Below are 121,896 nucleotides of genomic sequence, written 5' to 3'. Positions count from 1 at the left end.
CCCACAGATTCCTCCTGGGGAGCCGGGGACGGATGAGGGAAGAGGGCTGGCCGTGCCTCAGCGCAGAGATGCCACGTGCCTGAATCAGAAGCAGCTCCGGGCCCGGGAGCCGCACGGACCGGGGCTGACGTCAGCCCCCGGGACCGGCCTCCCCCGGCCTCCGCTGCGGTCGGAGGGCTCCTGCGCCAGCAGCAAGAGGAGCCCCGGTGAAGGACGCGGGACCTGAAGCTTTGCTGCAGCTGCAACGGGGTTTGTGTGTCCCCGGGAGGGAGCCCGTCCCCGTTTTTTATCGGGGAAGCGGAGGGCGCAGCGCGTGGCCTGGTGGTGAGGCTCCTGGGGCTGCTGTTATGTGGCTGACACCAGCTGAGCCGTTTCCTCTCTCGGTGCCTTGATCTCCCCAGCAGGTACGTGGCGAGGGGAGAGAGCGGAGATCTTGCTCCCTGGGGAGCTTTGCCCATCCCTGGGGAAAGCCCGAGACATCGAGCCGGTGGGGACGGGGAGCCTCCCATCGGCGGTGCCCACGGGGGCAATCCCCGGGGCTCGGTCCCCGGAGAAAGGGAGGCGGCGGCCAAGCACGGAGGTGATGCTGCGCCTTCCCGGGGACGTTACGTGGCGCAGAGGGTGGGGATCGGAAAACCGCTCTGGAACAGAGGGGTTGCAGAAACCAGCCTCTTCCCAGGGCACGAATGCAGGTAGCAGCAGAGGCGGCTGCTCCGCTGCCGGAGCCAGGTACTTGCGACACCCAGCTGAAAGCGGGGCAGGGCTTGTTTGCCAAGCTGCTGGGACTCGTCAAGAGGCCGGTTTGTTGTGCCAGCAACACGGAAGGTTGCCAAGCCCTTTTCCCCAGCCGGGAGGTCAGGGCCTTGAGCCTCGTTTCACATCTGGGCAAAAGCACGGCCCAGGGGAACGGTCCCTGCTCCTCTGGTTGGGGCAGGCACAGAGCTGCAGAGGGAGCGCAGTCTGGAAAGAAAACGAAATCCCACCGGTGTCTGCTTTCTTAACCCCAATAACAAGAAAAGGGGCACTGAAGCCCTGCGTCCCCATCTACGGTTTGGACCAAGTCCTTCAGGACATGCAGAGCCCTGCTGTGACCTGTCAGCGCTCCTGCACGCTGTTCTCTTGCTCTCTCCTTTTCCCTCCTGCCCTTCATCCCTCCCCACCGAGGAGCTGAAAGTCCCTCACCACCTCGACGGCTCCTTTTTTGCCTGCGACCTGCCAGGCCGCTTCCCCTCAGGCTGCCCATTTTTCTTCAGAATACCGATTGCGCAGCACCCAGGTCTCCCCATGTAACCACCAGGGAGGGACCATGCAGGGACACATCCCGTGGCCCCTGCTGGGGGGAGACGGCCGCACCCCCTCCTCGCCTACCCATGCTGCCAGCTACAGGGCCAGCCCCGGAGCCCCAGGGATTCATAAAATCCCTCTCTTGCTGGCCTTGGTGGCAGCTGTGCTGGCCGGGAGGGTGTCGGGGAGCACGGGTGACAAGCGAGCCCCGGCCCCATGCGGGAGGAATGCAGGCGCTGGGTGCCGGGGGAGGCGAGCGCTATAAATAGTTTGTTTAACGCACCGTGGCCAGGCCCCAAAAGCATTCCCCGTGCTGCCGGCAGCTGCTGAAAAAGGCCGAACCCAGCAGCTGCCGGGCGGCACTCAGCCCCCGGGACCCCCCGGCCCTCCCCAGGGGCAGCGTGCCCACGGGGTCCCCGCTCCCCTCGCCGGGTGGCCGGACCCAGGGTGTCCCTCGGGCTCACCGGGGAGCTGCCTTGGTGGCGGGGCTGCTCCCCACACCAGCACCCGGCTGTCGGTGCAGGAGGATGGGGAGGGGGCTTTGTCCCCCCTCCAGCCCTCTGCTGGCACAAAGGCCCCTTGTGCCCACGGGAATGACATTCCTGCGGCTGCGGGATGCGAGGGGAAGACGGGGCCGGAGCCTGGGGCAGCTGCTGGGGACAGGTGGGGACGGCCACGGTCCTGTATTAGGCAGGGGGGGGGGGGGACAGACACGAGCAGCTGGAGGGGGACCCCCAGGCGGGTGAGCACCCAGGAAGGGGTGCTTTGCGGGGGGGGGACGAGCCGAGCCACGTCGTGGCACTAGCTGGCAGCTGGGCCCCCACCTGCTGCCCCCCTCCCCACAAATGCCGGGCTGCCAGCTGCCAGGGCTGGGGAGGGAAAGGATGGGGCAGCTGGTGCCTACAGGGAGGGAGGGGAAGGGCTCCCGGTGCCGCCGCACGGGGACAGCTGTCACCCCAAAGCCGGGCGGCAGCCTGCCCCACAATGGGGCCAGTGTGCGCGACGGGGCCCGCGGCTGGGACAGCGGTGACAGCTACCTGCGCCTTCCCCTGCCCGCCCCACCCAGGCGTGGGGACGAGGAGCAGGGAGCCTGGACGAGGGACACGGGGATGGGGACACTCCTGTTCCAGACTCTGAGCACCCCCAGGGCTGCGATGCCCACGCCATGCACGCACTTTTGTCCCCAGCTGCAGCCTGCACGGCCCCAAAGGAAGCAAAAGCCACCACCGGCCTTCCCCCTGTCCCTACCCAGGGCCGAGCTGTGCCCCCTCTCCCCCCACCCGCCCCAAGCCCCAGCACCCACCAGGCGCGCCCCCAGAGCTGCCCCTCGCTGGGGGGCTCCTGCGGTCAGCAAGGAGGAGGCCGAGCCGCCCATCCAACGGAGCTCGTTTTATTAACCCGGAGCAGGGTCAGCGGGGCGAGGAAGCGGAGCTGCCGGGCGGCAGCAGTGGTTATTGCTGCAAGCTCGTCCTCCGGGGCCGCCGGGTCGGGGGGCAGCCGACTGGCCTGCCTGCCTCGGATGGGCCCTCGCCCACCGCCATGCTGGAGCCACCCCCTTCCCACACAGGAGAAGACGAGGACGGAGAAGTGCAAATATAGTGGCACCGGAGCCACCTAGGTGATCTGTGTGCTCGGTGGAGGAACCCAGGGGAAGAGGGGAGGGGAGGGTGAGAGGATGAGGGAGAAGAAGGGGGAAAACCAACAGCTGTGTGCTGGAGAAACGCCCCGAACCACCACCACCACCACCACCACCACCACCCCCCCTTGTGTTCCCTCCGCGGCCCTGCTGGGGGGCAGGAGCCCAACCCCAGCACCCCCAGCGGCAGGGGGAGAGGCCAGGGCAGCCCTGGGGGAAAGGCTGGGGTGGGGGCATGGCTGTGCTGCGTGGCTGTGCCCACGTGGGAGGAGAGGAGCCCCACGTGCCGTGCCACGTGGAGGGGGAGCCCCCAGAAATTCAGGGCTTACGTGATGGGGCAAAGCGGGGCGGAGGGCAGGGAGGTGGGAGGGAGATGGTGAAGGCCACGCAGGAAGCAGCCTCGGCTGGAGGAAGCTGACCAGCCAGGGCTCCACGCTTTGGTCGTTCTTAGCGGGGAGGAGTGCAAGGGAAGGGCTTCAGGGAGCGCAGACCTTCCTCCTCCCCACAGCCTGACTTCCCCAGCAGGGCAGCCCTGGTTTTCCAGGACCTGGCTGCCCCTGCCCGAGCAAGGCAGCACCTGCTGATGCCCCCCGGCATGCACAAGGGGACAGGTAACGCGTGCCAGAGGGGATGGGACAGCACTAGAGCGGGCGATACAAGCCCTCCCTCTCTCCCCCACAGCTCCTCTCCCTTCTGGGCAGCTGGCCCCAGCTTTCCCCCTCCCTCCCTCGCTCGCCTCCGAAGCTAGGTGCGGTGACCTCCAGGCACCCCCTGCTGCTTGCCCTCCTCCTCTTCTGGGGTGGGACGAGAGGAGGGGGAGAGGTGGAAAACAAGCCCAGCCCAGAAGAGGAGAAGGGCGTCCCCTGCCCGCCTTTCCCCATGCCGAATGCTCCACGGGCGCGGGTGGAGCGAGGCTCACGGGGAGGCAGGGCTGGTGGCTTGGCGTGGGATGGAGCGAGGGGAGGGAGATTGCCCTGTGGCCCCGGACCCGAAGGGAGGCACTTGGAGGGGGCCTGGCCTGCCGGCGTGTCCTAGGCACAGCGGATCAGTCCTGGCTCCTAGCCACACATCGTCAGCAGCAGCCACTGGGAAGGAGAAAGAGGGGGTGAGCAGGGGCTGGTGCACACCGACCCGGCAGCCCACATGAGACCCGAAGCAGCTCCCTCGCCCAGCCCTCGATCTTTTAGGGGTTCTTCCCCAATCCACGGGGACAAAAGGCCTTCCTACCACCCCCCGCAGGTGCCCCACTCGCTTTCGTGTCACCCCCTTGTCTCCACACCCTGCCAGCCCAGGGCACCGTGCCGAGCTCTCACCTCGGCGAAGTTCATGACGGCGGTGCCCGTGCCCTCGGGGTCCATGCTGCGGAAGAACCCTGCAGGGGCACAGGAGCGAGGTGAGCAGCCCGTCCCCCTGTCCGTCCGTCCCCCTGTCCGTCCGTCCCCGCCCTCCCCACCCGGGGCAGCACTCACTGAACATGGCCTCCAGCTTGACCAGGCAGCAGACGAAGTTGTCGAAGTCCACGCCCATGTCGGCGTCTGCGTAGCGGGCCACCACCACCTGGTGCAGCTTGTTGTTCAGCTTGAAACCTGCGAGGTGGAGAGCGCTCAGCGCCCACGGGGGCAGAAGAGGATGCAACTGGGGAAGCCCCCACCCCGCCCAAGGAAGGGAGGGACGCCCTCCCTGGAGCTACAGGCCACTGCCGGATGATTCTTAGCTCAATGATCCACCTCAGGCCTCTGCTTTTGCCAGGATGGGACCCTTCGGGTCAGACAGGGACGTAGGCTGGGACAACCCTGCATGCATCCCTAACTCTGAGGATGCCAGCAACCAGCATGGATGGGCAGGAGAGACACGGGCCACATCTCGCTATGACAAGTTGGCTCAAAGCTCACGATAGAGGCTGGTCCCATGCTTCTCCAGCTACCTGGGACAGGGCTCCTACAGCTTCCCTCCACCCAGCCCAGCCTCGCCCTCCCCAGACCCACCAGCTGACTCCAGTGCCATGCGCATCTCGTAGGAGCTCATGGTGCCCGACTTATCCAGGTCGTGCTGGCGGAAGATCGTCTGCAAAAAGCCATCACAGAGGACGTGAAGGGCAGGCTCTCCCCCGGCCATCCCCCCCCACACCCCAGAGGGGTGCTTCCCCCTGCGCCCCACTCACCAGCCAGCTCCGGATCTTGTTCCAGAGGATCTGGAACTCCACCAGCCCCAGGCGGGCGCTGCCGTCCTTCTGGGGAGCAGAGAGGGTCAAGGAGAAAGCGGCCAGCAGAGGGGTGGAGTAGCAGAGCAGGCACAGACAGAGCAAAGCAAGCGGATCCTGGCCTCTTTAGGTGAGAGGAAGCATTTCAGCCAGGCCACGCTCAGCCTGCCCAGCTCTTTTTTTCCAGCTTCCCCTCTCCGTCCTGCTGCGTAAGCAAGATCAGAGCCTGTGAGCCAAAGGGAAAGCTCGATGCTTAAACCAGCTGCGGCGCCACTCACCAGGAAATTTGGCTGTACTTTGTCTGCAGGGAGCAAGCACACTGCTGTGGTGTGCCCAGAGCAAAAACAGGCTGGCGTGCAAACGGGATGCTGCAGGGCATAGCTGGAGAAGGGCTTGGAGCCGCTTCTCTGCCCTCGCCTGACCCCTCAACCACACGACCTTGTGGGAGCAGGAGAACAGCCCGTGGCTCCTCTCCTTTTGCTCTACACCTCTCATCCTCCACCACTGGACGAGACTTTTTTTGGGGGGAAAGAACACCAGGTGCTCAGGCACCAGGTGGTGCACGCAGCCATCCCTGGATCACCCTCGGTGCAGCCACGAGGAGCCTTTCCCCCTTCCCCCGGCTGCACAGCCCTGGCACGACCAGGCAGCCCAGCCCCAGTTCCCACGGAGAAGTTTCCCAGGCACCACGCCGCGCGCCAGGAAAGCTGTCCCCTGCCCCCAGTGCCAAGAGGATACATCCATCAGGTTGACCATGTTGCGGCAGGAGTCCAGGCTGAACCCGTCTGTCTTCAGGTCTTTGTCTGAGGAGGAGGAGGAGGGGGGGATACGTGCATCAAAACACGGCCTGCTTAACGGGCCCGGGCCACGGGGAACGAAGAGGGGAAAGAGGGCAGCACTCACGTCTAGCGATGACTCTGTTCAGAATAGTCCTGAGCTCGAAGACGCTGATTTCCATGTCCTGCAGCAGCAGCAGCAGCGTTAGCAGCACCCCTTGCCTCCCCCTGCCCCTCTGGGGCAGAGGGCTGCTCCCCACCCCACTCCTGCCCACACATCCGCGCCTTATTCACAGAACAGCAGGGTGCCACCACATTCCCTGCGTGCCTGGAAGAGCCTGGGCCACAGCTGACCTCCCCTTCCCCAAAATCTGCTCCCATCACACCGTCCCTGGGGACAGCTGGGCTGAGCTGCAGCATTTACTTGTCTGGTGGGTGGCACCAAGAGGCCCCTGGGACGTCATGAGTCCAGAGGAGCCCTTCTTTAGGAAGCCCCTGCTCTCTGCAGTCTGACGGCAAGGGGTCCCGTCCCTTCCCCACCCCAGGGACCTGCCGGGGGCTTCCCAAAGCTTGGCGTGACACAGCTGTACCCACCTCTCCTGCCAGCTGCTGAAACATGTTCTTGAAGCCATCCTCTATGTCATCCTCGGTTATTTCCTCCTGAAGCCAGAAAGGGAGGTTAGTGATCAAATAAAGGCACTGCCCTGCCTCGGAGGCTCAGCAAACATTTGAGGTGGATGAGAAGCCGCTCTCACCTTTGTTCCTTCCCGTGTCCCCATCACCTTGAACCTCCCAGCCCACCTCTGCCACAGAGGCATCCCAAACCCACACAGCCACCTCCTGCCCACAGCTCCCAGCCCCAAAGCCTCAGCACCAACTGAAGGAGAGTGGTGGCCCCTACCTCATCTGCCAGATCTGCAGAGATCTCCTCGTCCAGCTCCCTGGGGGCACAAAGGGGGGAAAGCAGTGAGGGGAGGGCAGTGGGGTCTGCCCCACGGCTCACGGATACAGGGCTGGCCTGGGCCATCTCGTCCCGTAGCCAGGCAAGGGTGCGGGAGTTGGCCGAAGGCTTTGCAGCAGGGACTCACGCCGTGTCCGACTGCTTCTCGGTGAAGACCCGCAGGACGAAGTCGGCCTCCTTGTGCGGCTCAAAGGTGGAGGGCACAACGATGTACTCGCCAGGGGGCAGACGGATCTGGTTGCTCACCTCCCGCAGGTTGATGAAGGTCTCGGAGCGCGCCCGCGACTGGTTTCGCAGGAAGAAGTCCTTCTTCAAGTGCACGTTCTGGCTGCCCTGGGCCTGGGGAGCACACGCACTTGTGGGCAACAGCCCTGCCAGACAGGGACCCGCAGGGTCTGGGGCTGGAAGAGGGGCACAAATCCTGCTGCCCCACACCCCCTGCAGCTGCCCCGTGGAGGAGCTCTGGGTGTCCTGCCCGGCACGGACCACCCATCCTACGTGAATCCGCCCAGCACCCTTTAGCATCCCAAGCACTGCCAGCCTGGTGGGAATCCCAATCCCCGGCGCGTACGCATGCTGCGTTAACCCACTCCTGCCTGCTCCTGTGCAACCTTCCAAGAGCTCTGGCAGCTTAGGACGTACCTCCTCGGGAACCTGCAGGGAGAGAAGAGAGAAAGTCAGAACCCCTGTACCTGCACCCTCTCTCTTAGGCCAACAGGATGGGGTATCGCTGACCCACAGACTGGCCAAGGTCCAGGGAGCAGGTCCCACGGAGGTAGCACTGGGGTGGGGGTTACCTCGTAGACAGCGAAGCCGATGGTGTGCATGTCGCCCCCCACTCGCCGCTCCCGCCGCCGGTGCTTCTGCATCAGGGCCACCAAGAAGCTGCAGGCCACCTCGTCGTCCCCAGGGTCATCATCCTCTTCCAGCAGCTTGATCTTAAACTGGGGGTTGATCCAGAACGTGGCTGCGAGGAAGGACACACGGGTGAGATACCTGGCCTCAGCGATGCCACCAAGAGCGGAGCCGCGGGAGGGCGAGGTACCTGGGTGATTTCTGCAGCCCCCAGCAGTGCTCCCCCGGCGCCACGTGCCCTCGAACACCTGCGTGTGCCACCTGCTGAGCTCGTCCTTGGTGAGGGCGTCTGGTGTGAGGTTGCAGATCTCCAGCCTGGAGAACTCCCTCATGAAGTCCCGGAAAGACATCCTGTGGGGAAGCAGGCAGGGGCTGAGGCCATGACGTGGCCGGGGAACGCAAACAGCTCTGGATTCAGCTGTGGCTATCTTTACTAGGTGGAAAGAGTAGATGGGAACCGCCCCAAACCCGCTTCTCAGGGCAGTGAGCTGAACGCTGGGTGCCCTGTGGTGAGACAGGGCTCATGAGCCAGGCTGCCTCTGGTGGGGATGGCACCCCTGCAGTCCTTCACCCCATGAACCTCACTCTTTGAGCCCCCAAAACACCCCGCAGCACGGAGTCCCACATCAGGCTTCCAACATCTGCCTAAGCTGCTGCTCACTGGGGAACCCTTCGTTTTCGTGATTTGGTAAGAAGCAAGTAACTCCTTCCTGCTCACTCTGCATTTCCAGTCCCTTCTCAAGTGTTCGGGCTCCCTCTTTGGCCACTAGAAGAGTCACAGCCAACGTTTTTAGAGAATTACAGGGTGCCAAGATCATCTACACTGAGCAGTCACAACTCATTTAAAGCCCAGTGCTGGGTTTGTACAATAAGGGATGTTTGTCCTTCTTAGGAATTTATTTGTGCTTAATTTCCTTGAAGGAAGGGAAATCATTAACTAGATCAGGTAAGAAAATGTTACAGGCTTTCTGGTAGTGGAAACACAAATGATAAACGCAGGTCATGCGCTTTAGGAGAAACACTAAGATCTCTCCTGGGCTCCTCTGCTCGTTCCCACGCTGGATGCTGAAGAAGAGCAGCCCTTTGCTCTGGCACTCACCAGAACTCTCCATCCTCCATCTTCAGCTGAAGCTCTTCCCTGTCGCTGGGGTCGATGTTGTCCCACTCGGGGGAGCTGGAATAATCAGAAAAGACCATCAGACGAGGACTCCTCAAGGTGAACTGAGACAATCTCAGTGCTACGCGCTTTGGCGCTGGCCCTCAACCGAACCCCTCCCTCATGCTGTGAACTTCCCCGCAGCAGCGTCACGCGAGATACGTCCCAGTTGTTTTTGTGTGCTGCCTGCCAGCAGCTCAGCTGAAGTCCCAGCTGAACTCACCCATCGCTCCAGGCTCCCGTCCACTCCACCTGACCCCAGGGGTTCCTGATGCGGATGAGCTGTTCCTGCTGACCCCGGTAGTTCACCTGCCAGTCATCAGACGCAGGAAGTTAAACCCGTGCCACCGGCCATGGCATTTTAGGGCTATTAAGGTCTCATGCAGCCAACTCACATCTCTGAAGGCTGTGACGGAATAGGCATGGCCCTTCACCAGCTTCTTGAAGGTCACCGCTTCCATATCAAAGGCGCTTGTGATCTGAAAAGAACGTGCAAAGCTCACGTGAATATGATTAAATTCATGCAGTTCTATCTCCACCCTTTTTGAGGGGAGTCTGGGAGACTGCATGGAGAACGACCCTTGCTTTGTAATGCTCCAGCCAAGGGAAGGAGCTCCCTGTACTCGAAAGCTGTTGACCGAGGACAATTTAAAGCCAGTTTCTCTGCCAGAGGACCCCGAAGACCCATCATGAAACCACCCAAACTCCAGAAAGCGTAAGAAAAGGTTTCATGCTTCCCAAAACACGGAACTGTCACTAGGAGCAGAGATTGTCCTTGTGGGTTCCAAATCTCAGAAGAGGTTACACAACGGATCATGGTGGTGCACAGCTACTGCTGGGTGCAGCAGTCTCTTTAGCACAAGTACACCCCAGCCACACGTTCAGCGCTGGCAGCAGCTGACCCTGGTGGAGCTGCGTTTGTTCCCACTTTGAATTGCAAATCCAAGGGGTACGGCTGGCAGCGGGGACGGGGATGATGCGCTGTGTTGTTTGTGGCTGAGAGGGAGCAGATGGAAGCGCCCGTTCCAGGTGATTTGCAGATGTTGACCCAAGACATGGCCAGAGCTCTAGGCAGACCCTTGCTCAGCAGCCTGGCCCGAGACGGACATTTCCCACTCCGTTAAAGTGAGACCATTCCCAGGCACCAGGGTGTAGCCTCCGTGCCCACGGGCTGTCACACTGGCTCCGGGTGGGAACGGTGCTCTGCTAGGAGGAGAAAGAAGTCACCTCCCACCCAGTGTCCCAACAAAAGCACTTACGTCGATGGAGCAGCCCAGCAGGGACCCCCTCTCCAGCGCCTTGCGGATGATGTGGCCCATGTTGCGCGGCGCCCGCTTGAGGTCGTACATCTCCGCCACGCCGCCGGTGAAGTCCTCAAAGCCCTCGGTGGTGCTGCCTCCTGAAAGTGCCTCGTAGCAGCCGTTCAGCCTGAGCACGGGGCAGCGAGAGGGGCACGTGAGGTGTCAAGGACACACCGTGCTGCCGCTCTGCCCCGTCCCCTATTGCACTTGTGCCCGCTGTGGTGGGACTCACTTGGCATAGGCCTTCTCCAGCAGAGCACTCCAGAACTCGGTGCACTCCGCTGAATGCACAAACAGGAGCTCCCCATCCTTGGTGGGCAGCTGATCATCCACCACCACGTCCACCCACTCGCCGAACTGCCAGATCTGGGGAGAAGACAGGGGTGAGCAGGACAGAGGTGCACCCTGAGCATGCCCCCAGATAGCCCATCCTGCCCCCAGCCCACCGCGCAGGGCCAGGAGCTCCCAGCCCACCTGGAAGTGGAAGATGCCAGCGTAGTCCTCCTGGAAGCTCTGCCCATGGGGCACCACGCGGTGCAGGAGCTCCTCGTTGAGCGTGAGGGAGCCGATGGCAGCCAGAAGCCAGCAGTCACCTGGGCAAGGAGAGGAAAACGGCGTGAGCTCCTGCTGCTTCCTTAGCCAGGGGGGTGGAGATGGCTCGTTCAGCCTGCCCCCACACATCTTGGTGCCCTGCACCAGCCCTGGCCACCCAGCTTGCTGTGTGGGTCTTGAATCTCTCAGGTGTCTCCACCACCAGCCTGTTCCCCTGCCACACATCCAGCTTTGGCAATGAACCTCGCTCCTAGCCCACACAGAGTAACAGCAGGTGCTTGGAAAGCAGCATTAGCTCAAGGCAGAGAGGGAGCAACCCTCCCTGACCAAAAAAACCTCCCTGGCCTGTGTCCACACCATCACATAGCCAGCATCAACTGCCCCCCCTGCAGTCATTTGTCTAGACCCTCCTGGATGCCCTCCACACCTCAGGACAGTGAGTTCTGCAGCGCAGTTATGCTTTGCATTTAAAGAAAAGTTTTCCCCTGTTTTCAGTCACCAAGTGAGACGTTTAACACTGGTGCCATGGCTTCAAGTTGCAAGAAATAACACCGCACTTCTCCTTCCAAGTGCTCTTAACCACAAGTGCTGCTCTAGGCCAGCACTCCTTTTAAATTCTTTCCCTTGGTTCCCCTTCCTCTTTCGCCTCTAAAGCCTGTCATACATTAGCCTTGAGCCTGGGTAACCTGTACGGGGCTGTGTTTAGACAAAATGGCATTTCAAACTCTGCCCTCCTAGTGACCAATTGAGAAACACCGCAGTGCTCTGGGCTGTTACACGCTCCAGTTACCACCTCAGGTTTGTCCAAATTGCCGGCTGCATTAAATGTGGTCAGTCCTGAAACCGGTGTGCTGTGCTAAGGTGCACAATGCTCAGCTTGGTCGAGATCAGGAAAACACTGCTGAAGGCAGCCAGATCTGTTTTTGATGGTCCCTGAATTGCAGTTACCAGCCCACCCAGCCCATTTGCCCTACTCTCCTTGCCTCAGCACCTTGGCTTGGGCGACACCCCTGGGGAAAGGACATATCACCTCTTCTCCCACGTAGCTCTGCTTTCAGTTTCCTTCTGCCACACCGTGTTGCTTTGCAAGCACTCTGTCACGAGCAGCACATCCTCACCTCACTTTATTACTCCCAGCTACCATCCCTCGCCATTTACCAAGGCAGCGAACTCTTTGGAGCAGCTCCTGGCCTTGTTGGCAGCACACGCAGGGCACAGATCTCCCCTCATCTTGGCACGGTCAGGCTGTGCATGCATCAACCCATTTCTGTAAGGCTTTAACCTAGAGCCAGCAGGAGTCATGAAGTGCCCCCCCCCACCTTACAGCTTCCACTGCGCTACATGGGGAAGGAGTACAGGGATGGTTGCACGTGAAAACGCACTGCTCTTTGGTCCAAGACCTGGGGACAGATCTCCAGCACTCACCCAGAGCCCCCTGGCAGATATCCGTCCGGGTTGCACCGCCAACGATGAACTGAGGGTCACCCACTAATTCCTGCAGGAGGAGGAGAGAATCAGATGGTGGACCTCAGCAGGACGTGTGCTTCTGTGAGGCTGTACCCACCGCAGCTCTGACCCAGGAGGAAGGGTGTATTGCCCCACAGCGATGTGCCCACCTGCCCTCTGCCAGGGAACGCTGCTCGACTGCCACCCCAAGGCCACCACAGCAAAAAAAGGCAAGATCCCCTTCAGCAGGAAACAGCTAGACAGACTGCTGGGCATTCCCCTTGCAACCCCAAAAGTCCCAGTCGCCGAGGGTGACTGAGCCATGCTATGACATCCAGAAGCAGTGGCACAGCCCACCCATCTTCAAGCCCAGGCCTGCTGCCTAGAGGCTGAAGGGCTTGCCAGACCTGATGCTCTTCTGGGCACTGCTCTATTTCCTTGGGGAAGGGGCTGTGAAGCACCTGGGGACTCAAGCACAGCGAGGAGCAGACCAGAGCCAAGCTGCAGCTTGGCAAACCGCGTTAATGAGGATATTGCAGGCGAGGGATACGAGCCCAGTGTGAGGAGAAGCGAGCCCAAAGCTTACCGAGGGGCGCTTCCACTCCACCCCCCGCGTCTTGCTGGAGTGCGGCCCCAGCTCCTTGAACCCGAGGGCGGAGGGGCCGGCTGGGAACTGGGGGTCCCTGAAGAGGGTTCCGCTCTCGATGCACTCCTGTTTGAGGGCCTCATAGTCCTGGTTGAGGTACTTGATGGCGTTGTGGTGCTGGCCGACCCCCTCGGCTCTCAGGCGGTCCCGCTCCAGCCGGGCAGCGATCCCCCCGAAGGGCATCATGGCTGGGCACCGGCAGCGCTACCTCTGCCTCCGCTCCCTGAGGAAAAACAAGCACCGTGAGGCCACAGCAGGGCACGGGCCTGCCTGACTGCCAGCACAAGAAGCACCCCCAGCAGGACCTGGCTTCGGGAGGACCTCCCCAGACCCCATCCCCGGTGCAGACAGCGGTGCCTGGCTGCTCAGAAGTGGGCCGTGGCCTCCTGCCCAGCTATTTAAGCCTCTCCCCAGGCCTAAGACGCTTGCATCTGGCTCCCGGCACAGCTTTCTGGACTCGCAGGACCTTCCCCATCCCTGCTCGCTGGCTCCTCCTCGCCCGCCGGGCTGTTCCTCTGCCTGGAAAGCCTGAGCACTGAGTCAATGGGACGGGGAAGGGAGGAGCACCTCGGGGAGCCGAGAGGCTCCATGTCGGGCGGTGAGGGAAGGAAGAGGCGGGATGGCCCTTCCCCACCACACAGGGTGACTCAAGTCCCGCTCGCCGAGGAGCGGCCTCCCGGGAGGCACAGCGGGGCGCAGCGGGACAGGGCGCAGGCTGCGGGGCCCGGCAGCACCGGCACCGTCCGCCTCGGCCCCTCCATGCACCGGGCTGAGCCTCCCAGGGGGACGCGGGCGCGGTGCAGGTTATTCTTAGCCCTGTTACTGAAAATACCCCGGGGAGGTTGTGTCTGGTGGCAGGCCGGGGTCACGCAAGCGCAGAGCGAGGAGGAAGGCTGCGGACCCACGGGTGGGACGGGATCGTGCGCGTCGCGGGGCGGTGGGACGTGGTGGCGGGGGGCTTCCCCGTGGTGATGCCGAGATGCTGCCGGCCCCACTACGGGCAGGGAAAGGCAGACAGCGGTCTGGAGAGGAGCCCAGCCCAGGCCGGCCTTCCACGCCACGCAACGCCCGACCGCAACGCGGGGGGCTTTGCGGGGCTGGCGGCACCGCCACCAGCAGCGGGACACCGCGGTCCCCGCGGGGCACAACACCGGGCACGCAGAGAGACGGCGCCGGGCAGCACCGGCCCGGAGACCCCCCCCCTAAACCCCGCAGACCCCAAACCCCGCCGCCACCCCCCGGGAGGACGCGGGGCTGCCGCAGCGGGGAGGGGCACGGCTCGGCACGGCTCGGCTCGGCTCGGCTCCGGAGCAGCCCCCCCACAAGCCCACCGGGGACAAGGGGGGGACGCAGGGACTCACCGCTCGCCCCGCACGGAAGCTGCCACCGCCCTGCCCGGCCCTGCCCGGCTCGGCACGGCCCGGCGCGGTTCGGCGCGGCTCGTCCCGGCGGAAGGAGGGCTCTGGGCGGGCAGGATGTGGCGGTGGGCGGCGGCGTTAAAGGCGCAGCCCTGGGGCCGGGCTCCCCGCTCGCCCACCCCACGCGTGTCCGTCCCCCCCACCTCCCCCCCCCCCCCCCACCTCCCGTGACTCAGCGCCGCGCTATGCGGGCGGTGCCCCCGCCTGGCCCGGCCCGGCTCAGCCCGGCCCGACCCCCTGCTCGTCCCGGCCCTGCCTTGTCACCCCTCGGCGGCCCTTCTGAGCGGCTTTCCTCGCTGGCTCCTGCAATCCTTCCCCCGCTGGGGAGCGGCGTCCTCAGGCACCGGCGCGCTTGGCGGGCCGCCTTGCCCAAGCTTTGCCTCGCAGCGCTGCCTCTGCCCGCGCCCAGGAGTCGCCCCTTCCCCGTCCTTGGGCTGCGGGAAGCCAGTTTTTTTGTCCCCAGGTGGGAAGAGAGCCGGGGGCGCGGGTCGAGCCAACCCGCACCTTGCTGCGCCCTACCCAACGCAACCGGCGCGCCTGGCCGGGGGCCAGGGCACCAGCTGCTGGGGAAACACCCTGGCTGGGAGCACACCCGGCTCCATAGGGCTGTCTGGCAGCCCTCGGCTCCCCCCTCCACCTGAACCAAGCTGGGAGACGGGGTCACGAACGGGGACCCCGTGAGCAGCACCGCGCACCCTGCTGCTGCTGGGGTGGCAGGGTTGGGCTGACGTCCGCTATGCCCACCCCAACCCCAAGGCACGCAGCTCTGGGGACGAGGCCGGCTCCCCCTCCACACACATTTAGCAGCAGGGCGGGCAGGGAGCCTGGCGGGCTGGGAAGGACGCACCGTGAGAGCCCACAGGCCCGGCTGGGCAGGGCTTGGGGACGCAGGGGGAGCCCGCAAGCCCCCAGTCCCTTGCAGCACGCATGCTCTGTGCCCTGCTGCAGCCTCCCCTCCCAGCTCCCACCCCCTGCACAAAGAAAGACCGCAAGAACAACAGCTCCTTTTTTTCATTTTTTTTTTTTTCCTTTTGTACACAAATATATACAGGGTATTATACACATCTCTACACAGACAGTGCCAATCCCAACACAGGTCTCCGCGGGCAGCGCCCCATGAGCAGCCCGGGGTTGCAGGCACAGAGACCGGAGCACCCCGGGCAGCCTGCCGCAGCGGGGCGCGGGGAGCAGGCGGGTGCACAGACACGGACACGGGATCAATACCCTCCTCGCCCCAGCCTGGCACCCAGCCAGGAGCTCTCATCTTGCACGCCCACCCCTGGAAGGGAGGGGTGGCAAACACCGTGCCTCTCCGTACCGGCACGTACTCCAGCCCCGGCCTGCCCTCTCCACACCTCCGAGACCCGCATTTTGTCTCCTCCACGCCCCCTTTCCTCTGGGCCTGGGGTTCCTATAGAGAGGTGTACAGGGAAGTCAGCTACACCCTCCCTGGAGCAGCCCCGTGTCTCAGGCCCCCCTCCTCTAACAGGGGGCAAGGGGAGAAAAGCCAGCGGTGCTGACGGCCTGTCCCCACGGCAGGGCTGGGGAGGGCTGACGCTTCTCTTGTTCGGGTCTGTAAAGTGCTTTGAGCTCCAGGGCCAGAGTTGGTGATTGAAAAGGTAAACCACTGTCCCCTTCCTCCCGGCCCCGGGAGGGCCTGCAGGGCACAGCTCCAGCGAGCCAGAGCAGGAGCAGGCCCCGCAGCCGCTGGGCAGAGGGAAGGGGCAGCGTCAGCGATGAGCACCAAACAGGATGGTGGCAGGGGGTTGAGGGAAATAAATATAGCTCAGTAGCAGGGAGATTTATTATTTTCCTTTACATTTTACACAAGGGGAGGAGGGGAAAGCAATTGAGGGCAACGGGTGCTGACCAGAAACCTCCTCGCAAGAACCTCCACACAAGGTCAAACCTCCCTGCCGGGTGCCAGGGGCTCCAGTCCTCCTCTCCTGCCTGCGCCCACCTCCGCAGCCACCCAGGGCCCCTCTCCCATCCTTCCTGTCCCCTCTGTGGCCCCGGGACACAGCTATCACCAGAGAGGGGACAAGGGCAGAAGCAGGCAAGGAACAGCCCCAGGCAGGTGATCAGCCCATTGCTGCATAGGGCCAAAGAGCTGTAGCCTAGGCCCTTTTCTCCCCTCTCCATAGCACCCAGGAGACCCCCAAAACAGCCCTCCCGTGCCTGACCGTGCTGTGCAGACACAGGGCAGAAAAGGGATCCACAGTCTGACACAGAGGTCAGGTTGGTTTTTGCTTGAAAGGGGAGGAAAATGTGCAAAAAATGCCACTTAAAATGATGCTGCAGTCCCCCACCTGTGCCCTCGGGGAGCAGGGGGCACGATTTAGGGGAGAGGCTGCCTGCGCCTCCTCCTGCCTGCGAGAACCACCCTGGGCACCCCTCACCCTGCAAGGGGTTGCCCCCATGCTGCTCCCCCAGGGTGACAGCAGCCCCACGGCAGGGTGAGGCTGTCGCCTGCCCGCTGCAGACGGGGACTTCTCCGTCACCCCCTCCCCAGCACCTAGCATGTCACCCCATGGGGACACGCGGGCACGGGGAGGAGGGAAGGCAGCACTGCACGTGCAGGTGGAACAAAGCCACCCCATCGTCTTACTGGGGGCTTCCAATACATCAATTAAAGCTTTGTTTGTCACCTTCCTGCAAATCTAATAAATTATTAGTGTTTATGTTTCTCACCAGGAGGACGGGGGACAGAAGGGGCAGCTAACGAGGCCCCGGAGGTGCCCCTTGTCCCCAGACCCCTCCCCAAAGCACCCAGCCTCCCTTCTCTCCTGGGGTGCTGGCAGGGTCATGGTCCCTTCCTCCCCAGCCCCTGGGGGTCTGCGGTCCGGGTACGTGTTAACAAAGGTAGCTAGTGAACAGCAAGCCCGCAGAGCGGCGCGGAGGTGGAGGCAGGGAAGCAGAGAGCCAGGGGCAGGGCCCCTGCCCTCGCTGAAGGTGGTGGCCCCAGGGGTGGGCGAGGGCTGCGGCTGGCCCCCTCCCCATCTCTGCGCTCCCTTCGGTTTCTCTCTCCCCGTCTCGGCGGGCGCAGCCTGCCCCGCTCCTGGGCCTCCATCCCCTCCTCCCTCCTGCCCTCCCTCCGCAGTCCCTACTGGCGGATCTCATTCTCTATCAGGCTGTCCTCACAAGACTGGAAATCCGTGTCGTTCATGCCGTCGGCGGTGATGAGCTCCTCATCCTGCGACCCCTGCTCCTCCGACTCGGTCGCTTCACCCTCCGGGGAGGAGTCCTGCAGCACTTGGGCGATGTACTTCTGCTGGGGCAAGGGGGGACAGCAGAAACACGCGTGAGCCCAGGCAGCTTCCTGCAGCCCCTGGGGCTCGGGCAGCAGAGCACGAAAGGGTGAAGCAAAGTGCAAGCGGGAGGTTGGGCATTAAGGAGCCCGAAGATGCTGAACAAGGAGACTGAGCAATTGGATTCACTGCCCCAGCCAAGAGAGAGGCAGAAAATGCACACACGGCACCCAGGCAGCAGAAGGAAAGGGATGTGTATGTGTGCATGGGGTGTTACAACTCATCACCCAGCTCAGGTGAGGGGCACAGGGCCCAACACCTGCCTCCCACTCTTGTTGGGAGATTCTGGGTGCTGCCTCAGAAAGGCGAGAAGCAAGGAGGGAAAGTCTGTGGATGTTGCCTCCCCCTTTCCTAAACCCAGGTGAGGAGTGCGCCAGGGCCCGGAGGTAGGGACAGGAACTCACAGTGGATTTGGGAGCCGGCAGATTAGCGGCAGGTCTCCCGTTCTGCCTGCTTTCTATGGTGTCCACCTCTGTGTGTTCAATCTGGAGAGGAAAAGGTGAGATTAAGAGAAAGCTGAGGAGACACATTTGTAGCAGCCACACTCCAGCAAGGCTGCCCTTGACCTCTGCACAGGTACAGGAGCAGCGTACACACGGCAAAGACAGCATCCAGCTCCAGGAAGCTTCCTTGGGAACCTTTGCCACGAAGCTGGTGAAGAGATGCTCTACCAGGGAACAGGCTGGGACATCCCCCTCTCCCCCCAAGTCCATTTCACTGCTCAGCTGCACTCCCAAGGGAAGGACCCCCCCACAGCCTCGAACCTCTGCCCAGCACCCCAGCTCACCTTGTAATTGTGAGCGCTGAGGTATTTGAAGTGCCCGAAGCAGACGTGACACAGGCAGATCACAATGGTGATCACGAGGACCACAAAGGTGAACATGGAAGTGGGAGCCAGGAACCCTGAGGCAAATAAAAGCCAACGTAAAGTTGTCAGAGCCCGACGGACAGGGGGAGGGCCACCTGCAGCCCGGCCTGGCCAGGGAAGCTGCTCAGCTGGATGCCTCCCAGCCCAGCACTCACCTGTGCGCACGGTGGAGAAGAAGAGGAGCCAGAAGAGGCAGAGGATAGGGGCTGCCACCACTTGGTTCACAGCCCCTGAATGGATCTTCTTGTCCAGCTTGGCAGGCAGGTAGGCATAATACAGGTTGTACCGGTCCACCAGGTGCTTGAGCAGCATGTACATGAGCCCTGAGGGAGAGGGGAGAGATGTCAGGAGGGAATCAACCTCTTTCCCAGTGCCTCGGGGCTAAAGGACATATTTCACCCCCAACGCAGGGAGGCAGAGTGGTGTCGCTTACCAAAGGGGACGATGATGGGGCAGGTGATACTGTAGGTCATGACCACAGTGAAGACGCACATCATCCAGGCGTAAGCAGCCCCAAACTGGAACTCGTACGCCTGGTGCTGCCGGAGAGAGCAGAGATCCGTCTGTGGGTGCGACACCCAGCGCTCGGCGAGCCCCGGGGCGCACGGCCCCCAGCACGGCACCTTCAGGGGAGGCCCCAAACCTCCCCCAGCCCCACCACTTACTCGCTTGACGTTCCTCCGCTCGGCGGCCGAGCGGGCCAGGCAGAGGCGAATCATGTACATCAGCAGGCCGGGGATGCGCAGCAGGTCCATGGCGTTCCCGATGAAGGCGGAGGCGATGACGTAGTTGACGAAGAAGGCCCCGTTGTCAGGCAGGAACACGCACCTGGGGAGCGAAGAGCAGGCTGCAGGAGATGCTCCCCCGCCACCTGAGGGACCAGGTCCTGGGTGCCACCTTTGGATGCCGCCAAGAACCCGCCCCCATTGCAAAGAAGGGGCTTTCTTCCCTGCTCCACTTACTCAAATCGCACTGTGGCTTCAGCAAGGAATTTTTTGTCAAACAGCCAGCGGAAAAACACATCCAAGCTGTGGGGGAAGGGGGTGGGAAGAAAAGAGAAACAGTCAGAAGCAGGGGTATACAGACGTAGACATGCAAATGTACGGAAACTGCTCTAAAAAGACCCAAAGCTCTGACCCCAGGCCTTATTGTTCCCTCTTAGGATACGTCATTGGCAATTATGTAAATCAGACACCGGGAAAACCAGTTCCGGGACACAAAAAGGGATGTAACTCTTCCCATTCTCAGGCGTGTTTTTCTCAGTTTGCCCTGATCCATCAGTATTTTCCTCTCTGCTCCTGGGAGAGGTTGTTTGGGTGAAACAACTGTGGGTTACTGACCACAGGAGAAACCACTCGGGTACACGGTAACCTCACAGAAATAAGAGAAACCAATCTCATTTCCCCCCCCATTCTATATTTTTTGACGTAAAACTGTACAATCCTCTGGCACCTCCAGGGCAAATGATTTCAGTGGAGTACAGAGATCCACATGCAGCAGCGGGACTGAATTTGTCCTCAGAAAGAAGTGTGACCTGTTTACTGGTATACAGCCAAAATGCAAATCCTATGAGAACATTTACCTGCCTAGGTCACAAGGTTAAAAGCAGCAAGACATTTTAAACCTGACTGGGAAACTTTGCTGTAGTCACCCACTGGAAAGGCAATTTTTCTGTCTCTGTTGGAGGGCAGAAACCTATTTCTATTCTCAGAGACCGCTCAATTTAGCCAGCGAGGGGCTGTACCCTGAATTTATGGAATGTAGATTCCCCCACCCCACAACGCATAAAGAACTCCCTGTCACAGTAGATCCCCCCCATCGTGCTTCCACCTCCCAGTTTTCCTTTCTTCTCTGTCACACAGCTGCTCTGCTTTGCCCCTAGTCAGTGCTGAGAGCCCATGCTGACTCCTGGCAGCTGAAGCGCCACTGTCACAGGACATTTCTATAACCCCTGCAGGAGGATTTGGGGCTTGCATCCAGCAGGATTCACATTTCCTTAGCCTACAAATAGGAAGACCACCCAGCCGAGCAGTACGACGTACTCAGTTCTGGCTGAAGTGGGGGAAGTTGCTAGTTTTGTGTAAAAGTGTGCACATGTAAAACACAGGGGCGGCAAGTGTCTCCTTCACCAGCATGCCTCAAGCAGACTTTTTTATGAGCATCCATCAACCACCTCAGGTTTTGTTGCTTTTCTAGGAACACCCAGGGAAGGGTGGCCAGGACATTTGTGCAGCAGGGCGAGGAGGCGTTGCAGGAGGACCACCAGAGGCGCATCTCAACCACGCTCCAGGTCTCTGCGCTTGCCTGCCCTTCCCTCCACACCTACCTGCTCAGGCCCAGCGAGGGCAGCAGCAAGACCATGAAGATGAGGAAGGTGTAACACTTGTGCATGGTGGTCCTGTTCTCTCCAGACCTGAGGGCGGAGAGAAGGCCGTTAACATTGTCACTCCAGCAGCACGGGGGGTTGAGCAGAGACATGCCCCCGTGCTGCAGAGGTGGGGAGCCCGCTGAGTGTGCCCTGCCTGGCCACAGAGGCAGGGGGCTATTGCAGAGGGCTGGGAGGAGCAGCAAAGAGAAAGCTGAAGGCAGGTGGATGCTTTTTTGGGAATAAGCAGCTTCAGTAATCTGCAGCTGCCAGAGACACCAGGTGAAAGGAGCTTATGTTCTCACACATGGTGAGGCCCAGAAGGCTGGAGAAGGGCAGAGCTGCCTCGGAGCCCAGCGTCCCACCCCGCAGCTGGGGCACTGCGTCTTGTACATAAATTGTCTTGTACATAAACGCACATTAAAAATACCACAAATGGTTTCACTGAGAGGGATCTGTAAAGGTGATCTGTTCCAGGAGGGACTCTGCTCTCCCATTCCCAACAGACTGCCAAAACTGCTGAGACAGGCTTCCCTTGTACATTCCACATCCACCCCAAGCAGCCTGCCCTAAGCACTGCCACCCTTCTCATCGTCAGGCACTTCCCAGTGTCTAACCCAAATCCCAGCCTTGCCTCTACTGGTGCATGAATATGCCCCTTTCCCTCCAAGCTCTGTTCTTGAGTCCTGGTTCTTCCCCCTTTCCTCACGGGCTCTCCCAGACCTTTTATCATCTTGTTCACTCTTTAGAGGAGACTGCAAGTATCTCTGCAGTCCTCAGAGCTGGTGACATCCTCCTCACCAGCGTTTACAACACAGAGCAAAAAAGCTCCACGCATCCTGCAGGACACGTGCCTCACAAATAGCGTGCTTGCTAGTACCGTGCACTTCAAATACTTCAAATTCCCCACTGCCAGAAACCATGGCAACTAAGGCAATTTTCCCTTGGAAAAGCTATGTCCTACACACGGGTACAGGCACAGCACACCTGCATGCTCACCTTAGCCAAGGCTGCCTGCATTTCTCATAGCTTTTAGCCCCAACTCCTCCCAGCCTTCCTCCTCTTGCAGATGTACGTCGAGCTCTGCTTAAACTACCCCATACTGTGCAACACCCAGCTAATGGCTGGCAGAAGAGCCAGCAGACCCCAAGGCGACCGAGAGGTGCCACATGACACCACGCTGGGGGTGGACGACAGGAACCCAAGCAAGAGGAACCAGTCAGCAGCCTTCCCTCAGTGGGAAGTGTCAAGGTGCCAGGCAGCAGACTGGTACGGCCGGGAACAGGCACTGGCTGTTCTTACCTCGTCCAGTGCGCTTCGAAGAAGGCAGAGTAATACACAATGGTGGGCAGCAGAGCAGAGAAGCACCACAGCAGCAGCGTGGGGAAGAACTGAGTGATGATGGGGTTCTGCAATGAGGAAGAGAAGAGACCACGCGTTACATGCGATGTGGCAGCTCTCGTGCCCGTCACAGGAGCTGCCTTTGCTGATGCAGAGTCCCCAGCTGCCACTGCACCCTGGCCAGGCTTAGCACCCCTTCCTGGATGCTGGGAGCACATGGCAGGGTGCTAGCCCCTTCCCGGGGGACATCTCTCTTGCTCTCAGGCTGAAGGGACCTGAGGCATGCTGACAACCTCTCCCACTGCCCCTTCCCCTGCAGGGGCTGTTGTGCCTCAGGGTGGCGGGTTCAGTGCTACCCATCCTGCGCCCTTCTCTGAAGGCCTTACGTTGAGGTACTCCACAGGCTTGGTGACGTTGAACTTGTCCATCGTGGTGATGATAATTGCAGGGGTGGTGAGGAAGAAGAGGAGGATGAAGAGGACCACATTGATCACCAGGCAGCGGATCCACCAGATGAAGCCCCGGATGGAGAGGTGTTCCCTGGGTGGGGTGAGGGGGGAAGAGGGCATCAGAAACAGCCATACCAAGCATCACACACGTTCACGACACAGCCCAGCCTGCATCAACAGGGCCTGGGGCACGAACCCAAGCTTTCCCCTTCTGAGTCAGGGCACAACTCTGGCTCAGCCAGGCAAGAACAACTCCTTTAGCTATCATAGTGTGAGGGTGTGCCCCTTTCTCATCATTGGGGACCCGAAGAACCCCACAGCCGCTCACCAGTAGATGTTCTGTGGGTCAGGGGCATAGCTGACAGTCCAGTTGGAAACGTGAAGGGACTCGCTGCAGGAAGAGGCCTTGGGCTCCCCACGGCATGCACAGCCCTGGCACTTGCAAGCGTTGAAGTCTTTGAGGATTCTGGAGAAGAAGAGAACAGTGGAGATGGTGACACATAGGGCTAGCAGGGACAAGTTGAGATGAATGCCCTGGGGCTGGGATCTCTGATTTAAAGGGAGAGCTGTGAGACATCACCTTCCTGGAAAGGGCAGAACCCCTTGCAAGACTCACATGGCTGTGATGGTCTCGTTGTGGAAGGTGACGAAGGCCATCCCTAGAGGCTTCTCGTTCACCTTCTCCTTCTCCCGCTTGTAGTCATCTTTGAGTTTCTCCTCCAGCTTAGTGTAGTACTCGATTGCCTCCACCTGCGCAGAGGGACAGCTGTTAGAGCAGAGACCTGAGGATGCAAGCCAGCGTGGGCAGTACAGGGACCCAATGCTCATGTTACCCTTCTGCCCAATATCTCCAGCTCTCCCCATACCTCCTCACAGCCCCTGATGACACAGCAGCACAGGTGGCCGCAGGGCTTAGGGTTGATCATAGATGGGGTGTTCTCCTTGCCCTGCAGGTTGGTGAAATAGATTCGCCCGCGCTCAGCTTTCTTTCTGAAGCAGGAGAGTGGAAAAAAAAAAAGGTGCTCAGAAAAGCTTTCATGGCACAAGATTTGCAGGAGAAGCACCTGGAAAGAACTCACTCCCCACCTACTGTGCAGCCTCACCCCAGCCCTGCCCTCTCTCCCAAACCAGGGGCTGCTTACCTCTCCGCATCCAGGAACATCAGCCGGGCCACATCATAGCAGGGACGCGCCTCCAGCACGGTGCAGTTGGCATAGGCCTCCCTGCAGACAGAAAATACCAGCTCCTCACACACAGCATCAAAGCTGTACCTCAGAGCAAAGCCCACATGTTCAGGCCTTCCTCCTGCCTTGGGATGAACAGCAGCAAAAGCTTGCTGGACAGAAGGAGAGCCTGCAGGCTCTGCTGCCTGTAGTGGGAGCAACGTGTGGGGCAATGGAAGAGAAACTTCGTTTTTTTTCCTCCTCTTTTCTTTTGGGGGGGGTGGGGGAAGGGGTCAGTTAAAAAAGAAGATACAATTTTCTACAAAGAGCATGATCAATGGAGAAGCAGCAGCAAAGCATCCCACGGGTATTGCTGGAGCGCCTCCTGCCTGCTTCTCACACCTCTGAAGCTGAGCACTTCTCATCACGTGCCCTGTCTCACTACTTACCATGCTGACCCCCTATGGCTCTGCAAGATATAGCTGGGCACATCCCAAGATGCTGCATATTGGGATAAAAATTTGCACAGAAAAATAGCAGCAAGATGCCCAAAATGAAAGTGCTCACTGATTTTGACTGCTTCCCCCTCCCCCCCTCGATGTATTATTGCCATCTCAGGTAACACTAGCACCACTGCACTAAAACATCTGTTACGGAGCAGCCTTCAATCAGGAACACAGTCAGACTCACTCAAAATGCTTCTTGATCTTTTCTGGCTCGGCATATTTTGAAATCCCATTGATGAAGAGAGTTCGCTTCACCTGGAGGGAAGAGAGCGCAGATAGGTATGGGTGGTATGAAAGACCAGACTGCAGAAAAAAAAAAAAAAAAAGCCAACCCCAAGGCCCTGGCCTGAGCTAGGAGTAGGAGAAGGCAGCCCCCACACTTGCAGAACCTTTGCTCCCCATCTCCTATGCTGCTGCTAGCTGCTGGCATTTCACACCCTGATGTGCTGCAGGATGATGGTGTGGGGGCTCACAATGCAGCCGCCTCAACAGAAATAGGGATGTTAGTAAGAAACAAGGCAAAGACAACTGGAGAAGAGCCCCAAACCCACACAGCAGCTGGAACAACTCCTGAGGAAGACATAGGGCACTCCACATGTCCACCCAGCTCAGGCCTCTCTCATTTCCCCACACGGCATCAGGACCGCTGCACTGGAGGAGATCTGCCTTTGGCCAGGCAGAACAACACGTCAGCCCCGAATTGCTGCGGGAAGTGGGGGTGCTTGGCACCCTCTCCCAGACCGCCCAACTTGACAGGAGGCCAGGGGAAGCTGTGCCTGGGCGAGCGCCCAGCTCCCGCTCACCAAGTCGTCCTCCTTGTAGCGCATCTTGGAGGTGTGCCGGCGCATGCTGTACACCGTCAGCAGCAGGTACAGGAAGGCGAAGGACGTGTGCAGCCACAGCAGGTTATTCCTGGCACAAGAGAGACCGTGCTTAAAGCCAACGCAAGGCTGCCACTGCACCCTGGCCCTTAGGGACCTCCCCACACAGTCTCTGGGGCCACGAGGAGTGTTACTGGCAAAGCATCCACAGGCCCTGCCAACAGCCTCCAGGAGCTCGATCTGGAAGTAGGGGCAGGGACAGCAGCCTCACGGGAAGGGCAGAAATGCAGCCTTCAAGGAGGTAAGGCTCTGCAGCACGTGGGCATCCAGAAAACGCACCCTGAGGGCCACAATTACCCATCCCATCCCTGCCCACACCTACCCGGAGTTCAGGTTAGCGATCGTCGTCCTCCCAAAGCTGTAAGCGTTGTTTTCTGGGGAGAAAGGCAGACGGGCACGTTCAGTTACACCGAGGGGCTGGGGCACAGAGCTCTACTGGGGAGGGGCATGGCAGGGACCTCACCTGCAAAGCACCCCAAAACCCAAGCTGCCCAGGACAACCCTATGGATACCCCAAGCCCAAAGTGGGACAGGACTGAGGGTTTCTCTCTGTTACTCCCATCCTAACCTCTGCTCCTCCCTGGCGGACCAGGGCTCCCCGCTCTCACCTAGCAGGTCCCCTGAGAAGTTGACGGGTAACACGATGCCCACGGAGAGCACGCCCACGGCCACCAGCAGCCCGATGATGTGCCTCTGGAAGGACAGGTAGTGCACCGCGTCGCCCCCGCACTTGTCCCGAATCTCGTCGTCCCTGCCAGGGAGAGAAAGACAATCAGGCAATCTCCTCCAGCACTTGAGGGCATGCAGAAAAGCACAGGGTGACGGCTGCCCACATGGTGTGAACCCACAAACCACCCCTGGATCAAGCTCTACAGCTGCAGCCAGGCCCTGGGTAGGGACTCCAGCACCTGACCATGAATCAGCCCAGGAAGAAACCTGCCTGTGCAAAGCTCACTGCAGCTCCACTCCCCATGCTGCTGCCCTCTGCAGGGCAGCTGAGCCCATGTGAGCCACACCTAATACGCATCCTTAAGGTGGGTCCCATCTCCCCCCTTGCTAAGGTACGGGACTGCTGATGTGGCCCCACAGAGCTCTGAAACCTAGAAATGCTTAGGAGAGCACCCCTGAGCATCGTCATGTGTCTCCCTGTATCCTCCAGTCCACCCTTCGCTGCTGTGGGACTTCCTTGGACAACAGTGCCCCTAGCAGGAGCCTCAGGGAGAGCAGCAGACTGTTTCTGAGATGGGATTGAGACAGAGGTCAGCTGGGCTGCGATTTCTTCTCTGTCACCTTGGGTTTGGCTCTGGGACTCCTCATCTAGCCCTGTCTTTTCCTGTCCTCTCCACACAGCCTGCTGCAGCCCCTTCTCTGAAGGGCACCCAAGGGGAACGACTTCACGCAGCTGCATTGTGCTGGCTGTCCCAGCCCGTGCGCTGCCTCTGCTTCTCCCCGCTGTGGGTCCCCCCTGCAGGCAGGTCCCGGGGCACTTACTTTATCCTGAAGATGGCCGTCAGCCAGGAACAGAAGCCCTGTGCAGAGAGAAGACAGGAGGGGCTCACATCACTCTGCGCTCCCTTCTCCCTCCTTCAAAGGACTGGGAGTCCTTGCACCTCCACAAACCTCACCAAAGAGGGGCCAGACCACAAGCGTCTACCCAGACATGCAGAGCCACGGGGACAGGCCCAGGTGAAGGAGGTGACAACTTTACTCCATGGGCCACAAAGCAGGCTGGACTCTGCCACGTGGCTGTCCCCCACCAAGTAGCTTGGCCTCCCAGGAAAGCCATGGACTCCCGGATAGCACAAAAGGTCTCCACGGCCCAGGGATGCCCAGAAAATTCATCACACAGGCACTTCAGCCACAGCCCTGGACAGGAGCTCTGCAGGGGCTGGGAGGGCAGAGCAGGCTAAGCCAGTGCTCCTCAGAGGACACCTAAGGAGAGGAATGTCTCTGGGATGTGGTGGGCGGGAGGTGAAATCCCCAGTGGTCCCACTGAGCCGCACCTCCCCTTCAGAGAGGACCGCAGCAAAAAAGGTAGACGGCAGCACGAGGAGGAGCCAGGCAGTTTTCCCCCCTGCAAGTAGGGTTTCTAAAGCTACGATTACAGACAGGAGAGATGCCCACCAAGCCACACGGATGTACAGCCTACTGATTTAAGCACACGACTAGAAGCCATGTGGTTACCACGTCTCCACGGGCTCTGTACCATGCTCTCGTACCACAAGGTGTGGGACCTAAGGCTCCGGGATGAGCAAGCAGTGCTGCTTCTGAAGAGCCCTCAGTTCCCACAAGCTGTGGCCCCCAGGCTGCTCACGAGCAAGGGGTGTTTGCCTCCTGCCACTACTCACGTTGTCCCTCTGGTCAAAGTCCACGGAGCTGGAGACGGAGGTGAGGCGCTCGTAGCGGTCATGGTTGTCGGAGTGCAGAGCGGAGGCTACGCTACAATGACAAAGTTGAGGGAGGGAGTCAGAAGGTGAGGGTGAAAGGAGGCAGCTTGGCCAGGAACCGAGAGCACCCAGAAGGCCAGCGGTTAATTCGGGTCAGTTTGCCCCAGGTGAGACGGAGGAGGGAGGACAGCCTCGAAGAGCAGAGGGTAGCAGTAAGCAGAGACCCCTTCTCGGGCGGCACTGCGTGATGGTGCCCGGAGCATGGGGCTGGGCTCTGGCAGCCTCACCGGGCTCAGCTGTAGGTGCTGCTCCCTCTGTGCCCGCATTATGCGCCAGCCCCTGCAAGGAGGGGCTGGGGGCAGCTGCCACAGGGGGAGATCGTGTCTGTTTAGTGCAGAGTTTAGAGAGGGAGGAGGATACGTGAAGGAAAGGGCGCCACAAGTGGGGACAGGCTTCAGGTGAAGGCCCCTGTCTTCCCTTCTGCAACGCGACCGCGGAGACAAACCCAGCAGGGAGGGCTGCAGACACCAGGAGGCAGAAAGCAGCCACTGGGGAGCAGAAGAGCAGGGCGAGTCACATCCCAGCCACGGCTCCCTGCCCGGGAGGCCTCTGCTCTGAGATGTCTGGCCATCCCTCCGGGGCACAGAGCAGACACTGTGACCAGATGAGGTGTTCAATCACGCTGCATTATAGCGGTGTGCAACCAGCAAAAAGGGCAGAGGAGCCTCCTGCCCCGGTGGGGAAAGCAGGGAAGGAGCTCCAAGAGGCCCTGGCATCAGCTCCCCAGTCCCTGTGGCACCAGCACCCGCAGAGCTCGGTTGCCTCAGGAAAAAGGATGGACGGGAGTCTGGTGGACCACATTCCCACTATAGCAGTGCTTCAGTGCAGGGAAGCCCAGGGAAAGGAGAAAAATGAGCCAGGCTCAGCCCAGCCGCTCCTCAGCCTCGTCTGGGTCTGCTGCCTGCAGAGGTCCCCAGAGAGGGAGCAGGGAGGCAGCTAGAAGCAAATGGCTGGGGGCTGAGGGGCAGGAGAGGTGACTATCCCAAACCGCTGCGCTCCAGACACAGGCAGGGACCTAGATGAAGAACCCGCAGCATCCAAGGCAGATAACAGCCCCCAGTATGAATAAAGGTGGAGGGTAGGCTGGCAAAGGAGACGGGAAAATGGTCCAGGGACCTAAATTAAATAGCACTTGTAAGGTGACAACATCAGGCTGGGACCTTGGAGGTGCAAGAAGGGATATGGCTGATCTGAGGGCTAGAAGTAAAGGGACAGAAGAAAAAAGATGAAAACACAGTTTCTCTGCAACCAGTACAGGCTCAAGAAGGATCAGATGGACAAGAACCTAGAGAAGAAACAGGCGAGAGACTAGCACTAGAGACAAGGTGGTGACACTAGGGGGAAGAAAACAAGCAAAGACACTTGTGACCCTGCAGAAGGGAAGAGGATGGGGCACGTGGCCTCTCTCGCAGAGCGGAGCAGCACCTGCTGAGTCCTTAGCTGGAAGCAACACCCAGAGGGGAAAGGAGATTAGCTGAAGGTCACGGGTCTACAGGAGAACAGATTAGACGGCAGCGTACAGCCCTGCAACTGCACGGCCCGACACCTTGCTCTGCTGCAGGGACAGCTCAAGCTTCAACCAAGCTCTGGGACCCTCAGCCCTTTAAAATCCCCAAGACCCTGAAGCTGGGCACAGGGAAAGGGTGAATTTCTGCTGTCTGCAGCCCTGAGGAGACCGAGCATGCTGACTACGGTGTGCCTCTGGCTCCTTGGCGCTGGAAAAGCACAGAGCAGGGCAGAGAAACACTAGAGAGCGTAACTGCGAAGAGAGGCATGACTCATGGCTCTCACGATAAGACTACCTCTCACGATAAGACTAACCCAGCTCCATTCCGGGGGATGCAGAGACCATACCCAGGACAACTGGCAGTGCTGTGAAGATGGTGGGTGCCAACCTTGCCAAGGATGGGAAGCTGAAGATGGAGCTTCAGGGGGTACCTGCATCTAGCTGGAGGCTTTTTAAAGCAAAGCACTAACAAAGCAAGTGAGAGGTGGATGGGTTGCACTATGCCTGGGTGACAGCAGAGAGCCCCAGCAAGCTCAGGTGAGCAATGGGAAGAGGAACAAGCGGACCCCTGTAGAGGGACAAGCGCTCAGGCGGATAACAGAGGTGACCAAACCCCCGTGCAAGGCCACATCCTGAGCCTCAGAGCATGAGGGCTCTGCTACCTTTAACGTGTTAGCACCCAAGAGCCGCCAGACATACCTGAAGCAGGGCCAACCACTAGTGAAACATTCAAGCGTGAGCAAGGCATCCCCTCTGTGCCATGTACCACAGCTACCGGCACCTTTGCTTCCACAACTCCGATTGCTCTGCTCCTTCGGGAGCAAAGAGTAGCCACAAAAATATGGCAATGGAGTGACCACCTCAGGCTCTGTGCTGCGGGCTGGCTCCTCTGCAGCGTGTACCGCTCGGCACGTCGGCAAGGCAGGGGAACCATCCTTACTTAGGCAAAAAAGCAGCAAGAAAGAGGAAAGAGCAGGGAGGAAGGGTCTGTGACAGTGCTTAGCTGGCAGCCAGCTGCAGTCCCTGCGAGTACCCCGTGGGTAATGCCAGGCCAAGGTGCTGGAGGATGCCCTCAGCAGTGCTGAGGCAGGAAGCCTGCTTCTGCTGCATGGGGAGATGCTGCCTTGCAGGGCATGGCGCCAGCCTGGGGTGGGTGATAAGGGACAAGAGCCAGCACTTACTTTGGCCCTGGCAGCCTCGCAGGGGTGAAGGAAAGAGAAAAGTCATATAAGGGCCTGCCAGATCCTCTCCATGCACCTCGGTGCTCCTGCAGCGAGCCTGAGAGCAGCCCTCGTGGCTCACCAGCATGAGGTATGGACCAGGCAAAGGAGGCTGCCCTCTGCCTGGGTGCCCCCCAGTATGCCACAGGGTCAGGTTGATTTCCAGCTACTCCATCACAGCTACGTTTATTTCCATCAGACAGCAGGACACTGGCAGGTACAGCAGGGTGCATGACATGGCACCCTCTGCCTCAACTGGCAGCTTCTTGGCGCTGCTGCATGCAGGGAGCATCTAAGGGCTACGAGGGGAAAACCAGGGAGTGCCCAGCTGTGGTAGGTGGCTGACACAAAGGGGAGGGGAGGAGAAGTGTGAATCCCCCGAGAGACACAAATCCAAGCCCTGAGCTCCCAGCCACTTAGATTAGTTCAGAAGCAAGAGAGAAAACTGCAAAAGAAGAGAGAGAGAGAGAGAGAGAGAGAGAGAGAGAGAGAAGAAACAAGACCCTGAAAAAACAACATACTATTCCCGCTCCTCTCGCTCCGTCTGCCAGCGTCGGCGCCTGGGGGCACAGAAACAGAAAAGGAGAGGTTACAACCAGGGGAGCGCGCGCTGGGGCCCCTCCGTCGCAGGGCACTGTGCACCCAGCAGGGCTCCACGCCGTCCTGAGGAAGAGAAACCTGCTGGTGGTGAGGCCGGGGAAGGAGACCTTCCCTCTAGAGCTTGATGCTGCCCTGAGCCACAGCACCCTAAAGCCTGCAGGGGCTGCCCAGCTGCTCTCCAAGTTCCCTGTCATCCCCTCTCCTCCCTGTCCCAGGCAGCTGACACACACCTGTCATGAGTCAAAAATCCTGGTCCCCCAAAACACTCATCCTGCCTCTTTGGATGGGCAGCCTCTGCAGCAGGAGCTCCTCCCGAGGATCCCAAACCCGGCGGCATCCCTTGTACCAAACTCATCTGAATTGGTAGCACCAAAGGAACTGAACAGGCCCGAGCTCAGCCCTGTCCCAGCCTTCGGGTGCGCTGAGCTCACGGAGCTGATCAAGTGGAAGAAGCACCAGCCACCGCCAGCCTTAAGCCGCACTTTGCCTCCTGCGCGCGACAAAACAACGCAAAGCAAACCGTCCCTGGAGCCTGTACAATGCAGAGATGCAGACCACCCAACAACCTCTCTGCTTCCTCAAGGGGAGTTCCTTGTTCAGCACTGGAGGAAGACAGTTGTCCTTCCCGTTGCTGACAGCAAAAGCAGGAATAGCACGGTATGCTCCCAAAAGGAGCCCCAAACATCAGCCTCCAACACAGAATCACCATCACCAAGGGGCCCTGACTTTTGCTAGGAGACACAGTAACCCAAACACACCTTAGGCAGGGAGGATGAGCACCAAGACTGATGTTTTAGCACCTGGGATGCGAGCTAAACCCCCACTTGCACAGGAGCAGATAGCGCAGGCCCTACAGCTCCCCTGCCTGCTTCGCCGCAGTCCTACTTTCCTGACAAACTAGCTCCACGCACTGCCTCCAGAAGCGAAACGAGAGGGTTGCTGGACACATCCCCTCTGCCATCCCTGCTCTGTCCCCACAGAGAGGTCCACGCAGCCCTGTCCTGTTGTGTCATGCTCCCAGTGTCAGCAGAGGTCTCCTGCTGCAGAGCACGGGAGGGATGAGCTGCAGCTTGTTCACCTTTCACCCTGCCAAAAACGCCTGGTGGCCCACCCCTTTCACCTTGGGGAGAAAGAGCTACCTGGGATGAGCTCCATACCTGCACCCTTCTTTTCAGCCTCTGCTGTCGGGGCAGGTCCCTGCTCCAGCTGCACACACATCACACACTCACGCTGCCAGCCAGGCATCCTGGCCATCCCTGCCTGCCGCCCTTCCTGCCTTAGCTCCGAGAGCAATGCCACCACACCTGGAAGCGCAGCGTGGCAAGAGCTACAGCCAGCAAAGCCACTTCCAGAGGCTTAGCAAAGCCTTCACCGTGGCAGTCCTCGCCATTCCTGTGACCTCTTCTCCTCTCTCCTCCCTCTCGTGTTTTCTTTTCCTCCCCCCTCTCCCACGCTTACCTGTCAGCATCGGTCACCAGGGCCAGGCGTCCGTAGTCCCAAGCAACTTTACGCAAAATCGAGAAGACAAACAGCAGTGCCTGGAAGAGAGCAAAGGGAGAGCCGTGAGACAAAGCATCACCCAGAACATTCTCTCTTTGTCCTCCGCCTGCAGAAGTGCGGGAACGGGGTTAGGAGGGGACAGAGCTGCTCAGAGGCCATGGGACAGCATGAGTTCCCGGGGCTGTTGAAATCGCGCTGTCTGGGTGGCGGGTTGGATGTGGGAGGCAGAGGTCAGGATGCAATACACAACTGCTAAATCGGCCACAGGACTGAAAAAGCCCTCAGGTCCCAAGGAGGTGAGATTATGGCTGCAATGTCTGTCGTCCTGCAGTTCCCACAGAGGAACAAGCAAAAGCTCTGGGCTGGTAAGGCTGCAGCGACTTGGCACCGTAATTATGCAGTGGTACTGGGGTTAAGTCAAGGCCGAGGAACACGATCAGGGCCGCAAAACCAGCCAGCAGCAAAGTCAGGGATGGAATTCGGGACCTCCAGCTCTAACCACTAGGCCACGGTCCTCCCCTTCCTGACTACCTCAGGGGGAGAAGGTGCCAAAGCAGCAGCAGGCAGACTTACGAGAAAGCACATAAAGTCGAGGGCTAGGACGGTGGGCACCCCGCCGAAGGGCAGCCCCTGCAGCACGGTGCTGCGGATGCGGGCGCTGTAGCAGTAATCCTTGGTGCTGTTGCTGCAGGAGGCGGCTTTGCAGGTGCCCCCTGCTGAGCCCAGGGTGGCGATCACGTAGGGAAGCATCTCTACAGCTTCATCGTCTTCCCTGGGGAAGGGAGAGAAAGGGCTGGTTAGATGCGTGCCTGCTGGGTAACAGCACAGCCCCGCTAGAGCCGGGGGCCAGGAGCTGGTCCCGCTGCGCACACTCCCAGAGCCTCCCTTGCCCGCTCCCCAGCTCCCATGTCTTTTTGGCGCAACTCTTCCTCACCGACTACTCCTTTTCCCAAAGGTACTGTCTCCCCGCACCTTCCCCCTCAGCAGGGAGGGCATTTAGCTACAGGAAAGAACAAAAAGGGTGGGGTGGGCGTTAAGTCACGTCTGGGTGATGGAAACGAACTGCTACGGGACAGTTGCTGCATCATGATCCCACCATTTCCTTTGCCTGGCTGCGTGCCACTAGCTTTATGAGGCTGAATCACCGCGCTCTGCTCGCTGCAGGCCTCAGCCCCACGCTCCCAGGGCCCCCATCAGAGGCTGGTTCCACCTCCTCTGCGTTTTTTCCTTCCTCTGACTTGCAAGCGCTGCACAGAGGACAGAGGAGACTCAGGATCTACCGTTGAGCTGGCAAAATCTTTTTTTTTTTTTTTTTTTAAACCCAGCGCCCTCCCCAACATGCTACGAGACCCTGGGCTGTGCTGCAGCCAGCGCAGCGGCATCACTGGAGACGGGGAGATCTTCCTCCCCCTGCACAGAGCAGCTCCACGGGAAACGCAGAGAGGACCATGCCCAGAAGGCAGCGGGAAAGCAGCAGGCGGCCAAGCCACGGGATGGCAGCTGGCAATTAGCTGGGGAGCAGCCAGGGGGACGCACCCTGGCTGAACCAGGGAGGACTAGGAGCTCCACAGGAGGCTGCGAGAGTGACAGCAGCTGGCAGAAGAAGGGACAGCAGGCTGCAGGGGAGCCTGCCACCACGCAGCCCCGTGAGAGCATCACCGCCAGGCCAGGGACTCGGCCGAGGGAAGCTGTGCGCTTCGGAGCAGGAATGGTCGTGCCCCTCTGCTTTTACCTGAGCGCCAGCCTAGAGGGCCCGCTGCGAAGAGAAATACTTCTCGCCCCTCTTTTTGGGGGAAATCTCACAATCTTTTAGGTCTGAATGCCTATCTTGCTGCAACGAGTTCCAGGTGTTGGCTGCATCAAGTAAAAGACCGTGCTGTCCCACCCCAACTCCGCTCCCTAGGATGCCTTCCCTGAGCCTCCTCCTGGGATACCTACCACAAAATCCCCTCTCCTTCCCACGGCACGGGTTTCCTCCTGCTCCAGCCCCCCTCACCACACACCCCAAGCACTGCCCGCCCTCTCCTGACCCCTACGGCAACGCAGCCAGGAGCGCACACCACAGCCTGGCTGTGGGAGACGACCTTGACCCCCAGGCCAGCGTTCTGACGCTCTCAGCGCCTCTTACGCAATTCCTCCTGCGTCTGACCGTGATTTCCTCCTCCGATCGCATCCTCACATATCGAGGAAAAGTGCCTCGCTGACCGCCCCGCGGCGGCCTCGCCCCCAGTAGCCGCGCTAATTTAGAGGCCAGCGCTGTCCCAGGACAAATCCTTCCTTCCAGTACGCCTTGCTCTGCGCTTCTCGAGCATCGACCTTCTCCTCCCCTCACGGCACTTCGCAGCCCGTCACTTTGGCACCGTTTCATCCTGACAAACCTGAAAGCCCTGCAGCTTTCGGGTACCCCGCTACGCACCTTTTCTGGGTCGTTAATAGCGGAGAACCCCGTCCTTGTGCTTTCTGTCACGCTGGGAATTGCTCAGCCGCTCCTGGGCTCTTTCTGGACCCTTGGCCAGCTTCTGATCCAGGACTCTACGCCTCCTCCGACGGAGGGCTTTCTTCACCATCTTTTGTGGGGAATTTCAGAGGTTTTCTAAGCTCCCAAGCAAATCACACAAGCTGGTCGAGTATTAGCTATTACTGCAGTGAAGTACCGAAAGACTCGCAACAGATCAGGGAAGGATGATTTTCCTCTGCAGAGACCAAACCATTCACCTTGTTCCTGCGTGTTTTATAGCCCCATTTTCAGTCTCCTTTCTTAAAGAAAGGAGGCTCACGCGCTCATTGCCCACAACACTACCATAACCATTATTTATACAAACAATTAGGCATTCGAGACAAACTTCGCAAGCCTGTGGATAATGCAAGCCACGTTTGACAGAAACAGGTCCCACAGACGTATTCTTTTTTTTCCCTAAAGCCTAGAAGAGGGACTGGAAGTGAACCTTCCTAGCAGAAAAGCTGTGGCTTACACCCAAGATGTATGCTGCCTTTGAGCTTGCAGGGACGCCAGGAGCATCTCTTTCCTCCCAGCCCTCCAGCCTCCGCAAGCACAGCCGGCAGCAGGCCAGAAGCGACCTCCTGTCACATCCCTCCAGGTCAGACCCAGCTCCTTGTGGGGTTACGGCGTCAGTTAGGCACCCGAGTTCCTCGCGCCCTCTCCCCTCTCAGCAGGCCACCTCTCCACGAGGATGAGAGAACCAGTTCAGATGGGGGAACGCCACGGGCTTCAGTGAGGGGCTCCACCCTGGCCTTCCAGGCAGGGGACGGCATCAGGCCAGGAGAAACAGGGTCTGAAAGGCAGCGTGCGAGCTGCGATACCCCTGGCGTGTAAATACCCCTTTCCCCACACTCGGCGGGGTCCCTGGTCTCGAGTGCACCCCCTGGACCTGAGCAGGGCAGGGCACAAGGTTTTAGGCAAAGTACGGGCTGGAGAGGCGCTCACAGCAAGCAGCCTTGTGGCTCAGCGGCACGCTTCCTAATTATGGGACAGAAATCCCCTCCGGCAGTGCAGGAGGGAGAAGGGGACTTCTCCAGCAACAACCACAACATTTCTGTCGGTTTCTCTTCAGGTCCCACCGCCCGTCTCTGGAGGAGGACCCAGGTGCCTGAGACCTGGCGCGCAGAGGTGGTGAGGAGCTGCTGCAAACCCTTCCCTGACCACGAACACTGCTGCCCGCCACAGCACGGAGCACAGGGACCCCGAGACACCAAACGAGGTTCCGTGCAAGCCCCGGAGCCCTCCCCTCCTGCACTCCGCGCATTTAACGCTGACTTCCCCCAAACTGCAAGGACAGCAGGGCGAGACTTGCCAGAAGGCATTTTTGGCTCTTACTCAGCAATACTGAAGTCCGTCCCCTTCCCTACGAGGGACGGGGAGGAACAGAAGTCCTCCCCCCCGCCGCGAGGACGCCTGTAGAAAAAAATAAATCCACAAATCCGGCACATGCCTGCGCATGCAGCCAGCCGCAGAGGCGTAAGCACGCAGGCGACGTCCACCTGCTCTCTCGCCGGCAAATTTTAATCAGCCCGTTGGTAATTAGGAAAGGCGTGCCTCTTTACGGCAACGTGACGGCCTCACGAGAGGCTGCTGGGCACAGAAACGGGCAGCGGGGTGGCAGCAGCTCCGAGGCCAGGGCTCTGCGGATACAGGTCAGTGAAGAGAGAGCAGGGGCTCTTCTCTCATCCGACTCTCCATGGGTAAGACGAAAGGCCTCAGAAGGAAGGGAAGGAGGCTCGTGGACTTAGCAGGAAGCCCTTCTCACAGCACAGGGAAGGAGCACACAGCTTCCCAGCTGCAGAGAGGGTGGGGAAGCCGCCACGCTTCAGGCCTGGCACGGGGCTTTTGGGCAGCCGAGGGCTGGAGCAGCGCCGACGTGCTGGGCGCGGCGAGGAGGAAGGCGACCCGCTGGCCGCGGGGCAAAGCGTCAGGAAGCAGAGGTGCTACGGGCGCGTTTGGAACGAGCACGGACACGGCGCCGAGGCACACGCAGCCGGGATTAGCTCTGTAGCACCGGAGAGGGAGGGCCCCAAAAGCCCTGCCTTCTCTCCATCCCCTCCAGCCCGCACACGGAGCTCCCCGCACGCTTCACCGTCTGCGTAAGCCAGCCAGGCGGCCTCCTGTTGCAGACGCCGGGCCTCCACAGCTTCCATCTGGCAGGCTCAGCTTCTTCAATGCAAAAACCAAATGCAACCTTGCCCTAGGTCCAAAGTCCTTCCAGCTGGCTTTGCATCAGGCCTCGAATATAGGAACCTGGGTGTCTTTTTCTCCTAAAGGCAACTGAGACCCGCAGAGCTCATTTTATGAGCAAAACGGGAAGGCATCACGTTTTCCCCGCCCGAATGGAAAAGGAAACTCTTTCGTACATTTTGTCCTGAACCTGCTGGAGGGTGATCCTGAAGGGACGCATGTTTTGAGGCTCCCGCTTCCTTCCCAGGGCTCAGCATCGTGCTGCTCCTTCGTTTCAGAGGCACAGCCAAAGATGTCTAAAGAACACCTTCCCCTGGGAAAACCACTCTGTGAGCTGGGGAAACCCAGCAGCAGGGAAATCTTCCACCAAACCATTTTCTTGCTACACTTCCGCCTGGACGGCCCTCCCTTGACTAGGCTACACAACCCCTTTTCTTTCTTGGAGACTATTTTCTCATCCACGACCTTCAGTAAGGAGAAGATATTTTGCCTTCTAACTTTCATGAAGGCCAGGGAACCTTTCCATTTCATGACTCTGGCCCCTTCAGGACAGCCTGATCACCCGGGACAGTCGATCACAAAACCTTGCCCTGGAACATCAGCAAAACCCTCCATCCTGCCTTCGCCCCCTGGAAACCATCTGCCTTGCCTAGCGATACGGATTTAGCTCCAGACAGCCAGGTCTTGTTTATGCCTTCCTGCAGGAACTCCCTCCAATCTGTCAGCAGCGCTTTCAAGTTGCACGGTGCCCCGAACATAACGTACCCTGCCAAGCGGGGCTGCGCCGGAGCTGTGCCGCGGCTTGAAACCCTGCTACGCCGTGGTTTGCTCTCCTCTTCTCACGGCTGACTAGTCTGCCGCCAGCCTAAAAGCTCTCGGGTCTCTCTTCCCTGCATTTTGCTCCCATGGCCCATCTTGCTGGGTGCTCCCGGGTGTTCCCAACAGCTTCCAGTTCAGCAGCCCCGGACAAGGGGTGATGGTGTCCCTCGTTCCCTCTGGGGATGTTCACCCACCAACACCGCCACGCGGCGGCTCTGCTGCCCGGCAGGACAGCCCGGCTGCCTCCGTCCGATGACGAGGAACCAACGCAGCGCCAGGCACCTCCAGGACACTTACAAGAGGTCTCCATCCCCACCTTGTTTGCCTCCTGCCTACACTACGGCCTGCACGCTGCCTCCTGAAACACCGCAAGTCTCAGCTCCTCCTGGACACCCCTGTGGGGCCATCCACGTGTCCCACTCCAGTCCACATCTCCTCCTCTGCCATCGAGGCAAAGCCCAAACCATCCACCGCTTCTCCAGGTGCAATCCAGCAATCGGCTCCCAGCCTGCACGGCAGCGTCACGGCCAACCTGATCTGCATTAAATTTTGAGCGCTAGATTTCATGAGTCACCAAATCAAACGCTTGGGTTCCAAATATATCTACCTGTCACTTTCCCTTCGAGCTCCCAGGCTGTACATCTAGCAGAAAGAACCCGAGTTTGTCTGCCAGCCTGCACTTCATAAACAAATCCTGCTTACTGTTTGGCCTCCCTTATTTCCTGCAAGCATATGCTCGACGCGATACAGCAAACGCAACACACGTTTAGCGGTGAGACTGAGGAAGCGGCGGACTTCTCGCTGGGTATTTTGCAGAGCTGTGGCCACGGGGTGACCAAGCCCTGCTTGGGAGCTCCTTGGTGCTATGCTTATATGTGTAAGCCCCCCAAAACACCTTCTGGTTTATGGATCCCAGTAGCACACGGGCTGTTTCGTTTCTCTGGGGGAGAATGGCTACTTATCGGGGATCTTTGCTGCACAAATGCCACTTCTCCTTCACAGTGCTCAAAAGCTGAACTGTTCAGGTGCATCACATCTGGCTCGGCTGAAACACAGATCTCCCTGGTGGTCTCTTACTCTGAATTTTAACATTCCTCCTCAATTTAAGTGATCAAAAGCCATCTCATCAGTTTTGCACAGGTTCACATTTTTAGCAGAAGCTCCGCACCTCTCATCCCCACTTCCTTTGTTCATCAGTAAGCTCACCTTGTCTTGGAGCTTCCTGTTTATCTCTGATCTTAATCCTCTCCCTAGGGGAGCATTAACATACCTGCCCGCCCTCATGCCCTGTATCTGTCCCCTACCAGTCTTCACAGGCTGGATATTCTCATATGCGCCCAGCTTTCCTTCCTGAAGTGCAGGATCTCTCTTTCCTAAAACCAGGTTTCTGAGCTAGTCTCTCAAGGTCACATTCACTGTTTCCTCCTCCTCACTTCTGCATGGCAGGAATCTACCTCCTTGCAGCGCTGAGCTCAAATACACAGGAATTTTGTCCACTGGGCACAATCGCAAGCCCTTACCTACAGGGCGATCAGCACTTCCACCAAGGAAACCCTCAGTGATGCAAGTCACCGCGCGATGCCGAGGAACATCTCAGTTGTCGGAGCTGCCTCCCCAGGGGCTGGCAGGACGTGCTGCTGCATCAGCCCTTTTCCGCGGTCCTTACACAGACTGCAGCTCTGAGTGGCTGCGGGCAGGGATGGCCTCACCTCTTCCTCGCTGCACTGCTAGAGTAGTGCTTGCCTGGCAGGGTTGGTCTACAAAGGACCTCCAGCGCGGGCAGGCAACAAAGGGCAATGTAATCGCAGCCCTGCGGCACGCGGAGCCGAGCTCTCATCACGGCTGCACGCTGATAAGAGGTTCAGCAGCCAAAGCAAGAGGAGGAATGAAGTCAATTGTTCCTCAACAACAGCCGACATCAGCAAAGGGCCCTCCCAGCGAGAGGTCTGGATGCGGCCAGCAAGCCAGGACAGTTAGAGAAGAACATCTAGGAACTGGCACTCTGCATCCAGTGGGGAAAGCTCAGTGCTGACACAGCACCTGGTACAGCCACACGCAGCAAGGTGACCTTGGCCATGAGAATGTCCAACCCGGGACACTGAGGCACTGGGAAATCCTTGAGGTTTTACGACACATCGTTCCCCGCACATACCCTGTCTCAGCAGCTACTGAACTCAACAGGGAAGGCAAGAGAAGTTGCTCAGTCCACAGGGCAGGGCTAGAAGACCAATTCTGAGTTCCTACTGCGAGCTGAATAAGTAACAAAGGTCATAGCAGAGCAAGCTGGACACTAAACACAGCCTTGAGACTCACCCTGTCCCCGAGCCCTTATCCACACAGCTACAGATAGACGGCTGGGCCCCTCTCGGTGTGTCAGTGCTGGAAGATGTCCTGGTTCCTCTTCTCCAGGATGCTTGCTCTGCCGCTGCCAGAGGGGCCTACACCACAGACAGGGAAACCCCTGCACCTGCTGGGCAGCACGAGGGTTGAACTCCTCCCTTTGAGTTTTCGGGTAGATCTCGGACTGCCGGGCAGGGGTCTGTAGCCAGGAGCCATGCACACACGCCAGGCTGGGGACGCTGGGCCCGCAGCCAGCCAGCAGCACGTGAGAGATGCTGAGCGGGCTGTTCTTTTCACCGGCCTCTCTCCGCCCTCTGGGCTTGGCAAGAGGAGCCGGGCCCAGCCTGGGAACACAGGGAACAAAGTGCCGGTCGGGCGCTGGGCACGGAGCTGACGGCACCCGGCCAAGAGCAGGGACGCAGAAGTGGCACTTGAAGGCAAGCGGCCCGGCTCCCAGAGCCGCAGATAAAGGTGTGGGAGATAAAGTGGTTGCTTAGGCTTGAAGGAGGGCACTGAATTTTAGGCGAGGCGCAGCAGCGCAAGCCTTGTGTCATCTGGAGTCCTATCTCAACGCTAGGATAAACAAAGAAATGGTACTTTAATTGGGCAAAGCCACTTTGAGTCACTGTTTACGTGGAGCACAGCTCCACAAGGGTAAATATCAAACCTAAGAAAGTCCATCGAAGGCTTGCACGTGGTAACACGGGCTCCTCTTGCCCACAGCCCCTGCTCGCACGTACCAAGACCACTGAAATCCTGACTTGACCTGAAGGAGGCTGATCATTGCTGGATCGCATGCTGGAGAGGATGATTGTGCTGTTCCATCTCTCGTTTCTGGATCAGGACAACAGACCGCAACAGGACAACTACACGAAATGACAAACCACCTGTTGAAGCTGCAGCTGAGGCCTCTAATGCAACATGACAGACCAGCAAACAATCCCTCCGGAGTTTTCCTTTTAGGAGTAAAGTTTGGCCTTCCCAAACGCATCACAGTAGCAGGAGTATAGAAACAATTAATGGATAATGGCATTCAGAGTGTAATTACTAATTAATAACCCAGATGAGGTTGCTGTTTAGTATTTCTCCCAACACAAATCTAGCCTTGGCAGCTGTATGGGCTAATGCTTGTTAAGATATTTCTCCAAGGATCCTCATGCAAAAGAAATCACCCCAGCTCAGGAAAGCTCCTAAGTACACACTTATCTTGAAATGCTCTCACTGAAGTGATCACAACTTAAACACACAGCTAAATTAAAGTGTTTGCCTAAAAAGGGACAGACTCGAGCACTGTGCTCTGCTTCAAGCACCAGCTGCTTTCCAAGACCATTCACTGACCCCAGGCTACGTGTACTGGTTATCAGCCCAGCCCCAGTTGAGCATCTCATGGTAGAGGCAGCAAAGATCAAGTAGCTTAACCAGAATTTGTCTCTGATGATGAGAAATAGGTTCCTGTGGTACACTTTACGGCGACAACTGCCACATGCTGCCTTTGCATTCATACCCTGAGAGGTCACAGAGCACTCTTTCAGTCACGGTGGGGCCAAACACCTAAAGCCTTGTCTCCTCTCCCTAGCCTACCCTCCCATTTCCCATTACCTTCCAGCACGGCTGCCTCCCATGGCGTTCAAACTGCCTACAGCAGAAGAGGAAAGCAAGCTTTCTTTGTTTTTAAATAAACACGGCAGTTCGAGAAGTGCCAACTGTTCTGGTGAAATTCAGTTTACCCCGTTTAAATCAACAAACATTCAGACATCCTCGTAGCTGTCCCATTTTTGCATACCGGGACACACTTGAACCTTGTTGCCAGACTCGCTACACATCATCAGCGTTAGCGTCAGGGCTTATCAGGCTCTTGGCAAACGCTGCCACACACAACAAACACGGCCTTTGCATCTCTGTTGCTGTTATAGAGCTTTTTTTTCAAAATACGCCGTAGGTATTCCAGAAAAAAAAAAAAAAAAAAACCAACGGAAAAGGAAGAAAACCACCCCCAAAACCTCTTGCTGGGGCAGGCGATCTCCAGACACGAAGCGCAGAGGCACGCTCCATTACTGTGTGATGGATGACAGTCTCCCCAGCAGGCCCTTTCCAGATCACCGTGCGGAAAGACTCGTGCCACTCACCAGAGATAAGGTAGGAACCATTTCAAGGACATTTTATCAATGGAGAAGGCACAGCACCACCGCCTCGCCTCACACACTAGTCAGCGTGCTCCCAGGGGGCCTTTAGCCTGGCGCTTCCAAGGCGCCCTCATGGCCCCGAGGGGCCAGCCTGACTCTCCAGCAGAGCACCAGGCAGGTTTACCTGCCTTCAACCAGGCCGTGGAAAAGTACAAGGAGGCAGGAGGGCAGCACCTCCTCCAGCCTTCCCCGTGAGGCCGGCCGGCCGCTGCCAAGTTGCCCGCTTGTTTGTGCTCGAGGCCTGTCAGGGTAATCGCGCCACAGCCCCGTAAGCACGCACCAAGGCTGGAATTTCCCCCCTGGCAGCCTGCCCTGCTCTGATGCCACCTGACTGGCATCCCGATCAAAGCCTCCGAGGAATCCCGAGTAGGGGAATCAGGGCCAGGCGCCGCACGTGGGGCGGACGGCAGGGTGCAACGCTGGGACCACGATTGACCCTGCTGGGCTCCGTGTTGCACTTACACCCGCGTGTCACCTCCTGCTTACAGCAGGTCATCAGACATCCACGGCCCTGGCAATGCTGTGGGTTTCGAGTTTGCTCTGAAAACGGCACACGTGTAGGGACACGCGTGTGTGACTGGGCCCAAAGCTTTACCCCACTACTGCAAATTGTGGCATCTTTGTCTCCGCATTAAACACCTGCAGCCCGAGGCAGCCACGTGCACATCACTCCTTCCTGCTGAATCCTACTCACTTTCAGGTCTCCTCAGTGCCCCCATCCACGCATCAGCAGGGCTGGGGACACCTTTCCAGGGCCAGGTGGAGCAGAGCTGGTGCTCAGGCAGCTTCCCAGCCGTGCCCACTGCGGCCTCATCACACCACAGCCGTGCTCACGGCGCCCAGGCCCAGGCCCTGCGATGCCTGCGCTTGACAGCAGGCAAAGCTCCCAATATAGCATCAGCCGCCTATTTATAACACGCTGTTTACCAACACCGAGCGCTCTCTCGGTGGAAGTGAGATGAGTCAAGGGAGCATGAGCGCTCTGGATCCCCCTCCTGCCACGGGAAGATCAGGAGACCACGGGAGGGTGACCTCGGGCTGATCACCTGCAGCTCCCTCACCAATGGAATCGTACTCGAGGGCATGCTCAGTATATATATGTTTTATATCACACCCCTAAGCTCTGGGTAGATCTTCCTGCTGATTAGATCCACCACACAAGAGCATGAACATCCCCTTTCAGCGTGCTCCAGGCTCTGGAGGCAATGAGTGCCATATGGTCTTCAACACCTGCTTTAACATGGGGTCTCCAAAAGCCTCCCGACAGCCCGTGACCTTCTTCCAGCAGCTCGATGGAGGGCTGCTGGCTGCTACGGGGCTGTGACAGGGGGGCTCAGGCAGCGCCTGTCTCCTGCAGAGGGAGCACGACGCCGCTGGCTGGTGGGCCTCTGGCAAGCACAGCCCCCAGCTGCCACCCTGCCACCCCCATGGAGAGAGGAATGGGATTTCAGGGGATGTAGGCAGCAAGGACATCTGACTGCCTTCAGCAGCAGGCAGAGACGAGCACAACAAAGTTTGCTATGGGTCTCAAAGCAGGGCTGGGTGGGAGAGGGGTTACAAAGCCCAGGCACGTGTGACCACCTCTTGTTTTGGGATATTGTCCAGGAGCTAGGCTCCTGAGCAGCAGAAGGCAAGAAGCATTCTCTGCTGCCCAAGGCATACCCCCACCAGGCAGCTAGAAACAGACCCCGCAGTGATGCTGCTGAACTGAACATCCATATGGTGGCGGATCAGAGCCTTGAACCCCATCCAGGCAGAACAACCAGTGCCAGCTCCTGGCTCCTCCTAAAGCCACCACCGCATTTTCCATTCCTCCCTCCTGGCTGAGCCCAGCTGTCTCTCCATGCCAGGCTCATTTTTAGAACCTCGCATTTTCCTCTCCTTCTTAGAGAAAGCTATTGCTTTCCTGCCTTCAAACACTCAGCACACCTCCCATCCCACCAAGAGGGTAATGGACCTCCTGGCTCCTTTCCCCTTTGTCATTTCCTGGATCCATCCTTTATGCCAGCGCACTTACCAGCTCCAAATGGACTGGAGAGGACGATTAAGAGGCTCGGATCGATTTCTGAGCTTCCACCCCTCCTAAGGGGCACAGGGAGGGCGGTCCCAGTGGCTTTACCAGAAAGCCTCAGCCACGGCTTGATGTGCGTCCAGTTATAGCCTGGAGCCCAAAGGCCTGGCTGGAGCCCATCGTGTTAACAACAGGACCACAGGACATCACCAGACACAGGCCCTGGGCAGCGCCGGCCAGCCACTCGGGTGCTGGGCTTTTACCTTGGCAGGGTCTTGCTGGGGTAAACGCATGCAGACGCCCATTGGGAAGCAGGCCCATGCCCACCCGCTCCTCCTGGGTGAGTTACATCTGTCCTGTCCCGGCTCGAGGGTTCCAGAGGATCAAAACCGAGGATGCTTTTGGATGGTTCCCCAGCTGCTTACAGGAGTAACTGCAAAGGCACAAGTTTCAATCTGCCCCCACCGGCTCAGGTCAGCTCTGAGCAGCCAGGGAGATGCCGGAGTGGCTCCCTGCCTGCACATCCAGGCGAGCAGCGTTGTGCACTATGAAGTTTTGCCACTGCTAGTTTAATTCCATCAAAGATCAATGCTCAGGCTCTTCAGGACTGGGTATGTTCCCTGCTCTCGAAGGATGGGGTGATGGCACCGACGGGTGAGTTTGCCAGGCAGAGGAGTTAAGCGCCCTGCTCTGAGCCCAGAAGCATCTCTCACCCACAAAGTCCTTCCTCACTACACAGACACGAACATTTTTTTTTTTTCCAAATAGCGAGAAAGAGCACTTTGTCCTAAGGATCTCAAACCCCCACTGACTCTGAAATCCACCTCGCGTAAGGCTCCTGCAGGCAAAACGGGGCATTAGCATGCATGCACCTCTATGTGGGGAGACAGAGCAGGACTAACGAGGCCCCGGTGCTGGGGTAGGAGGAGAGGGAGTTGCCCCAAAGCTCTGCTTGGGGCCTCCAGAGCCAGCTCGGCAAGGAGGTGGTGTTGGGAAAGCAGGGCTCTGCAATCAGCAACACGCAAGACGGCATCTAGGGAGGGACGAGTTCAGGGATGCTCTGAAAGGCTGGGAGGCAATTAGAGGTTGATAGGGATGATCGGGCAAGCTGAAAACAGCCACGGGGATGGGTGGGGTACAAAGGAAAAAGCAGGCAGGCATACTTGCTGTGGGCCAGGCAGGCTCCCAGCACTCCAGCAGCTTTTCAGGACCAGGCTGGGTGTTCCCGGTCCACACACCCATTCAGCCACAACACACGGTCCTGCCCGCACCACCGCTTAGATGGGCTGCAGCACACCTTCTCTGAAGAGGTCCAAAAATCCCTTTTCTTGCCCCAGGAGATGCAGCGCAAACAACAACAGACAGAGCACACGTGCCACAGCCCAAACAGCAAATCCCCCGGGGAGCTGCCTGGAACTTGCTTTGTTTCCTTTTTACCAGCCGTGCACTTTCAGCACTTTTCCTACCAACAGATCAGCCACTTCCACGCGTTTGGGGAACTCACTAAAATGGCACGTCGCCACTACTTTGATCACCCCACTCCTTTCTCTTCCCTGCACTGCTCACCCCCAGCCAGCCGCCCTGTCTGAAGCGCCAGGCCAGCCCCAGACACCTTCCAGCACCGCTGTCTCAGACAGGGAGGCAAAGACCCAGTGGATCGACGTGTCTGCACAGGCAGAAGCCTACTGACGGAGGTGCAGTTCTACTGGCAGAACCGCTTCTCGGGGTTTTGAGGTGGTGGAATAAGGCAGACGGAGAAGCTGGAGCATTTTTGCCAAACGAATGTATCAGCAGAGCAATCAAAAGAGGCGATCCCACACACCGAGCCAGCCTGAAGACTGCAGGTGTTCTGAAGGAGGCACCTAACCCGCGCTGCAGGCATGGCCCAGGTGAAGCATCGCCAAAACACCACAATATTCTTCTTCCTTCATCATTCAAGAGTTGCGGCCCTCACCCCGTGCCCATCGGAGAGCTGGGCTCTGGCTGCGGCTCCACGGGTCTCTCCCGCAGCAGCTCAGGCCATAACTCTTGGTAACACAGCCCCCCGCAACAAAACGCACACGCGTACCAAAGGTACTTCTTGCAAACCAAAACTCTGCTCCCATCCAAATGGAACAACGCTTGAGAGAAAACAGAGTGAAAACGCTGTCTGTTCTTCCCCCCTCCTCCCTTAACAGGCATCAAAGCATTTGTTTTCCCTGACTTGCAGCGATAGTCAGCAGCTATCTGCCAGCTTTGAAGTTCCCCTTACCGCAAAGGATAAGGGAGCGTGGAGATATATATCAGAGTGCGATGCCACGAGCGCTAGGCAGTGGGGATTTACACGGGATACATCCCGTCAGGCAAACTGGATCATCTTTATTTTTAACAGCATTACAGCGTTAGTGGGTGAAAGGGAAGTCGTGGATGTAGCGAGATTTTAGCAAGCCATCTGCTGCAGCACCTCACCCAACCTCCCTCCCAAGGTTTGCTCAGCAGGCTAAGACAGAAACGTTGCCTCACGGACTGGAAACCGGCCTAGTGACCCTAAATAAAACAGCAGCTACAGGTGACAAAGCCCTGGACCACGGGCTGGCAGGGGGGAATCTTTGCTTTTGGTCATTATGGTCCCTGAAGCAGGCGGTGGGTATCCGTCCGGCCAAGCAGCCGAGTGCCACAGGGGAAGGGATGCCATAAATCACCCAAAGAGTCCGATGGGTGATGGGCTGGGGCAAGGAGAGGCACATACATGGAGAGTGGCTGTAGGAGAGCCTGGGCATCACCCCGTGTTAGGTGAGGTCAGGCTGGTGTTTGCTTTCTTTTTTAGAGATGCCTCCTCACAGGGCAGAGAAGCCCCAAGGAAAGGGCTTGGGCAGACAGCAAGGCAGGAGCAGCGAGCAAGGGAAGGCTTCAAAACCCAAAAAGGGGTGTGCTGAGAAAGTGCTAACAGGCTGGAAGAAAGGGGCTGTCTTTACAGGGGCCTCCACCTGAGCAAGAGAAGGGAGAGCTGTCTACATGGCTCAAGGTGATCGCAGCCCAGCACCCCACCACGCGTTTCTCTCGCCACTCTTTGCGGCCTGGCATCTCTACCCCTCCGAACTAATGATACACAGTCATGAGATGCATTATGCTTATGCAGGATAACCGAGCCCCACCTTAATCTTTTCCTTGATTAGATAAACAGATTGATCTCCTTCTGTTTCTCACCACAGAGCTCCCTCTCCAGCCCTCAGATCCTTCTGTAACTCTCCTGCATTCTCTTCAATTCCTCAACATCCTTTTTCTGAGCACTGACACTGGATTTAGACAGAGTATTTTAGTACCAGTCTCCCCAGCACCTCCTACAGAAGCAAAGCCATATTCCCATGGCTACTGGCTGCTTCCTTTCCAGGTAGCAAACACTTCACTTAATGCTGCCAGCCTGGAAGCGGCCTTCATAGGTTATCTGGCGAGATTCTGCGCTTTGAGGCAGAGCCAGCTATAGCTTGTCCATAACCATACAGGCTATAACTCGGCTATACGAGCTATAACTTGACTTTTTGCCAAACTGGTAAAAATCAAACCAAAACACAATACGAAACATCCCGCTGTAAAACGAAAACCCACCCCCAGCCTTCAGGATAGCCTCTTCTGCTTCGGCACCCCAGCTGATGGTGATGCCGCCATTAGAGGTAATTTCCCTTGTTACAGGTAAATTCCTGCCCTGTCTTCATCAACGCCAGTCTTCCAGAAGCGCACTGCTGTACCTGCTGGAGGACCAAGAAGCTCCCTCTTCCATCTTTCCTTCCTCAGGCTAACCCAGTCCCACTTCTTCCCATCCTTCCTCCCACACCATACTTCTAAAGGCCTTAATAATTTCTGTTGCTTTCCTGGATACTCTCTGGTTGGTGGACATCCTTCAAAGCACTCCGTCTACTTCTGAGCCTAGTCCTTCAGCAACAGCTCACCTGTGACAGGGGCAGCAATAATTACATCCCGTGCCTTAGAAGTGACACTCCTAACATACACGAGGCCTGCCTTGCATTTTCCTCCCCCCCCAGCAAAGCACCAACTCATCCTGCTCAGAAGTCCCAGCCAGGGTCTCCTGTCAGAGAGGAACATCAGACCACCTTTTTAATGGGGCTTTTCAACTGGTTGTGGATCCTCCTGAGGGATCCTCTTGGGATCTCCCTCCACTAGATGTTCTCTGAAGTTGCTTTAGCCTATTCTGTAAGTACTCTCAGGTGGATTTCATAAGGCTTTGTCCACTTGACCACATCTAATTTACCTCAACAGTCATCACCTGTTCCAACCTGCGCTTAGATTCACTTTTTACAATTAACTCCTCTAAGTCCCTCATCACCCTGACCTTCTCTGCCAGGTGAAGACGGTTCCTACTCAGTCACCTTTTCTTTGTTCTCCTTTTCCTCTCAGCCGATTCTTCCCTCTGTCCAACACGCCGTTTTGTGTCCGCCACAAATCCAGCTCCTTCCTCCCAGATTTATAACGCTGCAACTCACGCCGACTCGAGCTGCCTTCTCTGCACCGTGAGTAATAGCGAGCCCCTGGGCAGTTACCGCAGCTCAAGAGGCACGCAGTAATTTGTTTCCAGCTCTGTGCCTCAAGTGTAGAGAAGAGCCCAGCAAAACCAAATCACTGGCTTGCAGACACAGTCACCCTGGGGAAGACGTCAGCCCTGCCAGCGTCACCCGAGAGCCTCCAGAGCACAACGGTTTCACACAAAGGGAATCCAGATGATACACAGAAGGCAGGGGGATCCAACCCTGTTAAGGTCTTCTCTGGACCCACAGACACTATATTTTTGGTTTAAGAGCCTAGGTATTCTCTAGCCAGCTGCAGAGACCATCCCCAGGCTGTGTCACTACGAGGCTCTGTCCGACCTCCCAGTAGAAGACACCAGCTGCTGATGACTATTTCAAGCAGCAGACGAGGCCTGCTGCCATCTGGGTTTCCTCTAAGTAACAGATAATGCCAAGATTGTCTCATTCCCTGGCTTTGAAGGGACCAGAGACAGAGCCTACTAACGGCCCCTATTTAATTAGCGAAAGCACCGAGCGCAGGCCAGGGCCCCGCTGGCTGTCACCCCGGAGCTGAGATCCGCAAGGAATTTAGCAGGAGCATCCTCCGAGGAAGGGGCAGGGGTGTCAGAGCCAGCAGGTGCTTCACACACCCAGCCGGGGCTCAGAGGGGGAGCTCAGGGAACACACACGTAAGGCTGGGAGAGGAAAGGCAGGGCTCCGGAGGCTCACAGCCACCGCTCTTACAGCCAGGGAAGGGAGAGAGGCTCTCGGGCTCGCTGCTCGGGGGCGGCAGGAGCTGGGTGGCTCAGGAAGCGCCTGCAGAAGGCAGCAAGAAGAGCCAGGCTGAGCGCTGCCTGCAGCTTCCCAGCGCTGATGCAAGGCGCTGCCTTCCCAGCACGCCGGCCCTGAAGAGACCCGGCCCCTTTCTTCAACGCTGCAACACCGGCATCTTCCCAGGGCAGGCTGCACAAACGGGATTCTTCAAAACCCTGCGCCGATCCCTCTGTCAGGAGGTGGTAAGGGGAAAAACAGCAGAACCCACCTCTCCTCCCTGCGCATTAACTACGTGGGCAGAGGCTGCCGGCACAATCAGCCCGAAGCATGTCAGGAATAGGAGACCTCGCTACGACGATGCGGAGGGCTGTGCCAGCAGGGTCCCCACCTTGCCAACCTGAATCTGCCCGAGGAGAGCACTGGTTTCCTGGGAAGGCAGAGGAAGGAGAATGGCGGGCAGCATCGACACACAGCATTAAAGGGGAGAACGGGAGCCTTTCTGGCGCTGCTTGACAATCACGAGCACACCCAGCTTGCTGAAATAACCCAGTAAGGGGAACAAACGCTGCAGAGAAGCCCGGAGGAAAGCATCCAGCACCTCACGCTTAGCGAGGGAGGCCGGGGCTTGCTGCAGCCGATCGGTATCTGGAGCAGAGGGCAGACACCCAGCTCCACGCTGGAGGAACACGAAGCGAGGAGGCAGTGCCAAGCACAGGCCTGCAGCCTCGGAGAAAAGCCGCTTCATACTGCAAGCCTCAGCTCCACAAGCTTGGCACCGGCATCACGGATCTTGCCCTCTTTCTCTTGCAGAGCGTGTCCACGTACACACATTTGTTTTTATCATTCCTTTGTTGTTCTCTAATCAATTTCTTGCTAGAAAACACATCAGGCCCATCCCCTGAACCCTCTCCACTGCTACCCTGCGGCACACGGCCTCCATGAGAGCTGCAGGCGGAGGAGCTCCAGAGCAGGACATGCTCGGGGCAGCTCCTCAGGAGGCTGGTGAGCAGGAATCCATCTCAGTAAGAGCACGGCAGCACCAGCCTGCTCCTTGGCTGGGCTGACCAAGCACCAGGGGGTCCCCGCTGAGCCCCACTTTGTGCCTCTGCCTGGAGCAGGGAGGATGGGAGCAGCATATCTCAATGCGCAGCTCAAAGCACAGAGCCTGAGCCCTCTCTGGGTGGGTCAGGGTAGGTAAATCCAGCCTGCAAAATGGGGGAAAGGGGGGAAAAAAAGACAACAACTGTTTCTCCCGTTTCCAGTGGTTGTAGCTGTCACACTGAGCTGGGGTGAAAGCGGAGAGCACGCTTGCAGCAAAGCACTTGCTTCCTGCCTGCCCAGCCCAGACACGGGCCTGGGGAGCTGGGAGGAGGAGCAGGAGACCAGACAAAGGCGAGCCTTCCTCTGAGTCTACGCAGCATCCCGGGGGGACGCTCCCGCCCGGTGCCTCCGCGCCATCAGGCGAGAACCGGGACTTGGTGGGGCCGGCTGGGGCCCCTCCTTGCTGTTGGTGGGCAGCGAAAGACCCGGTGCCACGGGAAAAAGGCCCTTTCTGGCCCGTTACCATGGGGATGGAGATGCAGCCCAGCACATGCTGGGAACCGCCGAGCCACCCAAACCCAGGTGCTGCTGGGGAGCCTCGGGGAAGGCGGCTTCAGGTGCAGGGGTGCCGCCGAGGTCTGCTCCCCTCCCTCTCTCCTTTGTTCCCACCCTCGGGGAAGCAGCTGGTGGGTTAAGAAAAAAGGCCTTAGCAGCGGTGCCGTTGTTAAAGGACGTGGAAACGAATCCCGGAGGCGGCTCCGTTTCCCAAACATCCCCATCGTCACGTTCCATCTCTGCACCAAAAAAAGCCACGGGGGAGATCGGGCCCAGGTCTCCAGTAAGCCCCATCATCCCTGCCTCCATGAGGGGAGCGCAGAGCCCGCAGACCCTCTGGTATGCAAATCCCCCGTCGGCTCCATAACCGGCCCCAATCAGGCACCCCACGGCGGGCAGCGCAGATCCCTAACGCTTCCCCTGGGGACCCCCCAAGACCCTGCGTTCCTGGATCACGGCATGACGAGGATGCACGCGGGGTACGAGCCCCGTACCGGGGGCAGGACGGCAGCGGGCTGTAGGGCTGCGTGGGAGCGGGGTGCTCCGGGTACCCCTGGCTCGGGGGAAGCCCAGCGGGCAGCGGGCAGGGGCAGCAGGCCGGCGGCACCCCCGCAAAGCTGCCCCGAGCCGGGGCTGTCCGCTCTTGGGAAGAAGGGGTTTGGGGCTTTGCCTTTGAGGTGAATGCCGACCCGCGAAGGCGAGCTCCCAGCCCGTTTTCTCGCTGCGGAAAGCCAGCAGAGCCGGCCGGGGGGGGGGGGGTTGTAAGAGGGCAGGAGGAGGGGAACAACGAGCAGCGGCGGAGCAGTCGGCGTTTCTCAGCTTAGAAACGGGCATTTCTCAGCTGAGAAATCGGCATTTTTCAGCGCAAACCGCGGATATTTTTCCCTTTCCGCCCCAACCGGTGGCACCGGCACGGCAGGCGGCCAGAAGGGCACGCAGCGGAGCACCGCAACGCCCCGAAAACCTCCCCCCCCCCCCGCCCCACGACCACGGCACCCCCGATCCCCCCGGGGTTACCGGCACGCAGCCCCCCCCCCCCCCCCCCTTCCCGCCCCCGGGGCGCCTTACCGGGACCCCACCGGGACACCGCGGAGGGCTCGGGGTGGAAGGAGCCGTCCTGCGGGCTAATGACTGTCATTAAGCCCCACGCCCGCCCCCAAGATGGCAGCCGGCGCCCCCCGCCCCGCCGCGCTCACCCGGTGCCAGGCGCGGACGGGCTCCAGGCTCCCCCCGGCCGCCGGGGCCGGGACCGGGACGGGACGGGGAGGGAGGGGGCGGCTCGGCGCCGCTCGGCAATCTTCGGCTCCGCTCGGCGAGGGGAGGGCCGAGGGGGCGGCGGCGCGCATGCGCACCGGGCGGTGGGAGCGTGAGCGGCGGCCTCCGGAGTGAGGTGGGGCTGGGCGGCGGGCGGCGGGGGGGGGGGGGGGGAGTGCGCGCTGAGGGGCGCCGCGCTGAGGGGGCGCCGCGGGGCTTTGTGCCCGGGGAGGGGGCACCGAGCCCGGCCTCATCCCCCCCCGAGCCTCCCCGCGGCTTCGGGGCGGTCAGGCGGCGAGGCTGGGTGGGATTCCTGCGCCCTGACGGGCACACGTTTCCCTCGGTGTGTCACGGGGACTCGGGAAGTGCGGGCGGCAGCCGGGCTGCCTGTCCCCAAAATGTGCCTGTGGAGGAATTTGGGGAAGGAGGCTGCGTGACGGGGCTCTTGCCAGCACGGGGAAGGCTTGCTGCTCGTGCGGGTGCTGCGCTGAACGCAGCCCGCTGTGTGTCCGCCATGGTCCAGAAGCTCCCCAGGCTCCCCCCTGGCAGGTCCGTGGAGCCACAGGAAGCTTTTAGCACCTCTGCGACCCCCTTCCTCAGACCTCAGCCATGCTGGGGGGCTGCACGTAGCTCCCTGAACCCACACATGACTCCGAAATCCACCAGGAAGGAAGGAGCTGGCTGCGGGGCTGCACCTCCAGCCCCAGGGGCCACAGCGGCACTGCTGGGCCACCCCTTGCCTTTGGGTCGCAGCCCTGCCACCCCTTGCCTTTGACCCTAGTCAGGAAGTTGTCCTATCTGTAGCTTAATTTCCTGCCGGTACGCTGGCAATAATCCCCTGCTATTTTAGTACAGCGCTGTGGATGTGAATATATATAATGGATTAAGGTGCTCGGCTACTGGAACAATAAGAGCCGTAAGTGCCTTCGAGCTGGGACTTCTGGATACTTAACGTATCGAAAGTAAGTTTGCCGTTACAGGTATTCAGCCCTTCTTTATCTGCTTTTCCTGATTGTGGAAATGGGGTTAGTGTGTTTCCCTTCAGAGCTGTTAACAGACGTACCTGTAATGAGCTGCTGTTGGTAACTTGGATCAATAAATATCCTGTTTAATAGCTAATCCTATTCATAAATGGAACCCAAGAAGCCTTAATTCCTCCGTGAATCTTGGCCTTTCTGCCTGTCATTAATGCAAAACCAATTATGTCTTGGTAATGAATATCTTGTGTATTTTTAACACACCCAAGCCCTTAATCACATCGCTTCCTTTATGAGGAGGGCCGTGGATGGATCGAGTGCCGTAGCTCCCAGCTGGCTCTCGCAGCTCACCCTGGCAGGCATCCTATAAATAAACCCCCAGTGCCAGAGCAGGGGGTGAGGTATTTGCATGGTGCACATTGTCTTGGATTTATTTCCTGTGTTTTAATGATGGATGACAGATGCAGTTCAAATCTTTGCGGTGCCCAGAGCAGGTCTATTTTGGTCTCGTAGAAGAATAAAGGGCACGTTGGCTCCCACTGTTGCGCTGTTCAGATCAAATTGCTACTCTTAAGGTGAAGAATATTTCTTCCTGTTTCATTTGGTATGTTTGACAGCAGGCTTTGGCTGGTTGGCCTTAGCACATCCGCTGGTTTTCCCTGTGGCCGGTTTGTGTGGATGAGTTACTAGCAGAAGGAAGGAACAGAAATTACTGAACGACGACAGAACTACAGATCTTGATGGGGGAGTAGGGAGCAAGTGTCATTTCCAAAACTTCTCATTAAAAAGGAAAGCGATACTGGATCGCCAGCTAACAGCACTATTTAAAAGTACTTTTACTCTAGGATGCAGGCAAGGTAAGAATGACATCTTGACTGGTTTTCAGGCTGTGCACCATTGATTAAAAGCTTGGTCAGAGCCCCTTCACTGTTCCATCGAGTGTTCAGACAGATCTTTGCAGTGCTCCTGTGAGTGTGTTGATAGTGCAGATTCATACCGAGTGCTGTTGTGAAGCACTTTTTATTTTGCTGAAATGGAAGAGAGTCTTCTTATCCAGTGTCTCCCAGTGTTTCTCTTGAGATGTTCTCACTTTGAGCCAACGCAAGTCTGGGTCACCAGTGAAGGGAGAAATTCAAGCCTCGTGTTTTGCCACATCCCTTCGGTCCAGCATTTGTGCGGCTGTGCGATGAGGTGGCTCGGGGTGCTGATCCGGCTGAAAACAGTTCCTGATTGACGCACGTGCTAGAGCCAGCACAGGGGAAGTGATGGACACGTGCGTTGTGGGGACACGGGACTCCTTTCTTGGTGCTTCATGCCCCGACGTGGGTTCAGAGCCAGCATCTGGAAGATGTCCTTGCTTCGTATTGTCTCCCTGAAGAGGTCTACTCTCGTGTTTGCATGTGGATTACGAAAATGTTGTGTCTGGCCCACTTCAGTTACCTGGGATGAAGTTTTCCAGAATTCTCCATTCAAAAGCCACTGCAGCCTGCAGTAAATATAAATCACTCCTTTAATCTCCTGGGAAAACGGTGAAGTCGGTAGCTTTAGTACGGCACTTGAAAGTAGTGCAGTGGGTAAACAATTTGCAGAGGTTTGAAACCGGTGAAGAGTTTCTTTGTTGAGCGGTTTCCGGATTTGATGCGAGCCTGTTGCATCGAATGGGGTAATGCTGAAGGGCCCTCCAGAAAGGAATGTTTGCTGTATGGATTACTGCGTGTTCAGACTTAGCGAAGTAGAAATTGGGTCGCCTCGGTGAATATTCGATGCGCAGATTCCTCACCCCTTTCTGAATCTTGCTCTGAACTCGGTCTGAAGTCCGTGCGAGCTTTTAACCGGTACGTGGAGCGGAGAGAAGCAAAGCAAGGTTCAGCTTTCAAGAAGTGAGGTCTCTCCAACCACTGCTGGAACCGAGGTGCTGTTTAACGCCGCCCTTGCCTAGTGTGAACAGCTCCGAAGCTAATCCTGCTCGAGCAGGAGGTTGGGCTAGACGACCTCCAGCAGTCCCCAGCAAGGTAATTCCTTGGCCAGGAGCGTGGAGGTGGCGAAGTGCTGAGCAGCGGCCGGTTTCCGGGCCCGGGGCATGGCAGAGCGTGCTCCTCTGTCAGCTGGGCAGTGCCACCAGGGGTCTTGTGGGAGTTCCTACAAATCTTCCTGTGCTTGAAGGTTGTGGGGATGCCCTTGCCATCCACCCCTGAGCACCGAAACCGTCCGGGAGAGCCGCCTTTGGAAGCAAACCCAGGGAGCACGGGCTGAGCGCAGCCTCCTCGTGGAGCCCGGTTCGGACTTGCTGGTGTGAGGCAGCTGCAGGGCTTTCATCTCCATAATGGCACCGACTGAGTGCTCGTGTGGCACACGCGGTGTGGCAGAGCGAATGACTTGTGTGCCCTTCAGAGCTTGGTTTGGTACTAGCTCCTCAACGCAGGGGGAAACAGAGGGCAGAGGATATCAAGTGCCTGCTCACAGCCACGGGGCGAGCGAGGCAGAACTGGGTCTGGCTGAGGAGAGCCTGGAAGCAGACCCAAACTATCATCCGTTCGTTTCTGGAAGGGGAGCTGCCATGTTATGATAGCTGAAGGTGTGATTCACTGTTCGCAAACCCACTTGCACCCTTGCATGCTGTGCTCGGTGCCACAGATGCATTCTTGCCTTCCGTCCGCCCCGAACCTTCCTGCAAATTGCAAACGTTCTCCCTGTTTACTCAGTTCCTACCAGGATGCTTCGTTCCAAACAGTCAATCATACAAAGTTTCTCAGCGTATGACACATCTTAATGTGCCGAGGAATAATTCCTAGCAGTGAGGGGGTACTGAGTCATGTGGAAAAATAAACAGTCCTTGGACACTTAGCGCTGCTGATGCTTCTGCCGGTAGTTTTGTAACTCCAAACCTTCACTGCTGCCACAGGGTAGAAACAAACCGTGACTCCTCCCAGGACCGGGTAGGGAGTTCAGGGTTTGGGCAGCACTTTGGGGCTCCGGCACGCGGCCTCGAGCACGCTGAGCTGGTCGTGACGTTGCTGTCCCTGTGGCAGCGGACAGAGCGTGCGCCTGTGCCTGCCTTGGTTCAGGGGCCAGCAGACCTCTCCTATCAGTCTTACGTAGAGGTGAGCAGGCAACGTCCTCCCCTGCTGCGGAGGTGCCCGTGGGGAACGGAGGCCGGGGCCATGGTGGACTCCCCAAAAAGCATCCGTCAGTGACAACAGAGCTGCTGACATGCTGCTGCTCGCCTAGTTCTTCTAGAGGGCTGCAAGGCCTCGGTGCGATGCTGGAGGATTTAGGAGCAGTATTACACCCGGGGGTTGAGTTTCCCGCAGGGAAACAGTACACCCAAGTGCAGAACGGGACACCTGCTGTCCTCCCTGCCGACGAAGGGTGTGGGGTTACAGCAAGGGAGCCGAATCGAAGCTGCTTAGGAATCCTAGCAGCACCAAGTTCAGGTAATCAGGCCGTGGTTGCCAGCAACGCTGTAAATACTGCAGGGCCTTGTTTTTGTTAGGACTGCGCATCTAGGCAAGGAACTGTTGCAAAATTGCAGCCTCTTTGGGGTCTCGTTCAAGAGAGGGAACAGTGCAGGTGATCTCTGAACAGAAGCTCTGAGTCATGTGGAGATTTTCTGCCCCACAGCAACGTGGCTTTGTTAGCAAATGAATGCAGGCTTTGATTATGGCTGATCTTTGTTCCAAACCTGCCCGGGTGACAGGTGAGATGACTTGTCACATAGCTGAGGAAGCACGCCTCGCTCGGGGAGCGCTGCTGCAAAATGGCTGTGGTGCAGATCTCCAGGGCTTCTCGTCCAGCTCTCAGGTAACGTGTGCTCTGCAGGACAGCTGCAAACCTTAAAACATATACACGGCCCCAGGTAAGCAAACACCGGGGGAAAATAAAAAGAATAAAGAGAGAGTGAAGATCTAGCCTGGCTTTTGCTCAGTTGTAGTCGGAACAACCGAGGCTGTGTCTCTCGCAAGGCCCTGTGGATGTTTTTTCCCCCCAGAGAAGTTAGATCGGCTTTATTTTAAAATATAAGAAAACTGTTTTACAACACGCTGCTCTGGAATTTGGCCCTGTGCTCATCAGAACTGGCAAAGGGAGACGAGAGGTCAATGTATTTTTAACGTTTAAACAGGAGAGAAGCAGAACATGTGCCGGTTACGCTGCGGAGGGCCAGGTAAGCATGGTCACAGCAATGGCTGCAGCCAGAGAGAAAGTCGCAGCTCTACCTGGGCTGGCCTGCAAGAGGACGGGATCCAGATCCGGGCTGTTTCCTCCCCCTGCTTGGATCTGTCTGGCAAAGTGATCTGGGATCAGATAAGCCGCAGCGGCTGAGCCTGAGCGTGCAGGCTGCTCCCCATCAGTTTGACAGAATGAGGTTAGGGAGCAGCTAGGGATGCAGTTAGGGAGGCGGGCGTGGTACAGGCAGAGGTGAGCCCTGTAACCCAGTTCTGCGGCAGCCGGGGCACTGTCGGCTGGGGCTGAGCAGGCACCGTAAAGGCACGGGGAGCTGTTCCTTCTGGGCAGGCTCTAAACAAGGCTGCTGAACACCTTGTGTATGCTGCGAGGGTCGTCGGTGGAGGAGCTGTTTTGTTCCTCGTCGAGCACCTCGCTTGTGTAAGCTCTGATATCGCTCTGCAGAGTGTCTCTGGCTTTTTACTTGGTTTTATAGGTAACACTGGTAGCTTTTGCTGGTCACTCCGGTCTCTATATTAGAAACTGTTCACATCCAAAATTCTCAAACCCGTTTGTTGTTAACCTGGTTCACAGCGCACAGAAGGACCTTCAACCCTGGGCACAGAAGACTGCAGTATGGGGTTACTGAACCCAGCTTCATAGTCTAAGCATCTGAATTATTGTCTGCTGAACCTGGCAGAGGCTCTTGCTCTGCTGTGTGGCACGCTAACGATGCCGTTAGCGCTCTGTGCGCTGTGGATTGCAATGTCTAAAGAGTTGCTGAGACTCTAGTGTGACATTCCCTTAAGAAAAAGGAAGTGAAACAAATACTGTGCTACTTCCAGGATTCATAATTCTCTTATTTCTTCCACAGGTTGTGTTACCAGAATCCAAATGGCACTCTTGAACAGGCAGTTGGGTTTTTCCTTAACCCACCTAAGCAGCGCAGTCATCCAGCGTCACTTCAGGTAATTTTCAAATCCTGCTTTTGTTTCCTTGGGAGAATTGCCTGATTGAAAGAGATGCTATTAAGTAGATCAAGAAGAACATAGAGTATTTCTAGTTTTAAGAGGATAATATAGTCAAAAAATAGCAGAGATGTCTCTTCGCAGGTTGTAAAGGGAGCCCAAACACAACAGCAGATGCAGGTTCCTGGCAGACAGAACACGGTCTGAATTCTGCATTTTTCCTGTGCTGGAAAGGAGATTTTCAGGCCTTAGATGGTGATGCAGAGGCCTGCAAGCAGAAGATAAAAGTGCTTGTGTTTCTCAGCCAAGTGCAAAAAAGCAACAGCCAGCCCCTGCTGATGTAAAGCCAATTACATGTTTAAAATTCCTCCAGAGTTTATCATTTCTGCTATTTAGAACAAGAATAACCTGAAAACTGATTTCCTTGTACCTTGACACCATCCATTTTGGTATTTTTCTTTAGGTGGTTGTTCCAGGCTCAATGCATTTAAAACTTGTTAAATTCATTTACTTCTGTTCTCTAGTGCCTTGCACAAAGCCTAGATGGTCATTCTGCGGTACGCTCGGTGCGGTACACTCTAGCATTTAGCTCCCGGAAGGGCTTCAGTCTGCAGGGTGAGAATAGTCGTTCCTGTGATTGTGGTCTGTAAAGGGGATTAAGAGAGTGCCCAGGGCTGGGTTGTGTGGTAGTCCCAGGAGCTACTGCTGCTTTGTAGATTTGGTCCTGCCTAGGTTTCCCCTTCTCCTTCCTGCAGCAGCACTCGTGTCCCTTTCCAGCTTCCTCCTGCCTTCCCTGCTGTGCAGCCACAGCCTTGCAAGCGGAGCATAAACTGTGATAAAAGAATAGCTGCTCCTGGAAGGGAGGCTGAATTATTTCTCAGCTTATCCCTGCTGCTCCCAAGCGTACTCAAAATCAGATCTACCAGCTTAGTACCGTTTAGTGTATTCCTGTTATTTCTTACTCCCGATAATTGCACATTGCAAGCAGATACAGAAGATACTGCTGCTCTCTGGGTTCCTCCCACATGGGGAAGGTGATGATCTGTTAGATTCTAATTGGCAGCAGCTTAGCAGAGCCACAGCAGGACCTCAGAGGTCTGTCTCACTGAGAGCAGAATAAGGTGAGAACACCTCATAGATTTCACTGAAAAGATTGGTCAGAAAAGTCCTTATTGCTGGGGAGTGTCTACAAGACCAAAGAGCCCATCTTGAATCTTAGCTTCCTCTAGGCTATGGCAGAAGCAATCACATTTTTTTTTGCTTGTAAATTGAACTGAATCATCCACAGTTGCTAAAAAAACACACAACACAACAGTAAATGCAAGCCACTCTACACGCCATCTTTTAGTCATGTTTCAGAGTAGAACGGTTGTTTTATGTTTGACATTTAGTGAAGAGTGTGCAAAGCTCAAAGTAGCATCTGGCTTTCAAAGAGCGCACTGAATGCAGTAAATGTGTCACCCGTATGGTATGTATATGTTGCTGCTGTCTTCTGAGTGGTTTGTGTAGTGACAAGATCCTGTTGCTGGGTTTGCCCTTGCTCCCCAAGGGTTATTAGGGAGATCTGTCTCTCATTCTTCCCTGTCTCTTGCCAGTATCACCAGAGCATGCCAAGCAATACAGAAACTTACTCGTGTGCGAGTGGTGGACAACAGCGCCTTGGGGAACACGCCCTACCACCGGCCACCAAAATGTATCCATGTGTATAACAAGACTGGAGTTGGCAAAGTAGGAGATAAGATTCTTCTGGCTATCAAAGGAGAAAAGAAGAAGGCTTTGATTGTAGGGCACAAGATGCCTGGCCTTTGCATGATGCCTAGATTTGATTCTAACAACGTGGTACTCATAGAAGACAATGGAAATCCGACAGGGACTAGAATAAAAACACCCATACCGTATACCCTGCGACAGAAAGGAGAGTTCTCCAAAGTATTGGCCATTGCCCGCAACTTTGTATGAGGTCTAAAAAAGATTTCTGGCAATACTGTTCATGTTTTATAATTCTGTAGCTGTTCCTGGGTCCTTCACCTAAAAAGGTTAAGTGTGAAAAAGCTGAGATTCATCAATGGTTTCTGTTCCTGTTTGTGAATTGCAAACAACTAATTTAAGTATTGAAATACCTTGTTTTTCTCCAAAAGATGGTTGATTTGTTTTGTGGAAATGTCTGCAGTGTGTTTGGGAAATGCTACTTCACTCTTAACTGCTCTGGTGGTGTTACTTTGGACTCTAACCATTAAAATGAGAACATGAAAATCCTTGTTGTGTTGTACTTCTTACGCTCTCTTTTCCCTGTTTCTGCCGTTCACTGTTCTGCTGGAGCAGGGCACGAAGCCCAGTCCCTGGCGGGGTGACTTTGGGGCCTACAAAATGGCTTCACATCTAATGGAGTAGGAGAGATGACAGCAGTATGGTGTCATCTATCACTATTGGTGCTTTAAGCACATTCAGTAAAAGTGTTTGTTTCCACATCTTTGCCTAGGAGAAAAAGTCTTTAGGAAAGATTGGAACTGGGAAAGCACGATGGCCTACAACTTTACTGGTGGGTGGTTGAACGGGATATGCCAGGGATGGGGAAGAGGAGGTGGGAGGGGAAAGGGAAAGTGATAGGTTTGAGATGAAGCCTATGCTTTCCACTGGATCAACCTCAGGAAATTAACTTTGTCTTCTCTGGACAGCACAAGGGCTGTGCTCAGACTGAAACCTCCCTAGGAAGAAACTTCCTTTTGGACTGCTTTTTGGGACTGCGTCAGGGAACCTAGGCTAGCATGTTACCTACTGCCAACAGGCAGCGTGTGCTGGTTGGTGAGACCAGCTGTTGTCCACAAGTGCCTCCTCAGCTCAGGCACGGCAGCTGGAAAATGCTGCTGGGTTGCTTTCAGTGCTAACTGTAGTCCAGGAGCCACAGAGCTTCCTTTAAATGGAGTCAAGCAGAGCAACTTGTTGCTCACAATGGGTAAAGGGACATGGAAATAGCAGTGCTGGGGAAGGGGAGGCAGGAGATGCAGCTGGCAGGAGGCTGCCTTGCTTTGGACCCCTGAGCCTGCTCTTTATGGATCTGATGGCCATGGCAGCTGCTTGTGCCTCGTCCTCCCCTTCCCGTTGTGCTGGGAAACTTCATCAGCGTGGCTTTGGCTTCAGGAGCAGAAGAGGATCTGGAGACAGCAGTGCTGAACTACACCAGATGTGACTGGTTACTCCTGGCAGGTCTGTTTGCCCTGTGCTCCCCACTGTCCCTGTCAAAACCAAATCGTCCAAGAAAAATGAGAGCCCTGCACCTCCTCCTACTCCATTACTTCAGGCAATGCATTGTGTAAATACTTTGCATTTAAATTTAGCTTTAACCTGCAAGTAGTGGCACTGTTCTCCTTAGCACAACTTCCCTGTGAACTGGAGGGACCCAAGCCTACGGGCTGCTCAGTTTGGTGCAGAAAACAAAATTGGCTGCTGCTTGCAGCACATTATTTGTCTGCTGCTGTCTGTGGGCCAGTGAATGCTGGATGCGCTGCTCCCAACCCTCCTAGGCCCTACAGGCATTACCAGTAAGCCCTCAGCCCGCCTGCTTGACACAGCAGATGCACGCCCGGCTGATGTCAGTCTTTCCAGTCTGTCTGAGCACAGTCGCTTTCAAGGAGAGACTTTCTGTGCTGGGAGGTGACGTGGATGCTGCTTTGCGAGGCGGGGCAGTGAACGAGCTGAGCATGGCTGGGTTCCCCCCTTTTATTTCCTAGAAGAAGCTGCAATTGCTGGCTGAGCGTCCCTGGGCGTGCACGCCGGCCATCTAGTGGCTCCCTGCAGCCGGGGCTGTTGGAGAGGTGCTCTGCAAGCCTGGGCGTTGAAGTCTTCTCCCTGCGAAGATGGGACTCCCTAAAGCTGCTCAGGTTGTGGTCCTGCCCCGGTTCAGTGAGCAGCTGGAGCTGTCTTTGTGTCCGGCTGTTACCTGTGTGATTTTACTGGGGTGCTATGAAGTACAGCGGAGTCAAACTTAACAAAACAAAACAAAACTGTTCATCATCTGCCTCAGATTCCTTTAAATTCCTGAGGATGCATGTGAACCTGCTGTTATCAGAAGTGGAAATACTTGGGAATTCCCAACACAAAGCCACCTGGAAAAGCGTGGCTTTGGCTTCATGAGCAAAATCAGTCCAGGCGCATCTCAGGGCTAAGTGGCTGTGGTGAGCGCTGGGTACACGGGGCCCATCCTGGCAACTGAGAAACTTTGTAGGGGCAGACATGCTACTGGGCACAGCTGCAGGGGGATAAATCTACCAAAGTTCGGCTAAGGAGTGGAAAAAAAAAAAAGAGTGTATGTGTTTATGCATATTTAGGAAACTTAACAGCTCTGCATTTTTCCTTTAGAAAACCTTCCTCAACCTTTGAAAGTCCCCCAACCCCAAGAACCACACAAACAAATACCTGTGTATTTTTAAAAGCAAATCACAAGACAATTAACAAGTGGGAGAATAGATCTCCCCAAAATCTTTTCTTTGAGAAAAGAAAAATTGCCTCCATTCACTTAAGGCTGAAAAATCTACTTGCCAATGCCACTTGTACCAGGTATTTAGTTTCTGTGCAAAGGCCACCACAAAGTGGAAGAGAGGTTCACCCCAGTACCTATGGTACCAGCTCACCCCCTTTGTAGTTCACCTAAAGGGCTATTTTACTGTGGGATTTGTTTGTTTGTTTGTTACTTTTATTATTTTTTTTTCTTAGCAACAACTCCAGCCTTGAAACAGTCTCCTGGTAGGACCCGGGCGCCTACACACAATTCTTGTTTTTCTTATCCTAGACGTAAGGACTATTAGTCCCTCATGGGATGCACGGACCCTGCTGTTTGGATATTAAATATTTCACAGAATATTTGCTAATAACTTTCCAGCATTTCACAGGGGAAAAGTTCATGGGGAGAGGGCACCAGAGGAAGCAGGGAAGACAATGGAGCAGACGAGAGATTAAAGCGCGGAGAGGCGCTTTATTTGTAAGTAAACTGATACGTGGAGCTAAATCCTTCACGTGGGGACTTAATGAGCAGCCGTGCAGACAGCTAAGCTAAGCACATCCCGCAGAGCAGCTCCCGCAGCTTGTACCCCTCTTTTCCTGACGGCATGACGATGGCCTCAGCAAGACTTTTGGCCTGTGGTGACAGGCCTGTGCTCGGCAACCCCCAGCCGCTCGCCTGCGGCACCTTCTCGCTAGGGGCTCTCATCTGAGCAGGCCCCATGCTGCAGGTCCCCCATCTTGTGTGGCACCAGCTTGCTGGGGGCGTGTGGCCTGCCCCACGCTCCACTCGGGACGTGCTGAGCCTCCCGAGCAGTGGCTGTGGGGCTTCGTGGGCTCCATCTTGCGGCATCCTTCCTCTGCCAGCCGGCCCGCGGAGCCCTGCGAGGGGAGGCTTTTCCTTCAGCTTCCACCCCGCTGGGAAATCAATCTGATTGCCTCTGGGGGTAGCAATTCTTGCAGGCCCTTTCCTTGAAGGCGGCCGGCGGTCTTCTCCTTCCTTGCTCCCTGTTTGTGCTCATTATTCTGCCATTAAAACGGTTTTATATGGGAAAACTGCCCAGCAGGGGATGGTGCTGAGGAGGCAGTCTCTCAACTCCTGAGCAGCCTCTGGGGGAGCTGTGAGCCGCTGCAGAGAGAAAGGGAAGCCAGAAGCCAGAGCCCTCAAAGGGCCTTTTTTTTTTTTTTTTTTGCCCGTAGGACATACTGCTGTGACCAATGTGCCTCCCTGGCCAGCCCTGCCCAGGGGCCTGTTCCCCTGTGTTCAGATGTGGGGTTTGCATCAGATTCAGCTCCTCCAAGGGTGCCTGTTCCCTGGGTGATGGCCAGGACTTGGTGTCCAGACATTCTTTGGTGGGAGGTGGGGGACAGTGGTCTTCTTGGGGCGTCCTGTGTGGGTAGGGAGAGATGGCCTCTGTGGAGATGCTCACCCGGAAAAGATGTGGGGCAGGACTCTCTGTCGAGCTCCAGGGCCTGGAAGGAGACAGGCAAATACAGGGGATTAGCTGGCCATGAGAAGGGGTGTCCCGAAAGGAAGCAGGCGAGACAGATTATCGCGGAGGGATGCCGCGGGGAGCTGATGTCTTCCATCTGCTTGGAGACAGAGGCTGGGAGACAGAGGCTGGGAGACAGGCGGCCCTGGCTCGTGGCCCTGTGCCAGTGGGGTAGATGGGCCGCAGGGCTGGGGATGGCAGCTGGGACTTACGGGGCTGGGAGGAGGGGGACACAGCTGGAGGCTGGACTTTGGTCAAAAGCAAGTTGCTGGACTTGTAGCCAGCCCTTGGTTGGTGGGGTGAGGGCGGTCAGTGGGGCTAAATCCTGAAACTGCAGTGAGCTGCACGTCCCAGAGCAGGAGGTGGGTGCTGGAGTGGTCCCATGGGGGGCCATGGCTTCAGTTTCCACCTAGCCACCCAGTCCTGCTCCTCTCGGGGACCACGACCCTCGCCGCCCAGCTGCCACCATGATGTGGGTCTGGTCTCTGTGCCCACAGCCAGCATGAGCAGATGATGCTTCTGAGCAGCAGAGAGAGGGCTGCCACCTCCTGCTCTTCTTCTGGATGTGGCTGTGCCACCCAGGGGGAGCAAAGAGGACCGGGAAGCAGCGGGAGCCAAGGCTGCATTTGTTCATATCCCGCAGCTACTGCTGGGGATAGGCAGGAGGCACAGGGTGCACCAGGAGGATGCGCAGGAGCAGGACACTTGCCCTGGCAGCCTTGTAAACTCATTTTCTGGGTGTAAGCTTCTCAAGCGTAAGGAATGCAGTGGTGAATGATACTGAGTATGTTCTTAATGCTGTTGCATAAATCAGCGGTGGAACCTCAATGAACTAGCGCATGCTGGGCTGGTCAGCTTATCTCAGAAGCTGTCAGGGGTAGATGACAGGAATTTTCCTATGCCTCTCGCAGATACACCCTCTAACAAGAAAATAGAATTGGAAAGCTCAAGAGTGTCTAGCTTGGAGAGAAAGAAGATTAACGAGGGCTCATGATAGAAGGATAAAAAGAAGGAGGTGGAGAAAACACATCAGGCATATCCATTCTCCCTGTCTGAGAGAGCAGTAGAGGTGACATCCTATCAAACAGGCTGGCAGAGGAAAGAAAATCCGCTTTTTTTTTTTGCTTTTTTTTTGCTTTTTTTTCTGTCACCCGTAGCACAAGTTACCCCACGGAACTCATTGCTCCAGGACACCAGCAGGAGTAACTGGCTAATGCAGCTTGAAACAAACTGGACACTCACCTCCATGGCAGTAATCATATGCACGCCTTCCCCAGAAGGTTGGGAAGTGATGTGCCCAGTTATTGAGGTGTGGATGCCACAGGCAGGCTGTCACTTGGGTTTCTGGAATACGAGCTTGCTTTGGAAATGTCTGAAGGCTATAAGCTCCGTGCACCTAACGTGGTTCTAACAACAAACATGCAAGCCCCAAGCTATGGGGCTGCGTACCGGGGTGCTCCTGAGGCAAGCTGCAGGTTTGAACCAAACCTCCTCTGGAGGGCCGCTTGTTGGACCCTGTCGTCCCATGTGGCTCCTCTGCTTTCCTGTATTAGCTGCATCTCTCAGGTTTAAAGGATTCATTGCTCTGGTTGTGTGCAGCCCAGGTGGCTGAGCTTTGCTCCAGACAAATCTGTGTTTGCCTTCCTCTTCCAACCTCAGCTCAGGATCACCCCATGCATTCCCTGGAGATCCCCATCCACCGGGAGGGTGGTGGGAGAGGATGGGGTTCACCGACAGCACAAAACCCATTGCTCTGACGAGCAGACGAAGTGAGGAGAGGAGGTGGTAGGACGGTAGATGTTATCTCAGCCCTTGTTTCCTGAGGTTTATGCTCGGCTCTTGGCCCTCCTCCAGGAGGCCCTAGACAGCTCTGGGCAGCCCTGAATCTGTGTTTTGTGATGCTCACAGCAGCAAACAGCTGGTTTAACTGGCTTCTCCGGTCTGCCACTTCGCCCTTGATGTACCTAGGCTCTGCCTTGCGGAGGAGGGGACCTCACCTGCAGCCAGGTGAGCTAAGGACAGGGACCTCAGGGGCATCAGACCCAGACCCACAGAGGCAGTTCCCTTCTGGTTGGCTCACGCACCGGGACAGGGAGGAAAGAGAAGCCTCCCGCCTTCAAGAGGGGGTCTCCAAACCTGCTGGTGTCTCCGCTCAGTGTGCTGACAGCATCTCACGTTGCTTGCTAGCAAACTCGATGTCAAGATGCTCTGCTCAGGGTTGGCAGGTAGCATCTTGTGTTTCTGCTGAAAGTCGAGCAAACCTTAAGACTATAAAGAACCAGGACATGCAGAGTTAATGGACTGTCCCGTGCAACATTTGGACCACCTGAAGGTGGGCTCATCCCCATTCTACAACCTCTAACTCCAGCTGTGTGGGGTGGCCGAAGGATGGGGAAGAGCCCTGGGAGACCCTCGCTGTGTCACCAGCTTGCATCACGCAGGTGGGAAAGGGGCTCTTGCAAGTCGAGAGCAAAGGGACTGCATAACCAAGGAGGCACACGGGGCAGGTGTAAACTGCCCTGGTGCTCTGCAAAGGCCGGGTACTGCTGACAAGTAGAGGCTAGTGAGGAGGTGGGTGAGCTTTTTGGGATATGTGGGATGGACAGGGGCTGTGTATCACCTCTGGGATTATAGTTATGTAGTTTGCAGAAGAGATGCTACGGTGACTCCTTAAACTGTGCTGCTCAGTACTGGACCAAGGACTTGCGTGGTCTTTGGGGAATATCTGAGCCTTCTCCATCCCTTTGCTTCACCCTGGCTGCTTTCCTGTGCCCGTCCCATTCAGCAACAAACCATTCAAACCAGGCTCAGGCCCTATGCCCAACCAGTCCTACGCACCCCGCTCACCCCTGCTTTCCCCAGGCTGTGCTTCCAGCCCACCCCGTTCCCTCTCCCTCCAAATCAGACGTACCTAAGGCACCGCTCTGTCCAAGAAGCCACGTCTGTGTGATAAGCCTGGCCCAGATACTGGCCACGAGGGTGCAGAGATGTGGTGGGGCTATGGCAGCTGCTGGCTCAGAGGCACTGAGACATAAAACCCCAGCTGAAAGCGCCCGGTGCTGCGCAGAAGGGTTAACAGCCCGCTCCCTCTCTGCTTTGGGGAGCTTTGTTCATCGGAGTATTAAATTCCACAGCTGTAAATAATCTGCAGCAGGAGAGATTATCAAGACCCTGGGAAGAAGCAGCTTTTATTAATAAGATCAGTTCTCCCTGCGAAGCATCACGTAGTCGCTCCCCACCCTTTCCTCGCTGCCTCGCGATGTCGCACCTCACCAGGCATTTCCGAGGGCTGGCGCTGTGGCTTCGCACCTCCATCCCCTGCCATCCTGGCGGCCAAATCCTTCCATAGCTCTCCCTCCATCTCACCGGCACTGACCACAAATGGGGCCCTTCACAGCCATCAGTGGCACGGGCCAAGGCTCCTCTGGAGAGAAACACCCCTTGCCTTGTCTGAAATGTGGGATCTTTTTTTCAGGAGCATCCCGGCAACGTACCAGGAACATGGGAAGGTGACAGCTCCCCCAGGGGGGTGAGGAACCACCCAAGAGGCCAAACTATGCCTGGCTCTGTAGGATGCACACGAGGGCCATGCCCTCCTTCAAGCCTCCCAGTCCATGGGCATCCCACACTTCCCCAGCCTGATTCCTCCCCAAGCCCAGATGCCCCCTGGCAGGCTGCTGAGAGGGGCTGACATCGGGGGGCAGCAAATGCTTTGGGAACCCCCTGCTTTGCACTGGGCTTTCAGGGCACTGCAGATGTTTGCGGGAGCACCCTGCCCATGGTGGTGGTGCACATGGCGCACGTGGAGCACCGGGCACATGGGAAGTGCCCGCAGGCACCACCTCATCCTGCTGCTTTCCTTGCAAAGCTCTCAAGCCCAGAGCTGGCCCTGGGCAGCCACAAATTTCCCCCACACCACTCGCCGAGCTCACTCCTCCTCCCCACATCCCCAGAGAAACCTGTGCCCCGCTGACCAGGGCATCTTTTTAATTAAAATCCTTTCTTTGAAATGTGCTGGCCGAACGTCTCAGTTCTCCCCGCTGGGCTCCAGCCAGAGGGACGTGCAGGGGCAGAATATCGCACCGAAATCTCTCTGAACCGCAGCCAGTTCGGAGAAACCGGAGTCGGTGCAGAGAAAGCAGCCGGTGGGATCCCTGCCCCTCCGCCAAAGGGCTCGGGAACGGGAGGAGCCCCTGGCTGCCCACCTGGGAGACGACCTGGGGGTGACCAGCTCCGAGCTCGGGGGCTGTAAATGCAGGGTTAGGGGTTGTCAGCCCCCGGGACGCATCCTATGAGCCCGCGAGAGGACCGGGGAGCTGAGCCAAGCCACCCTCCGCGTCCCCGCCACGTCCCCGCGTCCCCACCACGTCCCCGCGTCCCCACGCGCGGCGTGGCCGTGTCTCCTCGCAAGAGGCTTCCCCGGGCCGGCTGCAAGGCAGGCGGCGGCCGCACGGTGTCAGGCGATGCCGGCCTTTGCGGGCAGCGCTCTCCCAGCGCCCAGCCCGGAGGAGGCGGCCACGGCCCCGCGTGTCGCCGTCCCGCGTGTCCCCCTGCGCGCACCGCGCTCCCGGCTGGCCCCGGCCGGCAGGGTCACCGCGACACTGCTCTCCCGGGGGGGCGAAGCTGGGGAAATAGCGGATAGCCAGCTGTTACCCGTGTCACCTAGAGCCCTGCGTGCTCCTCGCTGCGAGGGGACGATGGTGTGGCTCCTTTCCCTGCGGGTGCCGCGTTTTGTAGGTGCTGTGCGGGTCCTGCCCCGTTTGTCTGCCGGGAGGCATCCCGCCTGCTGTGCCGAGGTGGGACGAGTTGTGCTGGGTCTCAGCCTGCGGCTGCACAGCGCAGGAGGACACTGCCCTCCGAGGGGAACAAAGAGGCTTCGGCACTTGCTAGCACAAGGAGAGGCCAAGCTCGGGGGTCCCCCCGTCACCATGAGGCTGGTGCCGCCGAATGCCCCCCACAACGGAGGCACACGCGAGCTGGACCATGAATCGAGCTCAGCCCTGCCTCTCCCAGCCTTTTGCTTTGTGGGCACTCCGGGTGCAGGGGGGGGGGACCCGTTTTTCCCGCTGGGTTTTGGTGTCGGAGGAGGGGGAGCTGGGGAGGATCCATCGGTAGGTGCCGCGCGGTGCAGGAGGGAGCAGCGGCCCAGCCTCGCTCAGGTGCAGCTCTCCGTGCTGCGCCTCACGTACCGAGACGCTGTCTATCCTCCAGCTATTTACCGCCAGCTCATTTTGCAAACGCTGCACTCGCAAGATTTTTTTTTTTTTCTCCCCCTCTCTCCCTCCCTCTCCCTCTCTCTCTTCCCCGTAGAGATGCTCAGACAGTGCTCCCCATTCAGCCTCGAGAGCCAGCGCTCCCACCTGCGCACGCACCGCACACGCTGACCCACGTGCGGGTTGCTCTGCTGGGCTGCTCCAAATTCGCCACCTTCCCCTTCTCCCGCTCCCCTGGCTCCGGTCCCGGGGCGGGGAGCGTGGGTGAACAAAGAGCTCGGTGGGCCTGGGGAGGCTGCTGTGAGCAGAGACGCTGCCAGGGCATGGGCTCAGCCAGGGAGCTGCTGCTGCTCGCCCCGCTGCGGACCACGGAGCTCATGGAGGGGCAGATTGGCACTGGGGGGGTTTCTCCCTGAGCAGGGGCTACGGCTGGTGGCCAGCTCCCATCCCTGTCCTGGCCAGCACGTGCTACTTCCATCTTTTTCTCAACAGCCTCAAAAGCCTTCTCTTTTTCTCAAAGCCTCAGGCCCTGGGCTCATTACACGAGCCGCTGGGCTTTCACCTCCCCTACCTCCCCATCTCGGGAGAGGACTGGGTGGTTACCAGGCAGTGCCAGGAATCGAGAGCTGAGGGGTTTCCTACAAGTTGGAGGCCGGGGAGCTGAGGCAGATTGCCATCTCCACCGCCCTATTGCTCCTAGCTGCTTGGTGGGTGGTGGTGGTGGCCGTGCTGCCCCAGGGGGTGGCGGGGAGACCCCCCAGCTCCACCCGTGGCAGGCCTGAGGGGCTGGGAGGATGGACAGATGGATGGCTGGATGGATGGATGGGTGGGTGGATGGATGGATGGATGGATGGATGGCTGGATGGGTGGGTGGATGGATGGATGGATGGATGGATGGATGGATGGATGGGTGGATGGATGGATGGGTGGGTGGGTGGGTGGGTGGGTGGATGGATGGATGGATGGGTGGATGGGTGGGTGGGTGGATGGGGAGACCCCAACTTTATGCTTTGTGGGGCACCCCTGGCTCATTGGGGGACACGAGGAGGGGTGGCTGGAGGGCCCCTCGGGGCACCGTGGGGATGGGGGCTTGCAGGGAGTGGGCTGGGGTCCGATGGGGCTGGGGGGGGGCTCCCGGGCTGCCTGCAGGCCGAGCGGGACGGCGGGGTGGCTGTAACACGCTACGGTAGATGGCAGTGCCGCCCGGATTTTATGAATGGAGGAGGAGGAGGAGGAGGAGGGGAGGCAGATGGACGTGGGGAGGCGGTGATGGAGGGAGGGAGGGACGGAGGGAGGGGGGGGGGGGGGGGGGGGGGGGAATTTGCTGGCTGGGCTCCGGCCTCCACCTCCGTTCCCCCTCGCCCCTGCGCCAGGCGCCCTCCCCCAGCCATTAGCATAGGCCTGCCCGGGTTTACATGTCAGGCTGCACGTTGCAGCGGCCGGATCCAGCAGCCAGCAGCGCTGGCAGCCGCCCCGAGTCAGCTGCTTCCCAGCGAGGAGCACGGAGGAGCAGGCGGGCGGCGGGAGGCAGCCCGCGGGCCTCCACTTTAAGGTGTCCTCGCCGAGATGCCACCACGGCTCTGTCACCTCCTGTCCCGCACCCTTCAGCCCTGGGGGGCAGCCCTGGGGTCCCGGCCAGCCCCCCCCAGGAGCCTCGCTCAGGCTGAGCCCAACCCCAAGGGTTTTGCACCGGGGGCCTGCTCGGATGCTCCCCGTGCACCCCCCGGGGAGGTTTGGGCAAGGCGAGGGCTGGGCTGGGGGGCACAATTCCGCGTCCTGCCTCTCACAGGAACATCCCCCTGCCCTGCAGCTTCTGCCTCAGGCCCTGGCGGTGCTCGCAGACCCCATCCTGCTTGCCCCCGGCTTCCCACCTGCATCAGAAGTCCCCCTCGGTGGGGAAAGCCGGGAGAGGCAGCTCAGAAAGCGCCTGCCCTTCGCTGCTCGAGGAGCTGGGGGTGAGGAGTGCTCGGTGCTTTGAGATAAGGAGAGGAAAACCCTCCTTCTTCAGGCTCCTGGGGGTCTCTGAGGCATCACCTGGGACTGCATGGGCCCGTAGCTTCCAGCTGCTGCTGGGATTTCCAGCACATTGCTGGCACAGCTGTGGGATGGGCGCGATGGAGGAGCAGAAGCGGCTGCAGCACCTAACCCCAGATCCTGTCCTCCGTGCGCGCAGAGGTCTGCCCTGCCTGTCCCCAGCAGGCACCAGCCGTGAGCAATCGCTGCTTTCCCATCCTCTCTGCTCACTCCATCGCAGGGGTGTAAAATTTCCTCCAGGGACAGCTTTGGCTGTACCTCGGGAGAACTTCAAGTACAAAAATGCTCAGGGGGAGCTTTGGAGAAGACCCCAGAGAGGGGCACCTCTCCAGGGCAGAAGCTTCAGCATCATTTTTCCCTCCAGCCCTTTGCTCTGGTTCCTGGTTGGGGCACATCCCTGGTGCCGCCACAGTGCAGGGGACCAGGGCCAGGCTGTGGGGTGGGCGAGAGACCCCGCAGAAAGCCTCAGCATGGCCACGTTCAGGACGGACGAGGCTCTTGCCCCCTGGCACAGCCGGGGTGCCCGTGGGTGGTATCCTGCCTCCTTGGGAACCACGGCTTCTTGTAGGTCTTGTGGTACCTTCAGCACCGTTTGGGCACCGGTTCCTGCCTGCCGATCCCGCTCCAGCCCACGTATTTCCACCTGCCTGACCTAAATTCCACAGCAGTTTCAGCAGGATGCAGGATTTTTCATCACCCCTTGTCCAAACCAGTTGTATGGCATTGCGGTCTGCTGCGAGGTGTTTCTGCGTGCCGCCCTAAAAGGATCCGCGCTTCTGCAACACCCTAAATCCCGTAGGATCCTTTGCGTGGAGTGGGGGCAAGCGGGTGGATCGGGGCACCCCGTGGCACTCCCGGCGAGCCTGACTGGAGCAAGGGAGAGCTGCTGCTCTCGCTGTGGGGCTGCGGGGCACCCCGCGTGCTTGCCGAGCCTTCGGATGGTGCCTTGCTCGGGAGAGCTGACGCTCCGGAGAGTCTCTGTTTGCACATGAAACCAGCTAAGTATTCACAACCAACTCCAGCTACCGCTGCGGGGAGAGCAGCTCCAAGATACATAGCTCCCTGCCAAGGAAGCTGGGCCTCCGCAGCCTCCGAGGCCGCGGGGCCACTGCCCTCCGCATCTGCGGGATGCCCCGCAGCACCCCGCAGCCTCCCCGGTGGGGAAGGCACCTCTCTGCACCGCTGCTCTGCTCCCAGACCGCTCTGCATCCTTGGGAAGCGCTCAGCAAGGTGTCGTGCCTGCAGACGTCCCCTGGAGCAGGGTGGGGAGGTGGCGCACGCCTGTCCGTCTGTCCGTCTGTCTGTCTGCGGGTCAGCACCTGCGTGGGGTGGAGATGGAAGGGGTTTGGGGAAGCAGGGAGCAGGGGAGCACAAGCTGCCCGGCACGTAGGTCGCCCTCGGCTAATGGCCGTGAGCAGCTGGCCGGTCTGACACGCTGAGCTCATTAGGAATTTGCCGACACCACAGCTGGGCTCACCTGGCTCGTGCGCTGCCGCCGGGTGACTCTCGCTGCGTGTGACAGTCCCCCAGCCTCCCTGGGGACCGGGAATAGCAGCCAGCCTGTCACACGGCCGCGCTGGCTGTCCCCTGCTGCACCGCCCGAGCCTGCTGTCAGCTACGCGTGCCAGCGTCATGAGGTGGCTTCGGCGGCCGCGGAGGAACGTGCTGCTCCTCACCAGCCCCGGGGACAAAGCGGGTGACAAGTCTCCTGACGTGCCGGCAGCGCGCGTGGCCGGGGCATGCTGCTGGCAGAGGGGGCGGTGGTCGTGGCACCCCTCCTCTCCGGAGATCAGCTGGGGTAGCCAAGGGCACGGGGGTGACCCTGTGCTCCCCGCGTGAGCTGGCCCCGGTCGGTGCTCGGGAGCCAGCACCGAGAGCACCGAGAGGTGCTGGAGCAGGACCGCAGGACACACGATGTCCCCGGTGTGGGGTAGGTGCGATGTGCAGGGCCCCCACATCCTGACAGTACAGGGGGCTGTCAGCGCCGCTGAACGGCTTTGTCACCCATCGAGGTGGCACAGGTTGGCCACAGGGCTGTCGGTGCGATGATGCTGGCTCGGGGGATCCCAGCACCATCGGGGGAACCCATGGGAGGAGCCCATTCCCGGCGTGTCCCAAGGGCTGTGAGGGGACATCGTCCTGCAGGGGACAGGCTGGGAACCCTCTCGGTGACCGTGACGGTGGGGGGTCCCGTGGAAGACGCGCTGGGCACCAGCAGAAATCAGCTGCAGCTGCTGGAAGAGCCTCCAAGAGGAAAAATGGGGAAAATGAATTAGTGCTGATGCGTACAGAGTGTTTGTTTAGGTTTAGCAATATGGCTCAGAGCTGCCTGGCTGCGGGGCGCTGGTCACCGTGGCACTTGGTGTCGCCTCTCATGGCACTGGCTGAGTGGCTCGGTGGCTGTCACCTCGTGCACCGTTGTCACCTGCGGTGGGAGCAGCTGGTGCGAGGACCTGCTGTGGATATCCTGGTAGCACCAGGGGCCCTGTGATTTTCTGGGCATCGTGTCGTTCACCGGCTTCGAAACACAGACCTCAGAGAAGCCCCTGGCTGGGGAAGGTGGCTGTGCGCCGCTGGCACCAGTGATGCTGAGCTGCTCGAGCGCGCACGGAAAAAAAATGGATCTATTTCCTGGAAACCTATATAAATTGGAACCATCACCCAGCGAGGAGCGCCGAGTTCGGTTTCCTGATGTAAAGCGTCAGCTACAATAAAGAGAAAAAAAACAAAACAAAACCCAACAAAAAGCTCCCGGACCACCCACCGCCTGCTGAGCGCGGCCCTGGGGGTGCGGGGAGAGGGAGGTGGGCAGCCCGGGGTCCACGCAGGTGGGACGCCCGCTGACTGCAAATGCGGGGCAGGCTTCCCGCAGCCCTCCCCGAACCCAAGGGAGCCACCTTAAGAGCTCTCCCTCCATAGGACCAAACGGGATCCGCCAGGCGTTTCATATACCATATTCTATAGCCAAGGAAACCCTAACAAAGAGCCGTACGCTCTCACGTTTCGCTTCAGGCTTCTCCCTGCTGCAGCTGGGGCCGAGTTTTTTAAAATCTTTGTGTCATTATTTCGTTCCTCTTTTGATTCGGCCATAGAGGGACAAGGAGATGCCAAACGAAAAGAATGGGCATTTAAGCAGAACTAGATTGAAGAGGCAGTGTGTGCGCAGAACAACAAGTCTTTTTACATTTCATATGATCTTATACATGGGCTCCATTCAGTATATTTCCCCTCTGTTTCATTTGAATGTACAGAATTAGCCATTCACATCCTCTGGAATTACGTCTCTTTAACATTTCCATTCTGAGCTGCCTCCATATTTTGGGGGCTGGGAGCGTTATTAGCTCGGCTGGGGAAGCGCAGGCTGAGGTCAGAGCCTGTGCTACAGGCTGGAAACGATCTTTTTCTTTTTTTGGAAAGTGCCAGATTTGATGCTCGGTGGCTGTGGTCAGGAAAATAGACGCGTATACACAGATATATGGACGCGTCGGAGCATGCGCGCATCTGGTTGCAGTTGAGGGGGGTCTTTTTCATGTTAATCCTGGTGGATTTATTCCTTCAAATAGAAAAGTGAGCCTCGGCTTTCAGACGTGGGCTGTGGCCGGCCTGGGCCGTGTGCGTGGCCATTTTGCCGTGCGTGTCCCGCGTGGGTGCTGCCTCATTGTCTTGGTGCGGCGGGGCTATCGGGAACAAATATTTATCGTGTTATTTACTGAAGCTCCCCGGGTGCTTCTACACATTTAGAAAAACTGGCCCGGAAAACTCGAGCTGGGAGTCACAGGAGGAAATCCAGCGGGGAGAGGCGTGTGCGGCTGATCCTGGTGAGGAGCCGCGGAGCCAGTATGGGCGTCCCGAGCGCACAGGGAACCGCGCCGTGCTTCACAAGGCGAGGGAGCACCTCCGTGCCTCGCGGCTGCACCAGGCACCGGGACACCACGCTTTTAGGTTCCTTGTGGCTGTTTGACCTCATCTTAATGCACAGCTCCCCCCCCCCCCCCGCGCAGAGCCTGCTGGAGGGGTTTTCCCGGGGCAGGAGCGAAGCCCCCAGCATCTGCGGGCTGTCCTGCGCATCCCTTCAGCCGCAGCCCCGCCTTCGTTTAACCCCGTTATTTATACCTTTCCCTGTGTGTTTAATTATAGCAGGACCTGGCAATACCGCTGGGCTTAACGGTCTGTTGGCGTTTCCATTATGAGCCCAGACTGGAAGGATTATATAGCCAGAGTGTTTGAACTGAGCCTCAGACAGAGACTTGGCATAGGCTTTCAGCGCAAACACAAAGATTTTCAATTGGCTTATGGCAGTTTTGAAAAGGGAACATTTTTCACATGCTTAGCCCCTTCCGTTTGCTTAAGCCGCCTTCCTCCGTTTTGAAAATCAGCGAGAGAGGAGTCGTAATTCACCCCGCTCCATCCGTGACTCACGTTCGCTGCGCAGCGATGCCGTGACCGGCCAAGGCAGGGCCCTCTGCCTTATGAGAAGCCCTGCTCCAGATGATGACCGGGGGAAAGTCATCGCTTTCACCTAGCGGGGTCGCACATCCCTGCCTCCACGCTGCAGCTGCAGTGAAAACAGGAGTTGTCTGACCACATCTCAGCAGCGGAAACATGTAATGTCACCGACGTGTCCTGGGAGGCCAGCAGCACTTACCCGGCATCTGCTGTTTTGTCCTCAAGTAAACATCTCAGGCAAGTTAGCTCAATCAAGCCCTAAAGATGCTTTCTCTTCCCACCAGCTGTAAGAGGAGCAGGGGGTAATTATTTCAGCAGCAACACCTACCCTGGGGATGGGCTGGAGGGATTCGAGAAGCTCCCGTGGTGGGATGCGGTGCATGCATCCATCTCCACAAGCAGCCAGATTATTCTCTACTAGCATGGGAGGCAGCCCAAGAGCAGGAAAAAAAGCAGTGCCTTCTTTTATGCATGGGAATCTTTGCTACAGAAGGATTAAGAGATTTGCCCACGGTCTCGCAGCAGATTAGGGGAAGCCTTCCTTGGGAGTGAGCCTAGATCCGCACCCGCATGTGAGTGCATTAAATCAGCAAGTTGATACAACAAGCAAGGGAATGCCATGTGCTGGGAGGAACTGTAAGTCACACTGGCCGGGCACCAGCTAGCTGGTGAGTTCAAGAGGAGCTGATAGCAGGGAGCATGGGCTGCAAACAGCCTTTCCCTCCAGAAAGCTTGCCTTTGATTCTGGGGGTACGTGCTCTGTGTCTGCGTCTCAGGGACAGCTGGTCCACCCGTCGCAGCCTGGCCCAGAGGGATGCTACCCGAGGTGCCCCAGCTGCTGATCCCAGGGGCTGGTGCCGTGCCCCATCTTGTGGGGTGCACTCGCCTGCCTACACCCCTGGTGGGTGCGTTTGTCCTCCCCAGTGCTGCTTCCCTTGGAGAAGCTCTGGGTTTGCGAGGCTGAGGAGCCGTGCTAAGGTCTAGCAGAGCACGCTTGGAGCTTTTGAGGCTGGAAGGTCTCGTCCCTCAGCTCGGCCAAAGCTTGCAGCACCGCGGCGAGGAGATGGAGCAACAGCTGGCAGGAGCCGGGCTGCGGAGGAGAAGCTGAGGGCAGAAGGAGTTCAGCAGCCAAATGTCATCTGCTCCTTCTCCTGGTGCCAGGAGCTCCTTCCTGTGAAGCCACCACATCTCCTGTCAAGGAAGAAGCTCCCCCAGGCTGCCCTGCCTCCATCCCTCCCTGCTCCAACCCTCCTTGCCCTCACATAGCCAGCAGCCCCTGGTCACTCTGCAGCTCCTGTGGTGCACGAGGAGGTGTGAGCATGGTGCTGGGTGGGCAGCAGAGCCTGACATGGCCAGGTGGGGGGACAGGAGGCAGCACCAGTGCGTTGGGGTCACGGCCTGGGGAATTGAAGGCATTTGGCAAAACCATCCGGCTTCCAGGAGCTCGGCTCTGTGATATACAGCAAAACCTCCCTGCAGAACCCAGACCGTGCAGGTAAAAAACATGACCAAAATTCAATGCAAAGAAATAGCTCCAACCAACTGATAATTTTTATCCGATGTGCCCAGGAAGCCTTTCAAAGTAGAGCTGCATGGAGATGCATCTTTTCACGAAACCATTCACCTGCACAAACGTGCACCTCTGCAGGCATCCCCACAGCTCGGAGCCCGGTCCCATGCCCCTGTCCCTGCAGGAGGACATCTCCCGGCGGAACTGGGACCGACATGGCCCACTGCTCACCCCATTCTTCCCCTGCCTCACGCTCCCTGATTTCCCTCGCAGATGAGTCACTCGCTGGCACCCCAGCTGGAAGATGGGCGAGTCGCCCCCGGGGTGCTGACACAGCCCGAATGCAAGCCTTTGGCTCCTGCACAGGTATGGATTCAGGGAGAGGAGATGCATTTCGTGAGAAAAAGCAGCCTGGGCTTTCCGTGGGATGCCGAGTGAATAATGGGAATGTATGCTTTGTGTGTGGACCTGGGGTGTTTCCGTGTTTATTTATTTATTTATTTTGAAGAAAGTGGTAAGGAAGTTTTCCTCCTTAAGGGGAACGTAAAGCAAAAGCAGAGCGTGGTCGCGTTGGCTGCTCATCCGTGCAATCCCCTGAAAAGGAGACCAGCAATCCTCTGAGAGGCCGGCTGACATCCACGGAGAGGCTGCCTGCACTGGTGCCTAGAGCTAATGGGGTATGACTGTGAAGGGGGCTCTCAATGCTGGCGCACCGCGAGGCTCGCAAGCTTCAGATGTTTGCCTGGATGGTCTCCAAACCTCCTGCCCTCCTTTGGGCAGGGGCTGAGGTCAGAGACCTCGGAGCTGCAAGGATTTCAGCGCTGCCGCTTCCAAGCAAAACCAGAGCATCACAATGAAAATAAATAAACAAATAAATCGAGCTATTCTGAGCCTTGGCAACATCGGAGGGTTTCATTTGCACCGCACCGGGCAGGATGTGTCTCTCCCTGTTTGGAAGCAATATCCCCGTTTATATTTTGATCGTGTACCGATGAATCCCCTCCTCTGTCTGGAGAGCGTGGAGCCTGCACGCCCCTGCGAGACCCTCAGCTCACAGGTGCAGAGCCCTGCAGGTTCCCAGGAGCAGGGCAGGATGCTGACTTCATGCTGCAGGACTCACTCATCCCCTGCTAGGACGAGCTTTCTTAGTAATATTTCCACAACATGCAGCTTTCCCTCCATGCTTCGTGTCAAAGGAACCTATTTGCAGGTGCAGTCTTCTCCTGACACCCCCGAATGTCAGCCCTTATGCTCCCTACACACCTTTTGGCTGTCACCTCTGCGCATGGTGTGATCCAGGACCTCTTGGTTTTGCCCTGGTCCCTGCCTCACTCAGTGCTGGTGATGCTCAGCAGCTGCTTGCCCCTCTCCCTCTTTGCTCCCCATGTCCTCCAGATAGTCGTGTGCCCAGGCTTTCTCCAGGGCCGCATCCCTGCAGGATGCTCTGCATCCTTGGCCATACCCTTGGCTGGCCCCAGGTCTCCCTGCTGACCCCTCACAGAGGCTTGATCCCCTTCCTTTAGCTCCCTTCTCTGCACCCTCAGGTCTCCGTCCCTTCCTTCCCCTCCTGGACACACTCTGATTTCCCTTCAGCCAAGCCCTCACCCACACCCTCTCTCCTCCCAGCATTTCTCGGTTCCCTTCCCCTCCTGCCTGCGCTGCTCCATGCCAGGGTGAGGAAGGTGCGGGTGCAGGACCTGCCCCGTGCCAGGGGGGCCTGGACCCACACCATTTCCATCTGGAAATCCCACTCGGCCCCTGGCTGGAGCACATCCCGAGTGGGGAAGGCAGGCAGGGAACGGGGCCGGTGCGCACTCAGGCTGGCTTAAGGCAGCACATGTGAAATGGATTATTTCAAAGGCTTGGCCCAGTTTGGCGGCAGCAAAGGGTGAGCCTGCGCTCCACCAAAGGCCTTCCCTGCTTCTCCTTTTGCCAAACTTCAGGCCCGCGTGCCAAAAACATGCCGCTTCGGGAGCTCTTCAAAAGAAAGGTCATCAGATTTCCCTGTAGCAAAAGCAAGAGAAACCAAAGTATTTCCCCCTTACAATGTTCTTGGAAGCAGATGAATCATTTTGGCCGAAATTATATATTTTACATCTATATTTATGTAGATAGTTCAGCGTTAGGCAGACGACCAGCAAGACAGAGATCAGCCCGGATGGTTTGAGTACGGCCCAGTGAAAACCGGCTGAAAACCGGTGCTTGGAGCAGGAAGGGTGGCAGCGTGTCCACGGTGCTCAGCAGGACTGGACCCATCTGCAGCATCTGCCCTGTGTCTCTGCTTCACGGAGCAGAATTCCTGCTCTGTCAGGGTGCAAGGAATGTGGGTTTGGAGATGGAGCAGACAGGGCAAGGTTGCTGCTGCGCAGGAGGGATGGGAGCTGACACCCGTGCTTCCTGGCTGCCTCTTGGTGCAGCAGCTGCAGTTCTCACAACCACCACCCCCACTTACACCCCACCTTCTGTGGACCCACAGAAGGTAATGTGGTGCCCCCAAGATGTGCTGAGCAGCCTCTGAAGGCAGCAGAGCCCGGCCATCCTTGCCCGTGGTGGCCCGTAGGCGCTCAGCACCGTGCCTCCTGCCAGCCTCAGTCATCTGCTGATGCTCCTTGGTCTTCGGCCGGCAGAGGCCGGCGTGTGTGAGTCACCAGCCCCTGCTGGCCGTTGTCCACCCGCTCCATTTGGTGCCGCGCTGTGTGTGTGAGAGCGCGCTCCCCTCTCCCAGCTGTGCGCGCTCGCCTGCCAGCTCGCGGCTGATCAAATTTGCAGCTGTGCTGGGTTTCGCCTCTCTTCTAGCTCTGAGAGTCTTGTTCGTGGATTAGGGGGAAAGGAGGAGGAGGAGGACAAGGAGGAGGGAGGGAAAATGAAAAATAAATTCATAAACCAACGGAGTGAGAGATGCCCCGTAGAAGGGGATGTTTGCTTCCAGAGCTGTTTATCCCCCCGGCAGTGTGGTGCGCTGTTGTCCCCACCGCACCTCCACCACCAGCAGGCAGGAGATGCCACCTCCCAAAACCTTCCTGGAAGATGAACGGGGTCCCTGTTGGAAGCCCCCCTGCTTTGCTCGGGGGATGCTAGCTCCTGCAGGCACCTTATTAATTCCCGAGGGAAACTGAGCCCGTCTCATGGCTACGTGCTCAGTTCGGCTGCTTCTGGGGCTGCTGCCTCTCTCCCCATGCTTGTGAGGGAGGCCACCTCACCTGCAGATAGATGGACTGGACCTTCCTCGGTAGGCACCATCAGATCTTGACCAGATCTTACGGCCCACAGAGCTCAGAGGTGGCGGGGGAGCAGGAAAATAGGTGCCATTGTGGTAAAGTGCCTTGTGACCGACATCTAGGAGCAGATACGGAGCAGGACAGCCCCTCCAGCAGGAGCTGGCTGGCAGCTGCAGAGCTGGGACACGCAGCTGCATGACCCTGAAGCCTTTTTCTCTGCGGTGGGTGCACAGGAGGTCTCAAGCCATGGCGCCTTGCAGGGGAACAGCGAGACGTACCAGCACGGGCAGTCCCATCTCCAGGAGGTGTTTGGAGGTAAGTTCTGCTCCCCGCCTGCTCCCTTTGCAAAAGGTCAGGGGCTCGGGGTGGGCTGCCCAGGATCCTGGTTCCTGGTGCGTCCCATGGGCCACATAGCCCCCAGAGGGTCGTGTGTGCCAGGGGTTGAACTAGGAGCTGTTTAAGAGCTCGAGCACCATCCTTCTCTCCACTGGGGTGCTGGGGACTTGGGTGTGCCAGCCCAAAGCTTTCCTCTGTGTGTCACAGGAGACTGTGCCAAATGGCCTCGATCCCAGTGTGCCCTGAAAAACCTGCAACATGACGGCACCCATTGCACGGGGTCTTTAGAGGACCGTGAGAAAAGGGGTGTTCTGGCTTTTGGGCCACCTGAAACAGTATGGGTCGTGCTGCACATCATCTTGATTCTGCGCAGCTTATGGTCAATGGATTTGATGAAGCCTTCAAAAGGCCCACAGTCTTCAAAATGTTCTGCCCCGGTGACGGCTTCCCTGAGCAGACCCAGTTTTGGAAGGGGCTGTTCTGATTTCCTGATGTTTGGCCGTGCTCATCCTCTCCCTTCCCTGGCAGCAGCAGCAGCAGCTCAGAGCTCGGCTCTGCTTTAGCTGGTGTGGGTGCAGGTCTGCGGGCTCCGAGGGCACCCCATCTGAGGGACACAGGTACAAAAGAGATCAGAGAAGGCCCTGGGGACACGAGTCAAACCAGGACAGAGCAGCGGTTGCCCAGCAAGGGGCTGGAAGGGCCTTAACTTCCTCAGCAGCTGGGAGCCCGTGGGTGCGATGGGACAGGCGCTAGAGGGGTCTGTGCAGGTATTCAGCCAGCTTGGAGCAGCACCAGGATGACTGTACGGCTTACAACTTATGTGTATGCTGCAGACGAGGAAGGAGTTGTTTTCCCAGCCTTTCTGGCTCACAGCTGGAGAAACGCTCTGGATGTGGGGCGAGATGTCAAGGAAGCACTTCAGCAATGCCCCCTCAATTTTCAGAGGTGCCCACGGCCTGGAGGAAGGAGCTCCATTGCCCTTGTCCCCAGGGGTGTCCCTCGCCACCGGCCCGACCTGTCGCACAGTCCCTGGACTTTCCCCAGCTGGCGGAGGCTGGGGGTGGCTGTGGCAGGGCTGCTCTAATCAGGGACTTTGCCTCCCACCCCAGGGTGCAGGAAGTAACGTGGTGGCACCTCCTGGCACGGGGCTTTCCCTGCCCGGCCGGGAGGGGTGGCACACGGGAAGGATGGCGTGGGAAGGGAGGAGGGCATTGCAGCCCTTGTACCAGACTCCCCGTGCTGCTCACAGGGAGGCAGGGGGTGGGAAATTTCTCCTGTCCTCCCCTTGCCCCCATTTTGAGGGGCGAGAGAGCTGTGGTAACCCACGTATTATGAGGCGGGGAGCACATCTAGCACCCCAGCTCAGGAAGGATGTGCGGGTGCTGGGCAAGGAACCCAAGATCCATGCCCATCTCTGCAGCCCCTAGTGCTGGGAGGCCGGGGGGCAGCGGGAGCCCCCAGGCAGCCCCTGCAGCCCCTCTCCCCTCGGGCACAGCCCACGGAGGGGCAGCACAGCAGCCACCACTCCTTCTCCCCTTCTCCTCGGCGGCGTGGCGGCGGGGAAGCCCGGGCAGCGTCCCACCGGGCGCTGAGCCAAACCGGGCTCTGACCACGGCCATTCCCCCTGCCACCTGCATTCAGCCCGCTGCCCCCTCCTGCCACCCGGTCCCGTCCCGCGTGGGTGTGCGGGGACCTTCCCCCGGCGCGGCGATGCTGCCAGCAGCCCCTCCTCCCCACCTGGGAAACAGGCTCCCTTCTCTTCCAACCCCGCTGTGCAGACACCAGGCTTTGCACGTAGCAAATGGAGGCGATTTCCTCCTTAGCGGCGGCACATGGAAAGTATTGAGCTGTGTGGGTTTTTTTTTTTCTTCGTTTTTTTTTTTCTCCTTCTGTATTTTTTTTTCCCCTTCCCTTGCCCGACAGGCTGTCAGCGTGCTGTTGGACGCGGTATTATAGCTCCCACTCTTCTCCGCTTGTGTACATCTGCTCCTGGTCATCCTGCGTGGTGCTGAATGTCAGGAAATGACTTAATCAGAGAGCCAGCACGGCCAGGCTGACATGGACAGGGCAGGAAGGGAGGGAGCGGGGGGGAATCGGTGAGGGTATTGGGAAGCGGGGGAAGAAGGAAAGGGGTTTTTGGAGATCCCTTGTGCTGCTGTTCCCCCAGCAGGAATGGCCTCTTCCCCTGATACTGCAGAACAGGGCAGAGGGATGGAGCTGGGGGGTGCTGAGGCTGCACCCACAACAGTGAAAAGTCAGCTGTGGGGTGTGTGGAGGGGAGGTGGGATGGGTGACAGGCAGACCCACACCTGGGAAGGAGATCGTATTTTAGCTGTGGGGTCTCCAGTGTCTCCCCCTTCCAACCTGGGTGGTGTCTACAGGGTTGGTTTGCACACAGAGGGGGCACAGGGATACTAATTTGTTCACTTTTCTGATGGGATATTATCTTCCAGTAACCAAGGAAGGTGAAGCCACCCAGCAAGTATTGGAGAAGAGCCCTTTGCTCATCCTGCACATGGTTGGGGGCCAGAAGCCAAATACGCTGCGTGCATTTATGCGTGAAATGCCCATCAGCTGGTGGGGCTGGGATGGGCAAGGAAACCTTTTGCTGGCTGAGATGGGGGCCTCTTTAAACACCCAGCACTTGGTGTCATCTGCCCTGACAGGGACAAGAAAATAAATGCCAGGATCCCATAAAGGACAGGCTGTCAGTGGTCATGAACTCAGGGTGGCAGCCAGCTTAGCACTGGTGCTTGTGGCAGCATTACGAGGACTTCTGCTGCCATAGTCTTGGAAGAGAGTCTCTGACCCCAGAGGAGAACTGGGGCACCCCCAGCACAGCTATGCTGCCTCTGAGCCAGGGCAAGGGCAGGCACAAACCAACGTGAGGTGGGCCTACAACATATACAGACACCTCCGAGCTGGTGGTGCCAAGGGTTCGTCACCACACGGACATGGTCCAGGCTCCATGTGGGGGGTAAGTGACTCATATGGAAGCCGGTGGGACCGGAGCCTCATTGCTCTTGGCACTCGGGGCTGCTAGATTTAGCGCTAGGTTGGGTACATCCTTCACGAGTGGCAGAGAGAGTCCTTCACAGCATGCTGTGCCATTTGTGCATATGCTCTCTGGAACAAACATCCTATGAGCCTGAGAGCCCGTCCCCTCCATCAGTACCCTGCCATGTGTTTGAGGAGTCAAAAATTTACCGTGAATGCTCAAACGGCACGGGGAGAGGGGTGAATTTTTGCAGAGGGCAGCTCACTGGCTTGTCTCGGTGCCTGGGCTGCCACTATGCTTTATTAGCCACCAAGGGGCTCCCCTATTTCTGTGGATGTGAGCAGGGCAGGTGGAGCCCCAGGCCTGGAGCCCCAGTGCTGCCCTGGTCCCACTTGCAACCTGTGGTACGTGAGGGCCGGAGCAGCGCTTCGGGGAGGAGGCTGTCCACCTGACCGTCTGCTGTTTGTCCTGTGGACTGTTTCCTTCCTCCAAGTTAGCGCCCATCTGAGTCATGCTGGAATCCCTTCCCTGCCGCTGCTCTAGGAGCACGCTGCACACAGGGACCGCTGTGTGCGCAGACCTTGTGCCGTGCCATCCCTCGGAGCACACTCCCCGAGACTCGGTGTCCTCCCACCAACCGCTCTCACTGAGCTGGTTACAAGATTTCTTTCTTCCTTGGCTCACTTTCCATCCAAGCCTGCTCTTTTCTCTCCCAAGATCTGAACACTGTCCAAGCTCTCCTCGAGATCCGAGCCCCCTTCTGCGAGCTGCAGCCCCAGAGGTGGCTGCATCCCACCACCAAGCCAGATGGATTTGGCCTTTAAATAGCCCTCAGAGTGGGCTCTCAGAGTGGGGGAGACCTTTGGGCAGCGGTACGGGGTTTTCTTTGCTTCCAAATGCTCAGCAGCATCCCTGCATCAAGGCGCCATGCGTTCCAGCCAGGACCTAGCACAACGGAAAGGCATAAGCAGCACATACGCACAGTTATGGTGGTGACTTGAAGGGCTCAGACATTCAGATGCAGAACTGCCCTAACAACCTGGGCTGATCCGAACACCACTGGTGGGCTCAGCTCTTGGTGGCCAATGGTGGAGGAGGCCACCATGGGGTGACGGGAGATGCAGCCCATCAGGAGCCAGGGGAGTGTCCGGGAGGCGGCTGCGTGCTGCCCACCCCAGCCTCTGTTAGCTGTGGGACACATCCCAGGAGGGCTCATGTTTTACCACCCCTCTGGCTGCAGGCACCCACACGCCAGCTCTGCCGTGAGCTTGGGCAGGGACATACAGAAGTGGGACGAAAGGATTTGGAGCTGTGTCCCCAGCAGGCACCTGGAAGGAGCTGGCACCAGCTCAGAGCAGGTTCCCGGGCACAGGGGGATGCACAAGTGGTGGCTGCCACCCTCCTTGCCATAACTGAAAGGCCTGAGGTGGCTGGGGCGTGGGGGCGGGATCGTGCTGCCTGCAGGCCCCAGGCGAGGCTTAGTCAGAGCCCTGCCGCCGTACGTGCAGCCTGGCACCGAGACGGGTGTGAGCCTCCGTGAGAGGCGGGGAGGGAGGGCTGTGATAAACCGGCCTGGGTAATTAATTCCCACTCCCGATTACATGTTTGCCCTTCAAAATGTGTGTGTGTTGGCATGAGCCTGGGCAGGGCTCGGCCTGGCATCCAACAGGCACCTTCTTTTATCTGGGCTACTTCATCAAATCTGTTAATTGTATCTCTCTCAAGGCCTGGGCTCCGGATGGAGATTTCACACCAAACAGCGAGGGCTCGTAAAGTGGCTCCCAGCTGGGCACTGAGCTCAGCTCTGGGGCTGCAAGGAGGAGAAAGAAACCTCCCGGAGGGTGATTCTGTCCATGGCTCTCTGCAGACCCCATCGTGTTTGGCAGGCTCGGTGGGGAAGGAGTTTCCCACACTGATGACCCCTAAAGGATGTCCTGGCCCTGCCTGGGTCAGTTGAGAAAATGTGGACGTCTGAGGCTTGGAAACAAGTCACATCTGCAGTGGTTTTGAATTGGGAGCAAGTAATCTCCGTAAAAACCTTATCTGGAAATCAGGAAGAGAGGCTTATCCCAAAATATATGGGCTTGCCTCCAAAGCTCCTAGCATAGCACCGACCCAAGGGATTGCATACCATGTCTCTCCTGCAGGAGCTGGCCACCTAGCTCCCAAAGGCTTCCAGGGCTCCCAGTCTGTCCAGCACATGCCCACTGACAGCTCATTAATTTCCCATCTCTTCCTCCTCTGACACAATTATTTAAAAGTCTCTTTGCAGCCCTCCAGGCGTCCCACCCCCTTGCTGGCTTCCCTTTTCACAACTCTCTGCAGCTCATCTCTCTTTGCCCTGAGCCTCCCTTCAGAAGAGCTTCATAGCTGGGACCCAGGGTGGAGATGCACTGCAAGACCATGGTGGCCAACTGCAGGCTTCTCTCTTGTGTTATAGCCTAGATCTGTAGCCTCAGGCAAAGATGTTACATGATCCTAAAGGGCCACGGGGGAAAGAGCTGTGGTCTGTGCATAGAAAGGGCAGCATCTGGGAGGCCCTCACAGGGCTGGGCTTGGCCAAGGGGCTCCAGATCAATGGGCTGTGCCAGCAAGCACAGGCTTGCTTCTCTTTTGGCGTGCTTGTCTCTCAGTGACACAAATAATAACAATAAAAGGCTTTGCTGCTTTTTGGTGTCCTACACCTCTGGGCCACACCTCGTGCCTGGAGCTGATGGGGCCGTTTTTGACCAAGTGCTCCTCCTGCAAGCAGAGCCCCTGGGGCCGGGCTGCCTCTGCTCTGCGGCACCGTGGCAAGGAGGTGGTTTGGAGGTGGTGTGTGGGGAGCCTCTCCCTGGCACATGTGGGAGGGAGCATGCAGGCACATGGTGGGCTAGCAGGCAAAAAGGCAGTAAGGACTGGCTGGGGCAGTGGGGACAGGACCTGCCATATCCCACGGGCATCAGGAGGCAACGAGGGACCACGCTGATGATGGAAGTGGAGGCATCTTGGGACCTCTGTGGTGGTCACATAGGCTTGGAAATCACCTCTCAGCTGGCCAGTGCTTGAATCACCCCAGCGGCACAGCGATATTCAGTGCAGTTTCATCTCTGTCCTTTCCAAGCAGGGCCTGCTCCCTTCCCCCAGCTGCCCTGCCCGCACTTGCTGAGGGAGAACCCATCCCTTTAATTCCAATCACAAATCCTGGAAATGATTAGCGGGCTGTCATCACTCAGCCGCACCGGATATTGGGCACGGGGCATTTCCGTCCCCTGTAATTAATGGTGTGCAGGGCTGCCTGGATCTGCGGCGGGCAGGGGAGAAGCAAGCAAGCGGTGGGTGTAGCGCTCCCCTGCCTCCCCCTCTCACCGCCCAGCTGGGAAAACCGCTGGACCAAAAAACGGGGCAAAGAATAAATTCATTCATGGCTAGAGGTAAAGACAAGGCAAAAGGGTTCACCAAAGAGTTGGGCCTCTCCTGTCTGGGAAAAGAAACAGAAAGGAGCTCTGGGTGGAGGGGGTGGGGGGTGCTGGAGCAGCCCCCTTCACCGATGCGCAGCACTGCACTTTGTGCATCCCCTGAAGAGCCTGGGAACTCAGTGGCCCGATGGTCCCCTGTCCCTTCCCGGGTGCCCAGGGGCAGCTGCCAGCTCTTGCCTGGCGGAGAGGATGTCAGCTTCACACCCCAGCCCTGCCTCGCTCCTGCAGCCGCCCTGCAGCTTTTGTTCCCCCGCTGCCTGCCCCTTTCCCAGGGCGCTCTGGCTCCATGGGCTGCCTGACTGCCAGCTGCCTAGCGAGAGCGCTCTCTGCCCCGCTTGAATGCTATGCATCCATCCAGCAGCCTCCCAGCCATCCGCTGAAACGCCTCATTGTGCAGCTGGCCTGGGCTACGTGAGCCTGGCTACGTGGAGTCTGCTTTGCTTTGAAGCTAACTCTTCCTTTTGAGTCAACAGAGCTGTGTGGTGCAATTGTAAAATTTCCCCTCGTTGGCCAACCTCCTGATGTTAACAAAGGCTCCCTGCTATGTAAACAGGCCAGATGCTGTGGGACGCTGTCTGCAGGCTCACGTACCCTATTCGCACCATGGGAGATGCTCGAATGGCACCTGCAGGCACCCTTTGCTGGGCAGAGAGGGACAGAGGCTGCATGTCCCCCGGCCGCAGCAAAGACATGGCTTCTCTCGTCCTCTTGCTGCTGACCTTGGATGAGGCTCTCCCTTCCTTTCCTATCAGCCAGCCCTGCTGAAGTCCTGGCTGAAACCACCTCAAATGTGGTAGCAATTATCTAGGGAAGAAGGGGTGAGGTTCCAGATGACTAGGAAGAAAAGTCAGACATAGTACCTGGCCTTAAAGGAGTGGAAATGCAGACCCGGGACTGCGTATCTTCTGGTCCCTGGAGCAGACGAGCTGCTTGTAAGACAAGATGAGAAGTAATAGCTAATGTGGATTTGTCAACAGCCTGATTGCCTTCTACAGTAGGGTTTTGGGACAAGGCCGTGGGAGATGAGGAAGCTGCGTCCTAGCTCTGATATGGCGAGCTACTTGCCTGGGTGTTGGATTGAAAGATGCATGTTACATTTGCTGACGATGATCGGCCACGTGGTGGCTGCAGACCCTTTGGAGATCAGGATGGGAGTCCTAGCAGATTGTGATGTTGGTGAAGTGGATATAAACAGGATGCAATTCAGTAAGGGCAAATGCAAGCCACAGCACTTAGCAGGATAATCAGCTCTATGCATATACAAGGGGGCAAGAAGGCCTTCAGGAAAGGACATGGGCGTCATTGTGGTGATGGGTGTCATTACTGACTTGACAACACACAGATGTGGAAAAAAAACCCAAATGTCCCTACTAGGACCTATAAACAAAAGTGCCATAAAACCACGTGTGCTGCAATCATCCCACTTCTTGCAGCATTAGAAAAGCCTCATGCTTTTTGGATGCGCCCACTTTTGGACAATGCAGTTCAAGAGAGGTGTAAACCTCTTAGAGTTCACAGTATGATCAGCAGTCTAGCAACCATGACCTATGAGTAAAGGTTGAAAAAATTGCATTTGTTTAGTCTGTCTAGGAGAAGAGGAAAAGGGAAGAGTAACAACGTTCAGATTTGTAAAAAGTGTCTAAAAAGGAACAGGATAGATTGTTTTCCATCTCCAGGAGGCATACAGTTAGGCAGTCAAAATAATTTTACAGCTCTTTGAGCCGTTAGGTGCTCCTGTCCCCTCCAGACAGAGTGCTTTCTCTAGAAATTTCGAAAAACAAGGCAGTCAAAGGCTCCTAACTCTGCAGAACTGGGGGCAACCAGAAAGGCTCATTACATCATTCCTGTCTGCAAGAATCAGATGAGAAGACTTCCTGAATGGATTCCTCATCTGGTGCTGGCTAGATATCAAGTAAATTTAGAGAAGTGATGGATGAAGACTACCCTTTATTGTGGCTCAAGCTAAACCACTAATCCAGGGCAAATTGCAAGTTGTGGGGTAAACATCAGTCCTTGAATGAGCTTTTGTGAAGGCAAGAGAAAGAAGGCCTAGTCGCCTCCAGGCCTTGCAGAGAGCAAAACAAAGCTATCCCTTCAAGGGATAGGTGGGAAAGCCAGCCCGGAGGAGTCCTTCAGAGCTTCACCAGGAGGCTGTTCAGGGCAAGGCTGTGCCACATTTTCACACAGGCCCAGCGCCGTAGCCTGCACCTGTGCAGCTTGCATGAGGAATCCCCTCATGCCTGTGCTGCAGGGGCACACAAACCGCCCCCCCAAACCCAAACACATGGCGGAGGTTGGCTGAAGCCAACGCGTGCCTCTGCTGGAGGACATGCACGCTCGCAGAGGCTGGGTGGAGGCCTGGATTGAAAATCTAGGCCCTGAGACTCGATGACACAGAGAAGCCAACCCACCACATGCATGGAGGGAGGCATTGGCAAGGAAAGGGCTGGCTGTTGCCTAGATTACAGCATTGAGGCGAGGGAGGCCACTGCGGTGTAAACATCTGTCAAGAACAGAGGAGGGCTGGAGCGGAGACATTCCCCACAGGTTTATAGGATTTTCAAGGATCTGAGGCCAATGATCCATCTTCTGTTCCTCGGTGATTTCACAGATTAGTGACCTCAGTGATCTCATGACCCTTTAATTAAGCATTGTTCCAAACTCCTTGGCTGAATCGCACCAGGGTAACAGTGATGGATCAAACCGAGGGGAATACCTTCCTCCAAGGATTCATCTAGCAGGTCAAGATAAGTTGATCCCGAGGGGAATGCAAAATTCCCCATGCTTGGAAGGGAGAAGAAAGGGGTCTCAGAGGAGAACACAACAGAGACCTCGGAAAGTACCTTCTCTGGCTGTCCTGCTCAGCCAAAAGGGAGCTGCCCCAGCATCTGGCCGAAGAGGTACATGAGCATCCACTCATGTAGCAACCCTCAGGAGCTACAAACAACTCTCCAGAATTTCCCAGCTTTCACTGGAAACCAAAAGGGACTGTATCTACACTATTGATTTCTACCAGCCAGCACCGCTCTGCTGCTCGAGGGTGTGAAGTGGGGAGACAAGCTACACCAGCCAAACGTCTTATAACATCTCATTTTGGTATCTGGCAAGCCTGTTCGGGGGGTTGAGCTTGGAGGAGTATCACGACCTCCTCCCTTCCATGTTTGACCGTGGTGGTCAGGAGAATGAGTCATGCGTTTTGCGTTTGGAGCTCCTCATCGTTCCAAGGGAAAAAGCCATGCTTCCGGCATCCCTTGGCATGTGGGTTTCCATTCATCTGTTGATGGCTAGGCAACATGCCATCCCCGGGACAAAATGGCTTCTCCTTCGTTCCTCTGCTATTAGCTTATCCCTCAGAATTTAATGAAATTCCTCCAAGATCCCCAAGTATTTTGAACAGTCTGTCTTAGCAGAGAGAGCTCAGAGCCTGAAGATTTTTCTGTCAATCCCTCAGTGCACTGTGGCCGCTCATGTCCACCCATGTGCATCACTGGCAAGTCAGAAAGGCTACCTCTTCCTCTCCCTTGATTTCAAGGGATTCACCTTGATTCCAACTTGATTTTCAAGTTGACAACGTGTTGCAGGAGTAGATCAGGCCCTTTAGGCCGCTCCAGCCCTGTGTTATCAGGCAGCAGAGGTACATCCAAACCTGCAGCCCATCAACAGGCGCTATGAGCAAAGAACCCTCAGGAAAAGGTTAGGAAACACAGTATCCCCCCTTTTTAACATGTGGGGGGAACATCAGGTGAATACATATCCCAAGTCAGGCCCTCCTGATCCAAAGAAGCCAACCAGAGCTGTGCAGGTGGCCATCAAGTGGTCCCCGCACTTTGGGGAAGCACATGAACACATCTCTTTCTGGTTTCTAGCTTTCTCCTCAGCATGGACAAAACCCCACAGACACTCCCCTGTTTCACATGAGGTGGTAAACAAGCCCTGGACCTCATCCCTTGGCTTCAGGGCATGCAGTTGCGAGGCTCCTCTGATCAGTGTGGGAGGAAGGGCCTCCACCCTCTTTATGGCTGCCCCGTAATGAGCCCCAGCTGTAAGCCTCTCCCTTCCATGCCTGGAAGCCCAGGCTGGCCTCGTGGGGTGGGGCACGGGCTGTTTAACCCATTCCCTGGATGGACACACAGACAGACAGACGGTTGCTCTGCCGGCTTGGCCAACAGGACTGCCAGAAAGGTGCCAAAAAGCTGGTGGTGCAAAGGTGGCTGGCTCCATGCGCCAGGGGGGACGGCGATGGTTTTGCTCACTCCTGGCTTGAAGGCACCCAGGGGAGCTGTCCCCATCCCAGGATTGTCCCCGAAACCTTCTCCACGGGGGTGTTCCTGGTGGCTCCTGCCAGCATCGTCATGCTGGGGACATCCACCCCGTGGGCACGCACGGGTTGCCGCAGGATGCCCTCTTCTCCCTGGGCCGAGCATCCCAGCAGCACCTGGGACTTTGGCTCGGTCTTTTAGAAATCTTTTGTCCATTGGAGAAAATCCGCGGAGAGGAACCATCCCCGCCTGGCCCTGGCGTCCAGGCGCAGGCGAGTGGCCAGGCAGCCGCTGGTGTGATGCCTACGTAGCACCGCGCCACGGAGACGGGGCAGGGGATTCCTGAGGTGACGGGGACTGCAGCGCGAGAGCGGAGCGGCGCGGGATGGTGAGAGGCTTTCTCTGCTCGTATAGCTAATAGACTAATTAGCAAGGAGCTCGAAACTTGGCCGTGTTTGTTGTCAAATGCAGGCCCCTTTCCAAGTGGTGTTAACAGCCTTCCCTTTTCACTCCGGGCACATTGTACAGCCGGTGCTTTTCTGCCGCTTCACAGAGGATGCTTCATTTAGAAATGGATATAGGCTGAATGGCTATAGGTGACAAAAGGGTCAGGAGCGAGGGGTGACCAGGAGGCGGGGATGGGGCTGGGGCTGGGAGAGCAGCAGGAGGCTGGCAGCAGGGACGGAGGGGGCACTTAGTGAGCTGTGCATGATGTGGAGGCAGGCTGGGGATGGCAGGGGGCTGCAGGGCACGATGTGCCAAGGAAGGTTGGAGGGGCTGGATGAGCCGAGCTCTCCAGGGACATGGTAGCAGAGGGGGGTGCCTATCACAGAGAGGTGCATGTTGGCAAAGGTGCATCTCCAAGCGAAGGTACAGCTCCCCTTGCTGTTTGCCCGCTTCTAATTAAGATGCCAATGTTTAAACGACCCCTTTGAAAACGCTCCCCTTTCACACAAGAGACAAAAGTTCACACGGGCAAAAGGCTCCGGGCGCTGGCAGGACGCTGGCAGCGTGCGGGCGAGGGGCGGGCGAGCTTCCACGCCGCCGTGCTGCCAATGCAAATCTGCAGGCGCAGCTGAGCCGAGGCCAGGGGGAAGCAGGAGGGTTTCCGTCGGGTTCCCACAAGCACAGGAGCTGTGGCTGTGCCTGCCATCACGTCTGCCCACTGCCTTTGTAGCCAGCCTGGATAATGGTTATTCAGTGCTGGCTGGAGCAGGGAGTCTTGCCCCCATGGGGCCACCCCTCCATCCGGACACCTGGCATGTCGATTCCCTCTAGCCTCCCAACTGGCATGCTCCAAACTCTCCAAACTGAGCAGGAAACCTGGCTTCAGCTCGGGAGAGCAGGGCCGCGGTGCCGGCAGGATGATGCCTTCTGCCTTCCTCTCGTGGGACAGCACTGGTCCTCTGCCCAACAAAAAAAGTGGAGATGGGGCAGAGGGACAAAGGCAGCAGCCTGGCAGATGCCCACAGTAGTGCAGCCTGCCCTGAGGACACCTACTTGCTGGGGGAGATACCTTGCTACATCCCCACAGTGATTTTTGCAGCGAGGAGGAAGGTGAGGGCTTTGCAGGAGCCTGGTGCAACCCAGGCTGGAGGCAGGGGAGATGCCTGCAAGCCTGGCTGTTCCTCAAGTGCTCCACAGTGCCTGGAACAAGGTATAATTGACACCTTCACCACACACTTAAACATTGCCTCAGCCAAAGCACCTGCCAGCCACACACAAATATTATCTGGGTGTCACAGCAAATACTGGGCTCGGGGCCGAGAGCTTGCCCAGGCTCCCCCCCAGCTCCATGAAGGTTACATGCCCGCGGCTGGCTCTCCCGCAGACGCTTGCAATGACATGGCATCGCTGCTGCTGTTTTCCTTGGACGTGGGCCGAAGGCTTCTGGAAAAGCGGCGCGGAAGGCAGGTGATGTTGAGAGGGCACAGGGTGCCCTGCCGACACAAAATGGCTCATGTCTCAGGCACGGCCGGGTGGAAACTGCCCCAAACCTCAGAAGCAGGATGGTGGTTTGGCAGAGGCATGACTCCGTGACAAAAGCCATGCCTGAGAATGTTTGACACATCCACACTCATACATGAGATCCTTGGAGCAAGAAAATACTTCCAAAAGCATGTCCCTTCCTGCTGACACCGGAGCTACAGGAAGGATTGACTCCCTTTAGCAGAAGATAGGAGACCTAATATCAAACCTGTTATTTGAACCCTCTTACACCCTGGCCATTTACCACTGGGACTTGGCCTCTAAGATCCGTTTGCAGACCACCCAGAGCTCCAGAGCTCTTCTCGCAGACCCAAGATTAGCCAGCCCATGGGCTCCTTGGGAGCTGGCCACAGCGTGTGGAGTGTGACAAGCCACCATGTCACCCTGGGGGAGCTCCTCTCCCCTAGCTGAGCCACCAGCGAGGCCAGGGGGACTTCTGAGCTAGCCATTCAGCCTGCCGAGGGGCCGAACCTCAGCACTGACAAGCTCAGGATCTTGATATTTGGCCCATGGGGCTGAAGTTTTCCGTGAACGTCAACTTCTGGTCTGGAAAATGAGCCTGGAGACAGGGTCGGGTTTCCAGCTGAGAAGAATGAATGATCTCACCACCAGGCAGGTTATTTCCAGAGCGGCGCTTCCCAAGTGGAGCGTCCTGGTGCTAAGCTCCCCCAGAGCAGCGCTGGCAGTGCGTGGCGGGGCCAGGCTGCTTCCCAGTGTGCCAGCTCCGCTTCATCATTTCCCTTCTTTCTCCCATCCCCTGTTAGGGATTTCAGTGCACAGACCTGGCTGCTTCTGCACTTCCTGCTCCGTTCTCTGTTTGCCCTTCTAAGTCTGGATGTCTCCTCCGTTTTCCGGATGCTGGTAATTCCCACCCATTCATCTCCCTTTTAAACTGTGCTTGAGTTCATGAATCTGTTTATTTGCTGCTCGTTTGCAATCCAGGCCTAGAGGCTGGGCAGCCATGGAGGCAGCCTCTGTCCCAGGTAGTTCTCAGCTTAAAACACCCCTGCAGCCCCCCTTGAGCAACCTCTTCCTTTCCAGTCCTTCATCCTTAACTCAGCTGCTTCCTCCTGCCCCTTCCCCTATCTGTCCCAGTCACTTGCGTCACCCTTCACCCATGCTTTCTGCTCATTCCTGCTCCTCCTCCTGCTACTCTTGGTCCCCTTCTTCCTCTCTGCTGTGACATGATTGAGGCCTGTCTCAGCTGGCTGCCTCGTTTACAGGAACGTGATGGCCACCGAGCTTTGTCACATCCTATAGCTATATATTTATTCATCTGCTTCAAGAATCCTGGATTATTATCACGCCTTGCACATAAAATGGGTATTTTGCTGGTACTGGGAGTTTAGCTTACAAATGTGCTGCTGCAGTGTGTGAGCAAGGGGCAGGGGCAGGGCCGGGCCAGCAAAGCGCAGCACGCACAGCAGTGAGAAGAGTTGTGCAGCAGTGATTGTGTCTCAGGCCTGCTTTTATATAATTAACACTCTTTTATGCTTTTGCCCTCCAATAGGTGGAGGCTAAGTAGAGGCCTCTACAGTGGATAGCTGAGAAATGAATACCGTATTTACCAGCACAACCGGGGTGAACCCAGAAGCTGATGTTCCTGCCACCCCATAACATTTGCTGCTCCCTGGCCTTGGCTCTTTTCATGCTCCCCTTGCAAAGAGCCGGGGCTCCGGGGCAATGCCCAAGTGGCTGCTCTGCAGGTGGTACCCAGCAAAGGAGTGCTGGCAATGCTGAAATTTGGTGAAAGCAAGCACCGATTGCCATGACACCAGGCTGGCAGCCATCAGCACGAGGGCCATGGCTGCAGGGAGCTGCCGCAGAGCACTGCGTGCTCCCCGGCTCGTGGGACACCTCACTGTGGTCACGCCAGGGGTGTTTTGGAGCAGCCAAGCCACTACGTGCCTGCTGCCCAGTGCCTGGTATTACTGGGACTTTCCTAGCCCAGCGGTGTCACCCCCAGCGTGTAACCGTTACCGACGACTGCTGACTCATGGGTTCAGCACACCTCCAGCTCTGCAGGCTGCTCACTGCTGTCCAAAACAGCTGGAAACCTCGTTCATTTCTGGGAGATGAGGAGGAGAAGGAGACTAAGACTTAGTTAACTCCCAGATGGCCCATGATACAATGCACAGGCGTGCACAGGAGTAAAACATCTTAATAAATCCTTCCCTTCCCTTCCCTTCCCTTCCCTTCCCTTCCCTTCCCTTCCCTTCCCTTCCCTTCCCTTCCCTTCCCTTCCCTTCCCTTCCCTTCCCTTCCCTTCCCTTCCCTTCCCTTCCCTTCCCTTCCCTTCCCTTCCCTTCCCTACGGATTTGATATGAATGCAGAGGAAAGCATGCCTGAGCCCAGAATGTGAATTTGGAGAGACATCTGTGAGCAGGGTGTGAGCAGGACCTCTCTTTGCTCTGCCCCCTGACCCGAGGCCACTCTGCGGACGCCTCAAGGGCACGGGAGCCGGGCCCGGCCCCCGCAGTGCTGACACAGCGGCAGGCAGCAGGGCAGCAGCGTGATCCCGAGCACGGCATCGTGGGGACACATGGCCTTGGGATGGCAGAGGTCACGGTTTCATTTCCCAGAGCCAAAACCAGCCGGCGGGTCGGGATGCCAGAAAAGCCCGCCGGCCCACGGGGAAGAAGAAGCTGGTGATGGCCTGGATGGCTGGTGCCTGCGGTGGGGATGTGCCGGCTGGCACGTGCCACCCATGGCCAGGTGCAGCCCCACCACCACCACCGTGCTGCCTGCCAGCTCCGGGGCTGCCAGCGGGGACGCTCGGAGCAGCACGGCTGCCACGGCCCTCGCACGCCGCCGGCCGCACGTAGGTGCCCGCAGCCCCCAGCGCCCTGGCAGCGGCTCCCGGCCTCCCTTCTTGTCTGCCTGCCAGCCAGCATGCCCCGCGTGCTTCCTCCCGCTCTCCTTTTGCTTTTTTTTTTTTCTGGTTTCTTTTGTATGTTTATTTTTTTCCTCCCTTCCAGTCACTCTGCAGGGAGAAAGAGGGGATGCAAGCAGTGGAGGGGACAGGAGAAGGGCTGGGGGCTCCACTCATCTGTCTGGGAAGCGATGGGTGCTCACTCCTCCGCTACAGCCGCCTCCAGAGAAGTCACTTCCTTCCCTCCCTCGGCTCTTTGTTTCTCCCCACAAAGGCAGAGAGGATGGATGGGTCTCTCCCAGCAGCTGCTGTGCCTTGGACTGCCTCTTGGTTCTGCTGCCGCTGCCCGAAGCAGAGGGGTGCTGCTGAGTGCTAAGCCACCGCCTCCCCTCCTTCCTTGTGTCACCTCAGGGGCCTGGCAGTGACCCACAGCACTGGCCATGCTGCCCGAGGTAGGTGGCGAGCCCATCAGGAGGCTGCACGAAACCTGGCCTTGGCTGTGACCTGGAGCTCGGTGGCAGAAACAGTGTGAGACGGAGCTTGCAGGGCCTGCGCGCTGTCTGGTGGGGACAGCCTCACGGGTGGAGGGGGGACAAAAAGGGACGTCTCTAGGTCTGGAGACACCAGGGCCCCTCCGGACATTGATGGTGTGCAGAGGCTGCTTGCCATCGTGCCTGTTGGTGTCCCCCATGACTTCCAAAACGACGTCCATCACCCCACTGTTCCTTCAAATCCCTGGCCCTGTTCCAGCCTGCACCGAGACCTTTCTCCCCCAGCTTTTTCTTAGGGCTTTTGCTTTCATTAACCTGTGAATCCTGTTCACAGCACAACACACTCAGCTGTTTTTTTTTCTCTTTCTTCCTTTTTTTTTTTCCCTTCTCTCTTTCTTTTTTCCTTTTCCATTTTTTTCCCTTCCAAAAAAATCTGTCCTTTTGAGGTCTCTGGCTGGGAACTGAGAACTCATCCCTCATCCAGGCAGGCTCCAGGTTCCCGTGGTCGCTGCCTCAGGTTTCCCGCTCGCCCCGCTGTTCGCGGTCCCTCCCTCCCTGTCGGTAAGAGGAAGAGCCAAGGGCATGACTTTTCCTTTGGACCTTCTCACGGCGAACGTGCCTGTCTGACTGTGCCACACGGCACAACCTTTACTCGCCGCGGGAGCGTCTGCTCACGTCCACATGCCCACAGACGTCAGGGGGCAACCTGCCCCCGTGGCACCTCATGCCAGCAGTGCTGCCCCGTGCCAGCGGTCCCAGCGTGCCCGAGGGACTCGCTCCGCCGGCACATCCTCCCCGGCAGATTTATCCCGTCCACGCTTACTGCAGGCTCCTGCAGGCAGCCAGATGGTGCGGTCACCTCCCCTGCTGCACGTCTGCAGCTAGTGACTCTGCCCGTTGTGCTCCAAACTTGGTTAGAAATCCACACGGCCGTGTTTCCCCGGGCAGATTGCCTTGAGGTGGCACCGCCGTCTTACACACACCGGCACTTGTGGGTGCTGTTGGACGCCACGGTGTGTCCTCAGTGCCAAGGGTCATCTCCTTTCCCTGACCCATGTTTCTCCTTTGGCTTTTACCCCTTGGTTCTTTACCCACGGATGTTCCTGATGAGCTCCTGACTGTCATCTTCCACCCCCCAAAGTTACTGCCCCCCTCTTCCTGTCTTGTCCATGCAGACCATGACCTGCCAGGGGGAACTGGGAGTGCTATTGTCATACAGTGCACAGATGACAACAGACTCCCACTAATTTTCTCCTGAACATGTGCAGACGGGGCTTTTCTGTTCCCACTGCTCTCTCATTTCAGAGAAACTGGTCTCCCTGTAGCTCTCAGGACTGAAGAGCACAGTCGTGCCTGCTTGGACAGCTCGGAGGACACCTAGCCAGCCCTGCCAGATTTGAAGGTGTTCTTCACCTTTTCACCCTGTTTGTTCCTGTAAGAAGAGACATGTCCTTCCTCTTTGAGTCCAAAATCTTGCTTGAGCCAGCACTGGCTTTCTTCTATCATCATTCCTGGAGGAGAGTCTCCTGGCCTGCACATATCTTTGGCTCTCTGAAGTCATTTGTGAATGTAGCAAATCTTCCTTCAGCACGAGATTTGCTTTGTTAGCAAAGGGAAATCCCTGAATTTGTTGATATTCTTGGGGCACTTCTCCAGGACTTTAGTCCTGGTACCAAAAGGGCCGCATGGCTGGTGCTGATTTCTTTGTGTCAGCCCAGGGTATCTCAAGCTGTGCTCTGACAGCAGGTCAGTAATGGGGCCAGTCGCTCCTTCTGGCTCCTGTGGATGACTATATCAGGGCCAAGCACCATGCCAGTGAGCTTCTTTTAAGGACTGATATTCTTCTACATAGTCAAGTCTCCAGCAGCCTATTATTAACCTCAAATCCTGACAGCTTGATTCACATTGCCATTTTAGTCGGTATTTTCACTGACTCCAGCACACAACAGCTGCACTTCTGCACCCCTACTGCCTCCTTGCACTTGCTCTGAGCCCCCTTGCCTTACCAGGCCACTTTTCCCAGCCTCATACCCCAAAGAAACCTGTTGTAGCCTTCACTTGTCTACAGAGAAGAAGACATGAGTGGGGTTTTCAGCCAGCCTGCCCTAGTTACTTGTCCCAGCAAGCTGGGGAGTAGGGCCTTGCTCTTCCAGATGGGCAGCTGAGGCAAAGTGCCATGCCAGCAGCACGTGGGCGGCCAGCAGCAGAGGCATCATCTGAGTGCAAAGCTCCAGGCTTAGGTCAGGAGAAATGTCACCATCCTGAAGGACAACAGCAGGACGACGTGCATGCTTTGCCCAAACCCAAGCAGCTGCGTCACCGCTGATAGCAAGAAAGCACGAGAGGAGTTTTGCTAATAAGGATTAATTATGAAGCTGCGCCTGAGCTCAGACCTCCTGCTTAGAAAGTCCCTCTGCGTGTAAGCGTGCAGCGATGACCTTAGCGGGGCAAACCTCAGCAACAGCCGGAGGCCTGAGGGTGCCAGGCAGAAGAAGCAGAGACCAGCCCCTGCCAGCCCATCTCCGCGGAGAGGTGAAGCAGGCGTCCAAAAATAGCCCGCCGCCCCAATGCCAAGAGCAGCAAGCCTTTGATAAACAGTGCAAAAATAACCGCTGCGGGAAAGACACCGCCGCTCCTTCCATCGGAGCCTGGTCTGCTTCAGAGCCCGTGTTTGCCTTCCCCTGGCCCTGCCAGCTCCCACCGAGCGTGTCTCTCACGTGATGCCGCTGCCAGCGGGTGCTGGCCCTGGCCGGCAGGCAGGTGGCCACGAGGGACCGGTGCGCCGCCGGGCTATATTTTGCTGCTGCGGCAAGGGTTTGGCTCGGCCGCGAGCGGGGAGGCAGCCCTGCAGGGATGTGACCCCGGCCGGGGCTACAAGGTGCTCCTTGCCTTGTGGCTTCCCAGCCCACTGCGGACACAAGGGGATGGCTTGTGTGGGTGTCAGGCGGAGAGGGGAAAGTGCAGGGAGGTCTGCCGCGGGGAATCAGAGCCAGCGTGTCCCCGAGAGCCCTTCCTGGGGAAGGGGGGTGGTGGGGGACGTCTGCCCTCACCTGGTGCTGGGACACAGTGGGGCAGAAGAGAGGGGTCCTCCCCACATCCCCTCCCTAGAGGAGGTGGGACTGTGCAGGGTGGGACAAGGTGAGTCCCCTGGGATGCTGTTTCTGCATGGTGGACCTCAAAGCTCCGGCGACTTCATTCGCAGCTCCAGCCAGCAGCAGGGCTCGTTGCACTGACGTGTGCTCATAAGCAAGGCAGTCACAGTGCTAGATGAAGGGACAATGTTTATATCCCCCTCATCCCAGTGCCTTCACGAGCATAGCCCTATAGCTTCAGGACACAGACCCTGCACAGCTCCCTTGCCTCACCGGCCTAGCAAAGCCCCCTCCAGAGAAGCAAGCAGCAGGGCCTGGAGAGAAGACTTCCCAGCAGACAGAAAAGCTGGTATTTTGGAGGGTCATTGTTCTGCTCTTGTGGGAGGGGAGAGACAGGGAGGTGGGGCAGGACAGGGGCCGGCCATCCCTCTCCAAGCGTTGTCACTCCGGCGCAGCAATCCTTGGAGAGCCCTGGCCGTTCGGCTGCCAGCAGGCAGGAGCCAATTAAGGGCAATTAGGGTGGAAGCAGAGAAGGCGCCCCTTTAGCAGCCGCCAGAGCGGCCGCTCCGAGCGCTGGCAGGGCTCCACACTGTAAGGTTACTGGAGTTCTCCCTCGTATTGTCCTTGGAAGGGGTTCTTCGGGGCTGTCTGCACGGAGCGCCGACATGAAAGAGAGACCTCCTTTGATGTGTTCACGTAACCAGCCCCAGCACTTCTCCAGCACTTTCCCCTGCTATTAATTACCTAGGCCGGTTACCCCAAAATCCAAGGACTCCCAGGCAGAGTGGGACCCCCCGGGGCACAGATGTGGCCTCTGCCCCACGCAGTGCCTCGTCCCTCACCAAGCAAGAGGCAGGGAGCAGGCAGAGGAGTGCTAGCAGCTCTCGGTTTAGGGGAGGACGGGAGGCTCAGCCGGGCTAGCGGGCTCGCTCACAGCCCCGCGGGACATGGCACGCACCCAGGGCTCTTCCTGGTGGCCCGCATGCCTAGCAGCGGGGTACGGATGGTCTCAAAGCCTCCCTCCTACCTGCACACACTGCCCCAGGAGACCAAGTAGTGCGGAATGGCCGCGGCGGAGCTTGCAATGGCTTTGATGCTTATTTTGTCCCAGCATTTACAACCCCCTCTCACCCCCCCGCTCCTCCCCCTCGACCACCCCTTCCTCCCCTACAGCTCAGGCAGCTGAGGAACAGCAGAGGCAGGGGACGGGACAGCTCTGGTGTGTGTCATGAAGACGTCCTCTTGGCCCACTGCAGCGATGCTCTCCCGATTCCCTGCTCTGCAAGGCTGAGTACGAGGTGCCTCTGGGCAGCAGTGTCCTGCCAACTTAGAGATTGCACCACGGCACAGAGTTTCCTCATATACGTTGCCCACAGCACCGTTATTCCATTTTCCCCTCCCCGTTCCGTGTTTGGACAACCCCTCTCCCTCCCCCGGAGTCACACCTCCCCGTCCTCATTCTCAGGCCTTGCTGCTCCCATCTTGTGTCGCTTCCCCCAGGCAGAGCTCGGTGTGCTGAGCTGCTCTCACTGCTGGAGCGGGGAGAAGCTGGAAGAGAAGAGAGGTGCAGATTTTGCTACCTGGCAGAGAACTACGATGGGATGGGCAGAAAGTCCGTGGTAACTCACCATCCTCACGGATTTTATATTTTTTCCTGTATCCATGAGCTGGATGGACTTCAATTTTGTCTTGATGTGGGAGAGAGCAGGAAAGCCTTCAACTTCAGACATCAGTCCTTTTGTCTGCAGGCTCTGGGCACTGTTGGTTTGGCTGAGGTTCCCTGCAATCCTTTGCAAAGAAGTAGCCCTACTTAGGTCACCCGCTGGGCAAGTCCCTTGCTTTGCCACCCTCTCCATTTGGCTGGAAGGCTCTTTGTGTTTTTCAGCCATGAAAGCCTGCTCACTGAGGCAGCACAGTGGGAACAGCATGGTGCCTCCTGGTCTCCAAAGGGAAGCTGGCCCCAGGGCACTTTCCATGGGTTTGTCACCCTCAGGTGCCACCTCCCATCCTCTCCGAGCAGCATAAAGCTGCTGACCCAGGACGAAACAACCTGTGGTCTCAAGAAGTGAAATGCAGCTTTGAAACCTCACAGTGGTGTGCACAGCAGGACACTGCTCGCTAGATCACCGTATGTCCCCAGTGTCCAAAGCAGATCCAGTTTGGAGATGCTGTTCTTGCCACCAGCTCTCAGGACAACTGTCTTTGTGCTCCTCAGTCTCTGTGGAAAGAGGAATGATCTTGATAGTTTCCTTTCCCACCTTGTCCTGCCCTTGAGACTGCAACTGCTGCAAAGCAGAAGCACAAACAGACGGATGCAGACCTTGCTCTGCTTCATGAAAATATTTTCAGTGCTGTCAGATTTGATAAAGCTCTTTCATTTACAAGTCCTACCCGTTGACCACAAAACACCTGAGATCCTCTCAGAATTTTTGCCAGCGTCCGAGGTGCTTTTGTGTAGCTCCAAAAAGGAAATAATGGTCTTGGAAAAGCTCCTAGCAGCTCCAGAAGGGATCCTGGGAACTCGGAGGGTAGTTACAATACAGAGCTCAGATGTGCTCTTCCCACACGTGCTATCTCCTGGAAGCCAAGGAGGGATTCCTGGGGCCAGGAGGAGAGAGTGGATGCCACCATGTGGCAGCAGGCTCCCGAAAGTGGAGCTCGTGAGAGCCTGGGGTCTGGCTCATTGCTCAGGCTGGAGGATGGCCTGGCCCTCCCCATGCACAGCTTCAAGGAGGAATTACGGCCTTCCGTGGGCTGACGGGGAGGTACTGTACCGGCATCCCCTACCTTCCCCAGCGACACCAGCCACCCACTCAATGGAGATAAGATTTATTCTGCAACTCGACAGCCCTGGAATTTACCGTGGTAGCCAATATTTGTCAGAGAATTGTATTCCAGAACCAAAGGCCCATTATTCACAGTGACAGCCTGCAGAACTGAAAACAAAGAAAGAACAAAGTCAAATCAAGTAGCTTTGGACATAAACCATCCTGCCTCAAGGCAGAAGACAACTTCTAAGCGAGAGAGACAACTTCTAAGGGAGGAACTCTTTTGGCAAGCACATTATCCCACTGCTGCACAGCTTTTTGCCTTTCTCTCACCAGCAACTAAAAGCAGCCTCCACAAAATACTGGGCTAGATGGAGACTTAATTTGATCCAGGCTGGCCACTCTTATCTTCTATATTTTCACTGTAAAAAAAGAAAAAGACAAAAGAAAAAAAAATGCATCTTTCTGGCAACGAGGAGAGCTCTAAATATTTGGAGCTAATACAAAAAGATGCAACCACATTGTTTGTGGTCTGAAGTATGCTGCAACAACAGGCTCTGAACTGCCTTCTATCAATAGGCTGCTAACTCCGAACTCAGCAATGGCAGCTCGGGCCTTAGCTTTCTTCACTGCTGGGTGTTGGCTCAAACTTTTGTCCAGAGAATGTACTCACCCCCTAACCTCTTTACAGTTCTGCTTGACGCTTTCTGCCTCCTAACCATCATAATGCCAGTTTGTGCCCCCTCAACAGCCCTTCCGGGGTGTCGCATGCAACAGCTGCACTCTTCTGTATATATATAACACTGTTGGCTTGAAATACATCTGAGTTTCAAAAAGAACAGCATGGGGACAACTACCTGCTTGATTACTTACTCAAGCTATTCCCACATTGGGGTGCTGGCTGGACAAACAGGCCTTATATGCAGCAGCAAGCCCTCCAAACCAAGCTAAGCTCATTTCAAAGCATAGGCCTGGCTACTGCGGCAGAGTTTTGCGGTGAGTCTGGGGGTGCTGGCACTACTGTGCTCACATGGCCATACCCACCGGCTGCGTGGCTGCAGAGCTCATCACCACAGGTCACCAGGGGCAGCCGCCTAAATCGGCTTAAACCACGGCTGGCCTCAGGCCCCCGGCTGTGCCACCCATCCCAAGGGAAGGCCTCTGACCACTGTGCAAATTCCTCCTGTGGTCTCTTTCGTGAACCTCTGCTCGGCTCGGAGAAGGGCAGGGAAGGCAGGCTGTGGTGCTCAGCGGTCAAAGAGCAGCCATGTCCCTGTCCTATGACACAGGGCTTGGGGTGATTCATGCTCCTGGGGATTCGGCCTCTGTTGGTAATGTGCAGAAAGCCAGCTCAGCAGCATCGCCAACCAGGGGGGGATGCTACTACCGGCACGGCACCAGGCTCAAAGGAAGCCCCCTCCATCTCCCAGCACTTTCTTCACAACCTCAGTGGAGATGTGTGGAGATGGGGCCGCTCCTCTAGGCTGGGCTGGTGTTTCTTGACCCTTCTTTCTTTGAAAGAGCAACAAGCATCCTCTGGCCTCCCCAGAATGGGCTGGGTTGTGTCACGTTGCCTTTGCTTTCCCTTCTCTGCCCACTGCCTGTTGTCTTTAGCCCTCTCCTGTTGCGCATGAGGATGGATGTGTCTGTCCCCATGTCCCCAGAAGTCGTCTGCCATCATCCTGCAGCCCTGCTGGCATCTTACAGACCTCATATGGCCCTCAGACCGTGGGCTAGGAACCACTGGGCGGGTGATGTCCCTTGGGCTGCTCTCCTAGGAAGGCCAGGATGGGGATGCCGTGCAGGGCAGGCAGGTAAGGGAGGCGCAGTGAGGGCTGGCGGTGGAGGGGGAGGAGAGAGCTCTCACCAGCCCCACCACACTCCAGCAATCAAAGCCCAGCCTCTGTAATTAATACTATTTAGCCCAGGTTAGTAGCAGAGGAAAATGTCTCTTGTCAGCCTGGCTTTGCCCACTGGCCCTGATTTAGCAACATGAAAGCATTTTTTCTGATTAACTGTTCACTGAAGGAGATAAAAGAGATGACCATGAAATGTTTTCTTTAATGTGATGAATGTAAAGGGACTGGTAGGGCTGGGAAGGGGGAGAGGAGAGGGGAGAGAGGACTCCCATAGCAGATGGGGCTGTGGGGAAGGGATGTGGGGCAGAGCCGGCGGGCTGGGGTGGGCTGGGGGTGTGGGGCAGGAGTGTGTGGGCATCCACCATAGAGCCTAATAACTGAAGCATTTATGAAAACAGTGACTATGAAAGAAACTGCAACTGCTACAGATAGGCACGCATATATATATATAGATAGCATGAGGTTTCTGAAAGGGTTTGATGAAGTCACAGTCTGAATGCCAGATTTCACTGCTCATCTCTACTACTAAGCTAAAAAAAAGGTCGGTAGCTAGGAAACAAAGTGAAGTAGTAAAGTTCCATTTCTAATATGGTGTGGTGAGGATATTTTGGGGAAGAGCGCTGCCGCCTCTAATTTGTAAAACCATACCGGCAGGTTCAAAAGCTATACTTGAAAGCTAAACACAGTTTCCTACCAGCCCTTAAAAGATATTTCAGCAACATGTAGTCCAAACTGGCCTTCAATGGCTTCTGATGTACTTTTAAGTATGTATTCTTGATAGCTTGGATTTTAAGTTTTTCTCAAGCTGGAATATGAAGTTGTTCTGACCTCCTGGAGACATATTTCTGCTTCCCATGTAGTGATTGCAGATTTGGATGGGTTCTTGCCAAAATGAAAAAAAAACGCAACACTGATTGAGAGGAGAGTGGGAGAAAATTCAATGAGCACCCCCACTCAAGTTAGCTTTTGCATTTTTTCCCCCAGAAAGGTTGGTTAGAGCATATTCTGCCCTGATGTTTTTATGTACTTCGGGAAAGAAAGGGGACGCGCATGACATAAAATGATTTTCAGTTACAGTGTCCTACTGAAAGGCAATCGGGCATGAGCTGGGAGATGAAAGTCCTTATAGATAGGCAGCAAGTCATGCAAGCTGACACGTCTCTTACGAGCCGAGGGTGCCAAAAGGGGTGTAGCTTTGCAGGCAAGCAAGCCATCGTGTTTTCTTCCCAGGATGCGCAGTGAGAAGCTCAGGCACGCACAAAAGCAGTGTCCATGCTCAGCACTGGGCTGGGGGGTCCTCTTACCGAGCCCCCCTCTTGGGTCTGCTTGGCTCCTTGCCCAGGGGTCACGGGAGACGTAGGGAAGGTCCTCGAGCAGGCAATGGAAACACTGAAAGGGAGGTGAGGCTTGAATGTAGATAAGAGGAGTGAAAACTAATTGATCTGGAAGAGCACCGTGATTGCGGGGTATAAAATAATGACTGGAAAGTCCCTTTTATTTACTGTGAGGCAATAATAGCAGAGGGCAGTTGATAACACTGCGAGGGTGACATTTTAGGGCTCTTTAATCTAGCAGAGAGAGGCGTAGCAAGCAGCAGGGACTGCAATTTAAAGCTAGGTGAATGTAAATAAGCAATGAAGCACATTTTATGTGGCTTGCTGGCACACATCAAAACGGAGTGGGGGGAGCCTGGGGATCCCCGTCTGCTGATGCCTTTGTGTCCAGACTGCCTGCTTTTCTGGGAGATAATCTCAAAGTGCTGAGCTCCAAACGGCAGCAATGGCTGAAATTCAGCAGCTGGTGATGTGTGGCAGAGCCGAAGCCAGGCTAGTAAGTCCTTTGGGTACTGAACTCCTGCCTTTTCTGCATAGAGGCAGGAAAAATTCGCTGTGTGCCCCGACACCTCACCGGCAGGGACTGTCCCAGCCTATGGGCACGGCTCCCCAGGGCGGCTGGTGGTGGTGCTCACTCCGTTTCCCAAAACCTTAATTCCTGAGAAGTGCCCCCCAAGCTCAGTGAATGCACTGTGACCCATCCTGCAGCAGCTGCAGGGGCTGCCAGCACCTTGCTTTGGCCAGGGCTTGGGGGTAAGGGGATGCTCTTGGTCCTTACCCCTGCCGAAAGCGCTGCCTCGCCTCTGGCAGGAGGAGCAGTGCAAACACTGCACAGCAGGTAGGAAAAACACCTGCAGGTGATCATTAGGCGGTAATGTTTTCCCAGAAAGCGGAAAATCTGTCAGCCTGGAGTTTATCACTGTAAACAGTTTTTTCTTTTAAAAGCAAACAAATAAACTGGTAAAAAGTCTCCTGGTAACAGGTGCTGCCTCCACGCAAAGCCCAGAGCTGCAGCCCATAATTCGCAGTTGTCTGTTTATTCAGGCTGCTATTTATAGCCAGTCAAATCTCTCCGTCCCAGCTTGTGTTTCCCACTTGCTGTATCTTCCTAATAAATGTATTTACTGTCAGCGTTTTAATAAAGCAACAACAACAAAATATTTGAATCAAAAATACACCCGGTGGCTGCTGACGTGCGCTGTTTGGAAGGGCAGGGGCCAGCTGCGGAGGTTGCCCTCGGTCCCAGCTTGCCTTAAAGCAGATGTTGCTGCCAGCTGCCTGCTGCAGCAGGCTGTCCCCTGGCTGGGAAGGGACAGACGGGCATGGGAACCTGGGGCTGCACCAGTCTGAAGGGGAAGGTGTTTAAGGGAGAGGGTGGCAGCGCTTTCAGAGGGACATGGATGCTGGAGGTGATCACAGGCCAGCAGCCTGGTGAAGGCAGACCCTGACTGCACCTCAAACACCTCTGGGGAGCTGCGACACCAGCCAACAAGGGATAAACTGATCGAAGAAGCCGTGTGTGAAGAGACACCCGCGTCCTGCTGAGTCTCACTTCATCCCCCGGCCCTCTGCAGACATCCGTCCAGCTGCAGGTCATCTTCCACCAGCCGCACGAGCTGAACCTGCAGCCACCTTGCTGCGTCAGCTTAGCATCTTCTTCAGCAGGGGTATATTTCCTTATGCAGGTGCAAGTTGAGGCATTGCATGGCAGCCTCAAGCAGACACCAGCCATGCCTCTCCCTTACTTTAATTCATTATTACCTGCCGAAGCAGCACCAGGTCCTGCAGTCTTCAGCCTCTGCTATGAACAGCGTAGCCCTCATTAGCCTTAAAATCCAGAAATCCATCACACTCACTGCCACTGCTTTTCCGAAAAGAGCACATTTTTTCATTTCAGTTTGGGTAATTTAGGCAGCCAGCCCTAAAGCAGAGACTGACTTCTCGCTCATGGTTAGTCCATCACCCTCGTGACAAACGCTTGCTCTGGATTTCAAACAACTGCGTTCGAGGCAGCTGGTCTCGAGTGGGCATTTGCTCCTTTGGGAGAAGACATTTCTGAGAATCCCCTGCTAGGCAGTAGGGCCAGGACCACAGCCCAGCTCGCCCACAACTGGCTGCACGAGCAGAAGGAAGCCTTTCATCTCCAGGAATCTCCGCATCTGGAAAGTGGGGGGAGCCCCGCAGTGAAATGACGAAAGCATTGCTATCTGATGGGGTGTGAGTGCTCACTGAAGAACCTAGGCAGCTAAACAAGTGGGGTATGATGTGTGGCCAGAGAAATCCCAATAAGTTTTCCTTTTTTCAGTGGTTCTCTACTCGGAATGCACACTCCGAACCCTTAAAAAGTCTAATTACGACTACTTGCATATAGAAATAATGCAGCTGATCTTAAAGGGAGGCTTAGGGTGTGTTTGGTTGCTTTTAGGAGATCTGCACTGAATTAGTTTATTACATTTTTTTATCCTGGAGAGGTTTCAGGCTGTTTCGTTTCCAGGGCTGCTAATGTAACAATAGGATGTGACCGAACTATTAGCAGCCTCGGGCACTGTCCAAGTGATTCACCAAAGCATTTCACTCATACCACAGCCGATAGCTGTGTGTCATTCGGTGTGCCAGACTGGATGTTTGGATCTCCGGTTCCTCCCAGACAGAAAGGCGCTTGGGAGGGGCTGCACACTATCTCTGGGCTCCTTCCTTTAAAAAAAAATAATAGAAAAAAGAAAAAGATCTGATTAAGTTAATTATGGAAAAAAAAAAAAAAAAGAAAACTTCTGAGCTGTTGGGGAAAAAAAATCCCACGCTTTCTGAGAAAATGGTTTAAATCAATGGATTCCTGCCATCTTAGTTGTCTCACCTTTCCTGCTGGCTTGGCTGTGATTTATATCTGTATTGATGAAGCAGCGATCCTGATGTGAACCTGCACTCTGCCAGGGTGAAGTTTACACAGGGCAAATAACTGGAAAAAATCTATGCACCCCTTCACGGTATGTCACTCACTAATTTCATGGAAGAAAAAAATAGAAGAAAAGTGGGTTTTCCTTTTGCTTTTTTCTCCTTAAAATTTTTTTTTTGACATTTGCTTTCTGCAACGGGGTGCCCCAACCTCCTCTGGAATTGCCTTGGCAGATGCAGCAGCACATAGACTGAACTCTCCAGGAAGCGAGGGTAGCTCTTTCTGTAAAGCACCACCCCACATTCCTGCTTTCTCACCTTAGCAATTTTTTAATGCCAAATACCTTTTCTGACAAGATTTACAGGGGTCTTAAAGAGTCTTATCAAAAAAAACAGATTGGAAAATGGTCCGACAGCCTTCCCGTCTGGTACAGAAGGGAGTGAACAGAGTAACGATGCTAGAATGTTTAGTAGTTTGTGTGATTGCACAAATATTTCTTTTATTCTTAGAAATTGGACCCCACAGAAAAGGGTTTTATGAGTTTGATGGATTGGATTGCCCCCTTCTGCACTGTCGGTTGCTCTTTTTCACCTCCAGCAATATGCAGCTGCAACATGCTTGGTGACCCCGTGAGCCCGAGTGAAAGCAGTGAACATCTCCCTAAATACTTCTCTATCAAAACCTGATCAAAGAGACCAGATTAGGTAGAGGAGGAGTCCTACAGGAAGCACCTGCACTTGGATATTTAGTTCAGCATTGTGCTACCTAATGCTGCTGACCTGTTCTGTGATCTTGAAAAAAGCCCCCTTTCTTTCGCTTTCCTCTCCGATCCCATCGCCCTTTTGTCTCCTAGCGCTTCGTGGCAGAATGGGCCCCGTCCCCTTTGTCTGTGGGAGTCAAAGCCTGTGCGTGCTGCGTGAGCAGTGCCTGCCCCCTGGGCAGTGTGACCCCTCGTGTGTCATGGCACGGTATGTTTTGGGGTGTTGTGCAAGCTGGCAGCACAGAGGTAGGGAGATAAGGCCTCACCTTTGGATGCTGCTGCAGTTGCTGGTTGCTGGCACGGCACCCCAGATGGATTTCCTGCTGGTGCTCCAGCTAGATGCAGTGTAAAACAGCTTAAGGGAGGGTTTGCTCAATTCCAATTTCAAAGCAGACCCGAGGGTGTTGTTTTTGGAAGAGGAACACCAGCGTGTGCTCTTGTACAGCTGCAGCCGCTGCTCTGAGACAGGAGCTCGAGTAAGTGAAGTGAAGTCTGTTGGGAGCAGCGGAGTTGTTGAAGCCTAGCTTTCAGCAACTGCACTGCAATGCTGAAACTCCCTCCCATACAATACCCTCCCCAACAACACCCTCCAGCTCTCCTCAAATCCCCTGCCTACCTGGTCATATATTGCCTGGTCAGCCAGACTCGCCACGGCCTCTCTGATGCACATCAGCTCCTGCCGCCCTGGTCCACGTGTCCGCAGCACGTGGCTAAGAGCCCTTTCCAGCTGATGGGGCTGCCCTGAGGAGGCCGTGATTTGGGCAGACACAACATCCACCAAAGGCAGGCAGGTCTCCAGGGGAGAGGAGGGAATTACACACAAAGGTGGTCTGAGCTGTGAATGAAGGAATAAGAGCATATGATGAAAGGAGGCAGTTTTCTGTAGCTTGGATCAGCCTGAGCTGTTAAGACTCCTAGTCTGGTCCAGTCCTGGAGTATTTTGGCTTTTTGTGCACACAGGCTACCCAGCTTTGGGCTGTTCTGTCTTGTGGGGCTTCTTGTAGTTGCTGGAACAAAAACTCGGTTGCATGCATGTTTTTCTTTCCAAGTTTAATTGGGATAAAAACCATACGAAGGTAACGAAGATAAAAATCCCATGACATCTGTTTGCACTTTAAAAAAATTGCATAAAAACTGAAAACACAAATAAAGCTAACATTTGATGTGTGATGAGCAGTTTCCCCTCTGCCTGTGTGACAGCCTGGAGCTGCTGATGACTAGACGGGCTGTGACTACGGCTCAGAGAAAGCCACAGGAAAATAGCACCTGATTTACAAAGCCAAGCTTTCAGCCTCTCTGGGGTCCCCAGACAGGCGGGAGGTGACAACCCTGAGCAGCCCCCGTGGCTGCTGACCCTCCCAGACCAGCTCAATGCACAGTCCGTAGAGATCCTGGATCCTAAGGAAGGTGTCAGGGCCGAAAGGGGGCAAGTGTGGAGCAAGCACATCTCCTCCCTTCACCCTCCATCACGGGTGTACGATCCAGCTAAGCAGCTCAGTCAATGGGTAGCCAAAGACAGGCCCTGGAGCAGGATAGCTCATACCCTTCTGACACATATGGTCATTATTTACAGCGATCCTGTGCTTTGCTGACTGCATGAAAAATTACAGAAGTTGGCTTGATGGTACAGAGCTAACTTAAGGCAGACAGCACGCCCCCCTTCCCCTTAGAGGGAAACTCACTGAAATCCCCAGGCCGGCTCTCAGAAGCCAGCAATAAGAATGGGAACAAAAATTGCATAACTTAGTGCTATTTGCAATGGCCCCATGCCTTCTAGCTATCCAGGCCCCTTCTGAGTACTGCTAAGTTCATGGCTGGTGCTAAAATGTGTTATTCCACTGGAATTCCCCACCCTTGAACTTCTCCTCCTCCGCTGCTTTTGTGGCCACGAGGGAAAGGGCAGGTGTTGCAAGCTGCCCCCCCTTGAGACCATCAGCACACACATCAGCACAGCCTCTCTTGCTCTTCTTCCTTCTGAGGCAACGTATCCCAGCATTTTTGGGGTCTTGTCAGACAGAAGCTAGCCCCCAGCCATCCTCGCTGCCTTATCTCGTATGGGACTGGCGGCCGGGGCTGCACGCTGGGTGATGCACAATTGTTGGGACCACAGCAGTGTGCTTTCCCAGGCCCTTTTACGTGGTGCCCACCTCCTTCCTAAGCATTTCTACAGATCTCTTGGAGCCCTGGAAAGCCCACAAGCCACAGGGCTCCAGGTTGCATTAACTTGTATTCACCATCCCAGGCTTCCTCCTGCAACTGGGATCTTCACTGAGCATCCGAGGGGTGTCTCCCCAGGCTTCCTCAAGCCCCTTCTCGTCCAGCAGGCACTTGCATCACTTTTACCTCCTTACACATCTTCCTTAACTCACTACACATCCTTCTTGTATTATTGTACTCTTCCTTTCTAGGTCATTTAAGAAACCAGCACGTGGTACTTGCTGGCTCTGATAAGGCAGCTTTGACGGGGAGGAAAATGGAAAGTAGGTAAGTGGTGGGTAAGTATTATTGTGTCTGGGCGAGAGTGTGTCGAGCTCCAGATCCAGGATATCTGGGATTGCTGCATAAAGCAAGGGATCTCAAGAGGCTAAAAATACCAACTTGCCACCAAATGTGACAGCACAGCTCTGCAGCAGAATTGCCTGGGCAGTGGGTGAAGCGAAATCCTGACAGCCCCAAGTGCTCCCAGAGGCAGCCTTTGACTTCAGGACCTGACAAGGGGATCTGAAGAACAGGACACACACCATTCTTGCAGGGGAACTTTTCTTGAGCCCACTGACTCTTTTTCTAGGCCAGCCTGTGGCAGCAAAAAACTCCCTCTGACTTGTGAGCCTGTGCTAGCAGCCCTTCTGCTTTACATCAGGACTGAACCACCTGGTATTTTCTCTGTGGGATGGGAGAATATTAGAGAGGTTGTGTTAAAGCCCAGGACCCATCTGACTGTGGATAAAAGAAAACAAAAAAACAACAAGCAACAAACAACAAACAAAAACAAACAATCAAACAACAACAACAACAAAACAAACAGAAGACAAATGAAAAAAATGAGGGGAGAGCCATCACACCGCATGGACAGATTGCTGGTAAAAACCTCCCTCCAGCTTTCAGTTAAGGTCAGTTGAACTGAAGCACTTGCTTGGAAATATGCGTAAGCAATTCTCTGGGCAAGAGCTCTGGAGCAGGCTCGGGCAAGGCCTGGTGGGACAAACGTGACTGCAGTCAGAAAGCACTCTCCTTTTTCCCTGGGATGCAAACTCACTAACCCCTGTGGGATGGTGGACACAGCATGAGGAATGAGAGCAAGGATTGCACAACACGCTATGCTAGAAACCAGGCTTGACGTTCAGCCAGTGTAAATTTAAACCAAGTGCTATATTGGGTCAGATCAAAAGTCCACCTAGTTCGTCCTCCTGACTTTGACAGCAACTAAAAGCCTGACTTCAGGGGTACAGCATAAAAACCATACCTTAGCGGGGTGATCTTTCCCCCTGTGGACCCTCTTGGCTTCTGCCAGCGAGCATGGCAGACATGTCCAGAGATGGAGTTTTGGCTAGACCGTTGTATTTAACAATGAGAGGCTTCTCCAGAAATTTGCCTTGTTGGGACCTCTTTGGGTGTTTGCCTCCCACGATATCCCGCAGTGATGGGTTCCACGGGGTGGTCGTGGGGTGGCCGTGCACCGTGCAAGAGGAGGTGGTGTTACAGCGTGGATGGAGGCCAAGTGAATGCACACTGCACAAACCCCAGCATACACACAAATGAAGACTATGAATTTTCTGTGCTTGTGAAGGAATCCTGCAGGCATAACGTAAAGAAGCAGCTGAGGAAGTCCAAGTTTGAAACCGGTTGCTGGTCATTACTGCATGAAGGACAACTTCACGGGAATTCTGCAAAGTAATTTTAATTGTGATGCTTTGAAAACGTTGTGTAAATAAAGTCTCTGTGATACATATGTTGCAAGTTATTATGAAGCCGTAAAAGAGCTAGGAAAGGAGAAACCGAAACACAAAATGTTCTGTGACGCCAGAACACTCTTCTGGCGAGTATCAGTTTGCAAACCGCAGTGTAAGTTTATGCCCACAATTCAATTGACCTCCTGAAAGCAAAGGTAAACAGGAATAGAAGGGCAGGCGTCTGCGGTTCCCTCTCTCCTCTAGAGAAATTTATTCTCTGTTGAGCTCTGCCCTGTTTTGCTGGTGTTCCCTCAGCCTCTCAGCAGCTGAAACAAAACCAGCCAGAGAGCTCCTTCCTTAGGTGTGCAGGGAACGGGGCCTGTGAGACACACTTTGCAGCTTTGAGAGCAACCACATGGCTCCCAGATCTAGGGAGGGAACCCTACACCCACCCCACAAACCGCACAAACCAAAGAAAAAGTTGGTTAAGGAAGCAGCCTGCTCTGAAAGGCTGCACTTTGTGCTGGGAAGGGTCTGAACCGAACCTTAGCTGGCCCTTGGGCTCTTTTGGTGTATGCTGCACACTTGGTCCAGTTTAAAAGCTTAGGGAAATCAGAGAGGCAGGAGCTTCCCACAGGTCAGGCACAGGGTTGGGGCTCAGGACTTTTCAGTTTTGCACTTGAATGGGCTGGATTTGAAGCACAGAATTGGAGAAGCCACTTTACTTGTGCCTCCAGTCAAATTATAAAGACCAGTGCGTGCGGGGGCTTCCTCTCGTGGGACCCTGCGTGAACAGTAAAGCTTTGAGCCAAGGACTGCTTCCTACCCCAAGTGTGCAGCACGGCGAGTCCCTAGCCTCCCTCACTCTTAACACAGCTGTGAAACAAACGGTCAGTCATCAGAGGATTGGTTTTTCCCAACCGTGAATTCAATTTTCAACTGGGCATCATATTCTCTGCAGCTGATGAGCATTTCTGGAGGAAGATTTGTGACCCCGGCAAGTGATTCGGGTTCGTGCCCTATTCAGTAATTAAATTCATTTCTGGGTTGAGGAGGGAACGGGTGCTCTAGGGTGGTCCACTACACAACTGAAGACACAGCTGGAACAAAGGATTTCACAACGACTTTTACAGCTAAGGCATTTGGGATCTTTGGATCTGGACTCGGTTCCTGGCCACAGATCTGCAGCAAGAGCAGAGGCTCTCAGGTTCCTCATCTGTACAAGGGGATGCTCCAGCCCCTCTTTACAAGAGGCTTGCAAACAGATGCAAAGCTACCCAACGGGCTGGTGGAGCCTCCAGCAGAAAACTCAAAGACAAATAATCTGTTTGAAAAGGGGACGTGAGTCAATGAAGAGTTTTTATCATTTGGAGTGAATATTTGGTATGTATTTATTTGCAGTTCCTTCTTCTATCCTCCCCTTTTATACTTTAAAGCAATTCAGAAACAAACTAAAGTTATGTTTCACATCAGCTCCTTCACGTTTGGGATCAAGTAACTTTTTTTCCTCCTTCAGCTGTCGAAGGAAGCTGATGGCTGGGAACTGCCAACAGAGGGGATTAGCATCTGCTGAACGCTGCCAGCTCCTAGGACTGATCCAACGCCAGGCAGTGCCCTTGATGGCTCTCAGCTCGCGGCTTCTCCCCCCGTCATTGTTCCCCTCCCAGCCTTCTCTGATGGCCACCCAGCTGTTCTCTCACTCCAGCCCTCAGATTTACAGTCTGTCACAGCTCACAGCTGCGAGCAGGGCTTGAGCAGGGCTGGCCTGCTGTGGTTGGAAGGACTGGCCCTCGTTTCTGGCGCTGCCACCTTGCCTTCCAAAAAATCCCAGTGCTCAGAAGAGCCAACAAAACCACACAGTGAAGTCTTCAAGCAGATGGGTCCCAAGGCAGCGGGTCTGCCCAGGCGCGCAAACAGCTGGATGCAGGGGCACCACGAAACACAGAGTCACTTCTCAGTTGTTCCAGAGGGCTCTGAACTTTTGTAGTCCGGAGGCGGCACTAGAAGGTCAGTATGGCCAGCTGCTTCACAGCTGCTCCAGACATATGGGAAGAGGGGCACAGCAAAGGTTTGCTACATCACCTTTCAGCCATCGGAGGAGGACACAGTCATTTGTCAGCTCAGTCTTCAGCCCTAGGACCGCTCTCCAGACCACTGCCTTCTAACGCTGATTCTTCTCCCCAGCTGCCAGGGGCTTGCTCACCGGAGATGCTCTGGCATATCCGTCCTGGTTTCAAATCCCCTCTCACCACCCCATGTCAGTGCTCTCACACTGCTGTGCGCCCACCTTGCTGCACCTAGTGCTGCTGGAGAAACCCTCTCCCCAGCCCCTCGTCTCAGTTTGCCAGGTCTCTCTCTCTCAGGAGCAGGCTCGTAGACTTACTGCAGACTCCCAGACGTACTGCCAAGCTCAGCATAAGGCTTGCAGTTCCCCCTTTCCCAGCTGCAGGGTCATGCCAAGCTCTAGTCACTGCCTGGGGAAAGGGTGATTCTCTGTAGTCATTCCCCTCCCCTCCACCCAAATGCTGGGAGCTGCTTTGGCTCTTTCTGTGCTTTTATCCCTCACACCAAGAAAATTAGCCACTAATGAAAAACATTTGGCTTGTGAGTTCTCACTGCTCTGTCATATCAAGGTCGCCTAAAACTGCTCCACTAGCCCAGAGACATGGAAAGTGTTGGCTTTATAGCTTCTGCTCCTCAGCTCTGAAAGGCTTCACAGCCAGCCCAGACTGCTGTTTCCCCTCTATTCCAACCACAAGTCTGCTGGCCACTTCTGCACAGAGATGTTGCAGCTGGCTGGGACTCTCCTGAACAGGCTCTCACACCAGCGGAGCTTTGCCAGCCCCTAAATTCATCAGTCTTTTCTTCCACTCCCCGGAGCACCTAGGGGCATCTCCCATTTCTGAGCTCCCTCCCCAGGCAGACAATCCTAAAATTCCTTAAAATTAAGAAGCCAGTTAAGTAATTACAACAATTGCATGGTTACAGCATCTGTCGTCCCTAAGGATGCCAGGCACTTCTCAAATGTGCTGTGATGCAGAAACGCAGCCATCTCTGGAGAGCTGGTGCCCAGGTGGGACCCACCTCGTGTCTAGCGATGGTGAGTGGTGTTTCCTTCCGAGAGCCCAAGCTGTGTCCCCACAATGCTGAGTGGCACAGGGGGGTCTTTATTTTCCTTTTGGAGATGGGGGAAAGCTGGGGCTGCTTGTTCTGAGCTGAACAATTGTGTGACGTGTACAGGATGAGTTAGATGCTACAGTGCCAGAGTGGAAACTGTGCTTGAAGTCGGATATTTGCAATGAGCAAGTCCAAGAGCATGGGGCACAAACCATGGATAGCCCCAGGACCAAGGAGCTTGGAGCCCAGGAAAGCTTGGAGGCATGGCTGATGGGAAGGAGGGAAGCTGAGACCACTCCCTCAGGTTGCACCAAAGGCCTTCACAGAAGGGTGCAGGCAGGAATCGTTTCTTCAGTGCCGTGGAGCACTTTCATGCTGCAGGGGGAGACCCCCCCTGGGCTGCAGATGGCCTGGTTCAATCCCCTGGGTGCAGCCAAGAGAAGAACTTCTCCCTCCCAGCAGAGCATCCTCCTCTCTGCCAGCCTCGCCGCAGCCAAAGCATTTGGCACCAGCAATAACCATTTCCCTGAACGGGTAATGACTGCCTCGCCACCCATGGGCCCTCTGAGGATTAAGGAGTTAATTGCTTCGGAAACGTACAACAAGAGACTAATAATAATAATAGGAGTGGCACAAATGTTTCACAATGAGCAGCCTGTCACATTCATCCTTCTCCTTTTCCTTGCTCAGTACTCACTGCGAGGTGGCACTCTCCTTGCATTAGTTTGTTGATTTAATAGACAAAAAAAATAATTGGTCTTTTTTTTTTTTAATTATTATTTTTTGGGTGTGTGTTTTGGTGTGTCTTGTAACTTGACAGCAAATATTTGAAATTCAGTGTGTGTTAATGGGGGTGGCTCCTCGGAAACTGTGGGTCCCTGAGCAGATGCGCACGTACGTCCTTTGAGAGGCAGATGGCCACAGAAGTCACTCTATTTCATGCAGGGGACTGCAATGTGATGACTACAAGTATATTTAGCTGTAAAACACAGTTTTTCTTGGAAGTGAAATAGCATCCCACTGCCGATCATCCAAAGGATTTGAACCGGGGTGCTGTTAGCACCAAACCAACCTCCCACTTTGGCTACGGAAGCTGCCCAAATCTGGCTGCGGTTCTCCAGGGGACAGGGCAGCACCACAAATGCAGCCGTCCCAGGACCTTTATTTTCACCTGGGGCTTGACTTTAACCATCCCTAGCACATGAGGGCCGTGTGTTACCTGTCAAGCCCAGGGCTGCAGCTCCGGGGAACCTCGTGGGACCCGCACCACATAGCCGCCTCCAGCTCCTTGCCTGCCCTTCCATATGCTGTTGGGGCAATGCTGGGATGCCATCATCGCTTCCACAGGGACACACCGTGATGTCACAGGGAGAGGATGGGGATGACTGTGGCCAGCGCAGGGACTGCTGTCTTCAATTACAACGGCGGGGAGCAGCACGCACTCAGCTCCCTGCTTTCTCCAGCCCCAGGGTGCAGGTAGCATCCCCTGCCTGCCCACAGGAGCACACAGAGCCTGGCCCCACCACCAGCACCCGGTGCTGGTACCAGTCAGCACCGTAGCGGGGTTAGCACGGGACAAGCTCCGGGTAGCTAACTGCTAGCAGATGGGCTCCATCGCTTGGAGGAAACCACAGGCGAGCAGACTGCATGCACGGGGGGCCTGGACGAGTGGGGGCGGGGAGCGCAGTGGCTTCCTCTCCTCTTGTGAGCAGTGTACTTTGTAAAATACAGATGTAATTGTCCTTCGAAACACATGTAGGGCAGGGCAGGGAGGAGGGCGGGAGACAGCGAGCGGTGCTCATCGGCTCCAACGCACGGAGCGAGCTGCGTTAGCGCACGGCCCGTCTCCCCGCACATCTGTTTCGCGGGCTCTTTTTGTCACCAGAAAACAATAGCAAGGCTTTTTGGCATTGCCACCAACAGAACCTGTGACCAGCTGGGGCATGGAAAGCCGCCTCACGCACCCAGCTTTGCTCCTCACCCCGTCTCCCAGCCTGGCCCCACGCCCCGTGGCACCACTGGCGGGTCGAAGCAGCCAAGCCCGACTCCAGCTGTGATTCTAGCCACATCTGGAAGTAGAGGAGGAAAGAAAGCACACATCTTGTATGCCCAGAGGCTGCCTCTGAGTCCTGGATTGTTTGTTCGGTGTCAACTGGAGGAGTTGTGGACTCGGATGAGGGTGGAAAGGCCTTGCAGAGAGATCTGGACAGATTGGAGAGCTGGGCAATCACCAGCCTCATGAAGTTTAACAAAAGCAAGTGCCGGGTCCTGCACCTGGGACGGGGCAACCCTGGCTATATGTACAGAGTGGGCGATGAGATGCTGGAGAGCAGCCCCGCAGAGAGGGATCTGGGGGTTGTGGTTGACAGCAAGTTGAATATGAGCCAGCAGTGTGCCCTGGCAACCAGGAGGGCCAACCGTATCCTGGGGTGCATCAAGCACAGCATTGCTAGTCGGTCGAGGGAAGTGATTGTCCCGCTCTACTCTGTGCTGGTGTGGCCTCACCTCGAGTACTGTGTGCAGTTCTGGGCACCACAGTACAAGAAGGACATTAAACTGTTGGAGAGTGTCCAGAGGAGGGTGACAAAGATGGTGAAGGGCCTAGAGGGGAAGACATATGAGGAGCGGCTGAGGTCACTTGGCCTGTTCAGCCTGGAGAGGAGGAGGCTGAGGGGGGACCTCATTACAGTCTACAACTTCCTCATGAGGGAGAGTGGAGAGGCAGGTGACCTATTCTCTGTTATCACCAGTGACAGGACCCGCAGGAACAGCGTTGGGCTGAGGCAGGGGAGGTTTGGGCTGGACATCGGGAGGGGGTTCTTCACTGAGAGCGTGGTTGCACACTGGAACAGGCTCCCCAGTGAAGTAGTCACTGCACCAAGCCTGTCTGAATTTAAGAAGCGCTTGGACTGTGCACTTAGTCATATGGTCTAAACTTTTGGGCAGACCTGTGTGGTGCCAGGAGTTGGACTTGATGATCCTTATGGGTCCCTTCCAACTCGGGATATTCTATGATTCTATGATTCTATAACTGGGGATTTCTTGCTGAAGATGACACCGGAGACAGGGCCACTGTGGCGCACTGATTCGATAAAGATTAAGAATTTGCCCTTGAACAAAATTTCAGCCATCGAGAGAAATGTGCTTTGGCAGAGCTGGAATTGGGGCTCAACAGGGGCTGCAGGGCAGGAGCAAGGAGCAGGACAGAGCTGGGGGCTAAGTCTGGGCTCATGGTGAGGCTGCAAGGCAGGACCAAAAGCAGCAGCGAAGCTGTGCACTTCTGGATGGCAGTGGCATTGTGAAAACACGGCTCACGGTGATGTACTGCATGCACCTCCCAAAGCAAAGCACTGGCTGTGTTAACAGAGCACACATGGCCTCCTTCTGAGTGGCGTCCCTTTGCGTGGCGTTGCCTTTTAAAATGTGCCAGAGGGATCAAGTACAAGCCGCACGCACATAATAAGCGTGACACAACAGAACAACAATACTGCACTCCCAAAGAATGCTAGAAATGCCGCAGAATTCATTGAAGATGCCCCAAATCCTCCTTAACCTTTGTGCCAGGAACTATTATTTCTAACAGTAATAAAGGCTGGTCATAAACAGTGGCATAACTCCAGGTCCCTGCAAGCCAGGACCGAAGAAATGTAATCAGGAGCAGAGCACAGCTCAGCTTTCTACACTGTTCCTTTCTGACGGTGCATATCCCAGCTGGAAAAAAGAAGCCACCAAAGACAGGCAGGTACTGGGTGGGTGCATCATCCTGCAGCCATTCCTGCTGCCATCCTGGAAGAAACTGGGGAGCAAAACACCCTCAGGAGCCATGCAAACCTTGCCCCTTCACCAGGACCACCGTGAAGGGTTTGTGCCAAAGAGGTTTACCTGGCCAAGCGAACACTGGTGCCAAGGTGGAGGGGACAGGGGGAGCTTTCCCCCGTCAATCTGTGTCACTAACACCCATAAAATGAAGCAGATGGGGCTGTGGGGCAGGATGCTGGTTTTGCCTTCCCCCTGTGATGTGCCCACTCCCCGCATCCCTTTTGTACCCACCTCCCCCGGCCGGGGCAGGAGCCTGGAAGAGCTGCTGGCTGCGCCGGGACGGATCCAAACACCCCGGTGCAGACGCAGATAGGATCTTTTGAACAAAACCTGGCGTGACACTGCCGTGAGACAGCATGGCCCTCCCTGCACAACCAGCCTCCGGACCAGGGCTCCCTCCACACCCCTCTGGGAGCGGGCTGGCAGGGGGAGGAAGGGGTTAAAGAAGGCATTGCGGCCCGCACGACCCATCTGCCACCTCATCTCGTGTGACACCAGTCATGCGATGGGGGGGCGGAGGGCAGGGAGCAGCTCTCTTTCTCTCCTGTTTGCTGAACCTCTGATTATCATTTCTGTGCCGGCAAGGAGGTGGCATGCCATTGTGCGTCAGCTGGGAGAGCCTGCTGAAAGGGGGGCTTCTCCCTTTCTTAAAGGAGACGGCCCTTCCTAATCCTCCCCGGCCCGGAGGAATCGCCCTCCTCCCCAAAAGCCTTCCTCCCCCAAGAGGAAAGCACCCTGGCGTAGCTCCAGCCCACCCAACCAGCCCTGCTCCAGCCCCGGGGGTGCTGGGCTGAAGCATCCCGGGGTGCTGAGCTGACACCTCCCCAGGCATGTGGGGCTGGCAGTGCTGGGACATAGCCCTCAGGACATAGCCCCCCGGGAGCAGGGAGCCGGG

General features: G+C 56.7%; 3 protein-coding genes across 9 annotated transcripts; 1 reads left to right on the top strand and 2 right to left on the bottom strand.

The window, feature by feature from the left end:
• Nucleotides 1-2,658: 2,658 nt before the first annotated feature.
• On the bottom strand, nucleotides 2,659-14,296 carry CAPN11 (calpain 11). 2 transcript variants are annotated; one of them, XM_035561188.2, is made up of 22 exons: nucleotides 14,175-14,296; nucleotides 12,754-13,036; nucleotides 12,147-12,216; nucleotides 10,644-10,762; nucleotides 10,402-10,535; nucleotides 10,128-10,296; nucleotides 9,264-9,347; nucleotides 9,092-9,177; nucleotides 8,812-8,886; nucleotides 7,903-8,063; nucleotides 7,655-7,824; nucleotides 7,500-7,511; nucleotides 6,985-7,196; nucleotides 6,798-6,837; nucleotides 6,491-6,556; nucleotides 6,024-6,081; nucleotides 5,859-5,923; nucleotides 5,082-5,150; nucleotides 4,906-4,984; nucleotides 4,390-4,506; nucleotides 4,234-4,292; nucleotides 2,659-4,005 (listed from the first exon to the last, which is right to left on the bottom strand). In XM_035561188.2, exons 2-22 carry the CDS (start codon nucleotides 12,997-12,999, stop codon nucleotides 3,979-3,981), a joined length of 2,118 nt encoding a protein of 705 aa, XP_035417081.1. In that variant the 5' UTR covers nucleotides 13,000-13,036; nucleotides 14,175-14,296; the 3' UTR covers nucleotides 2,659-3,978. The 2 variants fall into 2 exon arrangements, with proteins under 2 accessions (XP_035417081.1, XP_035417074.1); XM_035561181.2 differs by having other exon boundaries at nucleotides 6,985-7,511.
• A 961-nt stretch (nucleotides 14,297-15,257) lies between these two features.
• TMEM63B (transmembrane protein 63B) lies at nucleotides 15,258-52,671 on the bottom strand. 6 transcript variants are annotated; one of them, XM_035557389.2, is made up of 24 exons: nucleotides 52,495-52,671; nucleotides 32,960-33,158; nucleotides 32,345-32,424; nucleotides 30,808-30,846; nucleotides 27,461-27,551; nucleotides 26,604-26,641; nucleotides 25,721-25,863; nucleotides 25,435-25,486; nucleotides 25,035-25,143; nucleotides 24,416-24,486; nucleotides 23,705-23,785; nucleotides 23,429-23,552; nucleotides 23,179-23,312; nucleotides 22,891-23,028; nucleotides 22,500-22,653; nucleotides 22,075-22,181; nucleotides 20,734-20,820; nucleotides 19,370-19,435; nucleotides 19,073-19,235; nucleotides 18,841-18,946; nucleotides 18,563-18,730; nucleotides 18,327-18,442; nucleotides 17,944-18,024; nucleotides 15,258-17,499 (listed from the first exon to the last, which is right to left on the bottom strand). In XM_035557389.2, exons 2-24 carry the CDS (start codon nucleotides 33,134-33,136, stop codon nucleotides 17,335-17,337), a joined length of 2,490 nt encoding a protein of 829 aa, XP_035413282.1. In that variant the 5' UTR covers nucleotides 33,137-33,158; nucleotides 52,495-52,671; the 3' UTR covers nucleotides 15,258-17,334. The 6 variants fall into 6 exon arrangements, with proteins under 6 accessions (XP_035413282.1, XP_035413261.1, XP_035413290.1 ...); XM_035557368.2 differs by having other exon boundaries at nucleotides 15,258-17,502; nucleotides 52,495-52,603; XM_035557397.2 differs by having other exon boundaries at nucleotides 52,367-52,536.
• MRPL14 (mitochondrial ribosomal protein L14) lies at nucleotides 52,589-60,911 on the top strand. Its single transcript, XM_035557428.2, has 3 exons — nucleotides 52,589-52,688; nucleotides 58,565-58,658; nucleotides 60,254-60,911. The coding sequence occupies exons 2-3, from the start codon at nucleotides 58,585-58,587 to the stop codon at nucleotides 60,615-60,617; spliced, it is 438 nt and encodes a 145-aa protein (XP_035413321.1). The 5' UTR covers nucleotides 52,589-52,688; nucleotides 58,565-58,584; the 3' UTR covers nucleotides 60,618-60,911.
• Nucleotides 60,912-121,896: the final 60,985 nt, after the last annotated feature.

This window comes from Cygnus atratus, chromosome 3, assembly GCF_013377495.2.
Source record: "Cygnus atratus isolate AKBS03 ecotype Queensland, Australia chromosome 3, CAtr_DNAZoo_HiC_assembly, whole genome shotgun sequence".
Classification (NCBI taxonomy): domain Eukaryota; kingdom Metazoa; phylum Chordata; class Aves; order Anseriformes; family Anatidae; genus Cygnus; species Cygnus atratus.
The sequence above is the reverse complement of the archived record's forward strand: the minus strand, read 5'-3'. Positions and strand labels throughout refer to the sequence as shown.

Excerpts from the sequence above, each read along its gene's own strand:
- CAPN11 (XM_035561181.2), bottom strand. The coding sequence starts at position 12,999 with ATGATGCCCTTCGGGGGGATCGCTGCCCGGCTGGAGCGGGACCGCCTG. Across the intron at positions 6,082-6,490 it reads TTCAGCAGCTGGCAGGAGAG|GACATGGAAATCAGCGTCTT; the intron begins GTGGGTACAGCT and ends CTGCTGCTGCAG. Across the intron at positions 4,985-5,081 it reads ACAAGATCCGGAGCTGGCTG|ACGATCTTCCGCCAGCACGA; the intron begins GTGAGTGGGGCG and ends GGCTTTTTGCAG.
- TMEM63B (XM_035557368.2), bottom strand. The coding sequence starts at position 33,136 with ATGCTTCCCTACGTGATCGCCACCCTGGGCTCAGCAGGGGGCACCTGC. Across the intron at positions 19,436-20,733 it reads CCCTCGCTGGGCCTGAGCAG|CTTGGATGTGTTTTTCCGCT; the intron begins GTAGGTGTGGAG and ends CTTCCCCCACAG. Across the intron at positions 18,443-18,562 it reads CTTCTCCACCGTGCGCACAG|GGTTCCTGGCTCCCACTTCC; the intron begins GTGAGTGCTGGG and ends TATTTGCCTCAG.
- MRPL14 (XM_035557428.2), top strand. The coding sequence starts at position 58,585 with ATGGCACTCTTGAACAGGCAGTTGGGTTTTTCCTTAACCCACCTAAGC. Across the intron at positions 58,659-60,253 it reads GTCATCCAGCGTCACTTCAG|TATCACCAGAGCATGCCAAG; the intron begins GTAATTTTCAAA and ends GTCTCTTGCCAG.